We start from the raw sequence: 144,179 nt of genomic DNA, 5'->3' as shown, positions 1-144,179 counted from the left end.
TCATACCCATATGTTTTCTTTATTCACACCCTCTTTTTTAATTGGCTCCAGTCCGTCATGTGCTAGTGACTCATAGGTATTCATCACGTCACTAGGATCGTACTGCTCCGCATTATAATTTATTCACGCCCCCGTCATGTGATCATGACTTATATTTGCATGTCACATCGCTATGCTCTTCCCTTACTGCGTCACTACGAGACCTCCGCTATTCTCGCGCATGCGCGAGAACTTGTACATTTCTGTCATTAGGATTTTTACCTCCCCGATCCGCGCATGCTTGCGGACTTAGACTTTGACAGTGCGCTTCTATACTGTTGCGTTGTCGACGCAGGCGCAGGCTCTTAGCTGGATTACCCTGGCCTTTCATTATTTCTGTGGTCCTTCATTCTTCCTGCAGGTACTGTATTCTATTTCTATTCAGTGCATATCTTCAGTATTATATTAATACATTTCTTGCCACAGTCTTCATATATCCACATTTTTCCTAATTGTATGTTACAGATTTGGGTTTTGTCTCCAGTTAATCCTCCTTTTTCTAAATGGGTCTCTGTTAGGATGTCATAACTCAAAATAATTTTTCCCTCATGACATATCTAATGGTGCATACGTGTTTACTCATATACACTATGTGTATACATTATCCTTTACACCGGATTTACATTTCCTTGATGTTTAACATTCTTCTCCTTACAGGGGGTGTTTAAATTATATATATGTTTTTGTTTATATATATATGTTTTTGTTTATATGGTCTGTTCTTAAATTGAGCATATTATTTTTCTTTTTTCTTATTTTTTAAAACCGATTCTCTGACCTCTAGAGCCTTAGGGTTACTATTTCATTCTCAAGGTATGCATGTACATGTATATACCTATATCTATGCCTATATATACTCATAGGAATAGGGGGAAGTGATGGACTTATTTTGATGTCTCATTTTTAGATGTTTACTTTATGGAATATAATGTTTTATCATTTATTTTGGTTTCACTAACTGCTCATAGCCAAAACACATTTATTTTAGGGCCGTAACCCCTCATCCATACTTTCATCTCCAAGAACTCCCCCCACTTCAAGATGAGCCTCCAGGATGAACCTCCACACGGTCTGGACCCCTTCATCCGTTCGTATGGTAAGTATTATCCTATATTGTTAGTCATTTTTTTATATTATTTTTTGAAAGGTTTACTAGTTCTTTTTTATTTCTTTTTCACTTTCCTTTTTATATATATATGCGTCTTTTTCTATTCTCGGATGATCTTCTTTTGCCCCTCTGACTAGTCTATCTACATAGCCTTATTGTTAATAAGCTGGAAATACTTTGGATCTATTATTGTTCATTATTTTTCTTTTCCATTTTCTTTTTACTGCTGAATTGCTTTATAAGAAAGGTTGGAAGGTAAATCCTTCATTTATTCCTATTGGTGACAGGGATTTCAGCCGGTATATCCACTTTGCCTCTTCCTGTTGTAGTTTATTATCTACATCTCCTTGTCTAGGGCCCAGTTTGACCTTCTGTATTCCCCAAATTTCTAGACCTGCTGGATTTCCCTTGTGATATTTATTTATATGTCTCACTAGGGGTGTGTCATCATCAGTATTGAGGGTACTTAGATGTTTCGAAATCCTCCTCCTCAATTCCTGTATCGTTTTTCCAACGTAAATTTTTGGACATCTACATTGTATTGCGTAGACAACGCCAGTACTTTTACAATTGATGTACTCTCTGATGGTATACTTTTTCCCATCATGTGGGTCCATGAACTCTTTCTTTGGCACCATGTATTTACAAAATACGCATCCCCCACACGGGTATGACCCCTGTGTGGATAACCAGTTCTTTTTTGTGCTCATTTTTTTCTGGAAATGGCTATGAACCATAATATCTTTTAGATTTTGTCCTCTCCTATATGTCACCGATGGGTTTTTGGGCAGCACCTCCTTTAGATCTTTATCTGAGGTCAATATATGCCAATATTTTTTAAGTATCCCATATATTCTCTGGTGTTGGTAATCAAAAGTGCCTATACATCTTATTGTTTTATCATTTTTTGGTACCTTTCTTTTGAACAGACTCTCCCTCTCCATCTTCTTGACCCTATTATAGGCTCTATAGAGCACCTTCCTAGGGTATCCCCTCTCTAGGAATCTCTGATACAGTATCTTGCATTCCTCTTCAAAAGCTGTCTCGTTTGTACAATTTCTTTTCGCTCTCAGATATTGTGCGACGGGTATGCCTCTTTTTAGAGGTTTGGGGTGGCAGCTTTCCCAGTGAAGGAGACTGTTACTGGCTGTGGTCTTCCTATATATTTCAGTCGTCACTTCACCCTCATTTTCTATATTGATCTTTAGATCGAGGAAGTTAATACTATTTTTATTTATCTCATTTGTGAATTGCAAGCCGATGTCATTCACGTTGAGGTCTCTAGTGAATGTCTCAAACTGTGGTATGGTGCCATTCCAAAATATCAGAATGTCATCTATGTATCTAGCCCAATACATTATATGCTCCGTGTGATGTGCATTCTTATCGGTGAAGACTTGTTTGTCTTCCCACCACCCCAAAAATAAATTGGCAAAACTAGGTGCACATACCGTCCCCATCGCGGTGCCGGTAACCTGTAAATAATATTGACCATTAAAAATAAAATAATTGTGTGTAAGTAAAAACCGTAATAGAGTGATAACAAAATTATTGTGCTCATGGAATTGTGTGCCTTTCGTGCCTAAATAATATTCTACTGCCTTAATCCCTAGGTCGTGATTAATACTTGTATATAGAGCCTCAACGTCTAGGCTTGCTATCAGGGTGTTATCATTCACATGAATTTCTCGCAATTTCATAACTGTATCACTCGTATCCTTCAGATATGAGGGGAGAGTCTGCACAAAGGGTTTTATAATGGCATCTACGTAGGCACTTATGCCCTCACATATGTTGTTGTTCCCTGAAACGACGGGGATACAACTCAGAGACCGAGACAAATGGGGGTACAGTCAGAAAATGTAAATAGGAATACGGCAATGCAGATTATAAATAGGTCCTCTGTAGTGTTAAAACCTGAGCACGAATCATTGATACGGAAGGGACTGTCGTACACCCCCACTCCAAAATTTGAGTGTTTTACGTGGGTAAAAGACATCCACCTATTTGCTCTGAAACTAGCTCTACATAAAGAGTTTAAAGACAAAGAAGAACATGGGTATGAGCCAACAAGTGGGGAAAAACAAGCCCTAGAGACCCTAGAAGAATTATCCAGGGAAGGAGCAGGCGAGATAATAAGACCTGTCGCCCCCTTCAGTAAAATGCGACCTAAATCTAGATACACTCCGTCAATAGCTAGATTTGCAAATATTCAGACATTTGTGAACCTCGTAACAGGTGATCTAGAAAAGATAGAAAAGAAGAAAAATGAACTGGGCGAAAACCTGTCTCCTGAAGAAAGAAATGCCATCAGTGAAATTACTGAACGACAGGATCTTACAATAAAACCCTCAGATAAAGGGGGAAATATTGTATTAATGAATACAGAGGAGTATATAGGGATGGTGATGAGACTACTAGGAGATAAGACCACCTATAAAAAATTAGACAGTAACCCCACAGAAAGATACAATAAAGACCTGAAAAAAATATTGATGGAAGCAAGAGGGAAAGATCTGATTACAAAAGAAGAGTACAAAATCCTCTATAAACCATATCCAACAATAGCGATGTTTTATGCGTTGCCGAAAATACACAAAAAACGGGAACCAATACCCGGAAGACCAATCGTTTCAGGGAACAACAACATATGTGAGGGCATAAGTGCCTACGTAGATGCCATTATAAAACCCTTTGTGCAGACTCTCCCCTCATATCTGAAGGATACGAGTGATACAGTTATGAAATTGCGAGAAATTCATGTGAATGATAACACCCTGATAGCAAGCCTAGACGTTGAGGCTCTATATACAAGTATTAATCACGACCTAGGGATTAAGGCAGTAGAATATTATTTAGGCACGAAAGGCACACAATTCCATGAGCACAATAATTTTGTTATCACTCTATTACGGTTTTTACTTACACACAATTATTTTATTTTTAATGGTCAATATTATTTACAGGTTACCGGCACCGCGATGGGGACGGTATGTGCACCTAGTTTTGCCAATTTATTTTTGGGGTGGTGGGAAGACAAACAAGTCTTCACCGATAAGAATGCACATCACACGGAGCATATAATGTATTGGGCTAGATACATAGATGACATTCTGATATTTTGGAATGGCACCATACCACAGTTTGAGACATTCACTAGAGACCTCAACGTGAATGACATCGGCTTGCAATTCACAAATGAGATAAATAAAAATAGTATTAACTTCCTCGATCTAAAGATCAATATAGAAAATGAGGGTGAAGTGACGACTGAAATATATAGGAAGACCACAGCCAGTAACAGTCTCCTTCACTGGGAAAGCTGCCACCCCAAACCTCTAAAAAGAGGCATACCCGTCGCACAATATCTGAGAGCGAAAAGAAATTGTACAAACGAGACAGCTTTTGAAGAGGAATGCAAGATACTGTATCAGAGATTCCTAGAGAGGGGATACCCTAGGAAGGTGCTCTATAGAGCTTATAATAGGGTCAAGAAGATGGAGAGGGAGAGTCTGTTCAAAAGAAAGGTACCAAAAAATGATAAAACAATAAGATGTATAGGCACTTTTGATTACCAACACCAGAGAATATATGGGATACTTAAAAAATATTGGCATATATTGACCTCAGATAAAGATCTAAAGGAGGTGCTGCCCAAAAACCCATCGGTGACATATAGGAGAGGACAAAATCTAAAAGATATTATGGTTCATAGCCATTTCCAGAAAAAAATGAGCACAAAAAAGAACTGGTTATCCACACAGGGGTCATACCCGTGTGGGGGATGCGTATTTTGTAAATACATGGTGCCAAAGAAAGAGTTCATGAACCCACATGATGGGAAAAAGTATACCATCAGAGAGTACATCAATTGTAAAAGTACTGGCGTTGTCTACGCAATACAATGTAGATGTCCAAAAATTTACGTTTGAAAAACGATACAGGAATTGAGGAGGAGGATTTCGAAACATGTAAGTACCCTCAATACTGATGATGACACACCCCTAGTGAGACATATAAATAAATATCACAAGGGAAATCCAGCAGGTCTAGAAATTTGGGGAATACAGAAGGTCAAACTGGGCCCTAGACAAGGAGATGTAGATAATAAACTACAACAGGAAGAGGCAAAGTGGATATACCGGCTGAAATCCCTGTCACCAATAGGAATAAATGAAGGATTTACCTTCCAACCTTTCTTATAAAGCAATTCAGCAGTAAAAAGAAAATGGAAAAGAAAAATAATGAACAATAATAGATCCAAAGTATTTCCAGCTTATTAACAATAAGGCTATGTAGATAGACTAGTCAGAGGGGCAAAAGAAGATCATCCGAGAATAGAAAAAGACGCATATATATATAAAAAGGAAAGTGAAAAAGAAATAAAAAAGAACTAGTAAACCTTTCAAAAAATAATATAAAAAAATGACTAACAATATAGGATAATACTTACCATACGAACGGATGAAGGGGTCCAGACCGTGTGGAGGTTCATCCTGGAGGCTCATCTTGAAGTGGGGGGAGTTCTTGGAGATGAAAGTATGGATGAGGGGTTACGGCCCTAAAATAAATGTGTTTTGGCTATGAGCAGTTAGTGAAACCAAAATAAATGATAAAACATTATATTCCATAAAGTAAACATCTAAAAATGAGACATCAAAATAAGTCCATCACTTCCCCCTATTCCTATGAGTATATATAGGCATAGATATAGGTATATACATGTACATGCATACCTTGAGAATGAAATAGTAACCCTAAGGCTCCAGAGGTCAGAGAATCGGTTTTAAAAAATAAGAAAAAAGAAAAATAATATGCTCAATTTAAGAACAGACCATATAAACAAAAACATATATATAATTTAAACACCCCCTGTAAGGAGAAGAATGTTAAACATCAAGGAAATGAAAGTAAAATGTAAATCCGGTGTAAAGGATAATGTATACACATAGTGTATATGAGTAAACACGTATGCACCATTAGATATGTCATGAGGGAAAAATTATTTTGAGTTATAACATCCTAACAGAGACCCATTTAGAAAAAGGAGGATTAACTGGAGACAAAACCCAAATCTGTAACATACAATTAGGAAAAATGTGGATATATGAAGACTGTGGCAAGAAATGTATTAATATAATACTGAAGATATGCACTGAATAGAAATAGAATACAGTACCAGTAGGAAGAATGAAGGACCACAGAAATAATGAAAGGCCAGGGTAATCCAGCTAAGAGCCTGCGCCTGCGTCGACAACGCAACAGTATAGAAGCGCACTGTCAAAGTCTAAGTCCGCAAGCATGCGCGGATCGGGGAGGTAAAAAATCTAATGACAGAAATGTACAAGTTCTCGCGCATGCGCGAGAATAGCGGAGGTCTCGTAGTGACGCAGTAAGGGAAGAGCATAGCGATGTGACATGCAAATATAAGTCATGATCACATGACGGGGGCGTGAATAAATTATAATGCGGAGCAGTACGATCCTAGTGACGTGATGAATACCTATGAGTCACTAGCACATGACGGACTGGAGCCAATTAAAAAAGAGGGTGTGAATAAAGAAAACATATGGGTATGACGTACCTGTGAGGGATTGGAGATTGAAAGCATGTGACCCAAAGCGAGCCTTCAAAGGCTGGACCCCGCCCCCAACACTCACACCTGCATCATTCCCTGAAGACGCTGTGTTACAGCGAAACATGTCGGGATGCAGGGAGTGTGAGAGTTAGTTTTTTAGGCAGTGATATGCGGGAGAAGCTCTAACAATAGTACTAACAAAGATACTACTATAGCAGCAGCGAACCATAGAGCCTAGATCTGAATAGATGCAGTCAGCATAGAAGGCAGTGGTTATAAGGAGTGTATAGGAGATGGAGAGAGATTGATATGAAGCGAGAGGAGGAATAAAGAATTAATAGGTGATACTACCAGTGCACCAGCACAATACATGTCCCTATATACCTAAGGGAATGGTAATAAACAATAGATCCTGAAGCTCCGCTAACGCATCGTCTCCATAGAGAGGGTAATAAATAACAGAACAACCTCTCTTCACCCTCCCCTCCCCCTGCCCTCCCCCCTGTTCTCAATAGTTGTTACACACGAACAGGAGAAAAAAAGAGCCATATATCAAGAAGGTCGCAGAAAATGCTATGTACTACTATAAGAATATACATTACTAAGAGCAAAGAATATAGAGCCACTCCGCATCACTGATAGTTTTAAACAATGTCTTTAGCATAGTAATAACATGAACATTGAATAAAAGGTCAGTATTTATTAAAGGAATAAAATAAAAGTGAAGTTTTAAAAGAAAAAACAGTACTTGATCCAAGAACGTAAATAGGTCCCTAGGGACCACTACCTAGCAAATGTAAAGTCTAAAACGTTGACAAGTACTGTGAGGTCAAAAGCTATAAAAATTTGTAAATGAATAGTGGGACATATCCCAACACATTATAGACCTCTCTAATTACTGCAAAAATTGACAAGCCAGCTAGGTGATATGGCAGGGTTCCTGTCCAATCAGCCTAACAGCCAAAATTATCTCCTAGAAGCAAATAAAGTGTTCTCCAATGAGAGTCTCCCCATCAACATACAGGATATAACCCAGGCATTTAGAGAAATTAATAGAACCTATAAAAAGTACATTAGATCGATTTGGGAAATCACAAGCTTAGAAACCTACCTACAACAAAAAATTGTGTACAGGGGTATGAGAGTTAACATCATTCCCAACTCACATCAGGAAGACGTAGAATTTATTAGAGGTTGGGAGTCATTGCTAACGGAGAATTCACTCCGCATGCAAGCGTACATCTTAGAACACGAGAAAAAACAGCTAATAAAAGTGGTAGCACAGCTTGAGAAAGAGACCCAAGAAATTCAACAACTAAGATCTCAGCCGGAATTTAGTTCCCTGGAAGTTAAATTACAAAAAAACGTAGAAAGCCTACAAACTGAGGTGAAAGAGAGGAAGCACAGGAAGTACATCAGGGATAAGCGAGACTTCGAGACAGGCCAGGTATATAACAAACCAAATAGTCAGTCACTATATACTGGTAGAACTGAGTACAAACAATATACAGATATATCTGAATCTGAAGCGTCTGAGTCAGAAGGAAGTCTCCCCCAGACAAATAGGAGAGGCAGAGGTAGGTATAGGGGGAAATACCAACAAAGGAGAAATCCACAATCAAAAAATAGTAATCAAGAATGGCAGCAGAGCCAATATCGGGTCCAAAACAATCAAGGACCAAATATAAACCCACAAACATCCTCCTATTCATTACAACCTACCTCTGCGTCTACAACCATGTCGCTTCCACAAACAAATATGCCCCAGTTAGTGGCACCTACTGCCCAGGTTCCTTTTTTAATGACGGGGATACAACTCAGAGACCGAGACAAATGGGGGTACAGTCAGAAAATGTAAATAGGAATACGGCAATGCAGATTATAAATAGGTCCTCCGTAGTGTTAAAACCTGAGCACGAATCATTGATACGGAAGGGACTGTCGTACACCCCCACTCCAAAATTTGAGTGTTTTACGTGGGTAAAAGACATCCACCTATTTGCTCGGAAACTAGCTCTACATAAAGAGTTTAAAGACAAAGAGGAACATGGGTATGAGCCAACAAGTGGGGAAAAACAAGCCCTAGAGACCCTAGAAGAATTATCCAGGGAAGGAGCAGGCGAGATAATAAGACCTGTCGCCCCCTTCAGTAAAATGCGACCTAAATCTAGATACACTCCGTCAATAGCTAGATTTGCAAATATTCAGACATTTGTGAACCTCGTAACAGGTGATCTAGAAAAGATAGAAAAGAAGAAAAATGAAATGGGTGAAAACCTGTCTCCTGAAGAAAGAAATGCCATCAGTGAAATTACTGAACGACAGGATCTTACAATAAAACCCTCAGATAAAGGGGGAAATATTGTATTAATGAATACAGAGGAGTATATAGGGATGGTGATGAGACTACTAGGAGATAAGACCACCTATAAAAAATTAGACAGTAACCCCACAGAAAGATACAATAAAGACCTGAAAAAAATATTGATGGAAGCAAGAGGGAAAGATCTGATTACAAAAGAAGAGTACAAAATCCTCTATAAACCATATCCAACAATAGCGACGTTTTATGCGTTGCCGAAAATACACAAAAAACGGGAACCAATACTCGGAAGACCAATCGTTTCAGGGAACAACAACATATGTGAGGGCATAAGTGCCTACATAGATGCCATTATAAAACCCTTTGTGCAGACTCTCCCCTCATATCTGAAGGATACGAGTGATACAGTTATGAAATTGCGAGAAATTCATGTGAATGATAACACCCTGATAGCAAGCCTAGACGTTGAGGCTCTATATACAAGTATTAATCACGACCTAGGGATTAAGGCAGTAGAATATTATTTAGGCACGAAAGGCACACAATTCCATGAGCACAATAATTTTGTTATCACTCTATTACGGTTTTTACTTACACACAATTATTTTATTTTTAATGGTCAATATTATTTACAGGTTACCGGCACCGCGATGGGGACGGTATGTGCACCTAGTTTTGCCAATTTATTTTTGGGGTGGTGGGAAGACAAACAAGTCTTCACCGATAAGAATGCACATCACACGGAGCATATAATGTATTGGGCTAGATACATAGATGACATTCTGATATTTTGGAATGGCACCATACCACAGTTTGAGACATTCACTAGAGACCTCAACGTGAATGACATCGGCTTGCAATTCACAAATGAGATAAATAAAAATAGTATTAACTTCCTCGATCTAAAGATCAATATAGAAAATGAGGGTGAAGTGACGACTGAAATATATAGGAAGACAACAGCCAGTAACAGTCTCCTTCACTGGGAAAGCTGCCACCCCAAACCTCTAAAAAGAGGCATACCCGTCGCACAATATCTGAGAGCGAAAAGAAATTGTACAAACGAGACAGCTTTTGAAGAGGAATGCAAGATACTGTATCAGAGATTCCTAGAGAGGGGATACCCTAGGAAGGTGCTCTATAGAGCTTATAATAGGGTCAAGAAGATGGAGAGGGAGAGTCTGTTCAAAAGAAAGGTACCAAAAAATGATAAAACAATAAGATGTATAGGCACTTTTGATTACCAACACCAGAGAATATATGGGATACTTAAAAAATATTGGCATATATTGACCTCAGATAAAGATCTAAAGGAGGTGCTGCCCAAAAACCCATCGGTGACATATAGGAGAGGACAAAATCTAAAAGATATTATGGTTCATAGCCATTTCCAGAAAAAAATGAGCACAAAAAAGAACTGGTTATCCACACAGGGGTCATACCCGTGTGGGGGATGCGTATTTTGTAAATACATGGTGCCAAAGAAAGAGTTCATGAACCCACATGATGGGAAAAAGTATACCATCAGAGAGTACATCAATTGTAAAAGTACTGGCGTTGTCTACGCAATACAATGTAGATGTCCAAAAATTTACGTTGGAAAAACGATACAGGAATTGAGGAGGAGGATTTCGAAACATCTAAGTACCCTCAATACTGATGATGACACACCCCTAGTGAGACATATAAATAAATATCACAAGGGAAATCCAGCAGGTCTAGAAATTTGGGGAATACAGAAGGTCAAACTGGGCCCTAGACAAGGAGATGTAGATAATAAACTACAACAGGAAGAGGCAAAGTGGATATACCGGCTGAAATCCCTGTCACCAATAGGAATAAATGAAGGATTTACCTTCCAACCTTTCTTATAAAGCAATTCAGCAGTAAAAAGAAAATGGAAAAGAAAAATAATGAACAATAATAGATCCAAAGTATTTCCAGCTTATTAACAATAAGGCTATGTAGATAGACTAGTCAGAGGGGCAAAAGAAGATCATCCGAGAATAGAAAAAGACGCATATATATATAAAAAGGAAAGTGAAAAAGAAATAAAAAAGAACTAGTAAACCTTTCAAAAAATAATATAAAAAAATGACTAACAATATAGGATAATACTTACCATACGAACGGATGAAGGGGTCCAGACCGTGTGGAGCTTCATCCTGGAGGCTCATCTTGAAGTGGGGGGAGTTCTTGGAGATGAAAGTATGGATGAGGGGTTACGGCCCTAAAATAAATGTGTTTTGGCTATGAGCAGTTAGTGAAACCAAAATAAATGATAAAACATTATATTCCATAAAGTAAACATCTAAAAATGAGACATCAAAATAAGTCCATCACTTCCCCCTATTCCTATGAGTATATATAGGCATAGATATAGGTATATACATGTACATGCATACCTTGAGAATGAAATAGTAACCCTAAGGCTCCAGAGGTCAGAGAATCGGTTTTAAAAAATAAGAAAAAAGAAAAATAATATGCTCAATTTAAGAACAGACCATATAAACAAAAACATATATATAATTTAAACACCCCCTGTAAGGAGAAGAATGTTAAACATCAAGGAAATGAAAGTAAAATGTAAATCCGGTGTAAAGGATAATGTATACACATAGTGTATATGAGTAAACACGTATGCACCATTAGATATGTCATGAGGGAAAAATTATTTTGAGTTATAACATCCTAACAGAGACCCATTTAGAAAAAGGCTGGACCCCGCCCCCAACACTCACACCTGCATCATCCCCTGAAGACGCTGTGTTACAGCGAAACATGTCGGGATGCAGGGAGTGTGAGAGTTAGTTTTTTAGGCAGTGATATGCGGGAGAAGCTCTAACAATAGTACTAACAAAGATACTACTATAGCAGCAGCGAACCATAGAGCCTAGATCTGAATAGATGCAGTCAGCATAGAAGGCAGTGGTTATAAGGACTGTATAGGAGATGGAGAGAGATTGATATGAAGCGAGAGGAGGAATAAAGAATTAATAGGTGATACTACCAGTGCACCAGCACAATACATGTCCCTATATACCTAAGGGAATGGTAATAAACAATAGATCCTGACGCTCCGCTAACGCATCGTCTCCATAGAGAGGGTAATAAATAACAGAACAACCTCTCTTCACCCTCCCCTCCCCCTGCCCCCCCCCCTGTTCTCAATAGTTGTTACACACGAACAGGAGAAAAAAAGAGCCATATATCAAGAAGGTCGCAGAAAATGCTATGTACTACTATAAGAATATACATTACTAAGAGCAAAGAATATAGAGCCACTCCGCATCACTGATAGTTTTAAACAATGTCTTTAGCATAGTAATAACATGAACATTGAATAAAAGGTCAGTATTTATTAAAGAAATAAAATAAAAGTGAAGTTTTAAAAGAAAAAACAGTACTTGATCCAAGAACGTAAATAGGTCCCTAGGGACCACTACCTAGCAAATGTAAAGTCTAAAACGTTGACAAGTACTGTGAGGTCAAAAGCTATAAAAAATTGGTAAGTGAGAGATTCACTCTTGTTCTCTCCAACATATATATGTTACTAGAGAGACCGATTGTCTCTAGAAAAGTCTCAATATTTAGTAATATAGTCATTTTCCTTGATAAGTTACTGAGACAATATGCAGTTACTGCTAAGTCATATATTCAGGATACTAATGATTTTTTAACCAAATTGATGGACACAGATATTCCTTCTGGAGTCATTTTGGTGTCTTTAGATATAGCCAGCCTCTATCCATCAATACAACATCATCTAGGCCTAAAGGTTGTGTCAATAGTAAAATCCTTGTAAAAATCGGACTTTTCCTCTGAATGCAAATCATTTTTATTGTCTCTGCTTGAATTGACTCTTACAAACAATTATTTGATAATTATTACGATTTTTATTTACAAATTAAGGGCACAGCCATGGGGTCTAATGTGGCACCCACGTATGCCAACATGGTTGTGTCCATATTCTGAGGTGATGGAGATACATTGATGATGTGCTCCTCATTTTAATTGGAACACAACAGAAATTGCTGCAATTTCGGATTTTTCTGAATGATATAGATCCAGACATCCAATTCTCCATGGAGATCCATTTTTTGGATGTGGAAATTTATGGATGTGGACATTTATTTAAATGAAGAGATGTTACAAACTAATGTATATAAAAAGCCTACGGCCAAGAACACGCTATTGAGGTACAGCACATCCAAGGAAGATGGTCAAATCACTACCATTGAGTCAATTAATGAGAGCTAGACGAATAGTGAGTGATGATAATAAGCTACAAAATACTCTATCACAAATGTCAAGCGACTTTACACAGAGAGGTTATCCAAAATGAGGACAATGGGCAGGTCAGACCTATTGTGTACGTAAAAGAAGGATAAAAAACAGATGGATCACATTCGGTTAGTGACCACTTATAATTTGAGTTGAGCGAACACCTGGATGTTTGGGTTCGAGAAGTTCGGCCGAACTTCCCGGAAATGTTCGGGTTCGGGATCCGAACCCGACCCGAACTTCGTCCCGAACCCGAACCCCATTGAAGTCAATGGGGACCCGAACTTTTCGGCACTAAAAAGGCTGTAAAACAGCCCAGGAAAGGGCTAGAGGGCTGCAAAAGGCAGCAAAATGTAGTTAAATCCCCTGCAAACAAATGTGGATAGGGAAATGAATTAAAATAAAAATAAAATAAATAAAAATTAACCAATATCAATTGGAGAGAGGTCCCATAGCAGAGAATCAGGCTTCATGTCAGCAGAGAATCAGTCTTCATGTCATAGCAGAGAATCAGGCTTCACGTCACCCAAAACTGGAACAGTCCATTGTCAGATATTTAGGCCCCGGCACCCAGGCAGAGGAGAGATGTCCCATAGCAGAGAATCTGGCTTCATGTCAGCAGAGAATCAGTCTTCATGTCATAGCATTGAATCATGCTTCACGTCACCCAACATTGGAACAGTCCATTGTCATATAATTTAGGCCCCGGCACCCAGACAGAGGAGAGAGGTCCCATAACAGAGATTCAGGCTTCATGTCAGCGACTCAGCAGAGAATCAGTCTTCATGTCATAGCAGAGAATCAGGCTTCATGTCACCCACCACTGGAACAGGCCACTGTCAGATATTTTTAGGCCCCGGCACCCAGACAGAGGAGAGAGGCCCCATAACATAGAATCTGGCTTCATGTCAGCAGAGAATCAGTCTTCATGTCATAGCAGAGAATCATGCTTCACGTCACCCAACATTGGAACAGTCCATTGTCATATAATTTAGGCCCCGGCACCCAGACAGAGAAGAGAGGTCCCATAACATAGAATCTGGCTTCATGTCAGCGACTCAGCAGAGAATCAGTCTTCATGTCATAGCAGAGAATCAGGCTTCATGTCACCCACCACTGGAACAGGCCACTGTCAGATATTTTTAGGCCCCGGCACCCAGACAGAGGAGAGAGGTCCCATAACAGAGATTCAGGCTTCATGTCAGCAGAGAATCAGTCTTCATGTCATAGCAGAGAATCAGGCTTCATGTCACCCACCACTGGAACAGGCCACTGTCAGATATTTTTAGGCCCCGGCATCCAGACAGAGGAGAGAGGTCCCATAACAGAGATTCAGGCTTCATGTCAGCAGAGAATCAGTCTTCATGTCATAGCAGAGAATCAGGCTTCACGTCACCCACCACTGGAACAGGCCATTGTCACATATTTAGGCCCAGGCACCCAGGCAGAGGAGAGAGGTCCCATAGCAGAGAATCTGGCTTCATGTCAGCAGAGAATCAGGCTTCATGTCATAGCAGAGAATCAGGCTTCATGTCACCCACCACTGGAACAGGCCACTGTCTGATATTTTTAGGCCCCGGCACCCAGACAGAGGAGAGTTTCATTCAACTTTGGGTTGCCCCGCAATATAATGGTAAAATGAAAATAAAAATAGGATTGAATGAGGAAGTGCCCTGGAGTGCAATAATATATGGTTAAGGGGAGGTAGTTAATGTCTAATCTGCACAAGGGATGGACAGGTCCTGTGGGATCCATGCCTGGTTCATTTTTATGAACGTCAGCTTGTCCACATTGGCTGTAGACAGGCGGCTGCGTTTGTCTGTAATGATGCCCCCTGCCGTGCTGAATACACGTTCAGACAAAACGCTGGCCGCCGGGCAGGCCAGCACCTCCAAGGCATAAAAGGCTAGCTCTGGCCACGTGGGCAATTTGGAGACCCAGAAGTTGAATGGGGCCGAACCATCAGTCAGTACGTGGAGGGGTGTGCACAGGTACTGTTTCACCATGTTAGTGAAATGTTGCCTCCTGCTAACACGTTCCGTATCAGGTGGTGGTGCAGTTAGCTGTGGCGTGGTGACAAAACTTTTCCACATCTCTGCCATGCTAACCCTGCCCTCAGAGGAGCTGGCCGTGACACAGCTGCGTTGGCGACCTCTTGCTCCTCCTCTGCCTTCGCCTTGGGCTTCCACTTGTTCCCCTGTGACATTTGGGAATGCTCTCAGTAGCGCGTCTACCAATGTGCGCTTGTACTCGCGCATCTTACTATCACGCTCCAGTGCAGGAAGTAAGGTGGGCACATTGTCTTTGTACCGTGGATCCAGCAGGGTGGCAACCCAGTAGTCCGCACACGTTAAAATGTGGGCAACTCTGCTGTCGTTGCGCAGGAACTGCAGCATGTAGTCGGTCATGTGTGCCAGGCTGCCCAGAGGTAAGGACAAGCTGTCCTCTGTGGGAGGCGCATCGTCATCGTCCTGCGTTTCCCCCCAGCCACGCACCAGTGATGGGCCCGAGATGCGTTGGGTGCCACCCCGCTGTGAACATGCTTCATCCTCATGCTCCTCCACCTCCTCCTCATCCTCGTCCTCCTCGTCCTCCAGTAGTGGGCCCTGTCTGGCCACATTTGTACCTGGCCTCTGCTGTTGCAAAAAACCTCCCTCTGAGTCACTTCGAAGAGACTGGCCTGAAAGTGCTAAAAATGACCCCTCTTCCTCCTCCTCCTCCTCCTCCTGGGCCACCTCCTCTTCCATCATCGCCCTAAGTGTTTTCTCAAGGAGACATAGAAGTGGTATTGTAACGCTGATAACGGCGTCATCGCCACTGGCCATGTTGGTGGAGTACTCGAAACAGCGCAACAGGGCACACAGGTCTCGCATGGAGGCCCAGTCATTGGTGGTGAAGTGGTGCTGTTCCGCAGTGCGACTGACCCGTGCGTGCTGCAGCTGAAACTCCACTATGGCCTGCTGCTGCTCGCACAGTCTGTCCAGCATGTGCAAGGTGGAGTTCTACCTGGTGGGCACGTCGCATATGAGGCGGTGAGCGGGAAGGCCGAAGTTATGCTGTAGCGCAGACAGGCGAGCAGCGGCAGGATGTGAACGCCGGAAGCGCGAACAGATGGCCCGCATTTTATGCAGCAGCTCTGACATGTCGGGGTAGTTGCGAATGAACTTCTGCACCACCAAATTCAGCACATGCGCCAGGCAAGGGATGTGCGTCAAACCGGCTAGTCCCAGAGCTGCAACGAGATTTCGCCCATTATCGCACACCACCAGGCCGGGCTTGAGGCTCACCGGCAGCAACCACTCGTCGGTCTGGTGTTCTATACCCCGCCACAACTCCTGTGCGGTGTGGGGCCTGTCCCCCAAACATATGAGTTTCAGAATGGCCTGCTGATGTTTACCCCGGGCTGTGCTGAAATTGGTGGTGAAGGTGTGTGGCTGACTGGATGAGCAGGTGGAAGAAGAGGAGGAGGAAGCTGAGTAGGAGGAGGAGGCAACAGGAGGCAAAGAATGTTGCCCTGCGATCCTTGGCGGCGGAAGGACGTGCGCCAAACAGCTCTCCGCCTGGGGCCCAGCCGCCACTACATTTACCCAGTGTGCAGTTAGGGAGATATAGCGTCCCTGGCCGTGCTTACTGGTCCATGTATCTGTGGTTAGGTGGACCTTGCCACAGATGGCGTTGCGCAGTGCACACTTGATTTTATCGGACACTTGGTTGTGCAGGGAAGGCACGGCTCTCTTGGAGAAGTAGTGCCGGCTGGGAACAACATACTGTGGGACAGCAAGCGACATGAGCTGTTTGAAGCTGTCTGTGTCCACCAGCCTGAATGACAGCATTTCATAGGCCAGTAGTTTAGAAATGCTGGCATTTAGGGCCAGGGATCGAGGGTGGCTAGGTGGGAATTTACGCTTTCTCTCAAATGTTTGTGAGATGGAGAGCTGAACGCTGCCGTGTGACATGGTTGAGATGCTTGGTGACGCAGGTGGTGGTGTTGGTGGTACATCCCATGTTTGCTGGGCGGCAGGTGCCAACAGTCCTCCAGAGGCGGAGGAAGAGGCCAAGGCGGCAGCAGCAGAAGAGGCCGAGGCGGCAGCAGCAGAAGAGATAGCAGGGGGAGCCTGAATGACTTCCTTGTTTTTAAGGTGTTTACTCCACTGCAGTTCATGCTTTGCATGCAGGTTGTGCTAAGGTTCAGAACGTTAATGCCTCGCTTCAGGCTCTGATGGCACAGCGTGCAAACCACTCGGGTCTTGTCGTCAGCACATTGTTTGAAGAAGTGCCATGCCAGGGAACTCCTTGAAGCTGCCTTTGGGGTGCTCGGTCCCAGATGGCGGCGGTCAGTAGCAGGCGGAGTCTCTTGGCGGCGGGTGTTCTGCTTTTGCCCACTGCTCCCTCTTTTGCTACGCTGTTGGCTCGGTCTCACCACTTCCTCTTCCTCCGAACTGTGAAAGTCAGTGGCACGACCTTCATTCTATGTGGGGTCTAGGACCTCATCGTCCCCTGCATCGTCTTCCACCCAGTCTTGACCCCTGACCTCCTGTTCAGTCTGCACACTGCAGAAAGACGCAGCAGTTGGCACCTGTGTTTCGTCATCATCAGAGACGTGCTGAGGTGGTATTCCCATGTCCTCATCATCAGGAAACATAAGTGGTTGTGCGTTAGTGCATTCTATCTCTTCCACCCCTGGGGAAGGGCTAGGTGGATGCCCTTGGGAAACCCTGTCAGCAGAGTCTTCAAACAGCATAAGAGACTGCTGCATAACTTGAGGCTCAGACAGTTTCCCTGATATGCATGGGGGTGATGTGACAGACTGATGGGCTTGGTTTTCATGCGCCATCTGTGCGCTTTCTGCAGAAGACTGGGTGGGAGATAATGTGAACGTGCTGGATCCACTGTCGGCCACCCAATTGACTAATGCCTGTACCTGCTCAGGCCTTACCATCCTTAGAACGGCATTGGGCCCCACAAAATATCGCTGTAAATTCTGCTGGCTACTGGGACCTGAGGTAGTTGGTTCACTAGGACGTGTGGCTGTGGCAGAACGGCCACGTCCTCTCCCAGCACCAGAGGGTCCACTAACACCACCACAACCATGTCCGCGTCCCTTACTAGATGTTTTCCTCATTGTTACCGTTCACCACAATAAGAAAAATATTATTTGGCCCAATGTATTGAATTCAAATTCAGGCCTTTTTGTACAGACACCTAACACTATCTGGCTATCTATTTAGGTACCGTATTACACTAATACAGGCACAGCAGTAATGACAGATTTAGCTGAATATAAATTTGAGGCCTATTATTTAGGCGCTGGGTGACAGGTATACGTTTACGGACAGAATTAGACTTTGATCTGCACAGGAGCGTTTGTGTGAAGTTATTGAGAATTACCCTATCAGCACCTTGAATCTAATATACCCTTTTAGGGATAGATTTAAAGTAGGCCTGATACAGCAGAAACCACTAATTTAGGGAATTGCAAAAATGGGAATTGTATTTCAACCCAGAACAAAAACTGTGCTTTGACGGACACTAAATAACTTGACCAGCTAAAGCAATAATGACAGATTTGGATGAATATAAATTGGAGGCCCTTTTTTTTAGGCGCTGGGTGACAGGTATACTTTTACACACAGAATTAGACTTGGAATTGCACAGTAGCGTGTGTGTGAAGTTATTGAGAATAACCCTATCAGCACCTTAAATCTAATATACCCTTTTAGGGATAGATTTAAAGTAGGCCTGATACAGCAGAAATCACTAATTTAGAGAATTGCAAAATTGGGAATTGTATTTCAACCCAGAACAAAAACTGTGCTTTGACGGACACTAAATAACTTGACCAGCTAAAGCAATAATGACAGATTTGGATGAATATAAATTTGAGGCCTATTTTTTAGGCGCTGGGTGACAGGTATACGTTTACACACAGAATTAGACTTGGAATTGCACTGTAGCGTGTGTGTGAAGTTATTGAGAATAACCCTATCTGCACCTTGAATCTTATATACCCTTTTAGGGATAGATTTAAAGTAGGCCTGATACAGCAGAAACCACTAATTTAGAGAATTGCAAAATTAGGAATTGTATTTCAACCCAGAACAAAAACTGTGCTTTGACAGACACTAAATAACTTGACCAGCTAAAGCAATAATGACAGATTTGGATGAATATAAATTTGAGGCCTATTTTTTAGGCGCTGGGTGACAGGTATACGTTTACACACAGAATTAGACTTGGAATTGCACTGTAGCGTGTGTGTAAAGTTATTGAGAATAACCCTATCAGCACCTTGAATCTAATATACCTTTTTAGGGATAGATTTAAAGTAGGCCTGATACAGCAGAAACCACTAATTTAGAGAATTGCAAAATTGGGAATTGTATTTCAACCCAGAACAAAAACTGTGCTTTGACGGACACTAAATAACTTGACCAGCTAAAGCAATAATGACAGATTTGGATGAATATAAATTTGAGGCCTATTATTTAGGCGCTGGGTGACAGGTATACGTTTATGGACAGAATTAGACTTGGATCTGCACAGTAGCGTGTGTGTGAAGTTATTGAGAATTACCCTATCAGCACCTTGAATCTAATATACCCTTTTAGGGATAGATTTAAAGTAGGCCTGATACAGCAGAAACCACTAATTTAGAGAATTGCAAAATTGGGAATTGTATTTCAACCCAGAACAAAAACTGTGCTTTGACGGACACTAAATAACTTGACCAGCTAAAGCAATAATGACAGATTTGGATGAATATAAATTTGAGGCCTATTTTTTAGGCGCTGGGTGACAGGTATACGTTTACACAAAGAATTAGACTTGGAATTGCACTGTAGCATGTGTGTGAAGTTATTGAGAATAACCCTATCAGCACCTTGAATCTAATATACCCTTTTAGGGATAGATTTAAAGTAGGCCTGATACAGCAGAAACCACTAATTTAGAGAATTGCAAAATTGGGAATTGTATTTCAACCCAGAACAAAAACTGTGCTTTGACGGACACTAAATAACTTGACCAGCTAAAGCAATAATGACAGATTTGGATGATTATAAATTTGAGGCCTATTATTTAGGCGCTGGGTGACAGGTATAGGTTTATGGACAGAATTAGACTTGGATCTGCACAGTAGCGTGTGTGTGAAGTTATTGAGAATTACCCTATCAGCACCTTGAATCTAAAATACCCTTTTAGGGATAGATTTAAAGTAGGCCTGATACAGCAGAAGCCACTAATTTAGAGAATTGCAAAATTAGGAATTGTATTTCAACCCAGAACAAAAACTGTGCTTTGACGGAAACTAAATAACTTGACCAGCTAAAGCAATAATGACAGATTTGGATGAATATAAATTGGAGGCCTATTTTTTAGGCGCTGGGTGACAGGTATACGTTTACACACAGAATTAGACTTGGAATTGCACAGTAGCGTGTGTGTGAAGTTATTGAGAATAACCCTATGAGCACCTTGAATTTAATATACCCTTTTAGGGATAGATTTAAAGTAGGCCTGATACAGCAGAAACCACTAATTTAGAGAATTGCAAAATTGGGAATTGTATTTCAACCCTGAACAAAAATATATCCTTTGCCAGACAGCAGACAGTATTACAATTGGCTGGCCACAGCTGAAACACCAGATTTAGGGTACTGCTATTTTGGCAATTGTATTTCACCCCTCAATAAAATAGCAAGCACAGCCAAGCCCCATATGTAGGATATAGCCAAAAAACAACCACTCTATTGATGGTTAAATGCACTTGGTGACAGGCTCAGCTTGCCCCTGATGTAGTATATGGCCAAAAAATAACCACACTATTGATGGTTAAATGCACTTGATGACAGCTTGACCCTGATGTAGGATATAGCCAAAAAATAACCACACTATTGATGGTTAAATGCACTTGGTGACAGGCTCAGCTTGCCCCTGATGTAGTATATGCCCAAAAAATAACCACACTATTGATGGTTATATGCACTTGGTGACAGGCTCAGCTTGCCACTGATGTAGTATATGGCCAAAAAATAACCACACTATTGATGGTTAAATGCACTTGTGACAGGCTCAACTTGCCCCTGAAGTAGTATATGGCCAAAAAATAACCACACTATTGATGGTTAAATGCACTTGATGACAGCTTGACCCTGATGTAGGATATAGCCAAAAAATAACCACACTATTGATGGTTAAATGCACTTTGTGACAGGCTCAGCTTGCCCCTGATGTAGTATATGGCCAAAAAATAACCACACTATTGATGGTTAAATGCACTTGGTGACAGGCTCAGCTTGCCCCTGATGTAGTATATGGCCAAAAACTAACCACACTATTGATGGTTAAATGCACTTGATGACAGCTTGACCCTGATGTAGGATATAGCCAAAAAATAACCACACTATTGATGGTTAAATGCACTTGGTGACAGGCTCAGCTTGCCCCTGATGTAGTATATGGCCAAAAAATAACCACACTATTGATGGTTAAATGCACTTGGTGACAGGCTCAGCTTGCCCCTGATGTAGTATATGGCCAAAAACTAACCACACTATTGATGGTTAAATGCACTTGATGACAGCTTGACCCTGATGTAGGATATAGCCAAAAAATAACCACACTATTTATGGTTGAATGCACTTGGTGACAGGCTCAGCTTGCCCCTGATGTAGTATATGGCCAAAAAATAACCACACTATTGATGGTTAAATGCACTTGGTGACAGGCTCAGCTTGCCCCTGATGTAGTATATGGCCAAAAACTAACCACACTATTGATGGTTAAATGCACTTGATGACAGCTTGACCCTGATGTAGGATATAGCCAAAAAATAACCACACTATTTATGGTTGAATGCACTTGGTGACAGGCTCAGCTTGCCCCTGATGTAGTATATGGCCAAAAAATAACCACACTATTGATGGTTAAATGCACTTGGTGACAGGCTCAGCTTGCCCCTGATGTAGTATATGGCCAAAAAATAACCACACTATTGATGGTTAAATGCACTTGGTGACAGGCTCAGCTTGCCCCTGATGTAGTATATGGCCAAAAACTAACCACACTATTGATGGTTAAATGCACTTGATGACAGCTTGACCCTGATGTAGGATATAGCCAAAAAATAACCACACTATTGATGGTTAAATGCACTTGGTGACAGGCTCAGCTTGCCCCTGATGTAGTATATGCCCAAAAATAACCACACTATTGATGGTTAAATGCACTTGATGACAGCTTAACCCTGATGTAGGATATAGCCAAAAAATAACCACACTATTGATGGTTAAATGCACTTGGTGACAGGCTCAGCTTGCCTCTGATGTAGTATATGCCCAAAAAATAACCACACTATTGATGGTTATATGCACTTTGTGACAGGCTCAGCTTGCCCCTGATGTAGTATATGGCCAAAAAATAACCACACTATTGATGGTTAAATGCACTTGGTGACAGGCTCAACTTGCCCCTGAAGTAGTATATGGCCAAAAAATAACCACACTATTGATGGTTAAATGCACTTTGTGACAGGCTCAGCTTGCCCCTGATGTAGTATATGGCCAAAAAATAACCACACTATTGATGGTTAAATGCACTTGATGACAGCTTGACCCTGATGTAGGATATAGCCAAAAAATAACCACACTATTGATGGTTAAATGCACTTCGTGCCAGGCTCAGCTTGCCCCTGATGTAGTATATGCCCAAAAAATAACCACACTATTGATGGTTAAATGCACTTTGTGACAGGCTCAGCTTGCCCCTGGTGTAGTATATGGCCAAAAAATAACCACACTATTGATGGTTAAATGCACTTGATGACAGCTTGCCCCTGATGTAGTATATGGCCAAAAAATAACCACACTATTGATGGTTAAATGCACTTGATGACAGCTTGACCCTGATGTAGGAAATAGCCAAAAAATAACCACACTATTGATGGTTAAATGCACTTGTGACAGGCTCAGCTTGCCCCTGATGTAGTATATGGCCAAAAAATAACCACACTATTGATGGTTAAATGCACTTGATGACAGCTTGACCCTGATGTAGGATATAGCCAAAAAATAACCACACTATTGATGGTTAAATGCACTTGGTGACAGGCTAAGCTTGCCCCTGATGTAGTATATGGCCAAAAAATAACCACACTATTGATGGTTAAATGCACTTGATGACAGCTTGACCCTGATGTAGGATATAGCCAAAAAATAACCACACTATTGATGGTTAAATGCACTTGGTGACAGGCTCAGCTTGCCCCTGATGTAGGATATGGCCAAAAAATAACCACACTATTGATGGTTAAATGCACTTGGTGACAGGCTCAGCTTGCCCCTGATGTAGTATATGGCCAAAAAATAACCACACTATTGATGGTTAAATGCACTTGATGACAGCTTGCCCCTGATGTAGTATATGGCCAAAAAATAACCACACTATTGATGGTTAAATGCACTTAATGACAGCTTGACCCTGATGTAGGATATAGCCAAAAAATTACCACACTATTGATGGTTAAATGTACTTGGTGGTAGCTTGTGCTGGCGCACCACAAGACACAAAATGGCCGCCGATCAACCCAGAAAAAAGTGAATGAAAAACGCTCTGGGCAGCCTAAAAACAGTGAGCAATTGAATAGCTGCAGTACAAAGATCCACAGCTGTAGATCGATCACTGAATGAAGTCTTTTGGAGGAGTTAATCACTGCCTAATCTCGCCCTAACGTCGCAGCTGCAACCTCTCCCTACACTTGTAACAGCAGAGTGAAGTGCAGCGCTACGTGACCCAAGCTTATATAGAGGCTGGGTCACATGCTGCACTGGCCAATCACAGCCATGCCAATAGTAGGCATGGCTGTGATGGCCTCTTGGGGCAAGTAGTATGACGCTTGTTGATTGGCTGCTTTGCAGCCTGTCAAAAAGCGCCAAGAAAGCGCCGAACACCGTACCTGAACCAGGACTTTTACGGAAATGTTCGGGTTCGGGTCCGTGTCACGAACACCCCAAAATTCGGTACGAACCCGAACTATACAGTTCGGGTTCGCTCATCCCTACTTTCTAGCCATTCTGGCTGATAGATCCTATATAGGTAATTGTCCTATATTATGTACTAATGTCTTAGTATAGTATATTTTTTCTAACCATAATGCTTTGAAACCTGAGCATTGGTCTGGAAATGTTACCGTTTGTGTGGGTTTCTTATGGCTATGTAATATAATTATAGCGAAATATCACTTTTATCAATTGCAGGCAAGATCTTGGCACGAATGTTGCTAAGGGTACTTTCACACTAGCGTTTTTCTTCTCCGGCACTGAGTTCTGTCATAGGGGCTCAATACCGGAAAAGAACTGATCAGTTTTATCCCCATGCGCAGACCGATAAAAATTTGAAAAAAGTACACTGCTCAAAAAAATAAAGGGAACACAAAAATAACACATCCTAGATCTGAGTTAATTAAATATTCTTCTGAAATACTTTGTTCTTTACATAGTTGAATGTGCTGACAACAAAATCCCACAAAAATTAAAAAATGGAAATCAAATTTTTCAACCCATGGAGGTCTGGATTTGGAGTTACACTCAAAATTAAAGTGGAAAAACACACTACAGGCTGATCCAACTTTGATGTAATGTCCTTAAAACAAGTCAAAATGAGGCTCAGTAGTGTGTGTGGCCTCCACGTGCCTGTATGACCTCCCTACAACGCCTGTGCATGCTCCAGATGAGGTGGCGGATTGTCTCCTGAGGGATCTCCTTTCAGACCTGGACTAAAGCATCTGCCAACTCCTGGACAGTCTGTGGTGCAACGTGACGTTGGTGGATAGAGCGAGACATGATGTCCCAGATGTGCTCAATTGGATTCAGGTCTGGGGAACGGGCGGGCCAGTCCATAGCATCAATGCCTTCGTCTTGCAGGAACTGCTGACACACTCCAGCCTCATGAGGTCTAGCATTGTCTTGCATTAGGAGGAACCCAGGGCCAACCGCACCAGCATATGGTCTCACAAGGGATCTGAGGATCTCATCTCCGTACCTAATGGCAGTCAGGCTACCTCTGGCGAGCACATGGAGGGCTGTGCGGCCCTCCAAAGAAATGCCACCCCACACCATTACTGACCCAATGCCAAACCGGTCATGCTGGAGGATGTTGCAGGCAGCAGAACGTTCTCCCCGGCGTCTCCAGACTCTGTCACATCTGTCACATGTGCTCAGTGTGAACCTGCTTTCATCTGTGAAGATCACAGGGCACCAGTGGCGAATTTGCCAATCTTGGTGTTCTCTAGCAAATGCCAAACGTCCTGCATGGTGTTGGGGTGTAACCACAACCCCCACCTGTGGACATCGGGCCCTCATTTCACCCTCATGGAGTCTGTTTCTGACCGTTTGAGCAGACACATGCACATTTGTGGCCTGCTGGAGGTCATTTTGCAGGGCTCTGACAGTGCTCCTCCTGTTCCTCCTTGCACAAAGACGGAGGTAGCGGTCCTGCTGCTGGGTTGTTGCCCTCCTACGGCCTCCTCCACGTCTCCTGATGTACTGGCCTGTCTCCTGGTAGCGCCTCCATGCTCTGGACACTACGCTGACAGACACAGCAAACCTTCTTGCCACAGCTCGCATTGATGTGCCATCCTGGATAAGCTGCACTACCTGAGCCACTTGTGTGGGTTGTAGACTCCGTCTCATGCTACCACTAGAGTGAAAGCACCGCCAGCATTCAAAAGTGACCAAAACATCAGCCAGGAAGCATAGGAACTGAGAAGTGGTCTGTGATCACCACCTGCAGAACCACTACTTTATTGGGGGTGTCTTGCTAATTGCCTATAATTTCCACCTGTTGTCTATCCCATTTGCACAACAGCATGTGAAATTGATTGTCACTCAGTGTTGCTTCCTAAGTGGACAGTTTGATTTCACAGAAGTGTGATTGACTTGGCGTTACATTGTGTTGTTTAAGTGTTCCCTTTATTTTTTTGAGCAGTGTATATAATGGATCCGTTTCTCCGAATGACATCCGGAGAGACGGATCCGTTCTTGCAATGCATTTGTAAGACGGATCTGCATCCAGAACCGTCTACAAATGCTGTCAGTTTGCATGCAGATTGCTGGATCCGGTGGGCAGTTCCGGCGATGGAACTGCTTGCCAGATCACTCTGCCGCAAGTGTGAAAGTAGCCTAAATTGTCTGATTGATCACCTAGAAAGGGGTCTGCTACCTGAGACACAGTGTGGTTTTCGCAAAGAGTGTAGCAAGGTGGACATGATATTTGCAGCTCGTCAGCTTCAGGAAAAATGTCAGGAACAAAATCGTGAACTATACACCACCCTTATCAATCTTACCAAGGCTTTTGACACAGTTAGTTGCGAAGGCTTATGGCACATCATGTCGAAGTTTGGATGCCCAGACAAATTCATTGTGATGGTACAGCAATTCCATGATGGTATGGTGGCTCGTGTTCTGAGCAATGGTGAATCCTCAGAGGCCTTCCCTGTTACAAATGGCGTGAAACAAGGGTGCGTGCTCGTACCAACCCAATTCAGCATAATGTTTTCAGCGATGCTTCGTGAGTTTCTTTTTGCTGACAACTGTGCCCTTAATGTAGAATCAGAGCAGGAAATGCAAGCCAGTATGGACAAATTCGCAGCAGCATGTGATAACTTTGGTCTCATCATCAACGCAAAGAAAACCAAAGTGATGTACCAGCCAGCTCCAAAAGCCCAATATCAAAAACCTACCATCACAGTGAAAGGACAGAAGCTGCATACAGTGGACCAATATACATATCTTGGCAATACCCTCTCCCGAGCAGTGACAATTGACATTGAGGTCAACTGCAGAATTGCAAAGCCAAATTCTGCATTCAGCAGACTGCGGACCATTGAGTGGGACCGCCGTGGAATAAGCCTTGCTGCAAAGCTTAAAGTCTCCTAGGTAGTAGTGTAACCACCCTGATGTATGCTAGTGAGACCTAGACAGTACACAGAAGACATGCTAGACAGCTGAACCACTTTCACATGACTTGCCTCCGTAGAATCATGAGGATCAAGTGGCAGGATAAGTTGCCAGACACAGAAGTCTTCTCCAGAGCAGGCTTACCATCAGTTTACACCTTATTGATGAAAGCCCAGATGCGCTGGTCAGGCCACGTCGTAAGGATGCCAGACCATCGCATCCCTACACAGATCTTCTATGGTGAGCTGTCAAAGGGTAATCGATCGCATGGGGGGAGGGGGGGCAAAAGAAGCATTACAAAGATACACTGAAAGCCTCTCTCAAGTCCCTGGATATCAACATCACCTTGTGGGAATCTCTGGCGCATGATCGTTATACAGTACATAGCATTCCCTGATTCATCAGGGTTGCCAGACATACGAATCCAGAAGGACAGTTCTAGCAGAGGAGAAGCGTACACTTCATAAACACAAAGCTGCAAATGCAAATGCTGAAACAAAAACATCCATATTTGTCTGTGCAGTATGCAACAAAACATTCAATGCCAACATAGGCCTTATTAACCATCTAAGGATACATTGCTAATGGCCGAAGATCTATCTATCAGATGTTAAGGTCCTCATCGAAAACGATGGACAAACAACAACAATGCCTTGCAACCTGAGCATTGGTCTAGAAATTTTACTGTTTGTGTTGGTTTCTTATGGCTTGTTAGAAATAAACTAGTTGTTACCAATACTCCTAATAAGGTGTGCTTGCCTTATACAGTACATAGACATACACTGCACTTTATTATATAGAGAAAATGTGCGAGTCCTCACTGAGGGTAGTGATCAATGTGACTATATATACAAATTATGGAGGACTGGATATTTTGTAGGGACCACACTTTAAAAGCTACTATATTATAATATAGTGAAATGGAATAACCAGCACGGAGCGCCCAGTTGCTTCACAGCTATTAAAATAAAAGAAAATGCACTGTAGGTACAAGATATTTTTGTATTCTTAGTGAACATTCTTCAAAAGCCCTTTACTAAAAAGACAATCCGGTCTGGGCTGTTTTAGTCTTTTCAAAGGTAAATATGACTAATGCATGAAGGATGAAGCAAAGGACCTGAGAACCATACAAGAGTTATGCCCACCATAGAAAACTGAACTGTATGGGGAAGTCACTTGTAATTATTATTTGTTTTATTCTTGCAACCAATATAAGATATGTTAATTAAGTCACGTTAGTCATAGGCAAAATTTTATAACACCTGAGAAATAATACGTGAAAATGTAGGATGTTATGGCTGAGGATATATCTGAATGCAAATATACTGTATAGGGGTGGGTCACTCACGATACATGCTCAGAAGATATCCTACAGAATTAATTATTACTACCTAGTTTTTCTGGTGTATGTATCCAGTGGGTTATACCCCACATCTTAATGGGGTATTCTCACTGTCCTCATGCCATGCTTTTAAAAGGCGCAGTACAGAATATGATAAAGTCTTGAGGGCACTTTGGTGGAATTTCTTTAAGTAAGGGGTACTTGTCTGAGGAAGACTGAGAAACATTACTGTACTATATTGGTTTTGACCCGTGATTATAAAGGTCATAGTGTTGGTGGGCACTAGGAGAAAACCTTAGCCCAATACTTCTCGGAACATTACTCTGGAGACCTCCCAATTATACCTCTCATCCCATTGTCCCTAATGACATTCAAGCAACAAAAAAATGTGGGATTTAAAACTTCACTCTTTCATTCAGCTCACCTTTAAGGAGATTTGAAGACATCTATGACCTTTCCATAGATAAATCTCCTGAAAATGTACCAAAAGATACAGAATTACTCTCAATCTCATTAGTAGATTGAATAGAGAATATTGTGCTACTCCATTCTCTTACAGATACAGGTGAAACTCAAAAAATTTGAATATCGTGCAAAAGTTCATTTATTTCAGTAATGCAAATTAAAAGGAAATTGCATTAATGCAGCTTAAAATTAGAATTTTGTGAAAAGGTTCAAAATTCTAGGCTCAAAGTGTCACACTCTAGTCAGCTAATTAATCCATACCCCCTGAGCAAAGGGAACCTCAAAATTGTGACTTTGGGGTTTCATAAGCTGTAAGCCATAATCATCCAAATTATAACAAATATAGGCTTGAAATATCTCGCTTTGCATGTAATCAGTCTATCTCATATGTTAGTTTCACCTTTTAAGTTGCATTACTGAAATAAATGAACTTTGCACGATATTCAAATTTTTGGAGTTTCACCTGTATACATACATACATACATACATACATGTGGCATTTACATACACAGCATCTACAAATACGTATATGGCATACACACATCCAGTATGCAGCATTTACAAACATATAGACAACATATACTGACACACTATCATTCACCATTTTTTACTAGTTACATCAGGAGGATTCCAGTGCACAGACTATGCATTAGATAATGTCCTGTGCCAGGGGCGGACACAGACAGCAGAGGGCCCCTGTGCAAAGAATGTGCCTGGCCTCCCCCCCAAGCCAAATTCGCAACCTAACCTATTCCATCCTAACATTACTTATAGCAATAAAAAACATACAGGGTAAGGCTACTGTCACACCTGCGGCACTACTCTTTGGCCACCTGATCCGGCAGAAAATGCAAGGAATGGGCCGGACACAAACTGCAGCATGCAGAGGTTTATGTCCCGCTGATTCTCTGCATTTTTGCCAGATTGTGGCCGGATCTCTGCCATACCCCATTATAGTCAATGGGGCCGGCGGGCATTCTGTCTGCATCCAGCAGTGCCGGATCCAGTGAATTCCAACAGGCTGTCCTCTGCTAGAACAGCCTGCCAGAATCACTAACGCAGATGTGAAAGTAGCCTAATACAGTGTCACATACCTCTACCATCCAGTGACGTCTCCTTTGATGTAGATGTTCTCTGTCCTCATCTGACCAGACCGCCATGATGATTTCTTTCAGCCATCTCTTCTCTCTGCAGAGTTTGACAGACATCTTAGTTTCCTACTTTTCCATCATCCTCCCACCTTCTGAACACCCCATCCTGCCACCCCCAATACTGTGCCCGCTGTGCTCCCTATACAAGTTACACACAGATAGTTCCCCTTCAATATTGGCACACAGTGTCCTAAAAAATAACTGTGCCCAGGAAACAGTGTCCCTGACACTAATAGTGTAAACATAATGTTCCCCAAAAATAATTGTACTAAGCTGATACCGTGCCAGGGTGCCCACCACAGTAATACTGCTCCCCAAAGTCCCACCAATAGAAATAATTATCTACCAGACAACATGTAGTAGTAATAGCCCCTACAGTAATAATTTCCCCACTGTGTCCCAGAAGTAATAATGTTCCCATAGTGCTCATACTAGTATTCATGTTCCTCATAGTCCCTCAACTGTAATAAAGCACACCATAATGCCCCCGGTAGTAATAATTATCTTTATAATGTGTTACAGTAAAAATAAATTTGCCCTGTTGTGTGGCAGTATAAAAAATACCTCCTCTTAGTGCTTCTTTTAGAGCCAATGTCCCCATAGTACCCTCATAATGTGTGCCAATGCCCCCTACTGTGTGCCCAAAAAACCCTCTTAGTGCCCCCAGTTGAGACAAGGTCCCCATAGTGCCCTATAATTTGCACCAGCATAAAATACTCCTATATCGTGCCCCCCCTTATCTCTATGGTGCCTGACAATGTGCCAGTATAAAATTCCCCCATAATGTGTGCCAGTATAATTCCCCTATATAATGACCCCAATAATGCTCCTCTCCCCCCTTCTCCATAGTGCCCCCCATGTGTGCCAGTATATAAGATAGGGTCCCCAGTAGATGCCCCCATAGTGCTCCCCCTTCTCCATAGTGCCCCCATGTGTGTCAGTATATAAGATAGGGTCCCCAGTAGATGCCCCATAGTGCTCCTCGCCTCCATAGTGGCCCCCATGTCTGCCAGTATATAAGATAGGGCCCCAGAAGATGCCCCCATAGTGCTCCTTTCCCCCTTATCCAAAGTGCCCCATGTGTGCCAGTATATAAGATAGGGTCCCCATAGTGCTCCTCCCTCTCCAAAGTGCCCCCCCATGAGTGCCAGTATATAAGATAGGGCCCCCATATTGCTCACTCCCTCCATAGTGCCCCCCATGTGTGCCAGTATACAAGATAGGGCCCCCCATAGTGCTCCTCCCCCTCCATAGTGCCCCCATGTATTCCAGTATATAAAATAGGTAGGCCCCCCATATGTCAATTGCTCAGGCCCCCCCCCATATGTCACTTGCTCAGATAGGCCTCCATATCTGTTGCTCAGGAGGATCCCCCTCCCATATCAGTTGCTCATTCAAGCCCCCCATACGTCAATTGCTCAGATAGGCCCCCATATATACAGAATAAGAGCAGATACTGAGGATTACACCTAGTATACAGGACAGGAGAAGTGATATTGTGCAGTGTTCATATACATTATACAGAATAAGGCCTAGTGCACACGACCGTATGGCTTTTTCAGAGTTTTGCGGTCCGTTTTTCACTGATCCGTTGTTCCGTTTTTTGTTTCCGTTGTGTCTCCGTTTCTGTTCCGTTTTTCCGTTCCGTTTTTCCGTATGGCATCTACAGTATACAGTAATTACATAGATAAAATTGGGCTAGGCATAACATTTTCAATAGATGGTTCAGCAAAAAACGGAACGGAAACGGAAGACATACGGATGCATTTCCGTATGTGTTCCGTATTTTTTGCGGACCCATTGACTTGAATGGAGCCACGGAACATGTTTTGCGGGCAATAATAGGACATGTTCTATGTTAGAACGGAAAAACAGAAATACGGAAACGGAATGCATAGAGACCGTATACGGAACGCAAAAAACAGCCAGTAAACGGAAAACAAAAACTGCCGTGTGCAGGAGGCCTAAGAGCAGATACTGAGAATTACACCCAGTGGACATGACAAGGACAAGTGACTTGTTAACAAAGAAAATGTCACTTATTATACACATAGATAAATGTTCGTACTTGTGGTTGTTACTCGTTCACTTTTAAATTGTTCCTTGTTATTACATGTAATGATGCGGGACAGATGCTTAGTCAAAAAGCATGTATGAGATCCTTAGCGAGTAGATGACTCCATATTACCGTATACGAACAGTTCTATTATCGAGGAGCGATAATTTTTTAACATGCTGAAAGATCACGATGGACGAGAAACAAGTGATTTGTCACTTATCTTTGAATCATTCATACTAATTACATAATGCGATTCTCGTTGTGGGTATTAAGCTGGCTGACATTAGCGATGGAACATAACTATATTAGTGCCATCTCACTGCCTGCCGCCGTTATTGAGAAAAACAAACTTTTAGGCAGCACGGTGGCTCAGTGGTTAGCGCTGGGGTCCTAGGTTCGAATCTGCATGGAGTTTGTATGTTCTCCCCGTGTTTTGCGTGGGTTTCCTCCGGGTACTCCGGTTTCCTCCCACACTCCAAAGACTTACTGATAGGGACCTTAGATTGTGAGCCCCATTGGGGACAGTTGGATGCTAATGTCTGTAAAGCGCTGCGGAATATAGTAGTGCATAAAAAAGAATATTAAGAAAACCTGTAGATTGGTCTTGGCTTCCACACCCATTATGCTCATTCAGAAAATTTGCTTCCTCACTCTTTTTACATGCTCTCTACAGCAGCAAACACCATTGTCCCATTTAGATGGAACAAACCACCTCTGCCAACATTGCCACAATGGTTTAAAAAAAATTGTTGCTGCCGCACATATGATATGGAGGCTTTTTCAATATGGGAGACCTGAACGTACTACACCTTTCGAAAGGTAGAGCTAAGACCTATAATGCCTCCCCATATGCCCAGGCCCCTCACACAGATTGTACTTATCTTGCTCCCCGGCACTCACGTTGCTTTTGATGCCAGCACGGCCGCTGCATCTCCCGTCGTGCGGATGAAAACATCCGGTGAGTCAATAGCAGGCCATGACGGGAATGAGCCTCCTTAGCATCTAGGGTGACGCTAGGTAGGGTCATTCCCATCGCGGCCTGCTATTGGCTTTATAATTCAGGCAGACTGCCTCTGCAGAGAAAAGCCTTCCGAAGTTTTCTGGATTCAACATATCAGGATAATGCAGCATGCCCGCCGGACTCCATTGGCTACAATGGGATGCAGCGGGGATCCGGGTACTCTGCAGCATATATGTTGGTATTTGGCTGGAAAAAACCATTGCATGCAGGAATTTTTGTCAGTCTGAATCCTGGCTGATATACTGAGGAGCATGCTGGATCCCTGCCGCATCCCATTATAGTCAAAGGGGTCCGGCGGACATGCGGCATTATCCAGCTATGCTGGATCCAGAGAGCTCCCGAAACAGCCTGCTGGAATTCTTTAACACGGTAAAAGTAGCGTAAGGAGCTAAGTATTTTCCATTTATATCTTTTTTTCTTTGTAAACTCCACATCCTGCATTATTCTGTTAACTGTTATTGATTACTGGGAATACAGGATTTGTGGGCAAGCTGCCTCTAAAATATCTCCTAATACTAAACATGAAGGAATGTAACAAATTAACATAGATTAAAAAAACTACAAAGAAAAATAAATTGATAACTATATGCTTGCTCTTTAATCAGTGTAACATTTAGACGAGCAAGTGCAGCCTGATTTCTGCAATGTTAAGAACTGGTATTGTGGTGGTGGAACCTGTTGTACCTGTCAAAGTTCTCCTCCTCCATTCCAATAACTCTCCTTATAAAAGGTGTCACACAGCGTTTCAGATACTGCATTCCACCAGTTTAGGCTGTTGCTTGGAGATTGCTGGGTCAGTAATGATAGCACAGTCCCAGTAACCTACAGTGGAAGGTGTAGAACTGGAACCTACTAAGTCTAAAGTCAGCCCAGGACCTGGCACCATGGGGGTTCTACCCTTTGTGGTTCTATCTGCGGTCTGCTTGCTTAGCACAGGAGCTGCTGAACATACAGGTAAATATAATTTATTACACTAAAGATTATGGGCTAAAGTCTGTTTGGTAGAGAGATCCAACTTCCAGTGATGCATTGAAATATACCGTAACCAGCCATGATCATCATTGAATGTACTTTAAGGCAAACTGTTCTTTTTTTCCATTCAATGGAAATATTTTCCAAAGCAATGCAAGGGAACAAGAAATCATTCCCATCACAGGAAAAGTTCTTGTTTTCTGTCCATGGAAATTATGGGAACGTTAAACCAATCAGGCTTTAGATGCTTTTTCTGTGACTAATATTGATATTGGACCGAACTGGACAGCCACAACCAAATGGGTGCTTCTGCGCCTGAGCAAGAAATAATGGCAGCTCCTTCATTCAGATAGTTGGGGAGGGTGCAATTTCTCAGGCCCAAATTGATCACATAATGATGATGTGAAAATAGTACAGAGGAGAGTGACTAAACTGATAAGGTCCATGGAGGGTCTTAGTTATGAAGAAAGGTTAAAAAAATTAAATGTATTTAGTCTTGAGAAGAGATCTAAGGGGAGACATGATTAACCTATACAAATATCTAAATGGGCCATACATAAAATACGGTGAAAAACTGTTCCATGTAAAATGCCTTTAAGGGGGCACTGCCTCCGACTGGAGAAGAAAAAGTTCAGTCTCCAGAAGCCTCAAAGCTTCTTTACTGTAAGAACTGTAAATCTGTGGAATAGACTTCCTCAGGACGTGGTCACAGCAGGAGCAGTGGACAGTTTTAAAAAGGGTTTAGATGAATTCTTAAAAGAAAATGACATTAATGCTTATGAAAACTTGTAGAAATCAGTTGAATTCAGGAGGGCATGTGTGGTTGCCGTCCAGGTACATGAGAACCTGATTCTAACAGCCAGCGGCAGAGAGGAGGACTTGGGTGGCCCCCTGGGCATCGGTCCACCAGGAAATTTACTTGTAGGATCTATGGCCAATTTGCCCCTGAGTATTATGTAGCGTGCATAAAGGGAGTTGACAACCTGCCATATTATTTATACAAGCATGTTGATCTAAAAGATAATTTTCTCCAAAAAGAGACCACAGTAAGACTCTTGTGTACATAGATTGGCGGTAGTGTAATTGAATGTCTCAGGACCCATTTTTTCATGATCAGTGGGTGTTCCAGCAGTCAGACCCCAGCAATCTGATATTTATTACCTATCCTGTAGATAGGCAATAGGTCATTATGGTAGGATAACCCTTTTAAATATACTGTAGATTATGTGCATCTGAGGAGGTTACGATTTGGTAAATTTCATGCCAGACATTTATGCTTAAAGGTGATGTCATTTATCATGCAGTTAATACAAGGCACTTACTAATGTATTGTGATTCTCCATACTGCCGCCTTTCCATCACATTATACACAGAACGAATCCGTGGTTATTACCACCGTGTAATCCAGCAGTGGTGGCCGTGCTTACACACTATAGGGAAAGGCTGGAAGTGTGCATAGGCCAACACCTTTACCTATAGTGTGCAAGCACGGCCACCACTGCTGGATTACACGGTGGTAATAACCACGGATACATGCTGTGTATAATGTAATGGAAAGGAGGCAATATGGACAATCACAATACATTGTACTAAGTGCTTTGTATTAACTTTCTCTACATGATAAATGCCAATTTCTGATGTGGGACAACCCCTTTAAGTGTGCTACACTTAATAGGGTTAGGCATAAATGTCTTGGTGTGTGCATTGCGTGTTTCCTATTTGTGATTGGTGTGTGCTATATATGATCTATGTATCAGAGGTGTATGTGCAGCATGTGCCATATGCATCAGTGGCATGTGATCCATATAGTAACATAGTAACATAGTATATTAGGCCGAAAAAAGACATTTTTCCATCCAGTTCGGCCTGTCATCCTGCAAGTTGATCCAGAGGAAGGAAAAAAAAAAAACCCTGTGAGGTAGAAGCCAATTTCCCCCACTTAAGGGGGAAAAAATTCCTTCCCGACTCCAATCAGGCAATCAGAATATAACTCCCTGGATCAACGACCCCTCTCTAGTAGCTATAGCCTGTAATATTATTACACTCCAGAAATACATCCAGGCCCCTCTTGTACTCTTTTAGTGAACTCACTATCACCACCTCCTCAGGCAGAGAGTTCTATAGTCTCACTGCTCTTACCGTAAAGAATCCTCTTCTATGTTTGTGTACAAACCTTCTTTCCTCCAGACGCTCGTCCCCTCGTCAGTCACAGTCCTGGGGATAAATAGATGATGGGATAGATCTCTGTATTGACCCTGATATATTTATACATAGTAATTAGATCTCCCCTCAGTCGTCTTTTTTCTAAAGTGAATAACCCTAATTTTGATAATCTTTCAGGGTACTGTAGTCCACCCATTCCAGTTATTACTTTAGTTGCCCTCCTCTGAACCCTCTCCAGCTCTGCTATGTCTGCCTTGTTCACAGGAGCCCAGAACTGTACACAGTACTCCATGTGTGGTCTGACTAGTGATTTGTAAAGTGGTGGGACTATGTTCTCATCACGGGCATCTATGCCCCTTTTGATGCAACCCATTATCTTATTGTCCTTGGCAGCAGCTGCCTGATACTGGTTTTTGCAGCTTAATTTGCTGTTTATTAAAATTCCTAGGTCCTTTTCCATGTCAGTGTTACCGAGTGTTTTATCATTTAGTATGTACGGGTGACTTGCATTATTCCTTCCCATGTGCATAACCTTACATTTGACACTGTTAAACCTCATCTGCCACTTATCTACCCAAATCTCCAGTCTATCCAGATCCCTCTGTAGCAGTATACTGTCCTCTTCAGTGTTAATTACTTTACACAGTTTAGTGTCATCTGCAAAAATTTATATATAAGTGTCTTGCGTGCCATATCTGTCCAATGAGTGATTGGTGTGCGCTGCATGTGTCTTGAATTTGACTGACTTAAGTGCAGGATATCCATATACGTGTAAATTCTGCCACATGTATGTTTGTGCATTTTGCTGTGAATGTCTGCCATCATACTTCATCTTTAATATTTCTGTTATCACTGTAAGTGCTCATGAACACAACCGTTGGATGTTTTGGAGTCCGCAAATTGCGGATCCGCAAAGTATGGATATCGGGTGTATGCATTCCACATTATGCGGAACAGAACAGCCGGCCTCTAAGAGAACACTCCTATCCTTGTCTGTAATGTGGCCAATAATAGGACATGTTCTATCATTTTGCAGAATGGCCATGCGGAGACAGAATGCACACGGAGTCATTTTGTTTGATCAGTGATTTCCATCAGTGATTGGGAGCCAAAAACTGGTGCAAGCCAAAAACACAGAACAAGTGCACATCTTTCCATTATACCTTATGTCTATGTAGCCTCCTCCTGATTTTGGCTCACAATCACTAATGGAAATCACGGATCAAACGCTGACCAAACACTGATTGTTTGAAAGTGGCATTACTTTGCAGTTTGGTCAAAGGGATTGACAATGTCCACTGTTGAAAACAAGGGTCTTGGTAGAAAAAAATCAGTTTCTTCTGCGCTTATGTGGAGAACCCTGCTCTATCTATGTGTGTTCTCTAGGTATATTTAAACTCTTGACCATAAAAATTTAAATGGCATTCCTCTAAAGATATCTTCCTCTTCGTGTTATTTGAGTCTTCTCAACCATATACTAGAGATTAATTCCCTTGAGAAATCTGACCATGCTGGATCTACAGTGTAGTCTTGTATTGTCACATTATATGTGGCCCCTTATCTTCACCTGCTGAACCTGTACATATACGTACTTAGAGGAGCAGGGATTAAATTCACCTTCCTGCTGCATTCTTGTTCTACTTCATTCTTGTATTTGTTTTAGGCTCAGTTACCATTGTGTTTGAGCTGTCCTCGAAGGTGTTTGTACATTGAAAGTATTTCCTGATGTATACCTGCATGGGCATACAGTTGCCTATGTTACCCATAGGAAACACGTATATAAGGTGGTCAGTTACTGTATTCCTTACAGAAAATAAAGCTTTAGCGATGTAACCCCCATGTAAGCCTAAATGAAACCCTTTTGACGTGTTGAGTCAATAGGATTCCGATGAATAAACTTCTAATGCATATGAACAGACCTTTATTATATTTTTAGTTTATCATGTTTGTTTTATTCTCAGTACTATTAATTAGTTAAATCTCTTGAATTCGGTTCTGTCAAAGTCTTCTTTTTTTTTGTCCAGAGGCCAAAAACCCTATAGACCCAGTGTCCTCCACAGTGGAGCGTTAGCTATAATCCTGTGAAGACAATTCTCTGTGAGCTCCAGTAAATGCATTAGCAGCACAATTTCCTATTCTGCCTTGGAGGATGGAACACACACACCATAAATGCTATGCCACAGGCAATTACAAAATCTTACAAGAGGATTTTGAAGTGGATTTGGATACAAATTTGTTCCTGAATTGCTGCAGGTTTTGCTGTTTGCATTGTGAAGGGTGAAATCTGCTGCAATTACACGGCAAATCTGCTTGTAAGACATAAAATTACCCTTTGTGTGAATCCACCTAAAGTGGTGTTAAATTGTCCAGGCTGTTTAGCTCATGGAAGGTTGTCTAGATTGGAAACAGTTGTAGGACACTCTCAGCCATGAAAGTATTAGCTCTATGGGATTTACACAGAAACATGTAAGAAAAAACATTCAATTCTCTTATAACAAGAAGAAATGTTGAAAATGGAAACACAAAGTATATTACCGACCGCCCCAGAAAATTGTATTATACATTGGTTTTAGCTTATAACAAGCATGAAAATCCCTTTAAGGTATTGGCAGAAACAATTTTACCCACTCACTGACTACTACCTAATATATGTGGCTATAAAGCTGCATACAAAATACAAGTACCCAAGTCATACTGACGTGATACTAATCAGTTGCTTCACAGACAAAATGTATATTTGGCCCCATGCAAAGACAACCTTGGGGGTTATTATAGTTAGGGTCATCAGTTATTCATTTTAGGATAATTTTGATACAGATCCTTCAGGGGTCCAGATCTTTCAATGTAGACAAATGCCATTGTCATCTAATATAATCTTGAAGCCGGTCTCAGATGCTGACGTTTAGCTAGAGATACAGTAGCACCTTCTAGACATCCCTGGAATTCTTACTTACCTGGTGCTTCTTGTGGAAAGTAGTTGCTCTGTACAGCTAAACCAGTGCAATCAAAATTGCCAAGCCTGGATTATCTCCCCTTTCTAGTCTCTGACATGGACCATTGTAAGAACGGCTTTGAAGGTCCAATCTTCGGACAATTTTTGGCCAGAGAATGAAGATAATCTACATCAGTATAATGAGTATAATGAGTAATTATGAGGAATATTTTTGCTACCGTATATATACCATCTATGACCCCCATACAGCTATACTTCCTATTTCATTACTTGAAGCCTCTACATAATATATACAATGACAATGAAACTTCATAAAAATACTTTCTTTTGTTCTTTTAAACAGCATTTTCTAATTGATTTCTTCCTAACAAATGCAGACCGAGTATGAACTTGATCCTATAAAGCAACTTTTCAGAACATACTTTATTCGAGTGGTGTCAACAAATCTCTATAAGACATCAATCTTAAAAGGAGTCTGTCACCTTGATATTGGACTATTGTCTAAAGAAATACATGCTTAGTAGTACTGAAAAGGGGTCTAGACCAATACATTGACAGGACTGCCATGCGTGCTCATAGGAGTCCTCTCCATTATTTTAGCACAGCAGTCTGGACTGTGAGTTTTAATCTCAGCTCTCTGAGCGCTGACAGTGGGAGAATGGGGGCAGTAGGAAAATAGAAAATTGCAATCTGGACTCCTGATGTGCAGAGTTACCCATGCATTACTGCAGATAGTAGTCCACAATCCTTCTAAGATATACATTTCAATAATTAATTGAGATGATTCATCTGGGCTGCCGCATTACATTTTATTAGTAAAATAAATTCCATCTACTCAAAGGATCATTCATTATTCACCTGCTGCATTTCCAGAGATAACTGTGGAAGAAAATTGGAAGTCTTTAATACATGGTGGATCATTCTCATACATCAGGGCAGGGTGCCCGTCACTTGCATAATTACACTTATACAAAATAAATAGGACCCATTTAATATGAGGCAACATGCAAAAATGTACCCATTCATTTTAGCAGCCAAAGATAGTCTTCTGACATTCCACCATTCATCCAACAGAGGTCCTCACATGTTATCACTGTGCATGGGAAGGGATATCATAGCCTTTCTCCCCAAAACATCCTCCATTATTTATCTACCAATTATAATGAATTACAAGATGAAGGATGGAAGGTGAGGAATGTAGCCCAGGGGCCTGACCCTTCAGAGTGTATGGAGATCAGATACTTAAGTGGCAGCCCTGTGAAGATACCTTCACTAAATCCTGAAGCTCCTTTACAGTTGGGTGTGTTGTGACCTGACATTTTTTACGCATTACTGAATAACTTCATTGTATTACCCCTTAACATAACAGTGTGAGTGTTTGCAGAGTTGCTATAACTAGAAATGTTGTACTTTGAGCAACATTTCACATAAAACCATAGGGCAGTTATGACGGAGTTTCATTATTATGAACTGGGTGAAGGGTGGGGGACTCCCGTCAGTTCTGTGCCTTACGTAAACATCACATTTGTCATACTGTTGAAAAACCAAAAGAACACAAGTAATGCATTTCTGTATTTTGCTTTTTATCTAAAGCACATTTGGGGTCATTTATCAAACTGGTGTATGGTAGAACTGGCTTAGTTGCCCATAGCAACAAATCAGATTCCACCTTTTATTTTGGACAGCTCCTTTGGAAAATGAAAGGTGGAATCTGATTGGTTGCTATGGGCAACTAAGCCAGTTCTAACTTTCACCAGTTTGATAAATTATTCTTGTAATTTTATGATAAATTGCTCATGTTAAGGCCCTTTAGTCCATAGTGTGTCCATACCCAGTCTGTAGCCTGTAGGCACAAGAACTTCTACAAGTTGACAATAGGCTTTACAAATGCTCAAGTGCGATATTAGGACCCTTTTACATTGGGTAGCAGAGTGGGCAATGGTTGGGGTGAGGAGATTCATGCAGCAATGATTGGTGATGTATGATACCACACTCATTCATCTGCATACAATTTACTTGTTTGTCAGCAGCAAACTCATGTCTACATAGGGTAATGTGCTGCTGATAAACAAGCATCCTGTTCCTCAGACCATGTAAAAGGGCCCTTAGGGCTTGTTCACACGACCAAGCCGTGTTTTGCGGTCCGCAAATTGCTGATCCGCAAAACACAGATGCCGCCCGTGTGCCTTCCGCAATTTGCGGAACAAAAGGGACGGCCCATTATAGAAATGCCTATTCTTGTCCGTAAAATGGACAAGAATAGGACATGACTTATACTTTTTACGGGGCTACGGAACAGAACAACAGATGCGTACAGCACACAGAGTGCTGTCCGCATCTTTTGCGGCCCCAATGAAGTGAATGGGTCCGCACCCAAGCCGCAAAATATGCGCCTTGGATGCGAAACAAAACCACGGTCGTGTGAGTGAGCCCTTAGTCTGATGTCAATACCTGCAGTAATTCATTGCTACAACTCTGTGGATGAGTAAGGGCTGGGGGCTGGTAGAGCATGCATCTTTGGTACTCGGTACCAGAAAGGCACCAATATGCCACACCACCTTAGACAGGTTATGAAGTTACAGAGCTAGACCAGCAAACTAAACCTTTGCTCCAGGTGAAGGTAAGCCTAGCTTTCCTCTGCCTCTCTATATACCTTATACGAGCATACAGATGTCATAAAGAGTGGTCCTTGCTCTGGACTCCCCTTTGTTAGGCAGAGTAGACAGCAAATGATAACTCACTTTCAATATGGAGGATTCAGTACGATCAAGTATCAGATGATTATCCTTTCATTTGTATGGATGATTTAATACAGCAAACATCAGACTGGTGGTGATCAGCTAATAAAACTACATGCATCCTGTAGAAATACTAGATAGTTTCCAAATGAATGGTACATTAGGATTTTCTTTTTCAATGTATCTTCCAATGATATCTCAATAAAAACTTACTTTCATCAACAGAAAATTGCTACTATGAAGGGAGGACATACAAACATGGCGACACGGTGACCCAAGACTGCTACATCTGGTAAGTAACAGAATTTGCTAAAAAAAATAAATCACCTTAAAGAAGACTATATATTCTTTTTACTATTAAGGTAGCATTTTCTTTAATCATGTGAGCTAAGTTTTAAGATCTTAACCTATTTTATTTTTATCTATAGTGAGTGTGTCAAAGGAGAAATCAAAGACTGTCTGTTCACTGTGAATTGCGCTGGTAAGCTTATGTTGTGTGTTATTATATTCTTACAATGTGAATGACGTAACCAGAAACATTTGACATTATATACGGCAGGGATGCACAACCTGCAGCCTGGGGGCTACATGCTGCCCTTGATATCATTCTGTGCGGCCCCCAACCATCTGGTGACAGACATGTATGTCTATATCTTGTGGCTGTTGTTATGTATTTTTCATGTATTCTCCCATTAGATGGGAATCCTGGAAGTGCAACCAGACATTTATGGTACATACTGTATGTACAATACCCCATAAATACAGTATTTCAGTTCGTAATTATTTTTGGCCCTTGGAATTTCTTCAGTCAGACAATGTGGCCCCAACCAGAAAAGGTTGTGCACCCCTGATATACAGTGATCCTTCAGGATACAATATTTTCAACATACAATGGTCTTTTCTGTCCCATTGTAAGTTGAAACTAGACGCAGCATACAATGTCTTATACTCAGATCCAACCAATCAAGGCCACTTCTGGTGAAATAGCTGTGTAGGTTGCTAGTTATCAGCTATTGCTGACTGCTATATGTAAGGACTTTATTTATCTGTCTTAGTTATCTGCTTATTTTTCTAAAATTTTCATTTTCTCTTATCTTGGATTAATGGTTTCAACATACAATGGTCATCCTGGAACCAATTAATATTGTATCTTGAGGGACCATGTGCGTATATATACAGTACAGACCAAAAGTTTGGACACACCTTCTCATTCAAAGAGTTTTCTTTATTTTCATGACTATGAAGGCATCAAAACTATGAATTAACACATGTGGAATTATATACATAACAAACAAGTGTGAAACAACTGAAAATATGTCATATTCTAGGTTCTTCAAAGTAGCCACCTTTTGCTTTGATTACTGCTTTGCACACTCTTGGCATTCTCTTGATGAGCTTCAAGAGGTAGTCACCTGAAATGGTCTTCCAACAGTCTTGAAGGAGTTCCCAGAGATGCTTAGCACTTGTTGGCCCTTTTGCCTTCACTCTGCGGTCCAGTTCACCCCAAACCATCTCGATTGGGTTCAGGTCCGGTGACTGTGGAGGCCAGGTCATCTGGCGCAGCACCCCATCACTCTCCTTCATGGTCAAATAGCCCTTACTTTCACAGTTTTCCCAATTTTTTGGCTGACAGACTGACCTTCATTTCTTAAAGTAATAATGGCCACTCGTTTTTCTTTACTTAGCTGCTTTTTTCTTGCCATAATACAAATTCTAACATTCTATTCAGTAGGACTATCAGCTGTGTATCAACCTGTGTATTCTCCTCAACGCAACTGATGGTCCCAACCCCATTTATAAGGCAAGAAGTCCCACTTATTAAACGTGACAGGGCACACCTGTGAAGTGAAAACCATTTCAGGAACTACCTCTTGAAGCTCATCAAAAGAATGCCAATAGTGTGCAAAGCAGTAATCAAAGCAAAAGGTGGCTACTTTGAAGAACCTAGAATATGACATATTTTCAGTTGTTTCACACTTGTTTGTTATGTATATAATTCCACATGTGTTAATTCATAGTTTTGATGCCTTCAGTGTGAATCTACAATTTTCATAGTCATGAAAATAAAGAAAACTCTTTGAATGAGAAGGTGTGTCCAAACTTTTGGTCTATACTGTATATATATATATATATATATATATATATTTATTTATATTGTGGGGATTCGCTCTGGTAGGCAGGGTGAGCGGACGCAGAACAGAGGTACCAAAAAAACAGTTCTTAATCAGACTCCAGTGTTTTATTCACACAAGCAGGTATAACAGCTCAGCAAAAAACTTCACCTTCGTTTTAAGTCCTGGTGTTCAGTTCACACCATGCTGCAGGTCCTGCATAAAGAGTCCAAGTCCAGGCGTGTGTTCACACTTTGCAAACAAGTCCTCACCGAAGTTCAGGATTTAGTCGACCTGTTCTCCCCAGACAGGTTGCAAACATTCATCCAGGCACAAGCCTCATACAGACCCCGCTACTGCACTCCAGCTGGCTTTTTAAGACCGTCAGGTATCGGCAAAGCCCGGACCGGCATCTCAGATCCAGTCCAGTGCTTGACCTCACCTGGCTGTCAGTCAGTCCAGCAGCACATACTGGGAGGAAAGTACCTTCCCCTCAGACCTTTTACTGTGTTACAATATATATATCCTGTACAATTTATCAGATGCCTATCACTAATCTATACATATATGTATTGACATTCCAGCAGACAAGAAAGCTTCCCTGAATGAAGAAAGCATTAATTATAATGATGTTCCGGATGTTTTTGGAAGCAGCGACCAGACAGCCCCAAAACGTCTAAAGCGTTCCAAGGACATGTCTGGGAAATCAAATAGCTCTGGTAAGTTAACTCTATGAAATGTTTTTGAAATTCATTGCTCTCTTCACAAGCCTATGACCCTTGCCAATATGGATCATGTAGACTTAGCTTGACCATGCCTACTATCTCAAAGTGAAATAATGAAGCAAAGTGATATGTACAATATCTCTCATTTTTAGCTAATTCCAAAACCTTACCTAATCCTTCTTCTAAAAAACATGATGGGTGGCAAAACTGAAGTAAAGGTTTCTGGTGGAAAATCTGTACTTCAAAATTAATCAATTGAGGACACCGTGCATGTCTACATATATTCAACAGAGGTCCTAGCAGATCTTAGCAGATCTTAGCAGATCTCCTAATGGGGTCTCTGGTTGTTAAAGGAGTTGTCCCAAAAATATCACAAGGAGAACATAAGTTCTAGAGTGCTCATGAATGATCAATTTCCTATAGAGCCTCCACAGGGAAAGTGTACCATTACAAGGTGCTTGTAGAAATCATTAGGTTGTCCTATGCTCTTTTTAGGGACCCCCTCTATTAATTCAGAATATATATTAAACCAGGAATACTGTCTAGTATGGCTGATTCTGTTAATTAATATGATCCCTGTCTTGGGAAAATGGATTGCGGTGTTCACGAAAGTAAGACATTTACAAGTGTGGGCTTCAGTGCACCAAGGGGCTAGATCTAATCCTTTGGTGCACCTCAGCCTTCTGGAGCTGGCCATGCCTCTTGGTGTAATTAAACCTGTTTGTTGCATAAACAATGGAAGTCTTTTTTCTTGGGAATTCCACAATCCATTTTCACAAGACAGGTATCATTTTAATTAGCAGGATTAACCCTACAAGGTAGTATGCATGGTTTAATAAAGATAAGCCTTCTAACATGTGCTCTTTATGCAAAGGCCTAAACATATTCAGTTCACTAAGATGCAAACACTTGTAGTTTTCAAGCAGCATAGGAAATTAAATTATTATAATAATTACATAGTTAGGTCACATTATTATGACTACATGCTAATATCCAGAGATACTGTTGTGTGCAGTATGGACAGCAGTTAGACCGGCTGGGAGTGACTCAGTAAAGTCCTGGTAGGGATCTGGAGCCATGCTGACTCCCATGCATCCCACAGCTGCTGGAGGGCGCATAGGGGGATGATCCATAGAGCAAATGACAATCAAGGTGGTCCCACAGATGCCCAATTAGGTTCAAGCCTGGGGAATTAGGGGCCAGGGTAGTACTTGGAAGTCTCTTCCAACCAATTTATAGTGATGTGACATGTTGCATTGTCTTTCTGAAAGATCTCATCTGCCCCAGGGAAGAAAATTATCATGTATGGGTGTGCATCATATGCAATGATGGATTCTTACCCAAATTGGTTGAGAGTGCCTTCCACATGGATGAGTGGGCCCAGAGAATGCCACAAAAACATTCCCCAGACCATAACGCTGCCACCAGTGTTGTTCCAGCAATGTTTGCTGGGCGTTTGTTCTCTGATGTTTCTTGCCTGACATCCAGAATGTTCCAATAGAGTATTTGAATAAGGGATTTCTAAACAACATAACCCTTTAAGCAATTTTCTAAGCATATACAGCTCACTGATGTAGTTTTCCTTCAATAAGCATAGAAAACATTATTATTATTATTATTTTTACTAATGTGGGGTTGCTGGTATTAACATTCAAACAGGTGGAAATGAAGATGAAGGTGAAAAGAAGAGGATTGAAGATGAGCTTAGAAAGATGTCAGAGGAAAAGCAAAAGCAGACAAGTAAGTATCGCATAATATACAAAGAACACCTCTTTCTCTGGAGGACCTGGTACATCCATGCTTTACAGAAATAGTTCATTGTGGGATCCATGTATTACTTTATTCATCCTGTGGTGGTACTGATGAAGACTTGCTGCTCACCTTATCCATTTGCTCGCGTAGAAGCCGTTGCGGCCATCTTGATTGAAGACACCGCTTAGCAGTGAGCCTGGTGACATCACTGGCACTAATGAGTGGTCTTTAGCACTGCCTTATCCTGTAAAGCAGCCTAGGGAAATCCTAAAAACCACCCATTAGTGCTGGAAGTCTCCACCTAGCATACCCATGTGAAGCCCAATACATCAGCAGAAAAAGCCCTTGCAATGCACAATTTTATTTTTTGGGGGATTGTTCAATTTAATTAAACCAGCATATAGATGATCAGTACACCAATACATGGGTTAGGGCATCAGTTTGCCTGTGAGTGTTAACGTGAAATTGAGCATCAGACCTCCATCGTCTGTTTCTGTTTATTCTACAGTATATCCACACAGTTGTAATTTAAACTTTTTTGGGGACTGTTCAACTTAATTAAACCAGCATATAGGTGATCCATACAACAATATACAGCCTAGGACAACAACTTAGCTGTGAGTCTTGAGCATCAGGCCTGGCGCTTAATCATCTGTTTTTGTTTATTTAATATCCAAACAGGTGGAATTTTTGATTTTTGGGGACGGTTCAATTTAAATAAACCAGCATATACAGTAGGTGATCAGTACAACAATACACAGGCTAGAGCAACAGTTTACCTGTGAGTGATAACGTGAACTTGAGCATCAGGCCTGGCCCGTAATAATCAGTTTTAATTTATTTTATATCCACACAGTTGGAATTTTTTTTTGGGGGGGTTGTTCAATTAAGCCAGCATATAGGTGATCAGTACAACAAAACACTGGGTATCGCACAAAATTATCTGTGAGTAATAACGAATTTTGTCCTAAATCTGTTTCCATTTATTTCTGTCTTTACACATTTCCAATTGGATTTTTTGTTGGGTTGTTGATTATATTCAAACTAGCATATAAGTGTTTACTTCACCAATACACAGGGTAGTGCCTAATATTGTCTGAGAGGCCCAAATATATCAGGGCTATGGAAGGGTTCCAAACGAAGGACCCAGAGCCAGAATGTGGGTAGTAGTAGCACCAGCTATCCGGCCAAGGGTAGTAGTAGTAGTAGAAGTAGGCCGCAGTTGTCCCTGCTGGCTTTGAAAAGCCGCAGCATTTGTGTTGAGGAGAAAGAGGATGAGATTGTGGATTGGATGTCTCACTCCTCCTCTGATTCGAAGCACGAAGACACAGAGGTGACTTAGGAGTCCAACACTGTTCCATGGAGCCAGGGGTCACAGTGTTCCTCTTGCTCCTCCTCCTTGCTGCCATAGAGAAGGCTTTCAGTGGAGCCCTCACAGTCTTCACTTCCTTCCTAGTGAGACACTTTCCTTTTTCCTAAAAAGCAGCCCAAAAACCCCATCACACTGTACGGCAGATAGTCAAGAGACTCTCCCTGTTAACAGCTTGTGTGAGAACCCTCACTGTTTGGGCTGCCCTGAGGAGGAGGTTGGGGATGAGGCTGGGGACCCATGCATAGCTGTGTTGATGGAGGTAGTAATAGTGGCACCTATATCCACGGCATTGGTGGTGGGGGCAACAACAGTGGCAGTTGGGGAAAATGCAGAACAGGGTAGGGGTTCCCAGGAGCCCACCATGATATCTCACAGTCTGATAAAAGTGGCAGGGAGGGTGAGGACTCTGATGCCAATCTTGTGCTGGAAAGCACCTGGGAGCTGGATCAGGGTGCTGAGGAGGAGGCAACATCAGTGAAGAAGGGAGGTGGGGCAGCAATAAAGAGCAGAAGCAACATACCTCCCAAAAAACAGCAAAAAAACAGCCCACATCTTCTTTGGTATCTGGTATCTGGAGATGCTGCTGACATGGTCGTGGGTTAGGCCCACAATGTGCTACAGCAAAGCCCAGCTTGGCTGCCTGTAACTCTGTACGAGCAACTCCTGTATGGCACTTTTTGTCCACAAGGCAGGTACACAAAAGTACATCAATGTGCAAGATCTGCAGGATTAAAAGGGTTACTGTCATGTTTTCATTTAAAAAAAATCAATTTTAGCATATGTTACTGCTGCAATCAGTTTCTTCACATATCACTGTTTTCCTTTAGTTTTTCCCTTAGTTATGGCTGTTTAAACATTTACAATATGAGGATCTTCTCCTCTGCCAGTACTGAGGCCAAAACTGCTTTCCCTCACTTCCCATAGCTCCCTGGCAGCCAATTAGATTGCATTACTGAGAGACACGCCTCCTCACTCTGAAGCTTAATGCAGGCATGCAGTGTGAAAGACCGCCCCTCTGTCTTCTGTTTATGCTAAAAGGAAGACAGTCAAGCCATAGCAACAGTCTTTTAAGGGAGCTGTGGAAAGGGACAGGAGACATTAATGAGAGCTGTAATTATAAGGTAATTACAGATCTTTTGACAATCATTGACAGACTAACTCAGGTATACATGCCTAGCTCTAATAAACTAGCAAAAAAAAAAAATATGACAGTTATCCTTTAAAATAAACAATGGCCATTCAAACACATTCATAGCTACCAGAGGTCTATTGCAGCACATGAGGTGGCATCACCAGATCTTTTGGGGAAATACAACTGGCCAGCATTCCCAAACAGAACAAGTCTGTTGTTCTTCACCTTGTACTCTTTGTGGCAGCCAACTCGCATCCCCAAGCAATACGTAATCTGTGTTATTATCTTTATCATCATTACCTTCTTCTTCTCCTGCTAAGACTTCTCGGCTCCATCATGAGACATCTATAACGGAATGTCTGGCCATGAAAAAAACTTTTCTCCAGCAGCATTTAGCTTGTCTACAGCCTCTATTCAATAATACATGGGAGGGATGAGGGGCTATGGTGTTCTGTACGGCTGCTGCTTCCATCATGCCACTGCCACCATCATGCCTCTCCTGCAACCTGCTAACCATCATATTCTCTATGGCTGCCTCCATCATGCCACCACCTCTATCATGCCACTGCTGCGGCCTGCCAACAATCATCTTTCGTAAGGCTGCTGCCTCCATCATGTTGCTGCCTGCTAACATGCACCATACGGCTGCTGCTGCTCCTCGCTGCTAATGCTGTACTGGTACCACTAATAATGCAAAGCTTCTGTCACTGCTACCACTACTACTACTATTACTCATAGACAGCCATTCTGCTACCTTTTATGTTTCATGCTATGCTGCACTTGCTGCTGCTAATTTTGCGGCTCCATGCCACTATATCCGTACCCTTTCCACATCAACACTGCACTGCTGCTGCTCCCAATTAAATGGGAGAATTTTTGTAGGCTTGTTCGCAACAAGCCACTTTTTCTTTTAACAGTTAACACTTGCATGGACAGGCATTCTGACCCTGTCAAGGCAGCGTTTTTGGACGATTCGCACCCCAAGACACTTTTTTATTTATTTTATCCTATAAGACCATGTGTGTTTAAAAACCATCTGCCCCCGATAAGGGGCAATTTTTGGAAGCTTTGGAATATGAAAAAGCAAAACACAGCACAGTTGTGTTTTTAAACACGCTGTATGTTAACAATGTCAAATGTATGTATTTCAATGTCACTCAGACATTACTTAATATTGCTGTCATTGTAATTGAGAGCTTGGGGAGGGAAAAAGAAAAAAAAATCATAAAAAATAAACCAAAAGAGATATCCCATTTTCGTACAAATGATGGGTCCTAGGAGGCTAGAGGGGGTTATATACCAATTTTCAGGGCAATTGGTGCAACTTTGTTTCGGCCTGAACAGAACTTTTTCAAAAATTTGCCAAATCGAACTGAATCTCGGGTGGTTCCCTCATCTCTACTCACAATCAGTTGGTAATTTGTACATACATTTCCGGAAGGAAAATCAGGGTACAATACTTCATTCTTAGTCACTGGAACAATATAATGTCTTGGTTTTTTTAATTCATACCTTGGTTTGTATACATGAAAATAGTCTTTTGGAGATAGAAACGCAACTGTATAACCAAATAGAGTGGGCTTCACAGGCTGGTACAGTGGTCATAATGGGAGATTTTAACTTCTCAGACATTGACTGGGGTCATGATTCTGCCTCAACAGCAAAGGGGAGAAAATCCCTCAACTTGCTGCAGGACGACTTTATGGGCGAGTTTGTAGAAGCTCCCACTAGGGGTAATGTTCTGTTGGATCTGGTAATTTCTAATGATGCAGAGCTTGTTGGAAATGTTACTGTTCGAGAAACACTAGGTATTAGTGACCACAATATAATTATATTACCCGTAAACTATAAGAAGCAAACTCTGTCAGGCAGAGCAAAGACACCGAATTTTAAAATGGCTAATTTCCCTGGGTTGAGGGCAGCATTTCAGGGCATAGACTGGGAGCAGCTGCTGTCACATAATAATACTGAGGATAAATGGGAGAGCTTTAAATCCACATTGAGTAATTGTACTAAAATATTTATTTCCTTTAGGTAACAAGTATAAAAGGCTAAAATACCCCCCCCCCCCATGGCTTACAGCTACTGTAAAAAGGGCAATAAAAGACAAAAAAAGGGCATTTAAAAATACAAATCTATAGGCTTGTAATTGGATTGAAAACTGGCTGAATGACTGCGTCTAGAGTTGTGGTCAATGATTCCTATTCAGAATGGTCCCGGGTTATAAGTGGTGTACCCCAAGGTTCAGTGGTGGGCCCTCTATTATTTAATTTATTTATTAATGATATCGAGGACAGGATTAATAGCACCATTTCTATTTTTGCAGATGACACTAAGCTGTGTAGTACTGTACAGTCTATGGAAGATGTCCATAAACTACAAGCTGACCTGAACACTCTGAGTGATTGGGCATCAACTTGGCAAATGAGGTTCAATGTGGATAAATGTAAAGTTATGCATCTTGGTAGTAATAATCTCCGTGCTTTATATGTCCTAGGTGATGTAACACTAGGAGAGTCACTTATAGAGAAGGATTTGGGTGTCCTTGTGGATGGTAGATTAAATTACAGCATACAATGTGAATCAGCTGCTTCTAAGGACACAAGGATATTGTCAAGCATTAAACGAGGCATGGACTCGCGGGGCAGAGATGTAATACTACCACTTTACAAAGCATTGATGCGGCCTCATCTGGAATATGCAGTTCAGTTCTGGGCACCAGTCTATAGAAAGGACGCACTACAGCTGGAAAAAAGTACAGAGGAGAGCGACTAAACTGATAAGGGGCATGGAGGGTCTTAGTTATGAAGAAAGATTAAAAGAATTGAATTTATTTTGTCTTGAGAAGAGACGTTTAAGGGGGAACATGATTAACCTATATAAATATATAAATGGGCTGTACAAAAAATATGGTGAAAAGCTGTTCCATATAAAATGCCCTCAAAAGACAAGGGGGCACTGCCTCCAACTGGAGAAGAAAAAGTCTCCAGAAGCGTCAAAGATTCTTTACTGTTAGAACTTTGAAACTGTAGAATAGACTTCCTCAGGACGTGGTCACAGCAGGAGCAGTGGACCGTTTTAAAAAGGGTTTAGATGAATTCTTAAAAGTAAACGACATTAATGCTTATGAAAACGTGTAGAAATCTGAGTCTCACTTCTTTCTGGGCTTCGCGTCCCCACCTATCCCTTGGTTGAACTTGATGGACTTATGTCTTTTTTCAACTATATCAACTATGTAACTATGTATGTAACTGTAGAGGTGTTGGGATAATTTTATATTAAATAACAGACTATGGGAATTTGAACTATAACCTAATGTATTTTTGGTTATAAAATAGAAAATTATTATTGTAATTCTTCAACAGATCTATTTGATTTGAAAGGAGGCAAATTACAGTTGGGTGATGTCAAAGTAGTGGGTGATGCCAATCTTGGGGGTTTCACTGGTCACCAATCTGGAAAAATTAAGTTTGGTAATGGTGTGGTGACTAGTGATGAGCGGCAGGGGCAATATTCGAATTTGCGATACTTCACGAATATTTAGGCAAATTTTCGCCAAATATTCATGATTTTGTGATATTCGTGAAATTCTTTTCGATTGCACTATTTTGCGCGTGTGCACCTACGCACGCACGCATGCATGCACTATTAGCTAATAGCTACATAAGTGATGAAAATGGTTGGCAGCAACTTTTGAGATGGTGAGGAAGAACTCCTGATCACGGTAAGTAATTGTACATTACAGCACTATTTTAGATTTAAATTCCACGCATGTCATAACAATAGCTTTATATGCAGATAGAGTTTTTCAAAGTATTCGAGATCGCGCAAATCGCCACTATTGATTCGAATATTTTAGCTCATTACATACAACTTCACCTTTAATCAGGTCTGACAACATAATACTGATTATTGAACTTAGTATTGTTGGGACATCACAGGCTAACTCTATAACCTACACTACACCCTGCACTGGACCCTATCAGCTAAACTACAGTATTCCCTACTAACCTACACTATCTAGCACTAACTATCTGGGTTATATATTTCAGCTAACTAACTCTATAACCTACACTACACCCTACACTGGACCCTATCTGCTACAATATGCCCTAACTAACCTACACTATCTAACACTAACTATCTGGATTATATATTTCAGCTAACTATCTGTATAACCTACACTACACCCTGCACTAGACCCTATCAGCTATTCAGCTATTAGCTATTACTATCTAGCACTAACTATCTGGATTATATATTTCAGCTAACTAACTCTATAACCTACACTACACCCTGCACTGGACCCTATCAGCTATTCTGCTACACAATTCCCTATTACTATCTAACAGTAACTATCAGGATTATTTATATGCCATTTGGAATGTAATTTGAAAAAGGACAGCACAGTATTCAAGATCCTCTCTCTCTCACATGAAACTCCACAAAATGGCTGCTGGGGAGTGTCTTAATTTATATAGTGAAGGGGTAGGCAACTTTTCTATTGGTTGCTAGGGATGTTGCTAAGCTGTGACAAAGCCTTCTCATTGGCCCACAAGCTAGAAGAAGGGAGGGATGATCACTTGATGTGTACTGTGTTAAAAAAAAAAAATGAATATTCGTCATTACGAATATGTAGCACTATATTCTAAATATCCGCGAATTATCGAAGTGCCGATATTCGCGATAAAAATTCGTATTACGAATATTCGCGCTCAACACTAGTAGTGACAAAAATCTTTGAAATGAATGGAAAACATGAAATTACAGGTGGAATTGATATATGTTCTGAACAGCATGCGGATGGAGGAAAACATAAGTTGATAATAATGATAACTGCAGGTGTTGGGGTCTTATCATATTAAGGCCTCCTGCACACGACCGTTGTGTGCACCCGTGGCCGTTGTGCCGTTTTCCGTTTTTTTTCGCGGACCCATTGACTTTCAATGGGTCCGTGGAAAAAACGGAAAATGCACCGTTTTGCAGCCGCATCCGTGATCCGTATTTCCTGGCCGTGAAAAAAATATGACCTGTCCTATTTTTTTCACGGCCAACGGTTCACGGACCCATTCAAGTCAATGGGTCCGTGAAAGAACACGGATGCACACAAGATTGGCATCCGTGTCCGTGATCCGTGGCCGTAGGTTAGTTTTTATACAGACGGATCCGAAGATCCGTCTGCATAAAAGCTTTTTCAAAGCTGAGTTTTCACTTCGTGAAAACTCAGAACCGACAGTATATTCTAACACAGAAGCGTTCCCATGGTGATGGGGACGCTTCTAGTTAGAATACACTACAAACTGTGTACAAGACTGCCCCCTGCTGCCTGGCAGCCCTGATCTCTTACAGGGGGCCGTGATCAGCACAATTAACCCCTTTAGGTGCGGCACCTGAAGGGGTTAATTGTGCTGATCACGGCCCCCTGTAAGAGATCAGGGCTGCCAGGCAGCAGGGGGCAGACCCTCCCCCCCTCCCCAGTTTGAATATCATTGGTGGCCAGTGCGGCCCCCCCCCCTCTATTGTAATAATAGGTTGGTGGCCAGTGCGGCCCCCCCCCTCCCTCTATTGTAAAAATTCGTTGGTGGCACAGTGTGCGCCCCCCCCCTCCCTCCCTCTATTGTAATAATTCGTTGGTGGCACAGTGTGCACCCCCCATCGGCCCCCACTCCCTCTATAGCATTAACAACATTGGTGGTCAGTGTGCGGCCTCCCATCTCCCCCCCCCCATCATTGGTGGCAGCGGAGTTCCGATCGGAGTCCCAGTTTAATTGCTGGGGCTCCGATCGGTAACCATGGCAACCAGGACGCTACTACAGTCCTGGTTGCCATGGTTACTTAGCAATAGTACAATAGTAGAAGATTCATACTTACCGGCTGCTGCGATGTTCGTGTCCGGCCGGGAGCTCCACCTACTGTTAAGTGACAGGTCTATGCGGCGCATTACTAAATGAACTGTCACTTCCCAGTAGGAGGAGCTCCCGGCCGGACACGAACATCGCAGCTCCCAGGTAAGTATGAATCTTTTACTATTGTACTATTGCTAGTAACCCGCTGCCACCAATGATCGGGGGGGGTAGATGGGAGGCCGCACACTGGCCACCAATGTTGTTAATGCTATAGAGGGAGGGGGGGCCAATGGGGGGCGCACACTGTGCCACCAACGATTTATTACAATAGAGGGAGGAAGGGGGGGGGCGCACACTGTGCCACCAACGAATTATTACAATAGAGGGAGGAAGGGGGGGCGGGGGGGGGCACACTGTGCCACCAACAAATTATTACAATAGAGGGAGGAAGGGGGGGGGCGCACACTGTGCCACCAACGATTTATTACAATAGAGGGAGGAAGGGGGGGGCCGCACTGGCCACCAATGATATTCAAACTGGGGAGGGGGGGGGTCTGCCCCCTGCTGCCTGACAGCCCTGATCTCTTACAGGGGGATATGATAGTACAATTAACCCCTTCAGGTGCGGCACCTGAGGGGTTAATTGTGCTGATCACGACCCCCTGTAAGAGATCGGATGCTGCTAGGCAGCAGGGGGCAGTCATGTACACAGTTTGTAGCAGGGATGGACTGGGACAATAAAGTGGCCCTGGACTTCAGCCAGACCGGCCCACTTTATTTTTCCCAAACACACTAAAAAAAAAACATAAGTAAAAACATTCCACTGTAAGTATAAGTATGTTTCCATCTCCTCTGTCATCTACTATCTCATGCGTTATGTCTTCTCCTCTCTCTAATCCTCTGTCTTTTTTCAGAACTTCTCTCTCTTGTCTACACTCATGTTCCTGCTCATCTCCTCTATCGTCTTCACATTCATCGCCTGCCTCATGCTCCCTCTCCTCTCCACTCTCCTCTATTGTGGACCCAGCCTGAGAATAGACATATAGTAAGTCACAACTGTAGGCTAAATATGTTCCATAAAGTCCACAAATCTGTATGTGGTTTAAGAAGGAATAAATAATAATGTCTGACTTACCATAGCAGTCAGGCCCGCACTGCTCTCAGCTTTTGCGGACGTTCCAGCAAATAATGCATCTAATTTTACACATTTAGTGGCATCTGCCTCAAGTGCTTGCCTTTTTTTGTCTCTTAACTTCTCGGCTCCTCCCTTACGTTTAGTCTTGTGTTTTAACATGTTTGTTGTTGCAAGTCACACCTAATGGCAATAGGTAACACTTGTTGTTAACCTTACTTGCTGACGCTGTGGTGGTGGCACTGAATTATCGCTGTACTCGTACACTTTCTCGTTCCTCCTCGTTCCTCCTCGGCGGCGCTGGCTCCGCCTCCTCTTGTTGCTTGAACGGGCTCGGCTCCTCCCATACTCCTCCTCTCCTCCCGCATACGGCCGTGAGCGTGACCCCTGAGATACCTCACGTCGCTGGGAGGTGATCAGGGCCGCTCTAAACATAGGAGGAGGCGGAGCCGGAGGGAAGTGGCAGGCCAGCGCAGCTTGATGGACGCCGGTCATTGGCTGACGGCGCCACCGACGCCAGCCGCCAGGTAAATGAATCAAAATCACACAGAAAATGACAGTGATTGACAGCCGGCCCATAATTCGATCGGCCCACCGGGATTCTCCCGGTACTCCCGATGGCCAGTCCATCGCTGGTTTGTAGTATATTCTAACTAGAAGCGTCCCCATCACCATGGGAACGCCTCTGTGTTAGAATATACTGTCGGAAATGAGGTTTCACGATCTAACTCATATCCGACAGTATATTCTAACATAGAGGCGTTCCCATGGTGATGGGGACGCTTCAAGTTAAAATATACCATCGGATTGGAGAAAACTCCGATCCGATGGTATAAAAGGGACTCCAGAATTTACATTGAAAGTCAATGGGGACGGATCCGTTTGAAATGGCACCATATTGTGTCAACGTCAAACGGATCCGTCCCCATTGACTTGCATTGTAATTCAGGACGGATCCGTTTGGCTCCGCACGGCCAGGCGGACACCAAAACGACATTTTTTTCATGTCCGTGGATCCTCCAAAAATCAAGGAAGACCCACGGACGAAAAAACGGTCACGGATCACGGAAAAACGGCACCCGTTTTTGCGGACTGCAAAAAAATACGTTTGTGTGCAGGAGGCCTAAGTAATCATCAGAAGGTTTCAATACCATATACAGTATAGTAATTGACACAAAGTGTAATGCCTAGTTCAGGGTCTGGGGGGCACTGCATGAGACAGGGATTTGTTCTTTAACCCTTTCAGGACCAAGCCATTTTTCACCTTAAGGCCTCATGTACACGACCGTTGTGTGCATCCGCGGCCGTTGTTCCGTTTTCCGTTTTTTTTGCGGACCCATTGACTTTCAATGGGTCCGTGGACAAATCGGAAAATGCACCGTTTGGCTTCCGCGTCCGTGATCCGTTTTTCCAGTCCGTGAAAACCTGTCCTATTTTTTTCACTGACAACGGTTCACGGACCCATTCAAGTCAATGGGTCCGTGAAAAATCACGGATGCACACAAGATAGGCCTCATGCACACGACCGTTTTTTTTTGCGGTCCGCAAAACGGATTTCCGTTGTTCCGTGATCTGTGACCATTTTTTCTTCCGTGGGTCTTCCTTGATTTTGGAAGGATCCACGGACATGAAAAGTGAAAAAAAAAACTAAGTTAAGTTTGCATTGAAAATGATAGGAAAAACGGACACGGATCACGGACACGGATCACGGACGCGGATGACTATCTTGTGTGCATCCGTGATTTTTCACGGACCCATTGACTTAAATGGGTCCGTGAACCGTTGTCCGTGAAAAAAATAGGAAAGGTCATATTTTTTTCACGGACTGGAAAAACGGATCACGGACGCGGAAGCCAAACGGTGCATTTTCCGATTTTTCCACGGACCCATTGAAAGTCAATGGGTCCGCGAAAAAAAAAGGAAAACGGAACAAGGGCCGCGGATGCACACAACGGTCGTGTGCATGAGGCCTTATCCAGGCCGTTCTGAGATTGTTTTTTCGTCACATAATGTACTTCATGACACTGGTAAAATGGAGTCAAAAAATTTCATTTTTTTAAATAAAAAAATACTAAATTTACCAAAAATTTGGAAAAATTAGAAAATTTCCAAGTTTCAATTTCTCTACTTCTATAATACATAGTAATACCTCCAAAAATAGTTATTACTTTATATTCCCCATATGTCTACTTCATGTTTGGATCATTTTGGGAATGACATTTTATTTTTTGGGGACGTTACAAGGCTTAGAAGTTTAGAAGCATTTTTCAGAGAATTTCCAAAACCCATTTTTTAAGGACCAGTTCAGGTCTGAAGTCACTTTGTGAGGCTTACATAATTGAAACCACCCAAAAAAGACCCCATTTTGGAAACTACACCCCTCAAGGTATTCAAAACTGATTTTACAAACTTTGTTAACAATTTATGTGTTCCACAAGAGTTATTTGCAAATGGAGATGAAATTTCATAATTTCAATTTTTTTGCAAATTTACAATTTTAATCAATTTTTTCCAGTAACAAAGCAAGGGTTAACAGCCAAACAAAACTCATTATTTATGGCCCTGATTCTGTAGTTTACAGAAACACCCCATATGTGGTCGTAAACTGCTGTACGGGCACACGGCAGGGCGCAGAAGGAAAGGTGCGCCATATGGTTTCTGGAAGACAGATTTTGCTGGATTGTTTTTAGACACCATGTCCCATTTAAAGCCCCCTGATGCACCCCTAGGTTAGAAACTACAAAAAAATGGCCCCATTTTGGAAACTACGGGATAAGGTGGCAGTTTTGTTGGTACTATTTTAGGGTACATATGAATTTTGGTTGCTCTATATTACACTTTTTGTGAGGCAAAGTAACAAAAAATAGAAATTCAGAAATTTCATCTCCATTTGCCATTAACTCTTGTGGAACACTTAAAGGGTTAACAAAGTTTGTAAAATCAGTTTTGAATACCTTGAGGGGTGTAGTTTCCAAAATGGGGTCATTTTTTGGAGTTTATACTCTAGGGGGGCATCGGGGGGGGGGGGCTTCAAATGGGACATGGTGTGAAAAAAACAGTCCAGCAAAAACTGCCATCCAAAAACCATATGGCGCTCCTTTCCTTCTGCGCCCTGCCGTGTGGCCATACAGCAGTTTACGACCACATATGGGGCATTTCTATAAACTACAGAATCAGGGCAATAAATATTGAGTTTTGTTTGGCTGTTAACCCTTGCTTTGTTATGGGAAAAAATTGATTAAAATGGAAAATTTGCCAAAAAATAGCTGTTTTGCCACTGTTTTTATTTTTTATTATTTACAACGTTCATCTGACAGGTTAGATCATGTGCTATTTTTATAGAGCAGGTTCTTACGGATGTGACGATACCTAATATGTATACTTTTTTATTTATTTAGGTTTTACACAATAATATCATTTTTGAAACAAAAAAACATGTTTTAGTGTCTCCATAGTCTGAGAGCCATAATTTTTTCAGTTTTTTGGCGATTGTCTCAGGTTGGGTATCATTTTTGCGGGATGAGATGACGGTTAGATTGGTACTATTTTGGGGTGCATATGACTTTTTGATCGCTTGCTATTACACTTTTTGTGATGTAAGGTAACAAAAAAATAGCTTTTTTGACACCGTTTTTATTTAATTTTTTTTACAGTGTTCACCTGAGGGGTTAGGTCATGTGGTATTTTTATAGATCAGGTTCTTACGGACATGCCAATACCTAATATGTCTACCTTTTTATAATTTATCAGGGTTTTACACAATAATATCATTTTTGAAACAAAAAAAAAATCATGTTTTAGTGTCTCCATAGTCGGAGACCCATAGTTTTTTTTATTTTTTGGGCTATTGTCTCATGTAGGGGCTCATTGTTTGCGGGATGAGGTGACGGTTTGATTGGTACTTTTTTTGGCGTACATGCGACTTTTTTAATCACTTTTATTACCTTTTTTGGAAAGTAAGGTGGGCAAAATTTCAATTTCCTCATAGTTTTTATTTTTTTATTTTTATGGCGTTCACCGTGCGGGGAAAGTAACATGACCGTTTTATAGATCAGTTCGTTACGGACGCGGCGATACCTAATATGTGTAGTGTATTTTATTTTTTTAATTTTTATTCAGTGATAAATGTGTTTTTTTTAAACTTTACTTTTTTCACTTTTTTTCACTTTTTTTTGGACCCAGACCCACTCGGTTCTTGAAGATCCAGTGGGTCTGATGTCTGTATAATACAGTACAGTACAATATATATTGTACTGTACTGTATTTTACACTTTGTCTGAACAGATCTATGCCGTTCAGCACCATGGACAGCAGGATGCCTGAGACGGCGTCCTGTTGCCATGGGAACTTTCCCCGTCTGCTCAGTACTGGTCAGAACTGCGCAGACGGGGAAGGGTAAGGACGGGGCTGTCTGGGGGCTCTCTCCCTCTCCCATCGGGGGGCTGCAAAGGCACAGCAGCCCCCCGATGGGAGAGGGAGGGAGCTCCCTGAGCTGTTAACCTTTTCCATACAGCGGTCCGTACGGACCGCTGTATGGAAAGGGTTAAGCGGCTGACATCGCATCACTGATGTCAGCCGTTTATACCAGGGTGTCAGCAATGTGCTGACACCCTGGTATACCCACTACACGCCAACGATTATTCAAGGGGAGGCGGGCGAGGGATCGCGATCCCGCCTGCCGCACCGCCTGCGAGACCCCCCCTGCACCACCCGCCGGCATAAAATCATTCAGGGGTGCAGGGGGGTTGAAAAATCTTTATTTTGGACATTCTAAAGTTTCTGATCCCCGCGGAATAATGCAAACGCTTGTATCCGTTAATAGCGGATCCGTTTGCATTATTTATTAAAAAAAAGTGTAAGTCAAAACGGATCCGTCCTGACTTACATTGAAAGTCAATGGGGGATGGATCCGTTTTCAATTGCACCATATTGTGTCAGTGAAAAACGGATCCCTCCCCATTGACTTACATTGTAAGTCTAGACAGATCCGTTAGGCTCCGCATAGTCAGACGGTCACAAAAACGCTGCAAGCTGCGTTTTAGTGACCGTTTAAAAAACGCAATTAAGGCCAAACGCAGCCAAATTTATGCATTCTGAACGCATCCTTATCCATTCAGAATGCATTGGGGCTTAACTGAGCTGGGCCGCTTGTGAGAGCCCTGAAACGGATCTCACAAGCGGACCCAGAAACACCAGTGTGAAAGTAGCCTTAGAAAGCTGTTAGTCTGGCCAAACGGCTTTGGCTCAGTATCCCCATCCCAGTGTCTTTTTGTGGTCACTTGTGGAGTCTGGCAGAGTCTGTCTTACTGACCACTGGTCCCTATCTTTAGATTTAGATTGGCAGAGTCTCTCCTACTAAACACTGGTTCCTATATGCAGACAATGAGGAGCTCTAACTGCTCTCCTTATATACAGTTTCTAACTGAATTAGAACTTACTATTGGAAAGGGTGGAAAAGCACGGCCTAAAAAAAAACAATGTTGCAATTTCAGTGTGTCATATACTTGAATAGAGTTTCAATACAAGTGTATGGTAATGACTACACAGTTTTCACAAACTTAAACAAGCTTAACCAGGCAGTCAAAAGGACAGTGCATCTGTGTGTCTTTTCCCCCTGCTAAGATTTGCATAATCCCTTATAGTAACAGTGGAAGATTTCTAACTTCTCAATGCATAACTAGAAAGTGCCAAACTCTCTCAGTAATAGCTGGCTGTGCATTAATCCTTTCCACAGCACAGTGCAAATACAGTTCAATAACAGTGCTAATTAATAGTGTTGATCACGAATAATCTATTTGGAAATTTTTTATTGCGAATATCGGCACTTCGAGAATTTGCGAAGATGTAGAATATAGTGCTATATATTCGTAATTGTGAATATTCTAGATTATTTTTTTTATCAGTAACCTCCTTTCTTGCTTGTGGGCAAATAAGAAGGCTGCAATATCTTTGTCAGAGCTTAGCCACATCTCTAGCAACCAATAGGAAAGTTGCCTACCCCTTTACTCAGGGGCGTAGCTAAAGGCTCATGGGCCCCGGTGCAAGAGTTCAGCTTGGGCTCCCCTTCCCTCAGTGCTTTGTGGCCAGGGGCAGGGAAGCACATAGCATTTCTGCTGCCTGAGGCAAAAATTGAAACGGCACACTACCCCCCTCTCCATAACAAATTTTTGACCTTACCCCTTCCCTCCAGTTAGAGGTGTAACTTGACCAGCATACACTTTTTATAATAACAGTGTCTTATTATGCACCGCAAGGGTCTTTGAGCCCAACAGGCTCCTGGGCCCGGTAGCGACTGCTACCTCTGCACCCCCTATAGCTACGCCCCTGCCTTAACTTTATAAGAAACTCCCCAGCAGCCATTTTCTGCTGTTTTTTTTGCAGTTCTGCGAGAGAGAGAGCAGTGACATTGCTGTGCTCTGTGCTTTCATCTGGATCCTATTCATTATCCAATTACATTGGATAGCTAGTTAGCTCATATATATATATATATATATATATATATATAGTACAGATAGTTAGTGGGAGATAGTCAGTGTAGGTTAGATAGTGATATAGTGTAGCTGATAGGTTCCAGGTGTTAGGTAGTGTGATAGGAATTACTGTTTCTCTGCTGTCCATACATATATGGTACAGACATAGCGTAATGTCACAAAAATACTTAGTGCACCAATCAGTGATATCTACTCAGACCTGATAAAATGTGAAATTCCACGTATTGCACAAAAAATATGTGCATCATTAGTGCCAATTTGCGCAATCGCGAAAATAATGCCGAGATCACAAATTCTAGAATTTGTGAATTTATTGCGAATATTAAGCGAAAAATTTGCAAAATATCATGAAAACAATATATATACCGTATTTTTTGCCCTATAAGATGCACTTCCCCCCCCCCCCAAAAGTGGGGGGAAAATAGCAGTGCATCTCATGGGGCGAATGCTGCATTTTTACAAATTTTCAATGATACGCCGCGCCGTGATGCCGTGTAGCTAAGAGGGAGGAGGGGCTGGGGGCCGGCATCTGCTTTTATAATGATAGCGGGGCCCGTGCAGTTACTGTATTCTACTACACGGGCCCCGCTCACTGTATATAATCTTATCTATAATTGTAGGCATTGTTAATATATAAAAGTTCAAGGTAATCAGCGCCTGTATACCGTACTTACAAGCGCTCGTAGCAGAGAGGAGGGAGGAGGCAAGCCGGTAGTCACTACGACACGCGCCTGCGCCACCCACTTTATGAATGAAGCAGGCGGCGTGGGCGCATGACGTAGTAACTTATGCTGCCAGCGCCCGTCCTTCCGGCCTGCCTCCTCCCTCCTCTCTGCTACGAGCGCTTGTAAGTAATACAGGCTCTGATTACCCTGAACTTTTATATATTAACAATGCCTACAATTATAGATAAGATTATATACAGTGAGCGGGGCCCGTGTAGTAGAATACAGTCACTGCACGGGCCCCGCTGTCATTATAAAAGCAGATACGACCCCCACCCCCTGTATTGGGGGTCATTCCCACCGCAGGGACACTATTATGGGAGGGATCTGTGGATGACACATAGCATAAGATGCTATATATGTGTCATCCACAGATCTCCCCCATAACAGTGTCATCCACAGATCCCCATAACAGTGCCATCCAGAGACCCCAATAAGAGCCATCTAGAGATCCCCCATAACAGTGTCGCTCACAGATCCCCATAACAGTGTCACCCACAGATCCCCTATAGCAGTGTCACCCACAGATCCCCCATAACAGTGTCCTCAACAGACCCCCCATAACAGTGTCACCCACAGATCCCCCATAACAGTGTCACCCACAGATCCCCCATAACAGTGTCACCCACAGATCCCCCATAACAGTGTCACCCACAGATCCCCCACAACAGTGTCCTCAACAGATCCCCCATATTAGTGTCATCCACAGACCACCATTAGTTCAAAACCCACCAAAAGCACACATTTTGGTTCAATTTTTTTTTTTCTTATTTTCCTCCTCAAAAACCTAGGTGCGTCTTATAGGGTGAAAAATACGGTAATTCACCACATAGCGAATGTTTTTGCAAAATTCAGGGAATTAATCTTTCAAGTGGACTGTAAAATAACTGCTTCTGGGCAGCAGATTTTGTTATGTAAACAGCACTCTGCTGCCCACAGAAAAGGAATCTGTTCAGCTCTTCTTCTACAACAAGGAGCAAGCAATTACAGGGCTTTCCCGATAATCATATTAGGAAGTGTAAATCCAGCATACGTTCATGCTTTTAACTACCATTGTGTCTAACCATCATCAGTTATAGAACTCAGGATCTGTTCTTCAATTATTTAGGCTCTCATCCTAATTGTAAAGGGAGTCTAATATTACACTGAAAAACAAGTAATACATTTGGTATCATACATTTTCTTTTGCTATGTTCCACAACAGAGAAACCTAAGCCTGCTCAGGAGGTGAATCCCACTGAACCAGAGACCCCAGTTCAGCCTGAGGAACCAGTGATCCCCAAGAAAGGGGAACCTACTCCAGCAGTTCCATCCATGGGGAAATCTTGTACATTCAACCATGATTCTGTGTCTCATAGAGATACTGTAAAACTCAACTGTGTTACTTGGTATGTTACTTCTCTCTATATGTACTGTATATCATCTCCAACAGTGTGTAACTCCCAACCTTGTCCTTTATAGTCTCTTAACACCTTTAACTGCATGTATTTTGCCCTAAAAGCATTTTCATTACAGGTCTTCTATGGTTCATATTTGTGAAAATGTTATTATATTCAATTAAATCCATGTTTTTACTTTTTAGTACTTGCAATGATGGCTTACTGACCTGTGTGAAAAATCTGGACTGCCCAGGTAATTTTATTGTCTCTTCATCTCTTCGTTTCAGTCCTGTAAATCATTAATTTATTATTTAGAATACTCACTGGAATATATTTACTGTCCATATAATGCCTCATCATCCAGGACACAGACAGTATAGTCATTTTTGTGTCACCACTAGTTGACATTATTTCATTCCAACAAATACCTTAGGTCCGATGTATCTTTATGTGCGATTATAGGTTCTCTGTTTTACATAAATCCTCAGTCAAGTATAGTAAGGTTATAATAATTTTAAGGGCGTATGATATTCTGTGCATTCTGTATCTCAGGTGTCTGTTCAGTGACTGGTTTCCAGATGATTCGTACCTTTGATGGGACATTGTATGAAACGCCTGGAGATTGTAGTTACATTTTGGCTAAGACTGCAGCCTTCACAATCAGCTTGAATAATAAACCCTGTTCAGAGTTGGGTGGTAACAACTATGTAGGTATTCCATTACAATGGGGTACAAGAAAAGCCCCAAATTTTATTTTACGTTTGTCTGGTACCTTAATCTTTTTTTCGCCTCTGTTGTAGAATAAAGGTGCAGTTTGTATTGAATCTGTAGACATTTACATCCCATCGAAAGCCAGCATAAAACTCCTTAATGATGGAAAAATCTTGTCAGAAGGAGAAACCACAGTTCTCCCTTACTTCCTCATAGGTATGTAATTATAGCATTATGAAGGTCATGCCATCATCAGATGAAGACCTCTTCTAGAGATAGATAAACCTTAGTTGTCATTTGCTTTCATCAGTCCATCAAACATTAAGCTTCATAATATTAATGCCATTGCTTCGAATATAAATTAAGATATGAATAATCTGTCTTTCTTTCTAGACACTATTACTGTCATAAGAAGTTCTTCCACCTTCCTGGATGTGGTGAGCCCATTGTTTAACCTGCAGTATGACCTTACTCTTAACCGCCTATATGTTATCCTTGATGCCAGCTACAAAAACCAAACCAGTGGCTTGTGCGGAACTTACAATGACAATCGTAATGATGATTACAGGTAAGTTTGTTTCATTGTACCCCTTAACTAATATCTTACTCTAATATGTATGGAGGATGACTCTGGGCGGGTGGGGGTGAAGGAAAGCTGGTTCTACTTGAAGTGGCTCAATGGGTTTTTGGAAACTTATTTTCATGGGAAAATAGCATTAAAATTTGTTCATGTTAGCCAAAAAGAAGCAGGACCCACCTGAAATATGTTTTGGGGTTCCTGCCTTTTAGTACTTACAGAGCATGGTACTGGTTGGCTGGATAAGATGCCTTAGACACAGCTCATGGGGAGGGTAGTGCTTGCCATTGAAGAGACTCAGTGGGAAATAAAAGGCTCCTGGGAAAGATTTATGAACCCAGTAAATTTTTCTTTAGTTTTATTCCTCAATTCTTTCTTATGGTAGGGTTTAAAAAACATTTAGGGGGTCATTTACAATCAGAAATATGCCTATATTAGGCATATTTCTGGTGCAGATTGCGGCACATAGTTTTGTTATTCTGGCTTACATTTAGACCGGTGGTGGATGCGCCAAAGTTATGTATGCATCTAAAACGCCAGTCTTAATAAATGACTCCCTTAGTACTTAAATGAACACTCAAGGCAAACTGAAACACCTTGTTACGTTATGCCCAGAGTACTGCATGATGGTATGGAGCATGACAAGGGAATTCATTGAATCTCTGTCTCATGCACTGCCTCCTTAGACCTTGTCCTACACTAGAACACAGTGTACTGGTTTTGCCAGGAGTGTTCCTTCAAAGAAAGGTTTCAAGTTCCATTTCATGAAAAAACTAGATAGTAAGTGGCTCACCTATCAAACCGGAGATGGAGACGGTGCACACCCCACTGGCTCACCCTATGCTTGTACTACAATCAAACTAAGATAGAAAAGCACGGGGGGCACTCAATATCTAGCCATATGGACAACTAAATCCTTTTATTATACATCATAAAACACCTGGCTTAAAAATGCAATAAATACAATGAATATGATAAATATGATGCATGCAATAAATACTGGAATAAATACTAGGCTAAAATCCACTACTATAATGTTGCTGCGACTAACTATATGTATACACAATAGTTTACTGGTATTCTTGCACTTAATCCAAGTCCTCCTCCTTTCATTTCATTTCCAACCCGTGTATACAGTCTGTATGTTCACTCAATAGCGATGTTTATACAGTCAATTTGCTGAATGCAAGAAATAAATGACAGCGTAAGTGTTAGTACTTTACCACTCTCCGCTCATGTTCGGTCTTATCGTTTCGAGATGGATTCTTTCTTTTGTGGCCTGCCAGGACCTACGCAGCGTCCCACGTGATCCGTCCGTTTCCTCGTGGCGTCCCACGTGACGGACGGGGGCAGGTGGCAGAGCGTATCTTCTAGTTCCTAAACTTCTTCACCGCTGCAATAGTAAATGTAATTGGTGTGCCGAACTTCTTAATCTCCACACACTACCCCTATATTGGGGCCACACAGGTGGGGTCCAGGTTTTATTGCATGCATCATATTTATTATATTTATTGTATTTATTGCATTTTTTAGCCAGGTGTTTTATGATGTATAATAAACGGATTTAGTTGTCCATATGGCCAGATATTGAGTGTCCCCCGTGCTTTTATATTTAAGTTCCATTTCATACTGTTCACAGCTAGTATGGGAGTGATTCTGAGCTTTGAAGTTAAAGAGGCAGTCCTATTAGCGATTGACAGCTATCTCTGTTTGCACAGCCATAGAGGAAATCACTCCTTGACTTCATACCCAGAATGAGCAGGAATTTCAATGAAATAAAACACAAGTTTTGCTGAATCTTTTCCCACCAAACTATATATCCATCTGCTCAGATCATCCTGTTCTTTAATATGCTGCCTTCAGCTCAGACAGTATTTTCAATGTGACAGGTTCCCTTTAAGATGGGAATAATATTTAAATACCTCTAAGCTTTTTGTAAATTTTTATTTTCCTTTGTGCATTGCAGGAGCTCAAATGATATCACTGAGACTGTATCCAGCTTCTTCAGCAAATCCTGGAAGACACAATCTCAGTGCTCAGAACATGCAAAACAATTGGAAGACGAAGGTAACTGCAATATTATTGAGAATCAAAAATTTTAAAGGGTCACCTACATTTTTCGTAGGTACAAAAAACTTCACAATTGTAATTGGGATCTGTGTTACATGCATATCCTGTGAATAAGGGAATGTATCCAAATACCCTTGGTGGATCTGAAAGGATTCCTTCTTCTGTCTGGTGAAGCAAAAGTGGCCAAAATTATTCTATGAGTATATTTTGCCTTTGACCTACTGTAGATTTAGATCTCAGAGAACTTGATCTTGATGGGCAGGTGTCAAAAATCTTTGTCTTATTATAATAGTGTCTTATTATAATAGTGTCCTGTCTTATTATAACTGAATTGTTGGCTTACATGAGGTTGACCCATTTCTGTTTATTCTCTACCAGATAAAAAAGTTACTGCTGATTTGATCTGTTATGAAGCCTTGGAAAGCTCCATCTTTGAAGACTGTGCTCTTCTTATTGACACCCACTCCTACAAGATCTCTTGTGCCAATAGTGTCTACTACAATGAACAGATTGGGCTTTGTGCAGCTTTAGCAGACTATGCTTATCGCTGTGGCCGGGCAGGAATATTTGTTCCAGTTAGTTCTTCATTCTCAGACTGCAGTGAGTTTTATTGCTATTTTTGAAAAATCAACCAGTATTAATGCTTTCAGTGGAGAGATTGGAGGAGTTTTATTAGTACTATTACTCCAGTTTTCTGTCAATTAAAAAAATATGGCGTTTCTAAGCATTACAGCCCCCCCGAACTTTTATTATCCCAAAAAGCATGTTGTATCTCAACACCTTATGTTGGTTAGTAACATGCAGCATACAGTTCAAGCTACACTAGGAGCCAAGCATGGATACCTTAGCAGTAGCCGCAAAAAGGACTGATTAAGATAAGTGATTCATGTTTGATTTGCGTTTTCTTTATGCATGATGTGAACTAGTATGTGGCTTTCTCCACAAGCACAGAAAGGAATCATCTCAATAGTCATGATGTCTGTCAATGTTTAGTCGTAGACAAGAAATGCCTCCTAACCATCAATGTTTTTTTAATTACACTTTCAGCTCCGGCTTGTGAAGGGGATATGACTTTGATTACAGATGATACCTTTTCACAACAGGATTGTGCTGAATTCTCTTCTACACACCTTAAAAAAATTACATCTTCTATCCCACTGAATGAAGCTTGTGTCTGTCCTCCTGACCTATACTATGATGCATCTCTGAATAGTTGTGTGTTTGGGTAAGGGTACTTTAATATTAGCCTTATATGAGAATGAGTCATGTTGTGCAATAATCATGATTAGAGATGAGTGAAGTTTTGAAAAATTTGATTCGGCAGCTTTGTCGAATTTTGACAAGAAATTCCATTCATTAATAAATAATTTGTCACGAATCTCTATGTTAAAACCCTATTCAGTCAATCAATGGGATCGTTTTTAACAGCCGCCTAGACAGAAGTGCACCTGTCTAATGGCCATTAAAAGCGGTAATACACTAGTGCAGTATGGCCTTTTGGGTTTAAAAAAAATAATTATTCACCTCATCCACTTGGCTCATCCAGAGGCAGTCCACCCCTCTCTTGAGTGGAAAAAACCTGCCGAAGGACCTGGGCTGAGCGTGGTGATGTCCAAGCATAATCACGTGGTGAGTGACGTCATCACATCACTGCGTACTCCCAGCGTGATCAAGTGGTGATGTTATCACTGATGATGTCACCATGTGATCACTGGGAACGTGCAGTAACATCATGACACTCAGTGCAGGGCAGGTCTTTTCTACTCAAGAGAGGAGCGGACTGCCTCTGCACGGGCTTGTTGATGAGGTGAGTATTTTTTTACGTTCTTTCTAAGACCACTCTAGCCACCATTTTAGGAAAAACTATTGGTTACCACGAAGCACAAGGAAATTTGGCTTTGTGACAAATTGAATTTTTCCTAAACTTCGGATCAAATTCCTCTTCGGATGCTTTGATTCGCTCAACATTAATCATGATCTAGTATTGAGAAGGGCAACTTGTTCTCATCAATGAATTGCAGAAACCCAACCACTAGCCCAACGCTTGACTGAACACATACTATTATATATATATATTTATATATATCTGCATTATTTGTGACCATTCAAATATATTTCTCTCTTCCAGAGATTCATGTCCTTGTTACAACAATAACCATCTGTACAAGTTAGGCGAGACTATAACCCAGGCCGATGGACAAACATGGTAAGGAATATATTTACTGAATTATTCCAATTATTTCAGTAGACAGATAATGGTTATGGTCGGCATAAAAAAATGGTTGAAATTCTCATATCACTTTTGTTTTTCATTTTAGCCCTTGTGAGAGATTATTGCAATGTGGTGACCCAGAAATATCCCCACCAGGTGAGATTCCTTGATTTTGTATTTTAATAAGTCACAACTGATCTCATGATATATCATTATAAAATGCTTTGCTGTGGAGGTAACTTGCTTGTTTTTCATTTTGACAGAGGTGGAAAAGTGCCCTGAGAATGAAATCTATTCAGATTGTTTAGCTGGCTTTGGAAAGTCTTGTGAGCTCTCTTGTAGCAACTTGGCTATATTCGAAAACGGATGTATCCTTGAATGCATTCCAGGATGTGTCTGTAAATCTGGGTAGGTAAAATCAATACCCAAGATTTGTGGTCATGATAGCTCCAGTAATATGAAACTAGAAGGCCCATTAAGAGATCTTAATGTAAAATTACAGAATATAGGTAACTGTCATGAAGAGTTAACCTCTTCGCGAACACAGGCTTTTTTTTATTTTCTCAGGTTTTTTTAAACACCGCCTTCTATAAGCCATAACTTTTTTCTATGCACATTGCCATATGAAGCCTTGTTTTTGTACTTTCTTATGTCACTTTAATTAAACTTTAATATGATGTGTTGGGAAGCTAGAAAAGAAAAAATCTAAATGAATCTGTTGCCAGCAAATTCCCTATCAAACTGTTTACATAGACACATAGCTATAGTTCACCTGAATAAAATGTGTTTTTCCATTGTTGGTCAGTTCCTGAGTTATATTTTCTTAATATGCAAATTAGACCTTTGGTGCAACAAGGGCATCACCATTGCTCTTGTTGCACCAAAGCTCCCCTCCTTTCTGTGGCCAACCCCTTCCTTATTGCTTTGTGACTGCCTGGCCCTGTCAATCAAAGCAGTCGGGGAGGGGCTGCCCACAGAATGGAGCTTCGGTGCAATATGAGCAACGGTGACACCCTCATTGCACCAAATGCCTATTTTGCATATAAAGACCAAGTATCATAATTCGGGAATGGAGCCTCAAATCTAAAATAGAAAAGCAGCATTTTAACCAGTTAAACCACAGCTATGTGTCTATGAAAACATTTGGACAGGAAGGTTGCTGGTGACAGATTCCCTTTAACTTTACAGTAAAAAAGACAGCACGATTACAGTCAGTACAATACCAAACTTTTATAGATAACTTTTATATACTTCGGCCTAAGTGCTGTGTAAGGCTCCTCTTTAGTTTTATTAATACCATTTACTATAGTTCTATGTGTGACTTTTTGATAATATTTAATATTTTTGATAATATCTCTTGCAAAATGATTGGGTGCTATCGACAACAAAGACAGTTTTACTTTTAGACAGTTTCATAACTCTGATCCAAAGTTCCTATTAAGCCGTGCATGAGGCAGGACCTAATAGAAGCTTAACAACAGCAGGCCTGGGAGCTTTCACCATTCTCACAGCTACTATAGTAACTGAAAGGGAAAATCAATGGTGATTTTTTTAAGTCACCCTTCATTTGAATTCACAATTAAGAATATGTATATTATGAATGGGTTGTTACCTTAGGAAAGTCAGTATCCATAAGTCTTATCATGGCATGTGGAAGTGGAAGGTCCATTGCTTAAGACCCTCTCTGTTAGTCACAATGAGAAGCCATGACTTACAGCAGGTTCCATTATCGAGGAGTCCATGCAACAATGCATTAAATGGTCACCTATTTATTTGAATGGTAGGTATGTGAAACCAGATATCTCCTGCAGTGGTCACAAATATGCAGCCACCTTCAGCTTTCCAGTGGAATAACAGCCGATCACTGGGGGTTTTAGATGCCAGATGTACACCAATCAACTAATCATCAGATAAGAAAAGAGGTTGTCCAGATAGATGGAAGAACTCCTTTTAGGGATAGAAAAAGGGATTAGAGTATTATTCAATGTGAATATGTTGCTTAGTATAAACTAAACTGTATAATCTGCTGAAGGTTGAACACTGTTGGAGGATACAGAATGCAGAAAATGTGCTATGCTAAACTTTGCAATTATTTTAGTCTTCTGAGGAGCAGTGATGGAAGTTGCATACCACTAAATGAATGCCCTTGTGTCCATGGAGATGAGTTGTTTCAACCAGGAGAGACACTGGCCCAGGACTGTAACACTTGGTAAGCCTCTTGCGGTGTTGACACTTGTTGTCTATGACTAACACATATTAGACATATTAAACACATTTATTACTATTTCTATATCTAACCCTGGCAAATGTTACTGCACATTTTTGTTAAAAAATTATTCGCTGCTATATTTGCATATTTATCGATTCCTTAAGTACCTTCCTTTGGATTTTAAAATTGGTTCTAAATTAAAAAATGACCATAAATTTAATTCCATAAAAATAATTTGATTTAATAAAATACTAAACAAATTATCAAAAATTCCATGTTTACTTTATTTTTATTACAGCACATGTGAAAATGGAAAGTTCTCATGTACCAATAACCAATGTAACAAAGTGTGTAATGCTTACGGTGGATCACAATTCTTCCTTTTCGACAATGTCTGGAAAACTTTTACCACAGGAAAATGTGCAATTGTGCTAGTTGAGGTTAGTTCTAAAAATTGGGATTTTATATCTGTAAATAGACTGAAAATAATATTTCCTGAAGTGTTTTACATATAGAACAATATTCATAATGTCCCTCTCTACAGTAAACTATAAGAATATTAGTCACCCATAGGTTTTGTGAGATTATAAAAGCATGAAGCTACATGTTGTTACAGATTTAGTGGAACCACTGTGCCTAAAAATGGAAAACACCATGAAGGTGGAATCTATTCAGCAGAAAAAAACAGACTGAGCAAACACTTTGGTAGAGAAAGACTCAGGACAGACTTAGAACCAGACATTGTTGAACAGCTAAGGTCTGGCCACACACTTCAGACAGAACATACTCCAAACAGGCAGAACTCACGAACTAAATAGCAGAACTAACGAGCACATAATGGACAACAGGTGCAGATTTAGACAGATTCAGGCACAGACTGGTGAATTAACCCCTAATGAACCAGAATGGAGAGAGCACACGTCACAATAGAGCTATTCACACTCACAAGTAAACAGCGGCCAGTACGCACGGAACAGAGGCGGATGTGCACTGCCACATGGACATATAGTCCTAGGAACAATGGCACACAATGAACGGGCGTGTAACACAAATTCAAATATCTATATTTTTCAATTATTTTCCCTTCTAGTCTCGTGAAGATGAAAGCCCATTCTTCAAAGTTATAATGAAGAATGATCCAAATGCAGACATGGGAGGAGCTCTTCTTAAGAAGACTATCTACATCACATTTGAAGGAGCAAGTGTAGTGCTGAGTGAATTTGACACCACAGTGGTAAGACTTGTACAAAGCTGTCCAGTAAACAACATTGTCTTGAAGGGCTGAAAGACAAATAGAACACTTTAAATTCATTTTATTTATTGTAGAGATTGGTGTCATCAGATCTTTGAAATTACATAGTTTTTGGATGTCTTATATTTGCAGGCATATGAACTAGGCAGTAGGACTCAATTAAGAACTTACAGATCTGGATTCTATGTGGTGGTCCATTTCCTGGAGGGTCTTGCTGTGTACTATGACCAACATCTAGATGTTATCATTCAACTGGAACCAAAACTACAGGTATGTTACTACTAACTTGGATTTAAAAATTAAGGGGGTCATTTATATAATATAGATTAGGCGTATTTCAGTTGTAGATGGCGGCACAACGGTTAGTTACGCCGCAATCTACAACTTCTTTCCGCTCACACCAGGTCTGAAAAGGGGCTGTGGCAGGAGCAGGAAGGGGCTTGACCAGCTTCCCTGAAGAAATCATCTTCATTTATGCAGTTTTCTGGTGTAAATGAAGCCAGAAATCTACAGCAGTTTTGAGCTGTTGTATATTACTGGTTAGGGGGAACAGACTGCAGGAGAATGTACCTAATTTATGACAAGACATGCACCTCGTCATGAATTTGGAGCATCCTCTGGCAGTGCAGGGGATATCAATACTGGCACAGAAAGCGCCAGTCTTGATAAATCTCCCACATTGAATGTGAAAGCTATGGAGTGACAGTACCACCACTATACTGTATATGAGATGCAACAAATTGTTTAAAAGGAATCTGTCACCACAGTTCTGGACTATTAGCTGCAATAATACATAGCAGTAGTACTACACATAAGGAGACCAGATCGACATTTTTTCATTTTCCCACTGCAACAATTCCCCCATTGTTAGCACTGAATGCTGTGCTGAAATAAACAGCTTGGACTGCTGTGGTAACATAATGGAGAGGACTCCTTTGTGCATGCACAGCAGTCCTGACAATGCATTTTAGTGCAGCTTTAAACAAATCAATTTTCCCTGAAATGGCAGTAAAAATTACAAAAAATCACCTTACCTCATCCATTTGAACATGAAGAGGCCACTGCGGCAATCTTACTTGAAGACCCCCCACGAAATCTTGTGCGTGGTGATGCATGACGTCACCACGCTGACCAACTTGATGACATCATCACGCACCGTGCAAGATTTCGCGATGGATGTTCAAGGTGCTTCGCCACAAAGCGGGTTTTATTGTAAGATTCGCCGAGGCAGCGGAATTGAATTTTTAAGAACTTTGCTCATCTGTAGTCATAGACCATTGAGGACAGTTAACAACTTCTTTTGTTTGGATACAGGGCAAAGTTCAAGGTATGTGCGGTGATGCTGATGGAACCACCACTACCGAGATATCCATTAGTAATATGGCTCAATATGCCACTCAGTTCCTGTATGATGAGGTAGGTGACCATTCACACACATACATACTCACACAAACACACACTCTCACATACATACACATTTTTTGAATAACATTTTTTTCATTTTTGAACAGTGTCCTGAAGTGCCACCTCCCTCTCCTGTTACTGATAATCACAATACATTTGTGGAGAAACGATGCAGCCTTCTTAGGAGTGATGAGTTTTCTGAATGCAACACATTGGTAGGACTTGTTCTTCACTACTATGTTTGTGTTTGTAAATGTAATTTTTTAGGTATTCTTTTTATTACTAACCTTCAACAGAAATAAAGGTTGACAGCCTTGGTAGCCATGTAAAGTGAATGGTACTGAGGCTTTTTGTCATTTTAGAGGAGAACAACTTACATAAGATATAAAATACTGTAAAAATGTAATTGTTTTCCTAAAAGGTGAATGTGGAGCCTTACTACGTGGCTTGTGTTGAGGAAACAGAGGCCTGCACAGAGGGGGAAAGCTGTCTTTGTTTCTGCACTGCCTTGGCAGCTTATGCCCGTGCCTGTTGCCGCAAGGGTATCACCATTGAATGGAGAAGTCCTGACACATGCCGTAAGTCTTTTTTTTTCTTCAAAAAGTTGTATTATCGTGTTGCCTCTAAAGTTTTATTGATTACTTAAATGGTCTATTCTGCTTTGTTTCAGCATCTCCTTGTGAATATTACAACAGAGGTAAGATATAGCTTTTTACTGACTACCAGAACTGAATGATCTTAAAATTGTGTATTAAAGATGATGTCTCCTAATAATTGGAAACTTTTTGTCTTAAGGTGCTGGAGAAGGTCCATACCGCTTGGTAATGATGAACGGCAAAAACTTAGTGGCTGATAACAAGACAGTGTCACTGGAAGATGATACTCCTGGCAACTTGAAGGCTAGCTTCATGGTCACTCCAAGCCTTTATGTGGACCAACATAAGAGTATGTGAAAAATGTTTTCACAAATGTAATGTGACCTCAATGCTCAACCAACCCACAGAATATTTCATGTACAGCTTGAGTAACTAACTTTGACTGCTTTTTGTTTCTTTATGTAGATGGAAGAAGGTTGATCTCCTTGGAGTCTGCACAACACCAGAACTACTTTATTGTACAGATTGATGATGCAAGTCTAAGCCTGATGAAGTGGCAACCAAGTGTAGAATTCCGTAGAAAAGCTACTTTTGTTTTGAGGCCAAGTCGCTGGGTGAAGGGATTCAATGCTCTGGAATCCTATTTATCACGAGGACTTTATCTTTCCAACAGTGCCGAAGGTCTAGTAATGTCGAAAGTGAAATCAGCAAATATGCTGCAGATGAGCTTCAAACTTATCGGTAAGACCTTCTGTCCCAATTCGAATATATGCACTTAAATGTTATTTCACTAAATTTAAGACCTAAACACTGCCTATTAATTTTCAGAGGAAAGTTTTGGCTTGCCATCCTTCTCTATATGTACCTGGAAATACAAAGCATGTGGAAATCCATGCATTCCAACATGTCAGGATCCTCTTGGTACAAAGTGCACATTGACTCTCAAGTAAGTTACACTTAACATAAACCATAAACCATGTTTGAGAGCAGGCCAATTAGGAAAGTTCCTGATAAAATAAATCTTGAAGTTTATCATGTTATATACTATATTTTAGTATGTATATAACATCTATTAAACTGTTATATTTTGCACATTTCTTAGGGTTGAAGGTTGCTACCCCATGTGTGCCCCAGGAATGGTCTTTGATGAAATTACTCATCGTTGTGTACAGTTTGAGGATTGTAAGTTTTTATGTGTCAACCTTTCCTTACAAAACATTGGTGTACATGGGTATCTATGGGTTTATTAACCTTTAATTATTTTTTCCTAGGTGTCACTCCGACTGTTGAGCCCACTGTGGTAAAATATCACATTTATTTATATTTTAATAAAACTATTGTTAAGGTGGATAGCCAATGCATATGCCTCTACACTGATGAATTACACTTCCCTTCTCATCTCCACGTGTAGGCTAGGACAAAGTCAGCAGGGCCATCTCATTATTATTAGTAGACAGGGGATTTAATACCAGCTCTATTGTACTGTTAAAGACTTACATGTAGGACAGTATCACACCTATCACTCTCTGGGTGAGGGGCAGGGCCGATTCTAGCTTTTCTGATGCCTGAGGCAAAAAATCAAATGGCACCCCCCTTCTCCCTACTTCAGTGCTTTGTGGCCAGGGGCAGGGGAGCACCTAGCCTTTCTGCTGCCTGAGGTAAAAATTTAAAAGTCACCCACATGCCAAATTTTCAACCTAAGGGCTCATGCACGCGAACGTATTTTCTTTCCGTGTTCGTTCTGGTTTTTTTGTGGACCGTATGCGGAACCTTTCATTTCTATGGGTCCGCAAAAAAACGGAAGGTACTCCGTATGCATTCCGTGTCCGTATGTCTGTATTTCTGTTCCGCAAAAAAATAGAACATATCCTATTATTGTCCGCATTACGGACACGGACGATACTGTTCTATTAGGGGCCAGCTGTTCTGCTCCGCAAAATACGGAATGCACACAGACATCATCCATATTTTTTGCACATCCGTTTTTTGCGGACCGCAAAATACATACGGTTGTGTCCATGAGCCCTAACCCATTTCCTCCAGATTACCGGCACCCCCGACAATCAGCTGTTTGAATAGAAGGCAGCACTATGAGAGCTGTTTTCTCTGCTCTGTTCACCTGCTCACCGCACCATTTTCAGTAATGAGCAGGTAAACAGAGCAGAGAAGGCAGCGCTCGTACGAAAAAAAAAGCAGACAACCCCTTTAAAGACATACTTGGAAAACATTACATACAGCCCTACAGAACATACAGGGCAATACAGCCCCACATATGTACCTCTTCCATCCAGTGATGTCTCCGCTCTGATGTAAATATTCTCTTTCCTCATCTTCTCCATTCAGACCAGATCACCATGATGATTTCTTTCAGCCATCTCTTCTCTCTGAAGAGTTTTTCATCATTCTTTTTCATCATCCTCTCACCTTCTAAACACCCCATCCTGCTACCCCTAATACTGTGCTCGTTGTACTCCCCAATACTATACTGCCAAAACAGTTACCCTGAAAATATTGGTACTGCACAGATAGTGTGCCAGTACAAAAAATACCCTTTACCTTTTAGATCAGACCCCCATATCAAACCTCATATGAGACCCCCCATCTCAGACCAGACCTTCTTTAGACCTCTAAGTCAGATCCCATATCAGACCTCAAAACAGACCCCCATTAGACCTCCATTTCAGAAACCCCCATCTCAGACCAAACCCCCCATGTACCAGACCTCAGACTAGACCCCATTAGACCTCTCAGACCCCTATATCAGACCTCAATCCAGACCTCCAGACCTCCCATATCAGACCTCAGACCAGACCTCAGAGCCCTATATCAGACCTCCAGAAACCTATATCGACCCCCATTAGACCTCCAGGCCCCCAGACCAGACCTCAGACCAGACCTCTAGACCCCCATTAGACCTCCAGAGCCCCATATAAGACCCCCGTTAGATCTCCAGACCTACATTAGACCTCCAGACCCCCATATCAAAACCCCATTAAACCTCCATTAGACTTACAGACCCCCATATCAGATCTCAGACCAGCTGTCCAGAACCCCATATTAGACCTCCAGACACCCATTAGACTTCAAGACTCCCATATCAGACCTCAGACCAGACCTGCAGACCCCCATATAAGACCCCCATTAGATCTCCAGACCACTATATCAGACCCCCATATCAGACCTCAGACCAGACCTCCAGACCCCCATATCAGCTCCCAAGACCCCCATATCAGACCCCCATTAGACCTTCATGCCCCCATTAGACTTACAGACCCGCATATCAGACCTCAGACCCCCATTAGACCTCATATACCCCATATGAGACCCCATTGGACCTCCAGGCCCCCATATCAGGCTCCCAATCATATCCCCATTAGACTTACAGACCCCCAATCAGACCCCAATTTCAGACCTCAGATCCCCCATATCAGACCTCCAAACTCCCAATCAGACCTCCAGACTCCCCATATCAGACCCCCATTAGACCTTCAGGCCCCCATTAGACTTATAGACCCGCATATCAGACCTCAGACCCCCATTAGACCTCATATACCCCATATAAGACCCCCATTGGACCTCCAGGCCCCCATATCAGACCCCAATCATACCCCCATTAGACTTACAGACCCCCAATCAGACCCCCATTTCTGACCTCAGATCCCCCATATCAGACCTCCAACCCCCAATCAGACCTCCAGACCTTCATATCAGACCTTCAAATCAGACTTAAAAATAAATAAATTAACTTACCTCTACTGCTCCGCTGCCACTCTCCAGGTCCTGTGGTCTCCCAGGTTCTCTTCTCAGTGCCCGTGCTGCAGTCCATAATAGAAGCGCTTACTAGTGTTCCCTTTATAAGATGCAGTGCATCTTATAAAAGGAAAAGTACAGCGCCACTGGCAAAGGGGGCATCAGTCACAGGCAGCGCCGATGCTGCCTGAGGCCAAATTCTCATCTCGCCTCATAGCAAAAGCTGGCCTGGTGAGGGCATACCCCAACCCTTTCAGGATACTGTGTTAATCTAATGGCACTTTTCTGGCCAATAACTTAACACTCATTGCAGCTGTCATAATGCAAACACACCCTGCTTTTTAGAAAGGATGCGCCTGTGTGCCTCCAACAGGAGGGTACAAAATAAAAATTGAAAAGTGAACATGGGTATCTGCCCTTTGTCTTTACTGTTTTATGCACCGTGCCTTATATGTCTTCAAATTACAGAAACTTTTCATAGTAATTATGTGTTCTGCTTCCAGTCTGGATGTGAAAATGTTCACTGTACAGTGGATACTTGTGCCGATGGGCAATACCTTCAGCAGGTTTCTACAGCAGACCCTTGCTGCCAACATTTTGTGTGCGTTGGTATGTATCTATTAAAGCCCAACATTATAATTAAATATATAAATGGGTACAGTGTTTTACTAATGTAAATAATGTTGTTATAAGAAATATTAATTATTAATAATTGAGATTAATGTCAATAATTAATATAAATGAATAGGTGTAAGCAGCTACTGTTGACTCCGCCTATTTCCTAACTCTACCTTCTGTAACCTTTTTTTATGGTTTGCCTCACTGATTAGTGGTTTTCTTACGGCTACACAGCTGTTCAGTCCTAATCCCTTGAGTTCCCTTCACATTGTGCATGTGGAAATGCTCTTACTTTCACTATTAAACATAGCCCTGAGTTCTACTGTTGTTTTTCTTCGATTTGATTTCACCAAACGTTTAAGTGATCGCCAATCACGATCATTCAGGATTTTTTCCCCACCACATTTCTTCCTCGAATACGATGGGTCCCCACTATGCGTAGGACAGTTCTGAATCTTAACCTAATTTTAGTAGTTTCTGCAATCTCCCTAGATGTTTTCTCTGCTTGATGCATGGCAATGATTTGACCCTTCTCAAACAGACTAACATCTTTTCCACGACCACGAAATTAGAAGCAACTCATTGCACCATTTGGGGTTAAATAACTTGTTGTCAGCTGTAATTATCCAATAGGAGGCTCATAACTATTTGCTTAGTTAAATCCAAGTGGCGACTTTTATTTTGGACAGGCAGTGTATATATATATATATATATATATATATATATATAACTTGAGAAAAATAGGACTGCACTCCAGATAAAAGTGAAAAATTAGTGGAACTTTATTCACCCATAATATGGCAACTTTGCGACGTTTCGGCTCACAAGAGCCTTCTTCCAGCGGCTGGAAGAAGGCTCTTGTGAGCCGAAACGTCGCAAAGTTGCCATATTATGGGTGAATAAAGTTCCACTAATTTTTCACTTTTATCTGGAGTGCAGTCCTATTTTTCTCAAGTCGTATTATTGGGGCATTGCCGCTGCCCTTGTGGAATTTGCACCCGTTTCCTGGTTGGTGCTCCCGCTGGATTTTCTTCAATATATATATATATATATATATATATATATATATATATGTATATATATATATATATATATATATATATATATATCAATGGCTATATAAAAATATATATACATATAGACACACATTACAACACACAATAACAACACTATAATAACCCTAGCTACACTAGACAAAATACACAATCCCCACTTATTAGTCTACCCCAAAATATCTAGCTAAATCCACACATACATTCTATAATGACTGCGCCCTCCCACCTAATGTATTGTAGATAGATAAGTAAAGGGTTAAAACATTGGTGACAGTGCAGGGGTTAATGCAGGGGTACAAGGAAATGCAAGGGATTGTAGGGAGATAAAACATTTGTGGCAGTGTAGGGGTTAATATTAGGGGGTCCAGGAGGTACTTAGCCAATCCAATGCTCGTTGTCTAGGGGTTTGCTCGTTTTCCAGGGGATGGTTTTGCTTATGCTCGTCCTCCTGCAGGCAGTGCACGAGAGCTGGCACGGTGATATGATGTCGGCACTTCCAGGTGGAGAATCACTTTGATCCTCCTGCCTTTGAAGTGGCCACACAGGAGGATTCAGCTTCGGGGGGAGGGGGGAGGCACCTGTGATTGGGGGACATTACTGGGCCCATATAAGTATATACTATATACATACACAACTGGGGGATTTATATATATATATATATATATATATATATATACACACATATATCTGGCACTTTCCTCTTCAATGCCACATGATTATATGGTGGTGTTTTACGTTACTATACATTCTAGGGGAATATTTAAAAAGATCATGTCACGCTCCATCAGATGCTATATGATTTCATTAACCTTCGAGAGCTGAAAAATTGTAACCATGTATATGAATCCATGGAAGAACTTCCACCGCTGGCCAGGTGGACTGCATTTGAAGCCTTCTATTTTACGTTACTATACATTCTAGGGGAATATTTAAAAAGATCATGTCACGCTCCATCAGATGCTATATGATTTCATTAACCTTCGAGAGCTGAAAAATTGTAACCATGTATATGAATCCATGGAAGAACTTCCACCGCTGGCCAGGTGGACTGCATTTGAAGCCTTCTATTGACTATACATTTCGGCTCTACTGTATAGACCTTCATAAGTGCAGTTTGTGCAATGCACACAATACTATATACTTGCACATAAGATATCACAAACATTTGTGTCAAATCTCTGCGACATCTATATCCACAGCAATTATTAAATATGGTTTGATATAGAGGGGCTAGGTGGGATTGGTATGGTTACAATCTAATCACATTCAGTAGCTGACTTAGGGGGCTCAGTTTGGCTTTGGAAAGCATTGGTTTATCTTGCGCCTTAACCACAATGCAACTTATACAATAAGCTCCCTTCTTATGTGAGAGGGGAAAGTTTGTTTCCCCCTAAACTGTTAGGCCTGGGTGGGTTCCTGCTCTCCCTAATGTCTTACTTAGTGATTAATATTGTCTCCCAATGTATTTTCTTGTAGACTTGACAACAACCACCCAATCGACTACACCATATGTGAGTATCTGTCAATTTATGACCTTCTTCATTCGTTGTATGCTTATACCCAAAGCCATTGTGAAGTGTGGAGAATGGCTCCACTCACTGTACATGCTAACATTTACCAGTTGTTGGGAAAAAGGTTTAGATTTATTGGATGCTATACTGTGGAAACTCTAACAAACTCAATCATCAATGAGTCAACCCTGAACCTTTTTTTTCCTTTAACCCCTTAATGACCTTTTTAAAAAAAAATATATATATAATTTAGCAAACAGTGGTTTCACTGCTGTATTGTATTTTTTTTTGTTGGACTGCCAAAATAATTTTGACACATTTAGCTTTTTACTAGTATGTTTTTAGCATTTTTTTTTCTTTTTTTAGTTTTATTGTGGTTTAGGTTTGGGAATGCTTAGATGACACAAAAGCATGGATGTAACATCAGGATGCAGATTCATTCTCATTTACTGTTTCTCATAATAGGAGGAGTGCAAAGATGTTACATGTAAAGTGGAAGAGTGCAAAGATGGGCAATATCTACAAGAAATTTCTCCATCAGACCCCTGCTGTCCAAAGTATGAATGTGTCGGTAGGTATTACATCAAGTCCATATTGGAAAGGAAAAAATGTGGGTAGGCCTATAGTCCAATGGAAAACTATATTTAAAGACTTGTAGCCTTTCTGTAGGTATTACATGAAGTCTCTACTGGAAAGAAAAAGTATGGGTAGACCTATAGATGTTACAGAGTTCTTACTCTGCTCTTACTCGCACTTTCATACCTGTCGTCCTATTAAAAACTGAAAGTAAGGACTGGTATAGTTTCTGTATCTGTGTACGATGCCACATGTTTGTATAGAGGTGTTTTACTTTATTGTACATTCTTGGTGCTGGAATATTTAAAAAGATCATGTCACACTCCATCAGATGCTATATGATTTCTTTAACCTTGGAAACTGAAAAATTGTAACCATGTATATGAATCAACGGGACAACTTCCATGCTAGCACAGTTTTCTCCCATAAACTGCTGACCAAGAGAGCTACTTTTGAAGCCTCCCATATATTGGGGATTGGTGTGGTAAAATTCACATCATGTTGAGTAGCTGACTTAGAGGCCTCAGTTGGGCTTTGAAAAGTATTGGTTTCTCTTGAGCATTAACTTGAAGCTCCTCAACCACAATGCAACTTATGCAATAAGCTCCCTGGGTAGGTTCCTACTCTCCCAAATGTCTTACTTAGTGATTAATATTGTCTCCCAATGTATTTTCTTGTAGACTTCACAACAACCACCCAATCGACTACACCATATGTGAGTATCTGTCAATTTATGACCTTCTTCATTCGTTGTATGCTTATACCCAAAGCCATTGTGAAGTGTGGAGAATGGCTCTACTCACTGTACATGCTAACATTTACCAGTTGTTGGGAAAAAGGTTTATATTTATTGGATGCTATACTGCGGAAACTTTAACAAACTCAATCATCAATGAGTCAACCCTGAACCTTTTTCTTTCCTTTAACCCCTTAATGACCTTTTTTTTTTTTTTTTAATATATATAATTTAGCAAACAGTGGTTTCACTGCTGTATTGTAGTTTTTTTTGTTGGACTGCCAAAATAATTTTGACACATTTAGCTTTTTACTAGTATGTTTTTAGCATTTTTTTTCTTTTTTTAGTTTTATTGTGGTTTAGGTTTGTGTCACGGCTGTATGTGAGCAACAATAGAAATACACAGTACAGAGCAACTGACTGGACCCAGAACTAGGGAGGATAAAGGGTGACCCCTGTCCGACCCTCAACGCTCTCCCTATTCTGCTAAAGCACATGCCCGGATCCCAATGGCGGAACGAGGCATGCCCACGTGCCTAAGACTAATGACCACTGTAAGCCCTACAATAGTGGAAGGGGCACGGCCACCAGTGCCCTACTCAGTATATGGAGGGAACCGTGGCCACCTCAGATCCAGTCAGAAAACAAACAGGAACACAACAATGTCTGCAGACTTAGCTGAAGGTGTTGCAGCCACAGAGAAGACGGATCCAAGGACAGGCTGGCAATATCCGGAGTGCTAGCTGCAGCAGAACACAGGTCCAGTGAACTGATAGCTACAAGTGAAGAAACTAAAGCAAGAGCTACAACTGAAGTGAGAACTATAATCCACATCCTATCATAGGAGGAGGGGTGATATAAAGAGAGGGAAATCAAACACATGAAGAACAGCTGTGGTGAAAGAAACCAAAAGTAAACAGAGTAGTGAGAACTCCTCCCAGCTCTAGTAGTGACATCATCACAGGGGTGGAGAAACAGAGCTGTGAGAACGTCCCAAAGCTCTGGTAGTGACAGTACCCCCCCCTCTACGGGTGGACTCCGGACACCCAGGACCCACCTTCTCAGGATGAGCCCTATGAAATGCCCTGATGAGGCGAGTGGCTTTAATGTCCGACACCGGAACCCACATCCTCTCCTCAGGACCATAACCCTTCCAATGAACGAGGTACTGAAGAGAACCGCGGACAATGCGAGAGTCCACAATTCTGGAAACCTCAAACTCCAGATTGCCATCAACCAAAATCGGAGGAGGAGGCAAAGAGGAGGGTACCGTGGGCTGGACATATGGTTTTAAGAGAGATCTGTGAAATACATTATGTATCTTCCAAACCCGTGGAAGATCAAGACGGAAGGCAACAGGATTGATGACTGACAAGATTTTATAAGGCCCAATAAACTTGGGACCCAATTTCCAGGAGGGAACCTTCAACTTAATGTTTCTAGTAGACAACCACACCAGATCACCCACATTCAGATCCGGACCAGGCACACGTCTCTTATCAGCCACACGCTTATACTTCTCACTCATCTTTTTAAGATTACTCTGAATCTTTTGCCAAATGGTAGACAAAGACGAGGAAAATCTCTCCTCCTCAGGTAAACCAGAAAGAGCCCCTCCCGAGAATGTCCCAAACTGCGGATGGAACCCATATGCACCAAAGAATGGTGACTTATCAGAAGATTCCTGACGACGGTTGTTCAGAGCAAACTCAGCAAGAGGGAGAAATGAACACCAATCCTCCTGGTTCTCTGCCACAAAACAGCGCAAATATGTCTCCAGATTCTGATTGAGGCGCTCAGTCTGACCATTCGACTGCGGATGAAAAGCAGAAGAGAAGGACAGCCGAACCCCCAGGCGAGAACAGAAAGCCTTCCAGAACCTGGACACAAACTGCGTGCCTCTATCGGAAACAATATCAGAGGGAATGCCTTGCAATTTAACAATATGGTCGACAAAAGCTTGCGCCAACGTTTTAGCATTGGGTAAACCAGGGAAAGGTACGAAATGAGCCATCTTGCTAAAACGGTCCACCACCACCAGGATCACCGACTTCCCCGAGGAACGAGGAAGATCCGTGATAAAGTCCATGGACAGGTGTGTCCAAGGACGGGAAGAAATGGGTAACGGGAGAAGGGAACCTGAAGGCCGTGAACGAGCGCACGTCTCACAAGCAGCCACAAAACCCTCCACCGACTTACGAAGAGCCGGCCACCAAAATCTCCGAGCAATGAGATCTACCGTGGCTCTACTCCCGGGGTGACCAGCAAGAACCGTATCATGATGCTCCTTAAAGAATTTGTGACGTAGCTCAGGAGGCACGAACAACTTCCCAGAAGGACAACGGGCAGGTGTCTCAGTCTGGGCAGCCTGGACCTCGGCCTCCAAATCGGAATAAAGAGCAGAAACAACTACCCCCTCCGCCAAAATGGGACCCTGGTCCTCGGAGTTTCCTCCTCCCGGAAAACAGCGAGAGAGAGCATCAGCCTTCACATTTTTTATCCCAGGTCGGAATGTAACAACAAAATTGAATCTGGAGAAGAACAGAGACCATCTGGCCTGTCTCGGATTCATACGCCTGGCCGACTCCAAGTATGCCAGATTCTTATGGTCGGTAAAAACGGTGATAGGGTGCCTGGCCCCCTCCAACCAATGGCGCCATTCCTCGAAAGCCAACTTGATGGCCAACAACTCCCTATCTCCCACATCATAGTTTCTCTCTGCCGGGGAGAGTTTTTTAGAGAAAAAGGCACAGGGTCGCCACTTGGCAGGGGAAGGGCCCTGGGACAAAACCGCACCCACACCCACCTCGGAAGCATCCACCTCAACAATAAAAGGTAAGGAAACATCGGGATGCACCAAGACGGGAGCAGACGCAAAATTCTCTTTAATCTTAGAAAAGGCTGTAAGCGCCTCCTCCGACCAAGAGGAAAAATCCGCCCCCTTTTTTTGTCATGTCAGTGAGGGGTTTGACAACAGAGGAATAATTCAAAATGAACTTTCTGTAATAGTTCGCAAAACCCAGAAAGCGCATCAATGCCTTCTGGTTCTCAGGAAGCTCCCACTCAAGTACAGCACGGACCTTCTCGGGATCCATGCGAAAACCAGAAGCAGAGAGGAGAAAACCCAGAAATTGAATCTCCGATACCATAAAAAGACATTTCTCCAGCTTGGCGTACAATTTATTTTCCCGCAGAATCTGCAGAACCTGAAAAAGATGATCCTGATGGGTCTGAACATCAGGGGAAAAAATCAAAATATCATCAAGATACACCAATACAAATTTCCCCATTAAATGATAGAAAATACTATTAACAAAATGCTGAAAGACGGCCGGAGCATTCATCAGGCCGAAAGGCATAACGAGATTCTCGAAATGCCCGTCAGGGGTATTAAAGGCCGTTTTCCATTCATCCCCCTCTCTGACCCTGACCAGGTTGTACGCGCCTCTCAAATCCAATTTGGAAAACACCTTGGCCCCAACAATTTGATTGAAGAGGTCCGGGATCAGAGGAAGGGGATAGGGATCGCGAATCGTGATACGGTTCAGCTCCCTAAAATCTAGGCAAGGTCTCAGAGAGCCATCTTTCTTTTTAACAAAAAAAAACCCCGCTGCCACAGGTGACTTTGAGGGACGAATATGCCCCTTTTCGAGACTCTCGGAGATGTAAGTTCGCATAGCGATTCTTTCCGGTTGTGAGAGATTGTAGAGGCGTGCTTTTGGCAGCTTGGCGCCGGGAATGAGGTTAATGGGACAGTCAAACTCCCGGTGAGGAGGTAGCTCCTGAACACCGCTCTCGGAAAACACGTCCGAGAAATCAGAGAGAAATGATGGCACCGTTTTAGTAGACACCTCTGCAAAAGTCGCTGTGAGACAATTCTCTCTACAAAAATCACTCCACTCATTTATTTGCCTTCCTTGCCAATCAATAGTGGGGTTATGTCTAGTGAGCCAGGGTAACCCCAAAACTAGAGGAGACGGCAATCCGTTAAGGACAAAACAAGATATATCCTCCACATGAGTGTCACCTACAGCTAGCCGGATATTGTGAACAATGCCCTTCAGAGATCTCTGTGAGAGTGGAGCAGAGTCAATAGCAAAAACAGGTATATCTTTATCTAATGTGCAAACCTGAAAACCATGCATGGCTACAAATTGAGTGTCAATAAGATTGACGGCCTCTCCACTATCGACAAAAATCTCACAAGAAATGACTTTGCTCTCTAGCGCCACCCTGGCAGACAGGAGAAAACGGGAACTGCAGGTCAGAGGAAAAGCATCAAATCCTACATCAACTTTGCCCAAAGTAGCAGATGAAGCAGAACCTGATGATTTACCTTTTGAGATTTTTCTCTTATTATCGCTCTTAGTACGGTTCAAGAATCTCCTAGACGGACAAACATTTGCCAAATGACCTATGCCCCCACAACAAAAACAGACCATACTCTGAGGACTAAATCCTCTTTTATCAGGGGCAAGTCGAGCTAGCTGCATGGGCTCCTCCTCAGAGGGGAGCGAGACAGGATGAGGCCCCTTCACACTGAATGAGTCCGCACCACTGCCCCTAGACAGACAATGGTTGGACAGAGAGGTCTCGTTTCTTTCTCTTAGACGCCTGTCAAGGCGTACCGCCAATGACATGGCAGACTCTAAGGACGTTTGTCTCTCATGGAAAGCAAACGCATCTTTTAATCTCTCCGAGAGACCATGACAGAACTGACTCCGGAGTGCAGCATCATTCCAACCTGAATCAGCTGCCCATCTCCGAAATTCAGAACAATAAAGCTCCGCAGACCGTTTGTTCTGGCATAAAACACGTAGGTTAGATTCGGCCAGAGCAACACGATCCGGGTCATCATAAATCTGCCCCAGGGCCACAAAAAATCCCTCCACGGATCGAAGGGAGGGATCCCCTGATGGCAGCGAAAAAGCCCAAGTCTGAGCATTACCCCTGAGCAGGGAAATGACAATCCTCACCCTCTGCTCCTGATTACCAGAAGAGTGAGAACACAAGCAAAAATGGAGTTTGCATGCCTCTCTGAAACGAACAAAATTCTCACTGCCCCCGGAGAACGTCTCCGGAAGTGAGACCTTTGGCTCGCAACAGACTCCATGAGCCGGAGCAGGGCCCAATGCTTGAAGCTGGGTCATAGATTGACGGAGATCCGCTACTTCCAAAGAAAGACCCTGCATGCGGTCAACCAGGTCAGAAAGCGGATCCATGTCAAAAAAGGACGGTTTTGGTGGATTATAATGTCACGGCTGTATGTGAGCAACAATAGAAATACACAGTACAGAGCAACTGACTGGACCCAGAACTAGGGAGGATAAAGGGTGACCCCTGTCCGACCCTCAACGCTCTCCCTATTCTGCTAAAGCACATGCCCGGATCCCAATGGCGGAACGAGGCATGCCCACGCGCCTAAGACTAATGACCACTGTAAGCCCTACAATAGTGGAAGGGGCACGGCCACCAGTGCCCTACTCAGTATATGGAGGGAACCGTGGCCACCTCAGATCCAGTCAGAAAACAAACAGGAACACAACAATGTCTGCAGACTTAGCTGAAGGTGTTGCAGCCACAGAGAAGACGGATCCAAGGACAGGCTGGCAATATCCGGAGTGCTAGCTGCAGCAGAACACAGGTCCAGTGAACTGATAGCTACAAGTGAAGAAACTAAAGCAAGAGCTACAACTGAAGTGAGAACTATAATCCACATCCTATCATAGGAGGAGGGGTGATATAAAGAGAGGGAAATCAAACACATGAAGAACAGCTGTGGTGAAAGAAACCAAAAGTAAACAGAGTAGTGAGAACTCCTCCCAGCTCTAGTAGTGACATCATCACAGGGGTGGAGAAACAGAGCTGTGAGAACGTCCCAAAGCTCTGGTAGTGACAGTTTGGGAATGCTTAGATGACACAAAAGCATGGATGTAATATCAGGATGCAGATTTATTCTCATTTACTGTTTCTCATAATAGGAGGAGTGCAAAGATGTTACATGTAAAGTGGAAGAGTGCAAAGATGGGCAATATCTACAACAAATTTCTCCATCAGACCCCTGCTGTCCAAAGTATGAATGTGTCGGTAGGTATTACATCAAGTCCATACTGGAAAGGAAAAAATGTGGGTAGGCCTATAGTCCTATGGAAAACTATATTTAAAGACTTGTAGCCTTTCTGTAGGTATTACATGAAGTCTCTACTGGAAAGAAAAAGTATGGGTAGACCTATAGATGTTACAGAGTTCTTGCTCTGTTCTTACTCGCACTTTCATACCTGTCGTCCTATTAAAAACTGAAAGTAAGGACTGGTATCGTTTCTGTATCTGTGTACGATACCACATGTTTGTATAGAGGTGTTTTACTTTATTGTACATTCTTGGTGCTGGAATATTTAAAAAGATCATGTCACACTCCATCAGATGCTATATGATTTCTTTAACCTTGGAAACTGAAAAATTGTAACCATGTATATGAATCAACGGGACAACTTCCATGCTAGCACAGTTTTCTCCCATAAACTGCTGACCAAGAGAGCTACTTTTGAAGCCTACCATATATTGGGGATTGGTGTGGTAAAATTCACATCATGTTGAGTAGCTGACTTAGAGGCCTCAGTTGGGCTTTGAAAAGTATTGGTTTCTCTTGAGCATTAACTTGAAGCTCCTCAACCACAATGCAACTTATGCAATAAGCTCCCTGGGTAGGTTCCTACTCTCCCAAATGTCTTACTTAGTGATTAATATTGTCTCCCAATGTATTTTCTTGTAGACTTCACAACAACCACCCAATCGACTACGCCATATGTGAGTATCTGTCAATTTATGACCTTCTTTATTCGTTGTATGCTTATACCCAAAGCCATTGTGAAGTGTGGAGAATGGCTCTACTCACTGTACATGCTAACATTTACCAACTGTTTGGGGAACATTGATCTTCTGTACCATTTTCATAGATTATTTTAAAAAGGTATATATTTTTGGGATACTATACTCCGGAAACTCCAACAAACGCAATTATCATTGAGTCAACCCTGAACAATTTCTCCCTTTAACCCCTTAATGACCTTTTATGATTTAGCATATGTGGTGGTTTAACAGTTGTAACTTTATTTATTGGACTGCCAAAATAATTTTTGCAGTTTGTTTTTACATGACACATTGGGCTTTTTGCTAATAGGTTTATTTATTTTTTTTGCATTTTTTTCTTTAGTTTTATTTGGGAAAACTGTGCAAAAAATTTAAGTATTTTTTTTTCAAACTATAACTCTTTATTATTTTAATATTTAAACTGACACCAAAATAAATAATTAAAATAGGTTCCTCTTTTATGTTCCTTGTTTTGGTATATAATCTATATAATTTTGCGTGAACTGGGCGATAATTGCGACGATTTTGGTTTACATTGGCATTTTTTTTTTACATTTTATTTTACTTTTTTTTAATCATTGGCACATAGTAGTTCCCCCAAGAGGACCTCTGGTAAAAACTGATGCATCTAAAGAAGACCTAGTTAGAGGGGAAAACAGCCCCCTACAGCTTTCCTATAACTGAGACAACCAGCTAATATGTGCATCCAATAGAAGCAATGGCATAGCCGCTTACTGTTTTCACTGCATTGCATTCATTTAGCACTGTGCACCCAGGAAAGGGGAAGACAGAAACGGTAGTAAACTGCTTCTGTCTTCTTCTCAGAAGCTTCTGGAGCAGGAGCTTTAAACAAGTGGCATAGGGATTAACACTCGGTACCAAGTGCAGTATGCGAACGGCACTTCGTAATGGGTTTAAAGGGTTTTTCTCACAAACAACATTTATCACCTATTCACAGGATAGGTTATAAATGTCTTATTGCTGAGGGCCCCACTGCTAGCTCCCCCATCAGTTACTAGAACAAGGGGACTTGAGCCCCCATTCCTCCTCACTACACAACCACAGTTTGAACAGAATGTCAGTCAAACATGCATGCTCCATTCATTTTATATGGCGCTGACAGAAACAGACAAGCACTTCTTCCCCCCCGGAAACAGCACTTCCCTTCTCCATGGGTTGTGTCTGGTATTACAGCTCTGCCATATTCACTTGAATGGAGCTAATGGGACAATTTAGTAAGATTGCTTCAAAACCTATATTAGGAATTGTTCTATACCTTTCAATTGGAATAAACATAACATATACTCCAGTAAAAATCACTGTTGTACCTGTATGTGCTATTTCTACTATGTCTAATGTCTCTACAACTGGTGCCCAGGGTTGCCAACCATCCAGAAATTTCTGGACAGTCCGTGAAAATAGGTGACTTTTTTCCTGTTTCCATGAAGAAGAAAATTTGATGTATCAGTGATTTGTTTGAGGCTGGTGGTACTTGGCTAGATTATTTTGGTGGTAATTAGCTCATAGTAAATGCTGGTAATGAGTTCATATGAGTATGTTGAGCTGTAGACCTGTATTACTTATAATCTGTATCCTTCATTATGGTTTTCTAATTTTTCGATAAAAAAATTATGGCTGTCTGAGATTTTGGGGTAAGTTGTCAGAAAAAAAGAAAAATTCTGGTTGGCAACCCTGCTTGTGCCTAAGGTCAATATATGCCCCAAAAGGATTGTAAGCTGCTTTTAGGTGATACATTTATCCAATTACACATGCTATACAGTATATTTATATAGTAAGGTCTTAGATGTAAATGGTGTTGGCACATGTCAATTTTCAAAATATGTGGAGTATATATTTTATTAACCATTGGAATCATGTTTTTCAGTTTTTCAAAGCCAAATACTCCCTATTCAAATAAATGACATGACACTGCCCCATACACTTTACTACACATCAAAAGCATAGCATTAAAAGTATAGCATTAGGACAATGCAGGTCCCCCTTAGACACATTGCATTTACTCTGAAAAAATACTGGAGTCATAATTAAAATGTGTATTATTGAGTCACCATTGTATGCCATTGCAATATTAATATGTTTTTTTTTTTTTTTTTGAAAATTATTTTTAGATATGTAAAGATGTCGTCTGTGAGCCACCACCAAAATGTACTTTGAATGGTTCTAAACTTGTAGAAATCCCATGGTCTGATCCCTGCTGTCCACACTATGAGTGTCGTAAGTCCTTCTGCCCATACAACCATTGTTATTGTAATGATGTCCATGGACTACATCAACTGATCAATGGTTCCGGTTTTCTCTATTTTTTCAGAATGTCAGGAGACCTGCAATCCTCCTCCTACTTGCAGTGATTTAAGCCCGCCAGTAAGAATTGGAGACCCTAACGTTGAGTGCTGCCCAGAGTATGACTGCCGTAAGTACCCATGGAAAGAGTCACTATGTAGACCAGGGGATTGGGTATAACCATCCTTATAGCTGCTAAAGTTCAGACTCAGACGTTTCCACTGAAAATGTTCCATGAAGATTTCTGTTTGTTTCTTTGACAGCCCTTAAATCATCTACCCCAGGCAAGGTACAGTCATTCACTTGATAAACTTCTCAGAAATGATAAGTATCAAACATATAACTGATGAGTCGAAATTCATGGTTTATGTCTCTGTTTGCTTTACAAGCAGTGTGCGGATGTCATCTGTCCTCCTCTACCAGAGTGTGAAGAAAATGACAGATTGGTGGAAGTGACCTCACAAAATCCATGCTGCAAGGAATATGAGTGCGGTGAGTGATTTTTATCTTTACACATTTATTATCTCAGTTAAGACGATGTTCACATCTGTGCCAGGCTGACCGTTGTTCTGATCCGTCAGGATAACAAAGTGAAAACAAAAAACAGATCCATTGAATTATTTCCATGACGGATGTAAATTGAACAAATTCCGCTTACATCTGTCACCCATTGACTTCAACGCAAAAAAAAGATACAGGAAGCTGTATTCATCACATATCCCTAATTTTTGGTGAAAAAAAGCCTTGCAAAAATAACTTTTTCTTCTGCCAAAAATAACAAAATGCAGACAGGGTAAACAGTAACAGCATAAAGGATGCTTCCATTGAATATAATCGGAAGCGTAATTTATATATAATTTTTTAAGTGAAAGCTAGTTCTGTCTGATCACAACAACTGATTCTCCTATGTATGGTCTATCTATCTATCTATCTATCTATCTATCTATCTATCTATCTATCTATCTATCTATTTATCTATCTATCTATCTATCTATCTATTTGTCTATATTTCAGGCTGCCTGTCTATTGCTGTTCTGTTGTTTGTCTATCTCTCTATATCTATCTCTCTGTCTATCTATCTATCTCATATCTATCTATGTATCTATGTATGTATGTATGTATGTATGTATCTATCTCATATCTATCCATCTATATATCTATCTATCTATCTATCTATCTATCTATCTCATATCTATCTATCTATCTATCTATCTATCATCTATCTATCTATCTATCTATCTATCTATCTATCTATCTCATATCTATCTATCTATCTATCTATCTATCTATCTATCTATCTCTCTCATATCTATCTATCTATCTATCTATCTATCTATCTAATATCTATCTATCTCATATCTATCTATCTATCTATCTATCTATCTATCTATCTATCTATCTCTCTCATATCTATCTATCTATCTATCTATCTATCTCTCTCATATCTATCTATCTATCTATCTATCTATCTCATATCTATCTATCTATCTATCTATCTATCTATCTATCTATCTATCTATCTCTCTCATATCTATCTATCTATCTATCTATCTATCTATCTATCTATCTAATATCTATCTATCTCATATCTATCTATCTATCTATCTATCTATCTATCTATCTATCTATCTATCTATCTATCCACCTTATACCCGTTAATCTATTATAACACTATGTGGCATGTTTAGATGCTTCCCCATCTTGCCTGAAAACATTCATTTGAATTTAAAGGGATTGTCTCATGTCAGACACTGTTGGTGTATCACCAGGATTTGTCATCCATGTCAGATTGGTGCAGGTCCCACCTCTGGGACTTGCACTTATCTACAGAACGTACCACTGAAAGTGAAGGGGAGCGCACCGAGCATGTGCAACGTGCTCTGCACCCATTTCTATGCAGCTGCCCTACATTCACTTGGGGGGTCCCATTCTGGAAACATGACCCGCACCTATCTCACGTTGGTGGAATATCCTAGCGATATGCCACCAGTGTCTGAGATGAGACAACCCATTCAAATGAATGTTTTCAGGCGAGATGGCGAAGCATCTAAACATGCCATGTGGTATTATGATAGTTAAAACCTCTTTAATTTACCTATATTGCACTTTTTCAGATGAATACAATTCTATATGTACAGTATATTTCTGTTTTTGAGTTATACATAGAGATACAGAAACACTTTGCTGCTCTGCTCAGTGATACAAATGACTATATTGCACCTACTTTTATAAAATAGTATTTTCTTTTCTTTCCAGAACCTATCACTATTTCTGTAAGTATATTACTAAATACCATCTGGTATATCATATATTGTATGATTGAATCTTTAGATGCCCTAGGTCACTGTCAGATTGGGGTGCCTAGGGACCACCAGTAAAATTTATTTTGGGGGCCCATTGTACAAGTACATATAAATATTAGTTGACCCTCATTTGCAAATACCTAAAACTGCAGACCTAAGACCTAAGACCACATTTATTTTCAGAAGTTGCCTGCTGTCTAGCCTGTTCTGTCCTGGAGACATTGGGGGAGACCGTTCACAATGACAGCGCTGGGAGTTTTCACAAGGCCATAGGTTGTCATAGCAACTGATCGGAGCCTCCTATTTCCCAGAGGGGATTCTGATCTGAGCCCCCTCTTTCTGTCTAACCCCTCGAATGGCTTGGTCTCTATTCAGACAGCATCTGAAGGGTTAAATTACCAGGATTGGTGTTATCTCTGATCCTGGTCATTGCAGCTGGGTGCCGGCTCTATACAGAACTGACACTCGCCAGGTATGGAGTGGGATAAACTCATCAGGCGGCTCCATACACTTACACTGCACCAAGGACATACAGTCACATCGTGGCGTTTCTAAGAGAGGGTTGGGGGAGGGGTTGAAGTAGGAAATTAAATTAGGGTTGAATTAGGAAAATTCAAGGCTAATGTTGTTCACAATCCTCATCTCTTGAATAGACGAGAGGGCAGTTATAATGAACTTCTCTTGCTGTGGAGGATCTGTCCAGTCCTTCATCATACAGACAATACACTGACTTATAAAAGCACAGTGCAATGCTTCCTTCCCCCTGTGATGGCGCTGCATGCAGGGAGGTTGAAGATCTACCAAGTTCCCCCATAGATTACAGTTGAACACTCTGGTTCCCTACAGGGGAAGATTATTGTGATCATCTTATTGTCAAGGGACCTTCTAACAAGTAGGGATTGTCCAAAGCAAGCAGATAACTTCTTTAAAGACGTGCCATTTTGCACAATGTTTGGTTTATATATACAGTACCCGAGTCAGGAGGGGGCATAAGAAATGAAAGGTTCTAAAATGCCTAATTAGGTGCCGCACATTTTTCATGTCATGTGTCATAAATTCACACATCCTACGGCACTATTGATGAATTCTGCCCATTGTTTATTTAAAATACTGATTATTTGCTGTTGATTTATTACTTTTTTCATATTTGTACAGCCTTTAACCCTAATAGTATGTAACAGTATATATTATATTGGTCAGTATTAAGTAGGGGCAAAAAAGTAATGGCAGATGGATGTGAGCAATAGTGGAATAAATGTTTAGGTTTTGTAGCACTATTGATGAACAGTTCTCGTTGTGTATTGAACTGTATGCTTTTTTATGTTGATTAAATGTTGATTATTTGTGGTTGATTTATGTTTTTTCCATCTTTTTACAGACTCCAACCCCCAAGGTATGTGACATGATACATTATTTTGGTCAGTATTGGAATAGATGGAATGACTTGAATGACTAATGAAAGGGAGCTGGAGTTGCATGAATGTTGTATCTCTTGTTTGGTGATATAGAAATAATATGAATGCTTTTTTCTGATGTTGACAGCAATGTGATCTAGTCACATTTTCTGTGGACGACTGCGCCCCTGGGGAAAAACTCCTTGTGAAACCAAACCCACAGAATCCAGACTGTCCAGTGTATGAATGCGGTAAGTGCAGAGCCGTTTTCTGACGCTCACGACCACTGCACCCTGTCCCTTAGCTGACAATACTGTAGTAATCTAGCAGAGAATCCAGATGCGTGTCTTTGGTGAGATCCCTATCTTCTCCCAGCACAATCAGCTGTTCTCATGTCATAGGAGATACAGCAACTTGTCTGCAGACCCCAAGCCCCGTCGCCGAGCAGCCACAGAGTGCTCAATGTGCAGTATTATAAATGAAAGGCTGGAAACGCCATAGACTGTCATGCTCCATGGTTGTTCAGTGATTGCAGAGATTCTGGGCAGTCACACAGTAATAGCCAGTTATTTATACATGGAGACAAAGGTATTTGTGTTTAACAACTGACGTTACAAAAGGATCTTTGCATTCAGTATTACCTTCTAGAAAGAATATAAACATTTTAAGGTTTAAAAGGGTTGTCCCATTTCAGGCACTGGAGGCATGTCACTAGGTTATGCCCCCAATGTCTGATAGGTGCGGGTCCCACCACTGTGACCCGTAACTATACTTAGAACGGATCCTGCAAAGTCCCAGAGGGCGCAACGCACATGAGCGGCAGATCCTCCATTCATTCCTATGGGAGCGCTGAAAATTGCCAGGTACTGGCTCAGCTATTTCTGTCAGCCCCATAGAAGTGAATGGAGCAGTAAACACGCTTGTGCGGTGCTTTTCCTATTAATTTCAATGGGACTTCCGAAAACAGGCAAGTGTGGTGGTCGGCTATTTTCGGCGCCCCCATAGGAATGAATAGAGAGCGGCCACGCATGCACGGTGCACCCTCTGGGACTTTGCGGGTTACGTTCTAAGTATAGGTCCTGGCCCCCAATGTCTGAGATGGGACAACCCCTTTAAGAATTAGGGCACGGCTACATGGTGACATTTAACCTAATGTATGTCAATGGTGTCGCAATGCGAAATGCTGCGACTGCGAAAGTGGAATTGTCGGATTTTGCAAGTCACATGTTGCATGCAACTTTCACTTCATTGACTTTAATGTAAGTGGTGCATGACACGTGACTTTCCTGCCACTTGGCTGTGTTTTCACAGTCAAATCCCAGTTCTAAAAGAGTCACACAACATCTAGTTACAGACAAGTTGCACATATGTTGTTTCACGTTACTGTTCTGCACCTTGGAGTCGCGCGGCACATGTTGCTTTTTAGCCGTACCCTTACTCAGGTCACTGACCAGCATCTGATGCTGCGCTCTTGTACTCAGCCAATGTATTGTAGGTAAGAGGTCAACAAGACAGAACTTAAGCCTTTATTTTACTTTATAGTGTCTAGTGGTACTACTACATCTCCTCCTGTATGGACCCCAACACCTGGTGTAAGTATACCTAAATTATACACATTCTGAAATGTCTTTTATCTAGCATCTAACAAACCAGGAGGGCTGATAATCCACCATTGCAGTAAAGGTTGACCAGTGAGAAGAACCAACAAAGTTAGGCCTCATGCACATGAACGTATTTTCTTTCCGTGTCCGTTTTTTTTTTTGCGAACCGTATGCGGAACAATTCATTTCAATGGGTCAGCAAAAAAAGAAACTGAAGTTACTTTGCATTTCGTTTCCATATTTCACTATGTCCTATTATTGTCCGCATTACGGACAAGGATAGCACTGTTCTATCAGGGGCCAGCTGTTCTATTCTGCAAAATACGGAATGCACACGGACGTCATCTGTATTTTTTGCAGATTAGTTTTTTGCTGACCGCAAAATACATACGGTCGTGTGCATGAGCCCTTAGGCTAAGTTCACATGTTGAGAATTTTTGTATGGATTTCTGCATCAAATCTGCGCTAAAATCCGCACGTAAATCCACCATGAAATGATATGTGGATTTAGACATGGACTCCACAGGTAAACTGTTGTCTCTTGTGGATTTTGATATCAAAGATCAAAATTCCTTTTTCAGAACGTCTATGGAAAAAAATCTGTAGCAAATCCACACACAATCCACACACAATGAAATCTGAAGCATGTCCACAGTATGAGCAAAACTCCATTGACTTGCACTGTGTAGCAAGTGAACTTAGCCTTACCGTGAACTTGCGGTGTCCGTGGATGTGCTCTGGTTCGCAGTGCACAGGGAACAACCATGTGCACGCTGTCTGCGGACCCATTCACTTGAATGGGTCCGCGATCCACATCCAACAGTCCAAACCGCAAAAAAGTAGTGTGTGGTGCGGACTGTTGGTGCTTCCGATCCGTGCCTTCATTTCGCACTGCACAGTATCTTCCAGATTGCTGACCTATTTTCTCAGAGGAGCTTAAAGTGGCCCTGGAAAAAAAAAAAGTAGCCCTGTGTTGTAGGTGGGTCCAAATTGACAAGTAGGCAGGGTCAACAGTTGTAGGTGGGGCCCGTAATACCGTAGTGCAGTACAGAATACCACCCCAGCAGAACCAAATACCACAGCGCAGCACAAAATACTGCTGCCCCAACCACAGTATTCAACTGTATCACTATCAATACAGTTGATTTCAGGAAGGCACCTGTGGCCATTAAGCATCAGATCATTATGTACTTGGTCTGCGGCTATCAAAAGGGCTTGGGCGGCCCCCTGGGCATCAGCCCACTGGGAAATTTCTCTGTAGGGTCTATAGCCAATCCGCCCCTGCATTCACTTGTTATGGTGGTATGGTGCACACATGGCCGGTGCCTGTATATTGTGCACCACTGTTTGCAGTCCACAATACAGGCATGGACCTGCTATGGTCATGTGCATGAGGCCTTATAGTAGCTCCTGACACTTAAAGATGTATTCTGGTTATAAGAAGCCGAGTTATGGCACTCCTCACCTATATACTGCATGGGGAATAAATGGAGCACAATGCTTGCTCGACATGCTGTCCCATTCATTATAGGGTGCAGAGCCCCTGACCTTATGATTGTGAATCTCACAATTTAGTAGCTACAAGGGCTTGATAGTGCATTAAAGAAATGTTCCTATATATATTTATAATTGTTTGAATTTACTTGTTACATGTAGACTGACACTTATTTTATATGTAGGTTTGTGACGGCACCATTTGCAAACCATTTAGCTGTGAGAAGAAAGGCTCTAGTATGGTTTTCGATTCGATAGTGGATTGCTGTCCTGTATACGATTGTGGTAAGTCATTGCATATCTGTAAGACACTTGCTGCGATTCACACTGGTGTCCGAGAGCTATGCACATCTTGAATTTTGTATTGAAATATTCATTTGTTCATTTCATTGTTTCCTTTTTTTTACAGAATGTGACCCATGCCCCGCTCCTCCATATTGTAATGGAAATAAACCAATAACGTCTATTGACCCAGAAAAGGAATGCTGCTTCACATACAAATGCCGTCAGTATTCATTTATATCATTCTTACAATGTTTTAGAAATGTTACACAGTGCGCAGGAAGAATGTGCTGTAATATCATTGAGGGGTCTCCCCCAAATGTATACCCTCTCCTATTAGCCAGAGGGGAGAGACCTGCTAAATAAAAATGTTCTCCATTCTCAGGAACCTGGCCCATACATGTGTTATGTCAGTGGCTATCCATAAAAATGGCTTCCATGTATCACTAGTAATACACTACATCTCCGCTGCTAATGCTGGGGAAAAGTGTGGCTGCCCACAACTTCCCCCAGTGATCATAGCCGGATCTGCAGTAATCAACGGATCACAGGGCCAGCTTGATTTCAAAAGGGATTGTTATGGGGAGAGTACTTCAGTAAGCCTGGAGGGCAATATAAACACCTATAATAATTACCATACAACAGGGGCGTAGCTATAGGGGGTGCAGAGGTAGCAGTCGCTACCGGGCCCAGGAGCCTGAGGGGCCCCAAAGACCCTTGTACCACATGAGAAGACACCTGTTTTATAGAAGGAGCATGCTGGTCAAGTTACACCTCTGGCTGGAGGGAAGGTGTTAGGTCAAGAATTTGGCATGGTAGGGGTGAAGTAAAATTTTTTGCCTCAGGCAGCAGGAAGGCAATGTGCTTCCCTGCCCCTGGCCACAAAGCAATGAGGGATGGGGGGCCCAAGCTAAACTATTGCACCAGGGCCCATGAGCCTTTAGCTACACCCCTGCCATACAATATGTATAAGTAAAACATAAATCTGTATTAATACGTCAATATCATAACAACAATAAAATCGTGGCAGAATGCATACATGGAGGATGATCAAAAGTATACAAAACCACCTCCCTGGTGATGCAAGTAACAATGTTAAATATACAAAAGGATATCAATAACGTAGTTTTGGTTTACTCATACATTTATTATGGATTAGACCCTCAGTATACAGTATATGTGCGATATCTTCAATATGTCCAGGTGATGGCTGCAGAGAAAGCGTAGACTCCCAGTACCTCGCCAGACCTCCCCCGTCCCCCTTGAATTGTATTGTCTCTGGAGAACCCAGGATATAAAAATTGCTCTTCAAATCACTCAACCTCAATGCTGGCAGCAATAAATCACTGCAATACTATCTTAAGCCTCTAGGTCAGTGGTGGCGAACCTATGGCACGGGTGCCAGAGGCAGCACTCAGAGCCCTCTCTGTGGGCACCCACTCCCTGGATAAGGTCTATGGTGTACCAATATGTCTTAGACTTTTCCTGCCATTCATCAGTGCAGGGCACGCTATGGACAGCACAGGCAGCGCACTGAATGTAGTAAGGCTATTATAGCTAAATGATAAAGTACATGGAAGATATACTATACTGGACTGTAGTATTCAGTGTTGGCACTTTCCCATAAATAAGTGGGTTCTGGGTTGCAGTTTGGGCACTCGGTCCCTAAAAGGTTCGCCATCACTGCTCTAGGTGATGCACTGCTCTGTTCACCTGTATGAGCATTTTCTTTAACTTTTCATTTTCCATTGCAGCTCAAGAAAGCACTCCACCACCTGTAAGTTTCAAATCATAATGGACATGTAATCTGCAAGCATTATCTAACTCTGCATCCTGTAGCTTCATCTTTATTTCTGATCCTTATATAATGCCAACATGTTCCATGGAGCTGTACAGAGATGGCCATCACTCATTCAATTTCATATCAAGCTATTTAACCTCTCTGGATGGGGATTTTTTTTGGACTGTGGAAAAGGAGAGCCTACAAGCCCTAATAATCTCACACATCTCCTTTAATAAATAAAAATTAATAAAATCATTTTTCCACAATTTAGATTAGAAATGTGACTGATATAAGTGTCAAACATATAACTGATGAGTCGAAATTCATGGTTTATGTCTCTGTTTGCTTTACAGTGTACGGGTGTCATCTGTCCTCCTATACCAGTGTGTAAAGAAAATTACAGATTGAAGGAAGTGACCTCACAAAATCCATGCTGCAAGGAATATGAGTGCGGTGAGTGTTTTTTTTTTTTTTGCACACTTATTATCTCAGTTAAGGCGGTGTTCACATCCGTCAGGATAACAAAGTGAAAAAAAAAAAAAAGATCCATTAAATGGTTTCCATGATGGATGCAAATGGAACATATTCCATTTACATCTATCACCCATTGACTGCAATGTAAAAAAGAAAAACACAGCAAAAAGCTAGAAGCTCCTTTCCATCGCGTATCCATAGTATTAGTCTGTAATAGAAAGGGCAAGAATTTTGAATGGGGTTAGTAGTTTTTCATCTTTGTTAACACCTTTAATTAGTTAAGGATCACCTACCAGCAGAATCAACCCTATTAACCCCTTAAGGACCCAGGACGTACCGGTACGCCCTATTTCCCGAGTCCTTAAGGACCCAGGACGTACCGGTACGTCCTGACTTAAAATCTGTATTCCGGCGCCCCAGGGGTTAATTGGAACGGGATTTCGGCTGAAATCATTCAGCCGGCATCCCGTAACAATGCAGGGGGGGGGTCATTTGACCCCCCCGTATCGGCGATCGCAGCAAACCGCAGGTCAATTCAGACCTGCGGTTTGCTGCGCTTTTTGCAGTTTCTGATCGCTGCGGTCCCTGACCGCGGGGATCAGAAACTTTAGAGTGGCTAAAATAAATATTTTTCACCCCCCCCCCTGCACCCCTGCACGATTTTATGCCGGAGGGTGGTGCGGTGGTGGTGTCGCATGCGGTGGGGGCGTTGCGGGAGGCGGGCGGTGCGGCAGGCGGGATCGCGATCCCCCGCCCGCCTCCCCATGAATGATCGTTGGCTTCCGGTGGTTAGACCAGGGTGCCAGCACATTGCTGGCACCCTGGCATAAACGGCTGACATCTGTGAAGATGTCAGCCGTTTAACCCTTTCCATACCGCGGTCCGTACGGACCGCTGTATGGAAAAAGTTAACTGTCATCGGTCAGGGAGCTCCCTCCCTCTCCATCGGGGGGCTGCTGTGCCTTTGCAGCCCCCCGATGGAGAGGGAGAGAGCCCCCAGAGAGCCCCCCTCAGACCCGTGCTTACCCTTCCCCGTCTGCGAAGTTCTGAGCAGACGGGGAGGGTTCCCATGGCAACAGGACGCCTGCTCAGGTGTCCTGCTGTCCATGGTGCTGAACAGATCTATGCTGAAAGCATAGATCTGTTCAGTGTAAGTAAAATACAGTACAGAACAATATATATTGTACTGTACTGTATTATACAGACATCAGACCCACTGGATCTTCAAGAACCAAATGGGTCTGGGTCACAAAAATGTAAAAAAAAGTGAAAAAAGTTAAGATAAAAAAAACAACATTTTTTACTGAATAAAAAAATAAAATACACTACACATATTAGATATCGCCGCGTCCGTAACGACCTGATCTATAAAACGGTCATGTTACTTTCCCCGCACGGTGAACGCCATAAAAATAAAAAAATAAAAACTATGTGAAAATTGAAATTTTGCCCACCTTACTTCCCAAAAAAGGTAATAAAAGTGATCAAAAAAGTTGCATGTACGCCAAAATAGTACCAATCAAACCGTCATCTCATCCCGCAAAAAATCATACCCTACTCAAGATAATCACCCAAAAACTGAAAAAACTATGGCTCTTAGACTATGGAAACACTAAAACATGATTTTTTTTGTTTCAAAAATGAAATCATTGTGTAAAACTTACATAAATAAAATAAAAAGTATACATATTAGGTATCGACGCGTCCGTATCGACCAGCTCTATAAAAATATCACATGACCTAACCCCTCAGGTGACCACCGTAAAAAAATAAAAACAAAAACGGTGTAAAAAAAGCCATTTTTTGCCATCTTATGTCACAAAAAGTGTAATAGCGAGCGATCAAAAAGTCATATGCACCCCAAAATAGTGCCAATCAAACTGTCATCTCCTCCCACAAAAAATGAGACCCTACTCAAGATAATCGCCCAAAAATTGAAAAAACTATGGCTCTTAGACTATGGAGACACTAAAACATTTTTTTGGTTTTAAAAATGAAGTTATTGTATAAAACTTACATAAATAAAAAAAATTGTATACATATTAGGTATCGCCGCGTCCGTGACAACCTGCTCTATAAAATTACCACATGATAAAACCTGTCAGATGAATGTTGTAAATAACAAAAAAAAAAACATGGCAAAAAAGCTATTTCTTGTTACCTTGCTGCACAAAAAGTGTAATATAGAGCAACCAAAAATCATATGTACCCTAAACTAGTACCAACAATACTGCCACCTTATTCCGTAGTTTCTAAAATGGAGTCACTTTTTTGGAGTTTCTACTCTAGGGGTGCATCAGGGGGGCTTCAAATGGGACATGGTGTCAAAAAAAACAGTCCAGCAAAACCTGCCTTCCAAAAACCGTATGGAATTCCTTTCCTTCTGCGCTCTGCCGTGTGCCCGTACAGCGGTTTACAACCACATATGGGGTGTTTCTGTAAACTACAGAATAAGGGCCATAAATATTGAGTTTTGTTTGGCTGTTAACCCTTGCTTTGTAACTGGAAAAAAAATATTAAAATGGAAAATCTGCCAAAAATGTGAAATTTTGAAATTGTGTCTCTATATTCCATTAAATCTTGTGCAACACCTAAAGGGTTAACAAAGTTTGTAAAATCAGTTTTGAATAGCTTGAGGGGTGTAGTTTCTTAGATGGGGTCACTTTTAGGGAGTTTCTCCTCTAGGGGTGCATCAGGGGGCTTCAAATGGGACATGGTGTCAAAAAACCAGTCCATAAAAATCAGCCTTCCAAAAACCAAACGGCGCACCTTTCACTCTACGCCCCGCTGTGTGGCCGTACAGTAGTTTACGGCCACATATTGGGTGTTTCTGTAAACAGCAGAGTCAGGGCAATAAAGATACAATCTTGTTTGGCTGTTAACCCTTGCTTTGTTAGTGGAAAAAATGGGTTAAAATGAAAAATTTGACAAAAATATGAAATTCTCAAATTTCCTCCCCATTTGCCAATAACTCTTGTGCAACACCTAAAGGGTTAACAATGTATGCAAAATCAGTTTTGAATACCTTGAGGGGTGTAGTTTCTTAGATGGGGTCATTTTTGGCTGGTTTCTATTATGTAAGCCTCGCAAAGTGACTTCAGACCTGAACTGGTCGCTAAAAATTGAGTTTTTGTAAATTTCTGAAAAATTTCAAGATTTGCATCTAAACTTCTAAGCCTTATAACATCCCCAAAAAATAAAATATCATTCCCAAAACAATTCAAACATGAAGTAGACATATGGGGAATGTAAAGTCATCACAATTTTTTGGGGTATTACTATGTATTACAGAAGTAGAGAAACTGAAACTTTGAAATTTGCTAATTTTTTTTAAATTTTTGGTAAATTAGGTATTTTTTTGTGCAAAAAAAATAATTTTTTTGACTTCATTTTACCAGTGTCATGAAGTACAATATGTGACGAAAAAACAATCTCAGAATGGCCTGGATAAGTCAAAGCGTTTTAAAGTTATGAGCGATTAAAGTGACACTGGTCAGATTTGCAAAAAATGGCCTGGTCCTTAAGGTGAAAATGAGCCCGGTCCTTAAGGGGTTAAAGCAGTTAGGTTGCCTTATAGGGTTGATCCTGTTGTTTAAAATAATACCTGTCTTGTGAAATTCTGTTGTGGCGTTCCTGAGAAAAAATACTTTTATTCTTTATGCAGATGAGGGCACTAAGGGGTGTGGCCAAAGCTGGAAAGCTGGGGTAGATGAACAGACTAGGCCCCGCCCCTCGGTGCACTAAAGCCTTCATCTGCATAAAGAATAAAAGTCTTTTTTCCTCAGGAACACTGCAACTGATTTTCACAAGACAGGTATCATGTTAATCAGCAGGATCAATCCTACCAGGCGGTATCTATCTATTTGTCTGCCTATCTGTATTTGTCTTATATCGATTTATCTATCAGAAAACGATGTGGCTTGTTTAGATTCCTTCTCTTCTATCTGAAAACATCCATTTCAATGTCACCTACCTTTATTACATATTCTCTCACATGGGAGAAGTGAGTAGATAAAATCCTGCATAGATGTTTCTGGTTCTGAGTGATCCATAGAGATACAGAAAATTCTCTGTTGCTCTGCTCAGTGAGAAGGGTACTGGGACTCTTATAAGGAAGATCATGTCGCTTACGTCTTCTAAACAACTTAAAGGTCAAATTATTATATTGCACCTACTTTTCTTATAACACGTTATTTTTTCTTTTCTCTTTAGTTCCTCCTCCTACAACTGTAAGTATACTGATAAATGCCATCTGATATATAATATATTGTATGATTGAATATGGAGGCCAAAATCTTTAAAAGTCCCAGGTATACACAGCATACATTAACATTTATTTTGTGTTTTAGGACCTATTCAGGTCTATGTATGATTTGGAAAATATCTAGTAACAGGGATGTGGCTGAGGGGAGTTCAAAAATATGTATTAAAGGAGTAGTGTAGTTTAAATTTAGGAAATGCAAGGTTAATACGGTCTTTTGTTCACCATCCGCATTGCTTGGTTAGAGGAGGGGGCAGAGCAGAGGAGAGAGCTTCTCCTGCCTTGGAGCAGGGATGGCCAACCTGAGGCTCTCCAGCTGTTGCAAAACTACAACTCCCAGCATGCCCACACTGGCTACAGCTATCAGCCTACAGCAGGGCATGGTGGGAGTTGTACTTTTACAACAGCTGGAGAGCCGCAGGCTGGCCATCCCTGCCCCGGAGTATCTCTCCCATCTTGCATTACAAAGACAATACACTGATTTGAACAGGCGCTGCGTAATGCTTTCTTCCCCCTGTGGTGGCAGAAAAAGGAGTGTCTAATATACCTAACTAGTGTCCCAAAATGTTCCTGTCATGTGTATCATAAATGTACACATCCTATGGCACTATTGATGAATATTCCCCATTGTGTATTCAACTTTATGTTTTTTTTTTTGTAAATGTTGATTATTTGTGGTTGATTTATTAACTTTGTTTTTAATTTTTTACAGCCTCCAACCCCCAAGGTATGTAACATTGTGTATTATTTTGGTCAGTATTATGCAGGTGCAATAATGTGAATGAGGGATAGGAGCTGGAGCTGCATAAATACTGTATTTCTTGTTTAGATCAGTGATATACACTTCGGTGAACTAATCATTTAACCTCTCTGGATGGGGATTTATTTTGGACTGTGGAAAAGGAGAGCCTACAAGCCCTAATAATCTCACACATCTCCTTTAATAAAAAAAAATAAAAAATCTTTCTCCACAATTTAGATTTAGGATTGTGACTGATATAAGTGTCAAACATATAAATGATGAGTCGAAATTCATGGTTTATGTCTCTGTTTGTTTTACAAGCATTGTGCGGGTGTCACCTGTCCTCCTCTACCAGAGTGTGAAGAAAATGACAGATTGGTGGAAATGACCTCACAAAATCCATGCTGCAAGGAATATGAGTGCGGTGAGTGATTTTTACCTTTGCACATTTATTATTTCAGTTAAGGCGATGTTGACATCTGTGCCAGGCTGACCGTTGTTCTGATCCATCAGGATAACAAAGTGAAAAAAAAAACTGATCCAATAAATGGTTTCCATGATGGATGCAAATGGAACATATTCTATTTACATCTATCACCCATTGACTTCAATGTAAAAAAGAAAAACACAACAAAACGTTTCCTTTGCGTATCCATAGTATTAGTCTAATGGAAATGGCAAGGAACTTGAATGGGGTTAGTAGTTTTTCATCTTTATTAACACCTTTAGTTAGTTAAGGAGCATCTACCAGCAGAATCAACCCTATTAAATCAATTAGGCTGCCTGGTAGGGTCGATCCTGTTGTTTAAAATAATACCTGTCTTGTGAAAATCTGTTGTGGCGTTCCTGAGAAAAAATACTTTTATTCTTTATGCAGATGAGGGCACTAAGGGGTGTGGTCAAATCTGGAAAGCTGGGGTAGATGAACAGACTAGGCCCCGCCCCTCGGTGCACTGAAGCCTTCATCTGCATAAAGAATAAAAGTCTTTTTTTCTCAGGAACACTGCAACTGATTTTCACAAGACAGGAATCATGTTAATCAGCTGGATCAATCCTACCAGGCGGTATCTTTCTATCTATCTATCTATCTATCTATCTATCTATCTATCTATCTATCTGTTTGTCTGCCTATCTGTATTTGTCTTATATCGATTTATCTATCAGAAAACGATGTGGCTTGTTTAGATTCCTTCTCTTCTATCTGAAAACATCCATTTCAATGTCAAATTCTCTGTTGCTCTGCTCAGTGAGAAGGGTACTGTGACTCTTATAAGGAAGATCATGTCGCTTACGTCTTCTAAACAACTTGAAGTTCAAATTATTATATTGCACCTACTTTTCTTATAACACGTTATTTTTTCTTTTCTCTTTAGTTCCTCCTCCTACAACTGTAAGTATACTGATAAATGCCATCTGATATATAATATATTGTATGATTGAATATGGAGGCCAGAATCTTTAAAAGTCCCAGGTATACACACCATACATTAACATTTATTTTGTGTTTTAGGACCTATTGAGGTCTATGTATGATTTGGAGAATATCTAGTAACAGGGATGTGGCTGAGGGGAGTTCAAAAATATGTATTAAAGGAGTAGTGTAGTTTAAATTTAGGAAATGCAAGGTTAATACGGTCTTTTGTTCACAATCCGCAATGCTTGGTTAGAGGAGGGGGCAGAGCAGAGGAGAGAGCTTCTCTTGCCTTGGAGCAGCGACGGGCAACCTGAGGCTCTCCAGCTGTTGCAAAACTACAACTCCCAGCATGCCCACACTGGCTACAGCTATCAGCCTACAGCAGGGCATGGTGGGAGTTGTACTTTTACACAGCTGGAGAGCCGCAGGTTGGCCATCCCTGCCCCGGAGTATCTGTCCCATCTTGCATTACAAAGACAATACACTGATTTGAACAGGCGCTGCGTAATGCTTTCTTCCCCCTGTGGTGGCAGAAAAAGGAGTGTCTAATATACCTAACTAGTGTCCCAAAATGTTCCTGTCATGTGTATCATAAATTGTGGTTGATTTATTAACTTTGTTTTTAATTTTTTACAGCCTCCAACCCCCAAGGTATGTAACATTATGTATTATTTTGGTCAGTATTATGCAGGTGCAATAACTTGAATGAGGGATAGCAGATGGAGCTGCATAAATACTTTCTTGTTTAGATCAGTGATATACACTTCGGTGATCTAGTCACATTTTCTGTGTATTAACTATCTCTACAGTACATAATAAATGCAATTTGCTGATATAACACAACCCCTTTAAGAAATAGTCTGTCTCAGATTAGTCAAGTCCTCAGCACAGATAAGGAAGAAAACGATGTTTCATTGAAACGATCATATAAATGACCTTAATACCATTCTCCATCTTTAGCTATGGTTATGATTCCTTGTAAGAATGGCTTCTAATTCACCTTTATGCAGTAACACCAGTAACAGCAATAATATACTGTACATGTGGCACAGATTAATATGAAACAAGAGCTATACTGGAAACTGGAAAATCCTGAAAAATTCAAATTCTTGTGATACTTTGGGGGTCATTTATTAAGCTGAATTACACCTACATTAGGCGTATTTCAGGCGCAGATTGCGGCGCAACAGCTAGTTGTGCAGCAATCTGCGACTTCTCCCTGCTCACGCCAGGTCTAAAATTGCGGGCGTGGGCAGGGAAGGGGACGGGCCGGGCCGGGCCGGCAGGTCCATCTCATTTACCATTTTCTATGCCTGTTTCAGGCGTAGAAAAAGGTCTACATGTAAGACAGCTAGGAAGCTGTCTCACATTTAGGCCTCATGCACACAGCCGTTGTTTTGGTACGCATCCGAGCCGCAGTTTTTCACTTCAATGGGGACGCAAAAGATGCGGACAGCACTCCATCTGCTGTCCGCTTCCGTTGCTCCGTTCCGTGGTCCTCCAAAAAAAATAACCTGTCCTATTCTTGTCCGCGATTTGCAGACAAGAATAGGCATTTATATTAATGGCTGTCCGTGTCGTTCTGCAAATTGCGGAACGCACACGGATGCCATCCGTGTTTTGCGGAACCACGGTTTGCGGACCGCAAACACACAATGGTCGTGGCATGATGCCTTAGAACGGCGCTGGGTGCGCCGAAGTTATGTAGAGGCCTGCGCCTCTACATAACTTCGGTAGAACTACCGCCAAGCTTAGGCCTTTTTAGGACCGGCGTCTAAAACATCGGTCTTAATAAATGTGCCCCTATGTTCTTGTATTGTTCATAAACATGTCAGGCCTTTTTATATTGTAGAAAATATTGAGAACATTCTCTGTTTTCTTGTCCATTAGATGGTGTGATGAGTCATTGTGATCGCTTGTAATTCCTCTTAATGAGTTGTGTTGTCTTATGTCTTTTCACAGGAAACTACGCATACTACAATCATCTCGAGCACAAAACAGGTATGTCCAGACATCCATTCTAGACGTCCTATTAGTAACATTATGAGTATGAGCAGTAGCAATAATAGGTAGATATTGTGATTTATATTTCTCTATCATGCTATTATACAGAACTGTGAGGAGACAGTCTGCCAACCGAAGGTCTGCAAAGACTATGAAGAACTGGTTGAACGACCAAATCCATTTGACCCATGCTGTCCAATCAAGACATGCGGTAAGTGTAACTGACAATAGTAATGATACTACTGTTTACAGCAATGTTGTTAGTAGCTGATCTCAGAACGATAAACTTATTTGTAGAAAAATCTCATAATTTCTACAGCCTGTGATGCTTATTGGCTTTACCTTTACTGAAAATCCCAGCTAGGAAGGTAAGCCGTCAAAGGGGAGATATCCTTATAGTGGTGTAATTACAAGTATCACTATCACAGAGTACCACTATAGTATAAAACATAACCCTTATTATTCTATTAAAATAACCCCACATATAGCACGTATTAAACAAAACAACAAATAATACATATAATCGGGACTCAGTGGTCATCAGTCTTCCATGATGTAGGAAGGGGCAATTTCATAGGCAGGGTAGTGGTCCTATCTTGGGGCTCTCCCCCCACTATTACCCTAAGTTTGGGTCCCTGCCTACAAAACGGAATGGCTGCCCTGATAGGGGCGATCCCATATTCAGGAACCTCCTAAATACCCTAGGATGGCCCTGAAGCCAGGTGATGTAGGCCCACCCTAAATGAGGTGGCCTATAGTTAATAATGTGGCCTAATCTAGATACACCAAAAATAATAAATGCAGAATGTATCAAAGATATTTTTACTCAAATATGATGATGCAGTTCATATACTCACAGTGAAGACTATTATGAACAAAACAACCATCCAAACAGACGCCAAGTACACTTTCAACTCTATTGTATGTTATTAATATTCTTAAAGGGTACCTCCATGGTAGGAAAATACCAACATATATATGTAAGGTCCCTTAGACCCAACGCGTTTCGCCCGGTATGATAAATCAGCATCAGACAGGTATAAAATAGAGTAGTAAACGTTCAATGGTAACAATATATATCGCTAATTAATAACTTATTCAGTCGCAAAATAATGATCAAACTCAAAGTATAGACCAAAGGTTATGTTTGGCTCGCGGCCCCACAGCTTTACCTTTACTGAGTTGCTTCCCCTAGTGCTGTAGCTACTAGGGAAAAAAAAAAGTTCTGCAAATGAGCTGTTATCAAACTCTGCTTCTGATGCCACCAGATGTAAGGCAGCTATCCCATAAGTCAATGCTCGACCCTTCAAATAGGCCTTGAGACATGACTCGGATATTAAATAAGCCAGCATCTCATCTGCAGACAGCTGTTTCGGGGTGTTTGCTCCTCATCAGTGCAGAGTAGAGTAGAAAGTGCTGGCTTATTTAATATTCAAGTCATATCTCAAGGCCTATTTAAAGGGTTGAACATTGCCTTATTGGAAAGCTGATTTACATCTGGTGGCATCAGAAGCAGAGCTTGCTAAGAGCTCATTTGCATCCCTTTCTTTCCAGAAATCCAGAGGAGCATGTATGGCCTATAAGTCTCCTCAGGCTGATTAAGGCAGAGATAGTACCCCCCAAATACTGTATCTACTAATAATGTCATGTCTGCCAGCTTTGTTTCTAGGGTTGCACTGCCTAACAACCACAGTTTTCTCAGTGAAAGTGTCATACTTCACTAGCAACAAATCATATGATCAGCCCTTCAGATTAAAGGGAATTAAAGGAGACATAGTTAGCCATAAGTTTGTTTGTGCACTGTGCAATACCTTCTATTGATGCCTCCCCTTATAGTAGACCCCAAATATTACACAATCAATAAATTAAGGAATGAAGCTGCATTTTGGAAAGTTGTCTTTCCATAGGCTTGGGCATCAAGTATGGGACAGAAGGTGTTAGCTCCAGGTCAGGTGCCAAGGACATTAGAGCCAGTGGTACCCCTTTTAGTATTGACAGATGATTTGTCCTGTGTGGCTACAAGACCCATGCCTAAGATGGGTCCTGCAAGTTTTCTTTTGTAATATGAGCAGATCATCCCTTTATGTATTTGGAATTCACAAATGGAGGTAAAATTGAGATAACGTTATATAGTAATTAATGAGATTCTCAATGAAATTATAGCAGATTGATCTTCTGCTAAATGAGTATGTGCCATCCAGGGGTCTGTGAAACTGGTGTTTCCAGGGCTGTTATTAGTGTTTATGCAGCCCTAGGCATGATCAGTGCTCACACCCCCTAATTGTTCGGCTGTAGCTGCCCATTGACTTGAAGGTATACAGTAGCTAAATAAAATGATTTTGACTATGCTGTAAAAAAAAGCTATTGAAAACACACTTTGTTGTACCATGATTGGCCATGCAGTTTATATAACTGAAATACATTAAAAGGGTTACCTGGGGATTAATATTGATGACCTATCCTCAGGATAGGTCAGCAATATTAGATCTGCAAGGGTCCGATACCTGAGACCACTGCCTAGCAGCTTTTAGCTGCCTCAGCCTTTTTCTAGGCCATGTGATGTCACCATACATCAGCCACTTGGCCTAGTTGCAGCTTATCCCCATTCAAGTCAATGGGGCTGAACTGCAATACCAAGCAGAGCCGTGATCACCTTCCCAAAAAAGCTGATTGTCGGGGGTGCCAGGTCTTGGATCCTGCCAATGTGATATTGATGACCTATCCTGGAATGCTTGCTACACAACTACATTTCCAACAGCAGTAATCTTCAAAACTGAAGAAGATGTTGACAAAGAAGCCCTAGTGAAAGGAGAAATAAAAATTTATGGACTTTGCAGTGAAAATTTAAACTAAACTATTTCTGTTGTTCTGCAGAATGTCCTTGCAAAACTATACCAACCTGTGCCGCTGATGAGCAGTTAGTGGCAGTACAGCAGAACAACCAGTGCTGTCCCAAGCTCAAGTGTGGTAAGTTCTCTGGAAATAAAAATTTATGCAAATTTTTTTAAACCTTTCAGGACTCATTTTGGAAGATGATGGGTTTGTGATGTGGTCCTACTTTCTCCAAGATTTGGAGGGATATGCAGACTATCTAATGGTTGTAAGAGGGCCTAGCAGTCTTTCATTCTAGACCTGAGGGAGAAGATAGATTGGAGAAGTTGGATTTTTATTGTCCACTGCTATTGTTAGGTATTGGCAGCTAAGTTTCCCTGTTTTATCCAATCAAAGATTATTGGGACAGATGGATGAAGGCTTTGAGATGGCCCTATAGCTATAGCCAGCTTTGCAGCCACCACTAGATCAGATTGCCTTGGAGAAGTGTATTGGCCAAGACATTAGATTGTTGAGTCTTTTACTAGAAAAATGCAAAATGCTAATGTTTGCTGTCGTAGTTGAACAGGTAATTTATTTTTTTAAGTTTTACAAGTTTACCATTGATCACGCTTTGTCAACTACTCATCCAAAAACTGAAATTATACTTTATTTTCCAATTTCAGAGAAAAAGAAGGATGATTGTCATCCTGTTCCCACCCAAGTGGTTATAACATCAGGAAAATGCAGTGCCAACGTAAGTATAGTGATTCATCTAATGGCCTCTATTTAGAGTAATATTATGAGTGCCAAGGCGTTTTTTGTACTAGAGTTTCCTTTAAAAATAGCTGAAATAGTAGGGTGTATCAAATCCCTACTGTTATGCATTATGGAGTCATAGACATTCTGTGTGCTGCCTCTGTAAAGAGCTATAACCCTTCCTACAGGCAATGATAGTAGAAGACAATGGGGGTCATTTATTAAGACCGGAGTAATAACCCCTTTAGCTGATGGTGGATCTGCCGAAGTTATGAAGAGGTGCAGGCCTCTACATAACTTCGGCACATCCACCTAAAGTCTAAATGTAAGTCAGCTACCTTGCTGGCTTAAATTTAGACCATTTACTATCCCTAAAACAGGAGTAGAAAATAAAAAATGAGACGGGCCTGCTGGCCTGTCCCCTTCCACACCCACACCATTCCCCCTTTTTTAGATCTGGCGCGAGCGGGGAAAAGACACTGATTGCGGCACAGCAATATGCCTAATATAGGCAAATTTCTAATAGTAAATGACCCCCTATATGTCTGTGACATGAATTATACAGCAACATATATGGATGGAATATTTGAAATCAGGCACATAGAGGTACAGAGGCAGCAGTCTATAGGCATGTATTGCAGAGTTGTAATACAGCAGAATGCATGGGCCCTTACAATGTACATTAAATGTGTATAAGAATCTTAAATGACCCTAAGACATAATGATTTGTGCAATGCCTCTTGTAATATAATCTTATGTTAACATAATGCTTAAATTCCCATACTGAGTGTGATTTCCATTGACTGTATGACATACTTGATCTCAACATTTGTTCTTCATTGATATACTTTTTTTCCCCAGGTCATACTATCTTCTTGTAGTGGATATTGTCACTCCAAAACAGAGTATAGCAATCACTGGACCCCAGTTTCCCAATGCCGCTGCTGTTCTGCAACAGAAACCCATCCCAAAACTTTTGAGTTGCCATGCACCGATAGCACAAAGATCCGCTGGACAGTGCATGAAGCCACCCGGTGCGGTTGCAACAAATGCTTTGATGATAAACCAAGTGGATCTGGAAGCGGCAGCGGCAGTGGCAGCGGCAGTGGGGATGAAACAAGTGGGTTCAGTCTGTGGTCACCTTTTGTAATAAGAAATTAAATTTGTAGTTTGTAATTATAGCATTTCCAGTTAAGGAAACCTTGCAAAAACCGCTGCTCTAATTTCTGCATCATTGTGTAAGAGGCTTTTTTTCTAACCCTGGATGGTAGAAATCAGCCATTTTTACTTACAGTGTAAAATGCTGTAAAGATTTCTTACTTCTTTCTCAAAGTTTGTCTCCACATACGGCAGAACCAACCAAATACACCATACGGTTTGATGTAACTCCTCGCATTAGCAATATTTTTGACATATGCTGGTATGGTGTTACTGCTTGCTGTATTTCACGGCTACTTTTTCTTCTTCCATTAGCTATGATGCACCCCAAGGGGTATTTCACCATGACAGTATGAGCAGATTGCTTCAGTTTTTTTTTTTTTTAAAGGGCTTGTAAAAAATTAGAAAATCTGGGAAAAGCACCACTCCTGTCAATAGGTCTTATATGGTAGTACAGGTCAGCTTCATTCAAGTGAATATGACTGAGGTGCAACACTACAACGAACCTAAGGACAGCCATGTTTTTCTAATTATACTTTTTTTTTTTAGAGGCTATGCACACAATTTTGTTCATGATCGCATTTTACTCATTTGGGGCTAAAAATCATTTTTTCAATTGGTCTATAATAAAAATATTCAGCCATTCTGTCACAAAGGGTTAACTTTTTGTCTAGCTGTGTGACTGGTACTTTCACTTTCTGCCGGTCATCTAATAATCCTTATCTCTAAATTACTAAAAGGTCATAAACATTTATTTAAACCACATTCTTATCAATAAGATAAGGATTGAGCTTTAATGAGTATTTATAAGGTCAGAGAGCAGAGATAAGGAGCCGCCAGCTCCCTGCCTGACGGAGCAGAGAGAAAATACAGATTCTGTTAGTAGAGCTCTGTACAGAGAAAAGGACTCCATGTTTTTTAATAAAGACCTATTGAAAAAAATGATTTTTAGCTCATAATAAAGGTTTACATAGCATTTAAGGCATTATTCCACAGGATATGCTATAAATGTCCAATAGGTGGAAGTCCCACCTCTTGGACCTGCCTCAAAAACGGCGTTCCTCTGACCCTTTTCTATCAGCAACTGTGAATAGAGAGGTAGCCGCACACATGCAGATCTCTCCATTCACTTCTGTGTGAGTTCCAAAATTAGCCAAGCATGCAACTCCTATAGAAGTGAATGAAGAGAGTAATGCATATGCAGCCACTGCTCCATTCACATTAGCTGAGAGATTGGGTCAGGATTCACCTCTGGGAACAACACCAGTTGGATGTTTATGGCATATTGTGTGGATATTCCAAAAATGTTGAAATAGGAATAACCCTTTTGCTAAGGTGTTCTCAAACCAAGGTAAAATTAACCCATTATGGCTCTGTTAGAGGAGGGGACTGACTAAATGGAAAATGATGTTATGACTGTAATCAGTAATTTCTTCTACTTGTAATACAGCCATTGGAGCAGATTTATGAATTTTCTCTTATTTCCAAAAATAAAGGACTTTCTTACAATTTTCTGTTTTTTTTGTGATTTTTTTTCCCCATTCTTTTCACACTAGTCCTGATAAATATTCTGGTTACAAAAACCTACAGCATCACTGGACAATGTACAATAATATGACACAGTTAAAGGTAAAAAGTTAAATTGAAGTATCAAAACATATAGTAGAAATGTAACAAATACATCAGGATGTTGATGGCAGTAATGTGTTTCAAAAATGATATAAAAGGAGCGCAAAAGCAGATTGGAAGAAGATGAAATGTATGGAGGTGGCCTAAAATAATTTAGCAGGAAGATGAAAATATTTGCTTTTCAACCAGACATCCCATCCATGAGATAATTTTTAGAGTTATACAAAATCACTTAGAATTACACATTGTTAGGCCTTCTGCCATACCTCCCACTGTTTCATCTGTCATATCCCCAGCATCTCCTGCTTCTCTGCCCGCTGCTGTCTCCACCAGATGTGGAAGGCGCATGCCTGCCAGATGCATCCTCTGGCCATGCTACCTCCGTGCTCCATCCCATACTGGCATCCCATAGTGGCGCGTGCCTGTCACTTGTCATTTATGCTTCCAGGGGCGTGTGTGTCCTGCCTCCCAGCACCGCCCCTGGGCGGGGTTACAAGTTTAAATAGCAGCTTCCTGTTCCAGAAAGTTGCCTGAGCGTTGAGTTACTCTCAGTAATAGCAAAGGTGTTCTGATCTTCTGTGTTTGGCCCAGCCTGTTTGACCATTCTGTTTGCCTGCCGCTTGCATCGACTACTGGACCTGTCTGACCGTGAGCCGGCCTGTACCATGCTACTATCTGATACTGGCTTCTGACCTTTGGCTTGTCTCTGACCATGCTTCAGCTTCTGCCTCTGACAATCATCATCATCATCATCATCTGCTGCCTTTACCCTAGTCTTCTCTGCAATACATCTTCTCACCACCGTGTTTGCTATTGGACTCAGTTCCCACTAACTGCGGTTCTTACTGCAGCTAGAGCTATGGGAGCATTACCTGTTGCCTGACTCAGTGAGTCAGCTGTCAACCATATTAGCTTATCCTGTAGGTAGTGGTTTAGTTTCTCTCTTGCTGTGTTCTGTCCAGTCTCCTGTGAGAGTGCTGAATAACACCCTAGAGGTTAGTAGCTGCCATCCCTTTGTTGACATAGAGAATCCACACTCTCTGGTTTGATCAGTGGATCCCACCAACTGGTCGTAACACACAAGTTCTATAAGAGGTTACAAACAACCCATTGAAAATGTGTACTGTATGTTGCAGTCTTGCATGTAACCTGTTATGCTAGAATGTGTCCTGTCACATGTTGTTTTGTGGAACGAGTAATGCAAGGCTACCAGGGTACACTGGGCTTAGGGGCCATAGACAATCAAGGCGCTTTTTTTATTTTCAATTAAATGCTAGGATATGGGACTGCCCAAATATACAAATGGTAGGGTGGGGGAGCATTTTCACTAATCCAGATGCACTTTCTTATAACTTTAATCATGTTCTAGTACAGTTTAACATTTATCACAGATTATATGTTACCCCTGTTTGGTTAAACAAGTGTGGAATAAGAGATACGTCCAAGTGTCCTCGTTGTGACACTGACGGTGCGGATTATCTACATATGATCTGGGCATGCCCAGATCTCGGGACATACTGGAGTGGTATTAACAATCTTCTCTCCCACAAATTAAAAGTACACATTCCTCTTGAGCCACAATTGTTTTTACTGAACGATCTTTCCACATTAAGTAGCCATAAACCCCAAAAGATTCTACTAGGCAGAACATTACTATTGGCCAGGCTCCTGATTAGTCGGAACTGGTTTGCACGCCATGCCCCAGAGGTAAACAATTGGATAAACCTGGCTAATAAGGTGAAAAACTACGAACGGTTTCTTTATAAGCAGAGAAATGGGTTAAGATATGGGACGGCTGGTAGTTCTGATAGGACCGTATCTGGAATATATATATATATATATATATATATATTTATTTATTTTCTCTCGCTCTTCCCCCGTCCCTTCTCCCTATTTCCTTTCGAGGGGGTTCGGGGGGTGGATGCATCGCAGGGTGGGGGGGGGGATAATGGGGTTAAGCGGGAAAAATGTTGAGAAAATTTTTAATAAGCTTTAACTGTACGTTGTGTATTTACTTTTCATAGTAATAAAGATGTTAAATAAAATAAAAAAAATGCTAGGATATACAGTACAAACCAAAAGTTTGGACACACCTTCTCATTCAAAGAGTTTTCTTTATTTTCATGACTATGAAGGCATCAAAACTATGAATTAACACATGTGGAATTATATACATAACAAACAAGTGTGAAACAACTGAAAATATGTCATATTCTAGGTTCTTCAAAGTAGCCACCTTTTGCTTTGATTACTGCTTTGCACACTCTTGGCATTCTCTTGATGATCTTCAAGAGGTAGTCCCCTGAAATGGTCTTCCAACAGTCTTGAAGGAGTTCTCAGAGATGCTTAGCACTTGTTGGCCCTTTTGCCTTCACTCTGCGGTCCAGCTCACCCAAAACCATCTCGATTGGGTTCAGGTCCGGTGACTGTGGAGGCCAGGTCATCTGGCGCAGCACCCCATCACTCCCCTTCATGGTCAAATAGCCTTTACTTTCAAAGTTTTCCCAATTTTTGGTCTGACTGACTGACCTTCATTTCCTAAAGTAATGATGGCCACTCGTTTTTCTTTACTTAGCTGCTTTTTTCTTGCCATAATACAAATTCTAACTGTCTATTCAGTAGGACTATCAGCTGTGTATCCACCTGACTTCTCCTCAACACAACTGATGGTCCCAACCCCATTTATAAGGCAAGAAATCCCACTTATTAAACCTGACAGGGCACACCTGTGAAGTGAAAACCATTTCAGGGGACTACCTCTTGAAGCTCATCAAGAGAATGCCAAGAGTGTGCAAAGCAGTAATCAAAGCAAAAGGTGGCTACTTTGAAGAACCTAGAATATGACATATTTTCAGTTGTTACACTTTTTTGTTATGTATATAATTCCACATGTGTTAATTCATAGTTTTGATGCCTTCATAGTCATGAAAATAAAGAAAACTCTTTGAATGAGAAGGTGTGTCCAAACTTTTGGTCTGTACTGTACATGGAGGCCATTAGTCATCCAAGGAACCACATTTATCTAGAGCTGACTATTTAGACATGACAACATTTTCATTAAATACCATATTGAGATGTGTATGACTTTTTCATCACTTTTTGTAATTGTTTTTTTGTGGAGTTAAAGCGACCAAAAAAAAGCTCAGAATCAGTCATTTTTATTTTTTTCCCACTACACCTTTTGTCATATGGGCTTCATATTTTTATATTTTAATAGTACCAGTGTGCATGTGTCGTTTCCCTTCTCCTATCCTGCTTGCTTTTGGGCATTATTGCCAATCGCAGACATTAGCCCCAGGTGTTTGCTGTTTAATGGCCTGCCCAGCACCATACATATATGGCACTGGTTGAGAAGGGGTAAGCAACTGGGATAAGACAGGCTTTGTATTTTCAAACAAGTGAGTAAGAATCTGAGCAATATTTGGCAGGTTCAGGAATCAGGTCACATAGCTAGATTTCCCACCATTGTTATGATGATGGGGGAAAGAATGGGATAAAGTGAAAAAGGTAAAACATTTTAATTCATCTTACTTTACCCCAATATGGTATAACCTGGTGAGAAGTGGTGTTGGCTATTTTAACATTGTCATCAGTGTCTCTTAAAGGGGTTATCCCATGAGTAATGAAAAAAAAAAAAAAAAATCATACATAATCTAGTAAATGACAACTTCTTTATAACAAATGTAGAACCAGCCCTGTACCTCACATGGATCCAGAGATCTCCCCATTCATTGCTTTAATTGTTATTTCAAGTTGTCAGCTTAGGGAGCATGTCTTTTCTCAGGGGTATGTCCTTTTTGCTGCAGCTGGTATCAGTTGAAGGATGGAACTGAAAATGTGCTTCTATTTCAGTGAGAATTACAGAGAAATTACAAAAAGTGCAAACAGCAGGTGGCGCTATACTGATAGATTTAATTGAATAACTCAGTAGCTATAAAAAGTTTCAAAGGGGATCTTTCACTGGTCCTGATATTGCAATATTAGTACCTCGCAGTGTATGGCATGATGAGTAGATGTCAGTGCGCTTTTATTTTTTTCAGAGGCGCTGCTCCGTTCCTCTGCTGTGCCCCCCCGTTTGCGCTTGCCGCCCTGTATGCTAATTAGTAGCATCAGGACAGGGAGGAGGAGACGGGGTGTCTCCAGGGGAAAAAAAACAAGCTCATCCTCTCCCCTTGAGAAACACAGCTGTGAATTGGAAGGAGCCATCCTCTTGAAGTGAATGTGACTGCTTAAAGGGGTTGGCCACCCTAAGAATTAAAAATCCAAAGTGCCCCAGACAATAGTCAAAACTAGGAAGTATTTAAATCATGTGCAATGTACTTGTTATATATCATTTTTCTAATCTGTTCAACATGACATGCTTCCCTGGAGGAGCTCCCTCAGCCCGGCTGTGTGGGCGGAGCAGCTACAAAATTAAAGTAAAAATCCCAGCATGCATTGCAGCAAGCATGTCCAGAGAAGCCGTCACATGACATCCCGGCCCACCTGTGTTCCCATAGAGACAAGAGCCTCTCAGATAATATCAATAATTCAGTCATTAGTGAATAACTTCTGTACAGACATAGTAATAGAAGGAACGCCCCAGTCCCAGCAGTAAAGGCAGGTCACTACCCGTTCCACACAGGAATGTAACATAGTAACATAGTACATAAGGCCGAAAAAAGACATTTGTCCATCCAGTTCGGCCTGTCATCCTGCAAGTTGATCCAGAGGAAGGCAAAAAAAAAACTGTGAGGTGGAAGCCAATTTTCCCCACTTTAGGGGAATAAACAATTCCTTCCCGACTCCAATCAGGCAATCAGAATAACTCCCTGGATCTTTCCTCCAGACGCAGAGGATGTCCCCTCGTCACAGTCCTGGGGATAATTAAATGATTGGATAGATCTCTGTACTGACCCCTGATATATTTATACATAGTAATTAGATCTCCCCTCAGTCGTCTTTTTTCTAAAGTGAATAACCCTAATTTTGATAATCTTTCAGGGTACTGTAGTTGCCCCATTCCAGTTACTACTTTAGTTGCCCTCCTCTGGATCCTCTCCAGCTCTGCTATGTCTGCCTTGTTCACAGGAGCCCAGAACTGTACACAGTACTCCATGTAGCGATTTGTAAAGTGGTAGGACTATGTTCTTATCACGGGCATCTATGCCCCTTCTGATGCAACCCATTATCTTATTGGCCTTGGCAGCAGCTGCCTGACACTGGTTTTTGAAGCTTAGTTTGCTGTTTATTAAAATTCCTAGATCCTTTTCCATGTCAGTGTTACCGAGTGTTTTATCATTTAGTATGTACGGGTGACTAGCATTATTCCTTCCCATGTGCATAATTTTACATTTGTCAGTGTTAAACCTCATCTGCCACTTATCTGCCCAAGCCTCCAATCTATCCAGATCCCTCTGTAGTAGTATACTGTCCTCTTCAGTGTTAATTACTTTTCACAGTTTAGTGTCATCTGCGAAAATTGATATTTTATTATGCAAGCCTTGTACAAGATCATTAATAAATATATTGAAGAGAATAGGGCCCAATACTGACCACTGAGGGGTTACCCCACTAGTGACAGTGACCCAATCTGAGTGTGTACCGTTAATAACCACCCTCTGTTTTCTATCACTCAGCCAGTTACTTACCCACATACAGACATTTTCTCCCTGTCCGAGCATTCTCATTTTATATACTAACCTTTTATGTGGTGCAGTGTCAAATGCTTTGGAGAAGTCCAGATATACGACATCCATTGATTCGCCGCTGTCAAGTCAAGAACTTACCTCCTCATAGAAACTGATTAAATTAGTTTGGCATCGGGGGCGTGGCTAGGCTGCCGAATGAGATGGCCGCTTGAGTAAAGAGCTCCTGCACCTCAGCGACTGCAACCTGGCTTGCTTGATTTTATCCACCGCAAAGACATCACTATTCTACCCTCCCAGATGCTCTACTCCTCTGTGGTTACAATGGGGAAAACGAGGAAGCAATTGCAGAAGATGCAGGATGGGAATCTTGAAAGTTACTTTGACTGGGGTCGTTCTAAAGATGGCGCCGACGGAGCGGACAAAACGGCAGTGAGTTCCCCTATTAGCGCGATGTCACCAGCGCTCACAGCCCGCTCACCCTCACCACCGGATCTATCGGGCACCACTGACCTGCTCCATGTGACACCCCCGTCGCTTCCTCCGACCCCAGAGGAGGCCAGAGCTTCACGGCAAGCTGCACTGAGGATCCAAGATGGCGCCCGTCCCCTGGCGTGGCAGCAACAGCCGCTCAGCCTCCAGCACCCGCAGTCGACCACGATGAATCCCAGTGGCCATATGCAGCAGAGTGAGTACACCCCTCATAACACGGTGCCTCTGGACCCCTTCCAGCTACTACCCACCTCAGATAAACCAGTCACGGAGGACTCTCTTAAAAACATGCTTCTGGCATTGAAATCCTTCCTGCAGGCAGATATGGCAGGACTGATTAATCCCCTGGCTGCCAGGCTACAAACTACAGAAGACAAGGTGCAGCATGTGGAGGTGAAAATGGGTGAATTTGCTTCATCACAAAATGCCATAATTGATGCCCACAACGCTATGGCTGACGAGCTGGAGGCCCTCAAGTGGAAAATGGCAGACCTGGAGGACCGTTCCAGACGGAATAATATAAAATTCAGGGGTATCCCTGAGGATGTAGCCTCCCAAGATCTGCAGGCATACCTGAAAGGGTTAATAAAAGCTCTCTTCCCACAGATTCCAACCCCTGATATGATCATAGCTAGGGCTCACAGGCTTCCCAAACCTCCACACCTAGGCCCTAATATTCCACGCGATACCCTAGCGAGTATTCATTTTTTTCATACCAAGGAAGCAATTATGGCTGCAGCGAGGAATAAGTCTGCGCTACCTGCTCCATATCAGAAGATTAAACTCTTCACGGACCTCTCCATGGTCACCCTCCGAAGGCGCAGAGCACTACAGCCTATTACAGCTGCTCTTAGGGATAATGACTTCCCATACAAATGGGGCTACCCTCTAAAGATCCTTGTCCGGAAAAATGGTCAAATGCACGCCATTAAGACCCTGGAGGAAGGGAAGCAGTTACTTCTCCTCTGGCAGATCCCTCTGTCCTCCAACAAAGTGGGTGCGGACCCCACCACCGTTGTTCCTGATACCCCGCTTACATCGGAGGACTGATTCCCCATGAGGGATGTCTATTGTGCAGGGACTTCTGCAGTGTCCCATGTTCTACATTCGAGCGCTATCTTAGCGAAGTATATGGTTAGGTGCAGGTCCCTCTGTCACCATTACCTGTTTTGGTTTACTCCAATCTAGCATTGGACTTTCGCCCTGTCCTATCTTAGACGGCTACTCCCGTCCTGTTTAAAGCCTACTGATTTTTAGACGGATATTTAAGTCTTATCTGTTGGTTTGTTATTCCTCCCTCCCTCTCTCCTCCCTTTCTTCCCCGTTGTAGAACCATAAGTGCCTGTAATCCCTGTCTTATTGATATCTGAACCTAATATTGTGTTTTTTTATCTGCTCCAAGGGTCGCATTTAGTGGTTCCCTCTTGACATCATGGGCCTCAAGATTATGTCCCTGAATGTCAACAGTCTGAACTGCCCCCAGAAGAGGTCTTATATGTGGAAAGAAGCTCTGACAGCTAATGTTGATGTTCTATGTATTCAGGAGACCCATCTACTGCAAGCAGATGCCGACAGAGTACGTCACCGTTTATTCCCTGTTATCCTGCAGTCGCATTGTGACAAGAAAAAGAGAGGTACCCTGATTGCGGTTAAAAACATTGTCGCCTACACTCCTATTAAGACCAAAATTGACCCACAAGGTCGATATATCATCCTAGTTTGCTCCATTAATAGCATTGTATATACGCTGGTGAACCTATATGCCCCTAATTCGCACCAGTTGGCTTTCTTACATAAACTTATGCGCAATGTAAACAAGCTTAAACAAGGGAAAGTGGTTATATGCAGAGACTTTAATGCCGTCCTACACCCTACTATTGACTCCTCATTTTCTGCCAGACGCTCGGATGCGGGAATATCCACCTTCCTGCACTCTGAGAGCCTCACAGATGTGTGGAGAGCACAACACAGCCTTGAGAGAGATTATTCCTTTTTTTCCCCGATACATATGTCCTACTCACGAATTGACATGTTCATGGTAGATCACACAGCTTTGCTCCATACTCTTTCCACCGATATTGGCCTAATTAAATGGTCCGATCATGCCCCGATCACTATTATTTTAGAAGAACAGTTTCAGTCCACTAGGCCCCCTATATGGAGGAATAACACATTTCTCTTCAACAACCCAAAACATGTATCTGAGCTTTCTGCACAGTTAACTGAATACTTCCAGTTCAACAATGGTTCAGTTTCCAACAAGTTCATCCTGTGGCAGGCCCACAAAGCGTACATGCGAGGCTCTTTAATCAAACTGAATTCTGTAGTGAGAAAGCTCAGAGAACGTGATATTACTCAGACAATGGAGGACATCGCTAGATTGGAGACAATCAATAAAGCAGCTCCAAACTATCGATGCTCTACCGAGATTAGGGAAGCATGAAATAAGCTTAGCAGCTTACTTCTCCAAAACTACCACAAGTCCCTCTTACGGCTTCGCTCTAAATTCTATTCTCACCTGGAGTCCATGGCTCAATAACCCAAACTACACCTCCTGAAGTGTATGGAGATTCCTGATCTTGAGCTGAGATTAGGGCGCAGTAATGTATGCAGGGCAAAATTGATCCCTCAAATTACGAGGACTTGTAACAGGGTTTACTTTATCACCCCTTCTTCCCTCCCCCTTTTCCCTTTCCCCCTTTTACCTCTATGATGTTTCGGTCTAACTGTTACAGACCTTACTCACTATGCAAGCTATTAATGTACACCATTGTCTTACTGATTAGCCTACTGTGTAGGCGTACATTGTTATGCCTTCCTTTATTGCAATCTCTGGCTTGAATAGCCAATCTTTGAAAATGTCAATAAAAATGATTTACTCTAAATTAGTTTGGCATGACCGATCCCTCATGAAGCCATGCTGATATGGCGTTATTTGCTTTTTTGCATTGAGATGCTCTAAGATAGCATCTCTCAGAAAACCTTCAAACAGTTTACCCACAACAAATGTTAAACTTACCGGCCTATAGTTTTTGGACCCTTTTTGAATATTGGCACCACACTTGCCATGCGCCAATCCTGTGGGACATTCCCTGTCAGTATAGAGTCTGCAAATATCAGAAATAATGGTCTGGCTATGACTAGAGATTTCGCGAACATAAAATTTTCCGTTCGCGAATGGCGAACGCGAATTTCTGCAAATGTTCGCGAACGGGCGAATTGGGCGAACCGCCATAGACTTGAATAGGCAGGCGAATTTTAAAACCCACAGGGACTCTTTCTAGCCACAGTAGTGATGGAAAAGTTGTTTCAAGGGGACTAACACCTGGACTGTGGCATGCCGGAGGGGGATCCATGGCAAAACTCCCATGGAAAATTACATAGTTGACGCAGAGTTCGATTTTAATCCATAAAGGCCATAAATCACCTAACAATCCAATTTTTTTTTGAACAACGTGGTTTAAAACATCCAGTGTGTGTATACGATCAGGTATGATGTTGTATCGATCAGGTAGTGTAAGGGTTACGCCCGCTTCACAGACATTGACAAACCAAACTCCCCTTTTAATACACTGCAAACAACCGCAAACAGTCCATTTGCCCAACCGCAAACTCACCATTTGTACAAGGTTGGATACCAAGCTAGCCATGTCCCGTTGATGTCATTGAAGGTTTCTTCCTCCACCCAGCCACGTACCACACCAAGGGTCCCGGAAAGGTGAATTGAATTGATTTTTCGAACGGGGAGATGGTTAAAAAAACGCTGGCTCCCTCCCCTTTGTTTGAATCCATGGTCACTGCGTCTGCGCCGTGCAATTTACTGTCCCACCCGATATGAGTGGTATTTTCTGTAGTTCTCTCTTCTCATCAGTTTAATCCCTGTTACGTCCCCAATCTGGGGTCCATTTATTAAATTGATTTTTCGAACGGGGAGATGGTTAAAAAAAAGCTGGCTCCCTCCCCTTTGTTTGAATTTACGCCACGGTCTCTGCGTCTGCGCCGTGCAATTTACTGTCACACCCGATATGAGTGCTATTTTCTGTAGTACTATTCTAATCAGTTTAATCCCTGTTACGTCCCATATCAGGGTGGGATTGCCTTTTGTGAAAAAAAATTTAGGCCGGGTACCTTCGACTGCCTTCACAGTGACAGACCAAACTCTGATACACCAAACTGAATTGATTTTAGGAACCGGGAGATGGAAAAAGCAGCTTGGTCGGTCCTCTTACTCCCAAGTTGGGGCACTGCGCGTGCACGGAGCAATGTGCTGTGACACCCTATATGAGTGGTGTCTTAACTAGTACTATTCCTATCAGTTTAATCTCTGTTACGTCCCCTATCCGGGGACATGTGTCGAATTGATTAACCATTGTCGAATTAACGAACCATTACGACATCCTGGAATAATTTAGTTCTGAGCTTTGTACTTGCTTTGTATTGGAATTGATGGGGATTTTTTAAATTGTCTGCATTATTTCTAATAAACTATTAAGAGACTTTATTATGATTTTTTTATTTTATGTATTAAAAACCCACCCATACATCTTAAAAAATAAATAAAAAAAATGTAAGTTTTTTCTATGAAAAATTATCCAGCCGATCGCTTTTGGTGTGATCATAATGAAGCCTTATCATCTGGGGTGTGGCAACATTGTGATGATCGCTTCATTGTGATACGCAAGCCCCTTCACCACAACAAGGTAACGATCACGAAGGGGAATTGACACTTGTATGTGCCTTTTTTTTTTGTTTTGTTTTTGCAGCCACAGTGCAGCACCAGAGGCCAGAAAAATTAGGCATGTACACATGCCTGAAAAATAATGTTATGTTTGCAGCCGTTGTTGTAGCAGCGGCCGGAAAAATTTATGTTTTCAAGGCAGAAAGGTGACTAAAACATTGCGGCTTGAACCCTAGTTGGTGTAAAGATAAATCGGCCGGCACACGCTGAGATGCACGCCGCGCGGGATAGGACCGGTTCCACGTGTAGTTCAAAGTAAAATCCCAGCAGACGTGACTTGAATGCTCGTAGAATTTTATTCTCATATAACAATATGTCCCATAATAAAGGACGCGTTTCGCCTAGACTGCCTTTTTCAACAAGTAGATGTACATTGTAGGTATCAGATATATATACACACATCAATGATTGAGGATAGGAACCTCCCTATGACGTCAACGCCCAAAAAAAGGCGGTATATTCAAGGTAACATAGTAACATAATCAAATCAATCAATCAAGAAGACGGCACAGGTATCAAAACACATATCAATAATTATTAGATGTTATTAAATACCAGTACAGCAGAGAAAATCCTTCATTAGGTAGTCGATGTCTAGAAAATAATAATACATAAATTAATATTTGATGGTAAACAAAGAATGCACAGGTAAACAAAATCAGACCTCAAATATGCATAATTTCGTAATCTCTGTTGAGACCCCTTGGATGTAAGGTACATAGAAACATAGAAGCATAGAATGTGTCGGCAGATAAGAACCATTTGGCCCATCTAGTCTGCCCAATATACTGAATACTATGGATAGCCCCCGGCCCTATCTTATATGAAGGATGGCCTTGTGCCTATCCCATGCATGCTTAAACCCCTTCACTGTATTTGCAGCTACCACTTCTGCAGGAAGGCTATTCCATGCATCCACTACTCTCTCAGTAAAGTAATACTTCCTTATATTACTTTTAAACCTTTGCCCCTCTAATTTAAAACTGTGTCCTCTTGTGGTAGTTTTTCTTCTTTTAAATATGCTCTCTTCCTTTACCGAGTTGATTCCCTTTATGTATTTAAAAGTTTCTATCATATCCCCTCTGTCTCTTCTTTCTTCCAAGCTATACATATTAACCTTTCCTGGTAAGTTTTATCCTGCAATCCATGTACTAGTTTAGTAGCTCTTCTCTGAACTCTCTCTAGAGTATCTATATCCTTCTGGAGATATGGCCTCCAGTACTGCGCACAATACTCCAAGTGAGGTCTCACCAGTGTTCTGTACAGCGGCATAAGCACTTCACTCTTTCTACTGCTTATACCTCTCCCTATACATCCAAGCATTCTGCTGGCATTTCGTGCTGCTCTATTACATTGTCTTCCCACCTTTAAGTCTTCTGAAATAATTACTCCTAAATCCCTTTCCTCAGATACTGAGGTCAGGACTGTGTCAAATATTCTATATTCTGCCCTTGGGTTTTTACGCCCCAGGTGCATTATCTTGCACTTATCCACATTAAATTTCAGTTTCCAGAGTTCTGACCATTCTTCTAGTTTTCCTAAATCCTTTTCCATTTGGCGTTTCCCTCCAGGAACATCAACCCTGTTACCTATCTTTGTGTCATCAGCAAAAAGACAAACCTTACCAGCGAGGCCTTTTGCAATATCACTTATGAAGATATTAAACAAAATCGGTCCCAGTACAGATCCCTGTGGAACCCCACTGGTAACATGACCTTGTTTTGAATGTTCTCCATTGACTACAACCCTCTGTTGTCTGTCACTCAGCCACTGCCTAATCCACTCAACAATATGGGAGTCCATGCTCAATGACTGCAGTTTATTGATAAGTCTTCTATGTGGGACAGTGTCAAAAGCCTTACTAAAATCTAGATATGCGATGTCTACTGCACCTCCACCGTCTATTATTTTATTCACCCAGTCAAAAAAATCTATAAGATTTGTTTGACATGATCTCCCTGAAGTAAACCCATGTTGTTTTTCATCTTGCAATCCATGGGATTTTAGATGTTCCACAATCCTATCCTTTAATAGGGTTTCCATTAATTTGCCTACTATTGATGTCAGACTCACTGGTCTATAGTTGCTCGATTCCTCCCTACTACCTTTCTTGTGAATGGGCACGACATTAGCCAATTTCCAATCTTCCGGGACGACTCCTGTTACTAATGATTGGTTAAATAAATCTGTTAACGGTTTTGCCAGCTCACCACTAAGCTCTTTTAATAATTTTGGGTGTATCTCATCAGGCCCCTGTGACTTATTTGTCTTCACCTTAGACAGCAAACTTAGAACATCTTCCTCTGTAAAGATACATGCATCAAACGATTTATTAGTCATTCTTTCTAGTGGAGGTCCTTCTCCTTTTTCTTTTGTAAAAACTGAACAGAAGTATTCATTAAGGCAGTCGGCTAGCCCTTTATTCTCTTCTACATACCTTCCGTTCTTTGTTTTTAATTTAGTTATTCCTTGTTTTAATTTCCTTTTTTCATTTATATATCTGAAGAATGTCTTATCCCCTTTTTTCATAGACTGAGCTAGTTTTTCTTCTGCCTGCGCTTTAGAAGTTCTTATAACTTGCTTGGCCTCTCTCTGCCTAATCTTGTAGATTTCCTTATCTTCATTGCTCTGGGTTTTTTTATAATTACAAAATGCTAGCTTTTTATTTTTTATGATTTGGGCCACTTCTGCTGAGTACCACAGTGGTCTCCTCCTTTTTTTGCTTTTACTGACAAGTCTAATGCAATTTTCTGTTGCCTTCAATAATGCACCTTTTAAGTAGTCCCATTTCTCCTGGACTCCATGTAATCCGTTCCAGTCTGATAAGGACTCATTTATGACTAATTTCATTTTTGAAAAGTCTGTTTTTCTAAAATCTAAAACTTTTGTTTTTGTGTGGTGGGACTCTTTCACAGTTCTTATATTAAACCACACTGACTGGTGATCACTAGTTCCCAAGGTTTCGCCTACAATGACATCATATACCGAATCCCCGTTTGTGAATACCAAATCCAAAATGGCCTCCCTCCGGGTTGGCTCCTCAACCACTTGTTGTAGAGATAACCCCAGTAGGGAATTTAGAATATCTGTACTCCTGGTAGAACTTGCTATTTTGGTTTTCCAGTTTATATCTGGGAGATTGAAATCTCCCATAATGATAACTTCTCCTTTCATTGTCATTTTAGCTATTTCTTCAACTAGTAGATCATCTAGTTCTTTAACTTGACCAGGTGGTCTATATATCACACCTACACGAGTTACTGCATGGTTAGCAAACTGCAACGTAACCCAAACTGACTCTATGTTGGCCTCACCAATATGCAAAAAATGTCATCGATGAATCTTTTCCACAATAAAATGTGGTTATGGTACCATTCAGTGTTGTATACAAACTCATCCTCAAATTTCGACATATACGCATTTGCATAGGGCGGGGCCACATTCGACCCCATCGCGGTCCCCCGTTTCTGCAGGTAATAAGAATCTTCAAACATGAAATAGTTTTCATATAAGACAAGGTGGAGCAGCTGTATAAAAATCTGCCCCTTATTTGTAATAAAAAAAAACAAAGTTACAGGCACAAGCTAGTACGTGCGGATATTGGAAGTACTCGTGGTACCCTCAAACAGAGAGTACTGGCTACACAGCGGAAGGGCACTTTTCCGTGTCTGCATTGTTTCCAGTGCTCTAACATAATCAAAGGGCCCAATATTCATCACCCACATATCGAATGTGGCCCCGCCCTATGCAAATGCGTATATGTCGAAATTTGAGGATGAGTTTGTATACAACACTGAATGGTACCATAACCACATTTTATTGTGGAAAAGATTCATCAATGACATTTTTTGCATATGGGCGGGGTCACATGAGACCCTAACGTCTTTCATCCTACATCTGAACCATGCGCGCACTGGTTTACAGTTCACAGTCACGTATGATAATCACACGGTTAGTTTCCTGGATACAAGGGTAATTAAGGATTCAAATGGTAACCTTTCCATTGATTTATTCCGTAAAGAGACAGACAGGAATAGTATCCTCCACTTTACCAGTGCCCACCCACCTTCTTTGAAAAGAGCAATTCCAAAGTCCCATTATCAGAGGGTTAGACGGATCATCTCTAATCCCTCAATACGGGAACTTAGAATTGAAGAAATGACCACGAGGTTTGAAGAAAGAGGGTACCCGTCATCAATCCTAACAAAAACCCTAAATGAATTAAAAACCCCTTGTAGTTCTGAAAAAGAACAAGATAAAACCCTAAGAGTGGCATTGATCCATAAATACCATCCTTTCAACCAAAAATTGGATAATATTGTAAAGAAACATTGGTATTTGTTAGAAAAAGCATACCCCCAGATTTATGAATTCAAAAATCCGCCCCTTATTTGTAATTAAAAAAGACAAAGTTACAGGGACAAGCTAGTACGTGCGGATATTGGAAGTACTCATGGTACCCTCAAACAGAGAGTACTGGCTACACAGCGGAAGGGCACTTTTCCGTGTCTGCATTGTTTCCAGTGCTCTAACATAATCAAAGGGCCCAATATTCATCACCCACATACTGGACGCACTTACCCAGTGGATGGCTTCTTCACATGTGAATCAGCCAATGTATATATTTAATAAAATGTCCATGTGGGTTGTTATATATTGGGGAAACAATACAGAGCGTCAGAGATCGCATTGGAAAGCATAAGTCTAACATCAGGACCAAGAATTTACTTTTACCAATTCCCTCCCATTTTGAGAAATATAACCACACAATTGCTCAATTGAAGTTTCAGGTTATAGAGCAGGTCACCAGATCCAGGCGGGGAGGTGACATTAAAAAACTATTATTGCGCCGGGAGGCTTATTGGATCCATAACCTAGATACCTTACATCCAAGGGGTCTCAACAGAGATTATGAAATTATGCATATTTGAGGTCTGATTTTGTTTACCTGTGCATTCTCTGTTTACCATCAAATATTAATTTATGTATTATTATTTTCTAGACATCGACTACCTAATTAAGGATTGTCTCTGCTGTACTGGTATTTAATAACATCTAATAATTATTGATATGTGTTTTGATACCTGTGCCGTCTCCTTGATTGATTGATTTAATTATGTTACTATGTTACCTTGAATATACCGCCTTTTTTTGGGCGTTGACGTCATAGGGAGGTTCCTATCCTCAATCATTGATGTGTGTATACACTCACCTAAAGAATTATTAGGAACACCATACTAATACGGTGTTGGACCCCCTTTTGCCTTCAGAACTGCCTTAATTCTATGTGGCATTGATTCAACAAGGTGCTGATAGCATTCTTTAGAAATGTTGGCCCATATTGATAGGATAGCATCTTGCAGTTGATGGAGATTTGAGGGATGCACATCCAGGGCACGAAGCTCCCGTTCCACCACATCCCAAATGCTCTATTGGGTTGAGATCTGGTGACTGTGGGGCCATTTTAGTACAGTGAACTCATTGTCATGTTCAAGAAACCAATTTGAAATGATTTGAGCTTTGTGACATGGTGCATTATCCTGCTGGAAGTAGCCATCAGAGGATGGATACATGTTCTCATTCTGTTTACGCCAAATTCGGACTCTACCATTTGAATGTCTCAACAGAAATCGAGACTCATCAGACCAGGCAACATTTTTCCAGTCTTCAACAGTCCAATTTTGGTGAGCTCGTGCAAATTGTAGACTCTTTTTCCTATTTGTAGTGGAGATGAGTGGTACCCGGTGGGGACTTCTGCTGTTGTAGCCCATCCGCCTCAAGGTTGTGCATGTTATGGCTTCACAAATGCTTTGCTGCATACCTCGGTTGTAACGAGTGGTTATTTCAGTCAACGTTGCTCTTCTATCAGCTTGAATCAGTCGGCCCATTCTCTTCTGACCTCTAGCATCCACAAGGCATTTTTTCCCACAGGACTGCCGCATACTGGATGTTTTTCCTTTTTCATACCATTCTTTGTAAACCCTAGAAATGGTTGTGCGTGAAAATCCCAGTAACTGAGCAGATTGTGAAATACTCAGACCGGCCCGTCTGGCACCAACAACCATGCCACGCTCAAAATTGCTTAAATTACCTTTCTTTCCCATTCTGACATTCAGTTTGGAGTTCAGGAGATTGTCGTGACCAGGACCACCCCCCCCAAATGTATTGAAGCAACTGCCATGTGATTGGTTGACTAGATAATTGCATTAATGAGAAATAGAACAGGTGTTCCTAATAATTCTTTAGGTGAGTGTATATATCTGATACCTACAATGTACATCTACTTGTTAAAAAAAAGGCAGTCTAGCCAAAACGCGTCCTTTATTATGGGACATATTGTTATATGAGAATAAAATTCTACGAGCATTCAAGTCACGTCTGCTGGGATTTTCCTTTGAACTCTAGTTGGTGGCGGAGAATCACGAAAGTCATCCGGTATGCAGACATTAAATACAGCAGCGCGGGGACCATTTTGAGGCCAAGGCATGTCATCAGGCCTTTTGTTAGTCAAACGTATCCCCCACTGTCAGTCCCTTCGGGATCCATGCCTCATTCATTTTAATGAAGGTGAGGTCATCAACACTTTTTTGACCGAGGCGACTTCTTTTGTCAGTGACAATGCCTCCTGCTGCACTGAAGGTCCTTTCTGACAGGACACTTGAAGCGGGGCAGGCCAGAAGTTCTATAGCAAACTGGGATAGCTCAGGCCATAGGTCAAGCCTGCACACCCAGTAGTCAAGGGGTTCATCGCTCCTCAGAGTGTCGATATCTGCAGTTAAGGCGAGGTAGTCTGCTACCTGTCGGTCGAGTCATTCTCTAAGGCTGGATCCCGAAGGGCTGTGGCGATGTGTAGGACTGAAAAAGCTCTGCATGTCCTCCATCAACAACACATCTGTAAAGCGCCCTGTCCTTGCCGCCGTGGTCGTAGGAGGATTACTTTCACCTCTTCCCCTGTTAGATTCCCGTTGTGCTGTGACATCCCCCTTATAAGCCGTGTAAAGCATATTTTTTAGTTTTGTTTTGAACTGCTGCATCCTTTCTGACTTTCGGTAAGTTGGTAACATTTCCGCCACTTTCTGCTTATACCGGGGGTCTAGTAGCGTGGCCACCCAGTACAGGTCGTTCTCCTTCATCCTTTTTATACGAGGGTCCCTCAACAGACATGACAGCATGAAAGACCCCATTTGCACAAGGTTAGATGGTGAGCTACTCATTTTCCGTTCCTCGTCCTCACAGATGTCATTGACGGTCTGTTCTTCACCCCAGCCACGTACAACACCACGGGTCCCAGATAGGTGACAACAACAAGCACCCTGGGATGCCTGCTGTGGTTGGTCTTCCTCCTCCTCAAAGCCACATTCCTCCTCTGACTCCTCTTCCTCATACTCCTCTTGCAGCGTTGCCGCAGGTCCGGCAAGCGATGATGACAAGGCTGTTTCTGGTGGTTATGGTGACCACAACTCTTCCTCTTCCTCTTCACGCTCATCTAAAGCTGATCCAGCACTCTTCGCAGGGCACGCTCCAGGAAGAAAACAAATGGGATGAGGTCGCTGATGGTGCCTTCGGTGCGACTGACTAGGTTTGTCACCTCCTCAAAAGGACGCATGATCCTACAGGCATTGCGCATGAGCGTCCAGTAACGTGGCAAAAAAATTCCCAGCTCCGCAGAGGCTGTCCTAGCACCCCGGTCATACAAATACTCGTTGACGGCTTTTTCTTGTTGGAGCAGGCGGTCGAACATTAGGAGTGTTGAATTCCAACGTGTCGGGCTGTCGCAAATCAAGCGCCTCACTGGCATGTTGTTTCGGCGCTGAATGTCTGAAAATTGTGCCATGGCCGTGTAGGAATGCCTGAAATGGCCACACACCTTCCTGGCCTGCTTGAGGACGTCCTGTAAGCCTGGGTACTTAGACACAAAGCGTTGTACGATGAGATTCATTCAACACATGTGCCATGCACGGCACATGTGACAACTTGCCCAAATTCAATGCCGCCAACAAATTGCTTCCATTGTCACACACCACTTTGCCGATCTCCAGTTGGTGCGGGGTCAGCCACTGATCCACCTGTGCGTTCAGGGCAGACAGGAGTGCTGGTCCGGTGTGGCTCTCTGCTTTCAGGCAAGTCAACCCCAAGACAGCGTGACACTGTCGTATCCGAGATGTGGAATAGCCCCTGGGGAGCTGGGGGGATTCAGTTGTTGTGCAGCCAGACACCGCAGCAGAAGAGGATTCAGCCGAGGAGGTTACGAAAGAGGATGGAGTAGGAGGAGTAGAGGAGGTGGCAATAGGCCTGCCTGCAAGTCGTGGCGGTGTCACCAACTCCGCTGCAGAGCCACACATTCCATGCTTGTCAGCCGTCAGCAGGTTGACCCAATGCGCTGTGTAGGTGATATACCTGCCCTGACCGTGCTTTGCAGACCAGGTATCAGTGGTCAGATGGACCCTTGCCCCAACACTGTATGCCAGAGATGCCATGACTTCCTTTTTAATCACTGAGTAGAGGTTTGGGATTGCCTTTTTTGAAAAAAAAATTCGTCCGGGTACCTTCCACTGTGGTGTCCCAATAGCGACAAATTTTTTGAAGGCCTCAGACTCCACCAGCTGGTATGGTAAAAGCTGGCGGGCTAAGAGTTCCGTCAAGCCAGCTGTCAGACCCCGGGCAAGGGGGTGACTCTGTGACATTGGCTTCCTACGCTCAAACATTTCCTTTACAGACACCTGACTGTGGGCAGATGAGATGGAACTGCTGAAGGTGAGAGGCGGAGTGGCGGGTGGTTGAAAAAGGGCAAGGAGGACAGCAGTGGTTGACGTGGCTGAAGATGCTGGACCAGGAGGAGGATGGTGGCTTTGAGCTTGTGTGCTGCTTCTACTCGTCATCATGTGTTGATCCCATAGGTGTTTTGTGATGTGCGATCATGTGCCTTCACAAAGCAGTTGTACCTAGGTGGGTGTTGGATTTCCCACGACTCAGTTTCTTTTGGCACAGGTTGCAAATGGCATCGCTGTTGTCAGAGGCAGACACACAAAAAAAATGCCACACTGCTGAGCTTTGCAATGACGGCATTCTGGTGGTGGCAACAGCATGCATTGATTGGCGTGCTGTCTGGCTGACCCCGGGTGCCGATACATGCTGTCTGACTGCGCCACTAGCTCCTTGCGACGACCTCTCTCTGCTTCCAACTCGTCTCCTCCTTCTCTCTGTCTCCCCTTCTGAACTTTCCCCCTCTTCTTCTTCTCTTCGAGCAGGCACCCACATGGCATCCACAGACACATTGTCATTATCAATCACTTCACTTGTATCTGACACCTCAGCAAAGGAAGCAGCAGCGGGTACAACATCATCATCATCATCACACTGTACGTCCATGTGTGTAATGCTGCCTGACTGAGACATATCCCTGTTATCTCCATCCTCTGGCAATAATGGTTGCACATCACTAATTGCATCCAACTGATGTGTAAATAACTTCTCTGAGGGATCAAGTGAAGAGGCTGTGGTGGCTGTGGTGGTATTGGTGGTGGTGGCAGCAGGCGGGAGAGTGGTAACTTGAGAGTAATTGACCAAAGCTGAGCTGGAGGAGGATGGTCCGTCAAGGTTCTTAGTGGAAGCTGTTGAAGATTGGGTGTCCTGTGTAAGCCAGTCAACTATTTTCTCAGAATCTTTTGGGTTCAGGGTACGTGGCCTCTGAACACTGGGCATTATTCCAGGGCCAGTGGAAATCACAGCACCACGAACACGACGGCCCCTGCGGCGTGGCCTGCCTCTGCCTGTAATTTTTTATTAGATAAGTGTTACTATGCGTGCAAGGTACTGTGCCACCCTATATAAGTGGTGGGCAGTGGGCACAGTACAGTCTGTGTGGGCCTGACACACACTGGCTTGCAACTGTGATTAGATCACAGAAAAATATTAAATATAATTTTTTATAAGTATATTATACCCCTCACTAAGTCACACCTATCGATAGTACACATATACCAGTCCTTAAAAGGACTTTTGTGGCCCTATTAGCTAGCGTTTGGTGTCCCTCACAGTTTGTTCCTGCTCCACATAGCAACCTCTCCCTACACTGGCAAAAGACTGAATGTGTGATGTGTGATATACTGAGGGGTGTGATATACTTATAATATACTTTCTAACATAGAAAGTATATTATAGTTCATTTGTATTGTGCAGCAGTTGTGTCACGAGTTAGAGATCCCGCCAAAGACCTCTGCGTCGTCAAGCAATAAACAAATGGAAATCAGGTACAGACACACAAGAGTTTATTGCACAAACAAAAACCATGGAAGGCAGCACAGACAAAACATGAGCGCTATGTACTGTCAGCACAGTGGGAGAAAACCCCCACTGCGCCACTGTCTAGTAATACTCCAGAGGGGCATGACTAAGCAACTCCTGGTATTCACTAGGGCCCCAGATGGTAGGGTTAGACTTTGCAGCAGGAAGTTGCCAGGGTCCACTCCAGAGCGTGAACTAGACAGTGACAGCAAGAACGAACGGACAACAGGTACCAGAAGGTACTGACGGCACATAGGCAAACATAACATAGACAGGAAAATACAAACAGGTCAACTAAATACACAAGCAGGAGTACATAGCAAGGAAACAGGAGTGACAATGAGCAGAGGAGGACTTGCTCCACCAGAAGTAAACTGCATGGCCTTGCCCATGGCACTCTGCTGCAAAGAAAGGTGCAGCAAGGGCTTGCTGAACAGAATAACCCCTAACGCAGAGACAGTACCCTTCATACGGAGGAACGAATATGAAATAGGGGAAGCTCCACATGACAGCTCCCCAAACACACCCAGCTCTGCTACATCTATACACATGACAGCTGTCCAAACACAGAGCTGCATTGTCACTGATTGAAAAAATATGAGACTTCTACTGTTAAAGCTGGCTAAGTGTACATCTATACACATGACAGCTGCCCTAACACACCCAGCACTGCTATATCTCTATATGACAGCTGTCCCAGCAAACCCAGCTCTGTTACATCTATACACATGACAGCTGCCCAAACACACCCAGCTGTGCTACATCTATACACATGACAGCTGCCGAAACACACCCAGCTCTGCTACATCTATACACATGACAGCTGCCCCAGCATACTCAGCTCTGCTATATCTCTATATATGACAGCTGCCCCAGAAAACCCAGCTCTTCTACATCTACAGTCGTGGCCAAAAGTTTTGAGAATGACACAAATATTAGTTTTCACAAAGTTTGCTGCTAAACTGCTTTTAGATATTTGTTTCAGTTGTTTCTGTGATGTAGTGAAATATAATTACACGCACTTCATACGTTTTAAAGGCTTTTATCGACAATTACATGACATTTATGCAGAGTCAGTATTTGCAGTGTTGGCCCTTCTTTTTCAGGACCTCTGCAATTCGACTGGGCATGCTCTCAATCAACTTCTGGGCCAATTCCTGACTGATAGCAACCCATTCTTTCATAATCACTTCTTGGAGTTTGTCAGAATTAGTGGGTTTTTGTTTGTCCACCTGCCTCTTGAGGATTGACCACAAGTTGTCAATGGGATTAAGATCTGGGGAGTTTCCAGGGCATGGACCCAAAATGTCAACGTTTTGGTCCTCGAGCCACTTAGTTATCACTTTTGCCTTATGGCACGGTGCTCCATCGTGCTGGAAAATGCATTGTTCTTCACCAAACTATTGTTGGATTGTTGGAAGAAGTTGCTGTTGGAGGGTGTTTTGGTACCATTCTTTATTCATGGCTGTGTTTTTGGGCAAAATTGTGAGTGAGCCCACTCCCTTGGATGAGAAGCATCCCCACACATGAATGGTCTCAGGATGCTTTACTGTTGGCATGACACAGGACTGATGGTAGCGCTGACCTTTTCTTCTCCGGACAAGCCTTTTTCCAGATGCCCCAAACAATCGGAAAGAGGCTTCATCGGAGAATATGACTTTGCCCCAGTCCTCAGCAGTCCATTCACCATACTTTCTGCAGGAGATCCATCTGTCCCTGATGTTTTTTTTGGAGAGAAGTGGCTTCTTTGCTGCCCTTCTTGACACCAGGCCATCTTCCAAAAGTCTTCGCCTCACTGTGCGTGCAGATGCGCTCACACCTGCCTGCTGCCATTCCTGAGCAAGCTCTGCACTGGTGGCACTCCGATCCCGCAGCTGAATCCTCTTTAGGAGACGATCCTGGCACTTGCTAGACTTTCTTGGACGCCCTGAAACCTTCTTAACAAGAATTGAACCTCTTTCCTTGAAGTTCTTGATGATCCTATAAATTGTTGATTGAGGTGCAATCTTAGTAGCCACAATATCCTTGCCTGTGAAGCCATTTTTATGCAACGCAATGATGACTCCACGCGTTTCTTTGCAGGTCACCATGGTTAACAATGGAAGAACAATGATTTCAAGCATCACCCTCCTTTTAACATGTCAAGTCTGCAATTTTACCCCAATCAGCCTGACATAATGATCTCCAGCCTTGTGCTCGTCAACATTCTCACCTGAGTTAACAAGACGATTACTGAAATGATCTCAGCAGGTCCTTTAATGACAGCAGTGGAAAGTTTTTTTTGGGATTAAGTTAATTTTCATGGCAAAGAAGGACTATGCAATTCATCTGATCACTCTTCATAACATTCTGAAGTATATGCAAATTGCTATTATAAAAACTTAAGCAGCAACTTTTCCAATTTCCAATATTTATGCAATTCTCAAAACTTTTGGCCACGACTGCATACACATGACAGCTGCCCAAACACACCCAACTCTGCTACATCTATACACATGACAGCTGCCCTAGCACACTCAGCTCTGCTATATCTCTATATATGACAGCTGCCCCAGCAAACCCATCTATACAGATGACAGCTGCCCAAACACACCCAGCTCTGCTACATCTATACACATGACAGCTGTCCAAACACACCCAGCTCTGCTACATCTATACACATGACAGCTGCCCCAGCACACTCAGCTATGCTATATCTCTATATATCTATCTACTGTATAGCAATACTTAGAGATATATAGATGTAGCAAAGCTGGGTGTGCTGGGGCAGCTGTCATATATAGAGATATAGTAGAGCTGAGTGTGCTGGTGCAGCTTTCATGTGTATTAGATGTAGCAGAGCTGGGTGTGCTGGGGCAGCTATCATATATAGAGATATAGCAGTGCTGAGTGTGCTGGGACAGCTGTCATATAGAGATATAGCAGTCCTGGGTGTGTTAGGGCAGCTGTCATGTGTATAGATGTACACTTAGCCAGCTATAACAGTAGAAGTCTCATATTTTTTTCAGTCAGTGGCAATGCAGCTATTATGGCTGTGTGGGTAAGTGCTTTGCCTCTGATACAGAAGGTCGTGGGTTCGAATCCCAGCAGAAACTTTTCTGAAATACAGGCTAAATTAGAATGCACAAGCACTGACTCTAAATATGGACATACAGGACAGGACACAGGAAGAGGCTGCATCGCTGATATGGAGGTAAGTATAAGTAACGGTTCGGTTACTCACCTGAGTCACGGTCACCTCTAGACTATCTGTAAGTATAGGCTCGCTTTTCTAAAAAGGAAGTGGAACTGTCTGAATGGCTGTACAGTACAGTCAGAGTGGCATGTGAGTCTGTGACACATGATGTGGCAATAATAATGTGTCTGCTGGCCTGCTGCCTGGACCAGTATCTGTACACGTATGTATGGCATAATTAATGGAATGACACATCATAGATGACATGACATGAATGACACAGGTCTTTACCAGGCAGCCTGGTAACTCATGTCATGTTATGTGTGATATGTCATTCCATTAATTATGCCATACATACGTGTGTAGATACTGGTCCTGTACTCCTGTGAGGCTGCAAGGCAGGGGTGTGGTGTGGACCCACTCCTGAGACTGCATGTGCTTACGGTCCCGAAATAAATAATACTGCAGTGATTAGCAATCGTATGACGCTTGGAAGAGCTAAACCACCTCCGGACCGCCGAACGCAGCGACGCGTCCTGGAGGTGGTTGATTGATTCCTCCTGGACGCATATACGTGTCCTCTCGCGAGACGCAAGATTTCCTGTGAACGCGCGCACACAGGCGCGCGCGTTCACAGGATCGGAAGGTAAGCGAGTGGATCTCCAGCCTGCCAGCCGCGATCGTTCGCTGGCAGGCTGGAGATGCGATTTTTTTAACCCCTAACAGGTATATTAGACGCTGTTTTGATAACAGCGTCTAATATACCTGCTACCTGGTCCTCTGGTGGTCCCTTTTGTTTGGATCGACCACCAGAGGACACAGGTAGCTCAGTAATATGTAGCACCAAGCACCACACTACACTACACCCCCCCCCTGTCACTTATTAACCCCTTATTATCCCCTTATTATCCCCTGATCACCCCTGAACACCCCATATAGACTCCCTGATCACCACCCTGTCATTGATCACCCCCCTGTCATTGATCACCCCCCTGTAAGGCTCCATTCAGACGTCCGTATGATTTTTACGGATCCACTGATACATGGATCGGATCCGCAAAACACATACGGACATCTGAATGGAGCCTTACAGGGGGGTGATCAATGACGGGGTGATCACCCCATATAGACTCCCTGATCACCCCCCTGTCATTGATCACCCCCCTGTAAGGCTCCATTCAGACGTCCGTATGATTTTTACGGATCCACTGATACATGGATCGGATCCGCAAAACACATACGGACATCTGAATGCAGCCTTACAGGGGGGTGATCACCCCATATAGACTCCCTGATCACCCCCCTGTCATTGATCACCCCCTGTCATTGCTCACCCCCCTGTAAGGCTGCATTCAGATGTCTGTATGTTTTTTACGGATCCACGGATACATGGATCGCATCCGCAAAACACATACGGACATCTGAATGCAGCCTTACAGGGGGGAGATCAATGACAGGGGGGTGATCACCCCATATAGACTCCCTGATCACCCCCCTGTCATTGATCACCCCCCTGTCATTGCTCACCCCCCTGTAAGGCTGCATTCAGATGTCCGTATGTTTTTTACAGATCCACGGATACATGGATCGGATCCGCAAAACACATACGGACATCTGAATGCAGCCTTACAGGGGGGTGATCAATGACAGGGGGGTGATCACCCCATATGGACTCCCTGATCACCCCCCTGTCATTGATCACCCCCCTGTCATTGCTCACCCCCCTGTAAGGCTGCATTCAGATGTCCGTATGTTTTTTACGGATCCACGGATACATGGATCGGATCTGCAAAACACATACGGACATCTGAATGCAGCCTTACAGGGGGGTGATCAATGACAGGGGGGTAATCACACCATATAGACTCCCTGATCACCCCCCTGTCATTGATCACCCCCCTGTCATTGATCACCCCCTCTGTAAGGCTACTTTCACACTAGCGTTCGGAGCGGATCCGCCTGATGTTTCATCAGACGGATCCGCTCCGATAATGCAGACGTTCGCATCCGTTCAGAACGGATCCGTCTGCATTAAAACTTAGAAAATTTTCTAAGTCAGAAAGTAGCCTGAGCGGATCCGTCCAGACTTTACATTGAAAGTCAATGGGGAACGGATCCGCTTGAAGATTGAGCCATATGGTGTCATCTTCAAGCGGATCCGTCCCCATTGACTTCCATTATAACTCTGGACGGATCCGCTCGCCTCCGCACGGCCAGGCGGACACCCGAACGCTGCTTGCAGCGTTCAGGTGTCCGCTCACTGAGCGGAGCGGAGGCTGAACGCTGGCAGGCGGATGCATTCTCAGTGGATCCGCCTCCATTGAGAATGTATCAGGGCCGTCCAGCTGCGTTCAGGACCGCTCGTGAGCCCCTTCAAACGGAGCTCACGAGCGGACACCTGAACGCTAGTGTGAAAGTAGCCTAAGGCTCCATTCAGACATTTTTTTGGCCCAAGTTAGCGGAAATATATATATTTTTTCTTACAAAGTCTCA

General features: G+C 42.0%; 1 protein-coding gene across 1 annotated transcript; it reads left to right on the top strand.

Annotated features, from left to right (window-relative positions):
• The first annotated feature begins 27,367 nt into the window (after positions 1-27,367).
• On the top strand, positions 27,368-116,023 carry LOC120998620 (otogelin-like protein). Its single transcript, XM_040429385.1, has 51 exons — positions 27,368-27,524; positions 42,374-42,440; positions 42,577-42,629; positions 44,844-44,978; positions 46,644-46,724; positions 52,606-52,713; positions 64,639-64,822; positions 65,017-65,066; positions 65,366-65,520; positions 65,614-65,740; positions 65,918-66,092; positions 68,068-68,168; positions 68,550-68,771; positions 69,219-69,396; positions 70,300-70,377; positions 70,490-70,539; positions 70,647-70,791; positions 72,482-72,592; positions 72,891-73,032; positions 73,683-73,826; positions 73,977-74,114; positions 75,159-75,260; positions 75,356-75,463; positions 75,670-75,826; positions 75,919-75,945; positions 76,044-76,193; positions 76,310-76,585; positions 76,673-76,790; positions 76,947-77,026; positions 77,116-77,144; positions 83,244-83,349; positions 84,035-84,069; positions 90,072-90,177; positions 90,863-90,897; positions 93,090-93,195; positions 93,290-93,391; positions 93,525-93,550; positions 93,654-93,753; positions 95,518-95,534; positions 96,943-96,957; positions 97,107-97,209; positions 100,463-100,558; positions 102,090-102,112; positions 102,472-102,571; positions 106,805-106,821; positions 107,566-107,580; positions 110,972-111,010; positions 111,122-111,224; positions 113,888-113,980; positions 114,511-114,581; positions 115,445-116,023. Exons 1-51 carry the CDS (start codon positions 27,368-27,370, stop codon positions 115,742-115,744), a joined length of 5,256 nt encoding a protein of 1,751 aa, XP_040285319.1. The 3' UTR covers positions 115,745-116,023.
• The last annotated feature ends 28,156 nt before the right edge of the window (positions 116,024-144,179 follow it).

The sequence above is a fragment of the Bufo bufo genome, chromosome 1 (genome assembly GCF_905171765.1).
Source record: "Bufo bufo chromosome 1, aBufBuf1.1, whole genome shotgun sequence".
Classification (NCBI taxonomy): Eukaryota; Metazoa; Chordata; class Amphibia; order Anura; family Bufonidae; genus Bufo; species Bufo bufo.
The sequence above is the reverse complement of the archived record's forward strand: the minus strand, read 5'-3'. Positions and strand labels throughout refer to the sequence as shown.

Bases quoted from the DNA above. Each gene is read 5' to 3' on its own strand.
- LOC120998620 (XM_040429385.1), top strand. From the start codon at position 27,368: ATGAGGATCAAGTGGCAGGATAAGTTGCCAGACACAGAAGTCTTCTCC. The intron at 73,033-73,682 runs GTTAGTTCTAAA...TTTCCCTTCTAG, and splicing joins GTGCAATTGTGCTAGTTGAG to TCTCGTGAAGATGAAAGCCC. The intron at 100,559-102,089 runs GTCAGTATTCAT...TTTCCATTGCAG, and splicing joins CTGCTTCACATACAAATGCC to CTCAAGAAAGCACTCCACCA.